At 41.4% G+C, this 144,179-nt stretch overlaps 7 protein-coding genes and 1 long non-coding RNA gene across 9 annotated transcripts; 3 read left to right on the top strand and 5 right to left on the bottom strand.

Moving 5' to 3' along the window:
- Window positions 1–2,695: 2,695 nt before the first annotated feature.
- On the bottom strand, window positions 2,696–4,353 carry LOC122013908 (verprolin-like). Its single transcript, XM_042570122.1, has 2 exons — window positions 4,140–4,353; window positions 2,696–3,408 (listed from the first exon to the last, which is right to left on the bottom strand). The coding sequence occupies exons 1-2, from the start codon at window positions 4,351–4,353 to the stop codon at window positions 2,696–2,698; spliced, it is 927 nt and encodes a 308-aa protein (XP_042426056.1).
- An 8,791-nt stretch (window positions 4,354–13,144) lies between these two features.
- Window positions 13,145–16,535, top strand: LOC122017890. Of its 2 annotated transcripts, XR_006121485.1 has the most exons (7): window positions 13,145–13,597; window positions 13,998–14,074; window positions 14,496–14,566; window positions 14,642–14,749; window positions 14,843–14,945; window positions 15,231–15,311; window positions 16,309–16,535. It is a non-coding gene; the product is annotated as an uncharacterized LOC122017890 (long non-coding RNA). The 2 variants fall into 2 exon arrangements; XR_006121486.1 differs by lacking the exon at window positions 14,496–14,566.
- Window positions 16,536–46,171: 29,636 nt separating this feature from the next.
- LOC122014648 (uncharacterized acetyltransferase At3g50280-like) lies at window positions 46,172–47,773 on the bottom strand. The gene has a single exon (XM_042570976.1). It carries the CDS (start codon window positions 47,720–47,722, stop codon window positions 46,301–46,303), a length of 1,422 nt encoding a protein of 473 aa, XP_042426910.1. The 5' UTR covers window positions 47,723–47,773; the 3' UTR covers window positions 46,172–46,300.
- A 544-nt stretch (window positions 47,774–48,317) lies between these two features.
- LOC122014649 lies at window positions 48,318–52,322 on the bottom strand. The gene is made up of 7 exons (XM_042570977.1): window positions 52,027–52,322; window positions 50,785–50,934; window positions 50,440–50,655; window positions 50,039–50,160; window positions 49,661–49,824; window positions 49,020–49,174; window positions 48,318–48,620 (listed from the first exon to the last, which is right to left on the bottom strand). The coding sequence occupies exons 1-7, from the start codon at window positions 52,270–52,272 to the stop codon at window positions 48,522–48,524; spliced, it is 1,152 nt and encodes a 383-aa protein (XP_042426911.1). The 5' UTR covers window positions 52,273–52,322; the 3' UTR covers window positions 48,318–48,521.
- Window positions 52,323–52,766: 444 nt separating this feature from the next.
- On the bottom strand, window positions 52,767–54,136 carry LOC122014651 (gibberellin 2-beta-dioxygenase 3-like). Its single transcript, XM_042570980.1, has 3 exons — window positions 53,697–54,136; window positions 53,287–53,632; window positions 52,767–53,184 (listed from the first exon to the last, which is right to left on the bottom strand). Exons 1-3 carry the CDS (start codon window positions 54,071–54,073, stop codon window positions 52,945–52,947), a joined length of 963 nt encoding a protein of 320 aa, XP_042426914.1. The 5' UTR covers window positions 54,074–54,136; the 3' UTR covers window positions 52,767–52,944.
- Window positions 54,137–57,474: 3,338 nt separating this feature from the next.
- LOC122014652 lies at window positions 57,475–58,339 on the top strand. Its single transcript, XM_042570981.1, has 2 exons — window positions 57,475–57,754; window positions 58,172–58,339. Exons 1-2 carry the CDS (start codon window positions 57,536–57,538, stop codon window positions 58,328–58,330), a joined length of 378 nt encoding a protein of 125 aa, XP_042426915.1. The 5' UTR covers window positions 57,475–57,535; the 3' UTR covers window positions 58,331–58,339.
- Window positions 58,340–61,716: 3,377 nt separating this feature from the next.
- LOC122014650 (polyadenylate-binding protein-interacting protein 9-like) lies at window positions 61,717–97,479 on the top strand. Its single transcript, XM_042570979.1, has 11 exons — window positions 61,717–61,848; window positions 61,965–62,298; window positions 62,606–62,716; window positions 62,833–62,877; window positions 65,088–65,160; window positions 65,247–65,359; window positions 65,510–65,569; window positions 65,725–65,772; window positions 65,851–65,919; window positions 96,986–97,047; window positions 97,127–97,479. Exons 1-11 carry the CDS (start codon window positions 61,844–61,846, stop codon window positions 97,182–97,184), a joined length of 978 nt encoding a protein of 325 aa, XP_042426913.1. The 5' UTR covers window positions 61,717–61,843; the 3' UTR covers window positions 97,185–97,479.
- Window positions 97,480–99,002: 1,523 nt separating this feature from the next.
- On the bottom strand, window positions 99,003–101,555 carry LOC122014647. The gene is made up of 6 exons (XM_042570975.1): window positions 100,957–101,555; window positions 100,754–100,830; window positions 100,579–100,633; window positions 100,238–100,469; window positions 99,753–100,119; window positions 99,003–99,628 (listed from the first exon to the last, which is right to left on the bottom strand). The coding sequence occupies exons 1-6, from the start codon at window positions 101,417–101,419 to the stop codon at window positions 99,275–99,277; spliced, it is 1,548 nt and encodes a 515-aa protein (XP_042426909.1). The 5' UTR covers window positions 101,420–101,555; the 3' UTR covers window positions 99,003–99,274.
- Between the last annotated feature and the right edge of the window lie 42,624 nt (window positions 101,556–144,179).

Raw genomic sequence — 144,179 nt, 5'->3', positions numbered from 1 at the left:
TTTGCCAAAGCTAAGGATTATAAAAGAGGGGATTTTGGGAGCCTTCAAGGTGAACAACCTCTATTATTTTCTCCCTCTTTTCTTCCTTGGTGTGGCCGGCTCTTCCCTTTCTCTTCTCTCCATCCTTGTGGCCGAAACTCTCTTCTCTCTTGGAGATCAAGTGGTGGCCGGATTCTAGCTTGGAGAAGAAGGAGAGAAAGCTTGCATCCCTAGGAGCATTGGTGGTGTTTTCTCTTCTTCCTTGGAGGTGGTTTTGTTTTGGCCGAATCTTGCAAGGAGGAGAAGAAGGTTCTTTGGTGGTTTCTCATCTCGGAAGATCGTTGCCCACACAACGTCCGAGGTTAGAAGAGGAATACGGTAGAAGACCTAGAGGTTTTTGTTTGCAAAAGAAAAGGTATACTAGTATTTAATTTTCGCATCATACTAGTTTTATTTCTTTGTAAAAATACCAAATACAAGAGGCATGCGATTCTAGTATTTCGAATTAGTTTTCGATGTTGTGTTCTTTTATTTTTCTTTTCCTTGTGATTTGATTGTTCTTTTTGGTTGACCTAAAGTTATTTAAGGAAATTAAATATTAGCTTTCCTTAAAAGGCTTTGTCTAGGCGGTGGTGGTTGTTCCCATATCCAAGAAGGCCATGTGCCTCGCCATGCAGTCCTGGAAGTCAATTTTGGAAATTAATATTGAATGAAATTAATAACCTAGGTGATTTGGATCGAACGTGTTAAGTTCCGTAGGAGATCCAAGTCTAAACCTAAAAGAACAAATAAATTAAACTTTGGATCAAACGTGTTAAGTTCCGCAGGCGATCCAAGTTTAATTTAAAAGAACACATGGTAGTTAGGAAAAGGTTCAGACCTTTGTACAAAATTTTTGTACAGTGGAATCATTAGGTTTTCCGAGTAGCAACCAACAATTGGTATCAGAGCTAGGGTTTTGCCTCTGTGTATTTGGTATTAGTTTAATTATGCACATGTCATACATAATTTAGGCAGGTTAATAGTAGGATGTGCTAACTTTGTGGATGCAGGATCCAACTATTATGGCTTATAGTTATTATGTGTGTAATTGGACCCTTGGACATGTCAAGGGCATTTTATTGTGTGTGCATGATTGTATTATAAAATACAGCAGGAGCTGTATTTAGTTTTATTAGGATTTTATTTTTGGATCTAGTTACATGTACATTCCTTTTATCGAATATAGGATCGATGGATGTAAATTTTATTTTATGTTCGATCTAGTTTACATGTACATTCCTTCGAGGAATATAGGATCGAAAAATGTAAAATTCTATTTATGTCGCGGATCGAATCTTGCAAGGCGTGGAACCTTTTGAGGATTAGAGGCCCAGCGGAACAAGGAGCAAGATGGATATGACAACTAGACCCGATGGCGGTGGCTAAAGATGACAGCAGCTAGGATTGGCAACACACGGAGGACAACAATAGATAAAAGTCATAATAGTTGAAAATTAGTTTTTCTATTTATTACTTTTATATTGTGTTGTGTGTGCATGTTAGTATACATGTTTAGTAGGCTAGCATAGTCAAAATTCCTCACTTTAAATAACTAAGTGGGAGAGGGATTTTAAATAAATTTCACGGTCTCCATTACTGGTTTGTAAGTGATGCAAACAAGCTTGCGCGTTGGCTCTGAGTGCCTTCCTCCATATTGGATGAGCTTGTTTGTGGATCACTAGAACAAACTTCCATTTTGGATGACTATAGGAAGTTAATTAAGAGCGTGTGATCTTCCCCATCGGAAGGGGCACAATCTTATTAATGGACTTAGTGTCAAGTAATGGTATACACTTAGGCACGTCTAATAGTATCCTCCCCATCGGAGTCACTGCTATTATTCGTGTGACCAAAGGAAACCAACTATTAATTTTATTTGTCAAAAAGTTAGGTTGACAAGATAATAAAATTAATGGGGTAAATCCTCCTTTTACAAATGTTGAATTTGTATACGTCCACACTATCGTGGCATACAAAATTCACGGTGTTTTGAGGTGTTGGTTAATTTAAAATAGTATTGTTTGAGGAATCAATATTATTCTAAATTTAGAGTTCTGACCAAAAGTTATTTGTGATTCTTAGGATGACTTTCAACCCACTGGCCATCATACTAAAAGATAATAGACTTACTGGTCCTAACTACATAGATTGGAAAAGGTATCTGGACATTGTTCTTACTACTGAAAGCTATAAGTTTGTACTGACTGAGCCTTGCCCTCATACACCCAATGGTGAATCTACCCAAGAGGAGATTGAGTATCATAGGAAATGGGTAAAAGCAGATGAGATGGCGCGGTGTTACATTTTGGCTTCAATGTTAAATGTATTGCAACATCAACATCAAGATTTACCAACAGCCTATGATATTATGAACAATCTCAAGGAACTCTTTGGTCACCAAGATCGGGCCTCTAGGCAAGAAGCCATGAGAAAGATAATGACGGTCACCATGCAAGAGGGCACTCCTGTGAGGGATCATATCCTAAAGATGATGGCTTATCTGAATGAAATATAAATCCTTAGAGGAGAAATTGATGGGGAAACCCAGATCGATATGATCCTCCAAATGCTACCTAGAAGTTTTGAGCAATTCCGCCTGAATTACAATATGAATAAGGGTATATTCATTGGCGAAACTACTGACAGAACTTCAGGCAGCAGAAGGTTTGTTTCGTCAAGAGCCTCCCCAGAACTGCTCGTTGGCCGATCGCCAAAAGGTGGCTAGGGCATCGTGCAGCTGAATTCTACCGTGAACAGGAATGCCACTAGCCTCTGTTGAAGCTCCTACTGGATCTAGTCCGGCCACGAAGGGTAGGCGCAAGGACGCCGTGAAATCATATTCACTCCTCTGAGACCATGCCCTGGTGCGAGCAGCTGACGGGGAGGGGGCCGCAGGAAGAGTTGAAGGGGTCGCAGAGATCCCGGGCTGGTCTCCAGTAGAAGGGCCAGTCTGTTCAAGAGCTAAGACCCAGACAGGAGTAGGGGTCGGGACTTCTGCCACTCGAGGAGACTCCTGAGTAGGAACTCTAGTTGTTTGTGCCTGGACTTTGGGGGCCTTGGAAGAAGTCTCTCCGAGCGGAGGAAGTGGAGAAGATTGAACTAAAGGAGCAACTCTCTTACGTTTGCGTTGGAGGCATAGGCATTTGTTGGGAGGAGGAGAAGGAGCCTGCTCTTCCTCAATGGGTTCCAAAGTTGTAGGGCCAGTCTCAGGAGGGGCGGCTGACAGAAGCAGTGGGGTGGAGGACTCTGAAGGATCCTCCGCTGTGTTATGAGAGGAGGTGGTTGAGGGAGCAGCCAGGCTTTTCGCAACCTCCTCGCCCACAACCTTCAAAATGTGGCTGGGCATCCTGCTCGATTCACGAGAGTAAGCCCGGAACATAGCAGCCTCTACAAAGCAAGAATAAAATACCTCAGTTAGCGAAGACTAGCGGAAGGAAAAGAAACGTCTTACCAAATGGAGCTCCTATCGCTGCAGGGACCGGGCTGAGTCCAAAAAAGTGCAAAAAACCCTCTCGCAATATTTTAGACAGGAGAAGGAGGACTCCCTTTATTTTCTCTGAAGCTGGGTAGCAGGTAGGTTGGTGCCTATGTTCAAGGAATTCAAAAGATGAGGGAAGACTGGAATGCAGTTGGTCGACCAGGATACCAACTCAGACAGTCTGATGAAGAAGAAGCAAGACTTTCAACCCTTATTGGAGGAGGGAATATCAGGGAAGAATTTACACCCGGCCCGAGATTGCACCATGAACACACCGGGCTCGGACCGCTTGAGAGAATAGAAATAGTGGAAAAGTTACGCAGTTAGAGGAATCTGGTATACCCTACAGAGGATGACCATGTCACTAATAGCACGAAAAGCATTGGGAGCAAACTGTGAAAGGGGGATACCAAAGTATTGACTCAAGGAAGAGAAAATTGGATGAAGAGGAAAGCGAAGACCCCCAAGAGCTGATCTTTGAAGAAGGTTACAAACCCTTGGGGAGGAGAAGAAGGATGCTCATTCGGCCCAGGAGCTCGTAGTTGATAGTCTTCAGTAAGACGCAGATTGGTATGAATTTTGAACAGACCGCTGTTGTCTAAATCTGAAATATAATATGAATACCAGAGCACCTTATTACCTTCAGCCATGAGGAGATTGTGGGGGAATGAAGAGGAGGAGAAGAAGAGCTCGCAAGCAACAGGAAGACTTAGCAGGAAGCACAAGGAGAAGTGGAAGAGTCGAAAGCAGCACGAATGGTGAGAAGGTGACAACGGACAGTCTTTAAGGTTTATAAATCCAAAACCCTCGGAAGCATCGAAAGGGAAGCGGGAAGGAATGATGATGTGAGGCATCGGATCTAGGGTCGCGTGCTAAAAGGCACTGATCAGCCACAGTGACGGTAAAGGGTCGTGGGAGACGTGTCTTGCCCCTATGAAAGATATTAATGATGGATGTGACAAGGAAATCATGGTGGGGGATTTTTGTACGGCAGCATTCCAGCGCGGGAAGACTATACGTCAGGAGGAAAGGTAGTCATGCGGTTATCTCGGGAAAAGCAAAGGAAAGCCATACGTCATGATTATGAAGCTACCTCGGGAAAGAGGAGAGAAAATGAAGAGAAGCAGGGATTTAAATTTGGCGCTCCTTAAGATTGAAAATAAACAAATAGCTTATCTAATTAAAATTTATCTGAGATATTTACAGGAAACATCACAAGTAGCGCACAGCTAGCTAGACATCTACAGTATAACATCTGGGCGAGAATTTCGGGCACAACCTCTAGGCCAATCCATAAATATCAATCTGATTCCTGGACCAGCCCATAAGAGTTTCTTAACGGCTGCCAGGTTGGTGTCCCAGACTCTCGCCCCAGTATGAGTTATAAGTGAGCATACTCTCACATCCAACGACCTTTCCAGGTTGGTGTCCCAGACTCTCACCCCAGTGCTAGTTATAAGTGAGCATGCTCTCACACCCAACAACCTTTCAGGTCGGTGTCTCAGACTCTCGCCCCAGTGCGAGTTATAAGTGAGCATGTTCTCACGCCCAACGACCTTTCAGGTCGGTGTCCTAGACTCTCACCCTAGTGCGAGTTATAAGTGAGCATGCTCTCACACCCAACGACCTTCCAGGTCAGTGTTCCAGACTCTCGCCCCAGTGCGAGTTATAAGTGAGCATGCTCTCATGTCCAATGACCTTCCAGGTCAGTGTTCCAGACTCTCTCCCTAGTGCGAGTTATAAGTGAGCATGTTCTCACGACCAACGACCTTTCCAGGTCGGTGACCCAGACTCTCGCCCCAGTGCAAGTTATAAGTGAGCATCGCCCCAGTGCAAGTTATAAGTGAGCATGCTCTCACGCTCAACGACCTTTCCAGGTCGGTGTCCCAGACTCTCGCCCCAGTGCGAGTTATAAGTGAGCATGCTCTCACGCCCAACGACCTTTCCAGGTCGGTGTCCCAGACTCTCGTCCTAGTGCGAGTTATAAGTGAGTATGCTCTCACGCCCAACGACCTTTCCAGGTCGGGTCCTAGACTCTCGTCCCAGTGCGAGTTATAAGTGAGCATGCTCTCATGCCCAACGACCTTTCCAGGTCGGGTCCCAGACTCTCGCCCCAGTACGAGTTATAAGTGAGCATGCTCTCACGCCCAACGACCTTCCAGGTCGGTGTCCCAGACTCTCGCCTCAGTGCGAGTCATAAGTGAGCTTGCTCTCATGACTAATGACTTTCTCGATCGGTATCTCCTACTCTAGCCTCAATGTGAAGCCACAAGGTATACTTTTGTGCTTGACAGATCTACAGTCATACTTATATTGCCAATATGAGAGGCAAACAGGCGGGTCTGTGTGAACCACGACTTCCCAACCCTTATGGTAAGAAAAAGGTGTGGTAAGTAAATCATCTTTTTTAAATTATCTTTTCTAGCAAATTCTCTTGGGAACGTGCGTATATGGAACATGATAATAGGAGAGACAAGGAAATTCAGATCCACAACATAATAGACAGACAATGCAGAGAACATTGTTTATTTAAGAAAAAGTTGGAGAACATTTTTCAAGAGGTCACATTATTACAAGAGCAAGACGCCTGGTTCCTCTTCGCTAGATGAGCCTATGCTTGGGCCAGTTCTTCCTTGATACGTTGGATGTTGCTTTGTAGATGGGCAATGGTTTCATCTTTTATCTGGCTTTCTTCTTGCAGGAGGGCTATAGTGTCCTCATGTTTCAGCTTCAGGTAGCCAATGAAATGGGTCTGACTCCTCAAGTCTGCATGAGCCTTATGCTTTAGAGCTACCTCAGCTCGAGTCATGGATTTGGCCGCCAGCCCGAGCTCTTCCATTTCCCGATGGAGAGAGGACTGAAGATCCCTACTCTGCATCATTTCAAGCAGAGCCTCATCTCTGTGAGTTAGCAACTGGGTTAAATGAGTAAGTTGATCGCGCAGAGAAGATACCTCGTCTGATTCCATGAATAAAAAGGAAGGTGGCTCAAGGAAAATGAAGGCAGCAGTGTATGCGGCTCCTCTTTTAAAGGAGGGGAATGTGAAGAGCTCCTTTTTTTAAAGGAGGGGAATGTGAAGAGTGAACTTTGGAACATGTGGGGATATTTGGGAAATAGTGTGGCATTTATGGGAAAATAGCAGGATCGAGGATTACGAAGTAGACGCGCACACAATAAAGATTCTCCTAGGAAGGAGAATAAATTCTGAGTGGAATATCGGGAAGCGGGCCAGCAACTAAGGGCACGCAACAGTAGGTCAGGTAAGAACAGGACTTGGGTCTAATCAGTCGGACTGGAGCCTCCTTCGACTAGACTTGAGGGGGAGGCTTGTGATACAGTGTATGATAGTGGGGTCGGATAGCTGACGTGGTCGGAGGTCAAGCTCATGGGGTGGTCAGAAGTCAAGCTCACGTGGTGGTCAAAAGTCAAGCTTATGTGGCGATCAAAAGTCAAGCATACGTAATGGTCAGAGGTCCAGCTTACGTGGTGGTCAAAAGTCTGGCCTATGTGGTGGTCAAGGGTTCAAATTGTAGGAGGGTCCCAGTCGGGCCTTGTTAGAGTGTTACTAAAAGCCTAGCTTTTAGTATAAACATTTATCTAGAAATAAGAATCACATTGGTCAAATGTCTACATTTATGATAAATGTAGTTGCTCAATTAATTTATATTGTAGATAACATGGTGTGTGGTGTCACATACAGAAGATCATGTTATCGGTTCCTTATAAATTATAAACAGTAGATCACGACCAAGATGGAAAGGAACAAACCATTGGAAGGTCGTAGTGTAATTAGGTATTAGTTTATCTTAACTATATAATTACACTAGTACACTTAGAGTGTATTGAATAGGACCATTTGAGGTCATTCCTTTTATACTGACTTTATAAAGGAATAAAGACCTCAGTTATTATGGAAGTGCGTGCTCTTAATCCTAATATAATAACAAGCACATATATTTGATATTTATTTCTTTAATTTATCAATGGGTGAGATTTAGTTCGATAAATCAATAAGCCCGATAAGTTGGGAAATGATATCACTTATAGTGTGTGCTGTTGATTATAGAAGGAAACTGTGTCCTAGTGATCTAGGTTGAGAATGTCCCCAAGAGGATCTCATAAGGATTGTCATGTTAAACCCTGCAGGTGGACTTAGTCCGACATGACGATGAAGTTGAGTGGTACTACTCTTGGAGCTAGATATTAATTAAGTGAGTTGTCAGTAACTTACTTAATTAGTGGACATTTGTTATCTTAAACACAAGGAGACTAACACACTCATAATAAGAAGGAGCCCAAAATGTAATTTGGGATTAGTGCTGTAGTTCAATAATAGTTCTTTAGTGGAATGAATTATTATTGATGAAATTAAGTTGCGTGTTCGGGGCGAACACGGGATGCTTAATTTCATCGGGAGACCAAAACCAATTCCTCCTCTCGGTCCCTATCGTAGCCTCTAGTATATAGAGATTTATACCCACTGCATACCCACCTTCTTACCCATCCAATGGGGCCGGCCAAGCTAGCTTGGAACCCAAGCTAGGGCCGGCCAAGACCAAGTGGATGAGCCATGTAGGTGGCCGGCCAAAGCTTGGGTCCCAAGCTTAGGTGGTCGGCCACTAGAATATTAAAAAGGATTTTTATTAAAATTATTTCTTATGTGGATATCATGATTTTAAAAGAGAGTTTAAAAATTAAAAATTTCCTTTTATAACTTTCTACAAAAGATTAAGAGAAGAGATTAATCTCTTTCCTTATTTGTAGTTTAAAAGGATGGTTTTAATTTTTGGTAAAAACTTTCCTTATTTGTAAATCATCTACATGTTTAAAAGAGAGTTTAAAATTTGAAATCTTTCCTTATTTGTTGTTTAAAGGAGGATTTTAAATTTTAAGAAAACTTTCCTTTTAACCATGTTCATGATTTAAAAGAGAGTTTAAAATTAAATATTCTCTTTTATAAGTTTCTACAAAAGATTAAGAAAAGATTTGATATCTTTCCTTATTTGTAGATTAAAAGAGATTTTAATTTTAGAGATAACTTTCTTTTATACAAATGTTAAAAGAAAGATTTTAATTTATTAAATTTCCTTTTTATAAACCAATCATGAAGGGATAAAATTATTGGAGAAATTTATAAATTTCCGGAAGCAAATAAGGAAGTTTTAATTGGTGTTTAAAATTTTATTTGCTTGGAAGTTTATTGTTGTGGCCGGCCATTGAATTTTGAAAAGAAAAATTGTTTTAATTAAATAAATTTTCCTTTTCATTGGCTAAAGAATTAAGGAAGTTTTTATTAAATTTTCCTTATTTGCCAAGACCAAGGATTATAAAAGAGGGGTAGAGAAGGCTTCAAGGCTAACGACTCTATTCTATTTCTTCCTCTTTTCCTTGGTGGTGGCCGGCCCTATTTCTCTCCTCTCCTCTTGTTGGCCGAAACTTATCTCTTGGTGGAGCTTTTGTTAGTGGCCGGATCAAGGAAGGAGAAGAAGGAGAGAAAGCAAGCCTCGTTTCTAGCATCCCTTGGAGCATGGTGGTGGTGGCCGAACCTCTTCATCCTAGAAGATGTTTTGATGGCCGAAACTTGCAAGGAAGAAGAAGGTGATTGGTGGTTTCTCATCTCGGAAGATCGTTGCCCACACAACGTCCGAGGTTAGAAGAGGAATACGGTAGAAGATCAAGAGGTCTTTCTAAAAGGTATAACTAGTAATTTTTCTTTCCGCATCATACTAGTTATTTTTGGAAATAATACCAAATACAAGAGGCATACGATTCTAGAGTTTCGAATTTGTTTTCGATATAGTGTTCTTTTGTTTTTCTTTCCCTTGTGATTTGATTGTTCTTTTCGGTTAACCTAAAGTTATTTTAGGAAATTAAATATTATCTTTCCATAAAAGGTTTTGTCTAGTCGGTGGTGGTTGCTCCCATATCCAAGAAGGCCGTGTACCTCGCCACGTCAGTACTGGGAACCAATTATGGAAATTAATATTTAATGGAATTAATAACTTAAGGTGATTTGGGTCGAACGTGTTAAGTTCCGCAGGAGATCCAAGTCAAAACCTAAAAGAACAAATAGATTAAGTTTTGGATCAAACGTGTTAAGTTCCGCAGGCGATCCAAAATTTAATTTAAAAGAACACATGGTAGCTAGGAAAAGGTTCAGGCCTTTGTACAAAATTTTTGTACAGTGGAACCTCTAGGTTTTCCGAGTAGCAACCAACAATTGGTATCAGAGCTAGGGTTTTGCCTCTGTGTATTTGGTATTAGTTTAATTATGCACATGTCATACATAATTTAGGCAGGTTAATAGTAGGATGTGCTAACTTTGTGGATGCAGGATCCAACTATTATGGCTTATAGTTATTATGTGTGATTGGACCCTTGGACATGTCAAGGGCATTTTATTGTGTGTGCATGATTGTATTATAAAATACAGCAGGAGCTGTATTTAGTTTTATTAGGATTTTATTTTTGATCTAGTTACATGTACATTCCTTTTATGGAATATAGGATCGATGGATGTAAATTTTATTTTATGTTCGATCTAGTTTACATGTACATTCCTTCGAGGAATATAGGATCAAAATGTAAAGTTCTATTTATGTCGCGGATCGAATCTTGCAAAGCGTGGAACCTTCTAAGGACCAGAGGCGCAGCGGAACTAGGAGCAAGATGGATGCGACAGCTAGACCCGGTGGCAGTGGCCAAATATGGCAGCAGCTTGGGATGACAACACACGGAGGACAACTAGAGATAAAAGCCATAATAGTTGAAAATTAGATTTTCTATTTATTGCTTTTATATTGTGCTGTGTGTGCATGTTAGTTTACATATTTAGTAGGCTAGCATAGTTAAAATTCCTCATTTAAAAATAACTAAGTGGGAGAGGGATTTTTAAGTAAATCCCATGGTCTCCATTACTGGTTTGTAAGTGATGCAAACAAGCTTGCGCGTTGGCTCTGAGTGCCTTCCTCCATAACGGATGAGCTTGTTTGTGGATCACTAGAACAGACTTCCATTTTTGGATGACTATAGGAAGTTAATTAAGAGCGTGTGATCTTCCCCTACGGAAGGGGCATAATCTTATTAATGGACTTAGTGTCAAGTAATGGTATACACTTAGACACATCTAATAGTATCCTCCCCATCGGAGTCACTGCTATTATTTGTGTGACCAAATGATACCAACTATTAATTTTATTTGTCAAAAAGTTAGGTTGATAAGATAATAAAATTAATGGGTTAAAACCCTCCTTTTACAAATGTTGAATTTGTATACGTCCACACTAACGTGGCATGCAAAATTCATGGTGTTTGAGGTGTTGGTGAATTTAAATAATATTGTTTGAGGAATCAATATTTTTTTTTAAAATTCAAAAGTTTTTGACCAAATATTTGATCAAAGACATATCAACTATTAATTTTATTTCGTCATAAAGTAAAGTTGACGAGATAATAAAATTAATGAATAAAATCTCCTCTTCGATTTTGTATACGTCCACACTATCGTGGCATACAAAATTCATGGGGATTTTTAAGGAGTTGATCTTGACCAAGTATTTTTTTGATTCTTAGGATTTAAAATGTTTGTCAATCCCCTAGTAGTCATACTATAGAAAAGACTTAGTAATCTCAATTGTAATGATTGGAAATAGGACTTGGACATTAAGGTAGACTGTCTTCTTAGAACTAAGAACAATATAGGTGTATTTAATTCATTAGTTGAAACATGTTTAGTGGTGTTATCTATCAGAACCTAGAGTGTAGATACAGATGCCATTAATCATGTCCGCAATTCATTGCAGGGTTCCAGGAAACCCGGCAACTAAATGAAAATTAAAACACCGTCTACATGGGAACTACTGTAAAAATGGTAGTTGTTGCAGTGGGAGATGTTTAAGAATAAAATATGGATTTTTGAGTAATTGTCTTTACGCACCAAGTTTAGAAAGAACTAGTTTTCAGTTTCTAAACTATTCAAAGAACTTGATATTCTACCTCTTTTAATAACAAAGTTGTTATTAAGAAAAAGATGGAAGTTATCTGTTCTGGTACGTTGGTTGGCAATTTATAAATCCAATAACTCTCACGATGCAACAAATGGAAAGAGAAAGTAACCTTCGAAAATGAACCAATTATATCTTTGGCATCTAAGGCTAGGTTATATTAACTTGAGTAGGATTCATTGGTAGCTGATGAACTTTTGGGTTCATTAGTAGTGGAAATCTTTCCAACCTATGAGTCTTACTTGGAAGGAAAAATAACCAAGAAGCTTTTAAGTCTAAGGGGTATGGAGTCAAAGATATATTGGAATTGGTTCATTCTGATTTGTGTGATCCTATGAGCATCCAGGCAAGAGGTTGTTTCAAATATTTCGTCTATTTTATAGACAACTATTTGAGATACGGATATATTTACTTGATGTGCCGCAAGTCTAAGTGCTTTGATTAGTTTAAAGAGTACGAGGCTGATGTGGAGAAACGTCAAAAGTAAAAGTATCAAGACACTATGGTGAGATCGTAGTGGCAAATACCTCTTGGGAGAATTTAGGAGTCATTTATCAGAAGTAGGGATTCAATCCCAACTAACTGCACCTGGTACACCCCAACAGAATGGTGTAGAAAAAGGAAGGTATAGGACTCTTATGGAAATAAGTAGATTGATGAGTTATTTAGAATATTACCAAAATCATTTTAAGGATATACTCTGGAAACGGAAGTGAATATAGTACCTTCCAAAGTCAGAACTCTCTACTCATATAGAATTGCTGAATAGGTGTAAGCCTATTTTGAAGCATATTCGGATTCGGGTAGTCCAGCACATATGCAGAAGAGAGACAATGATAAGTTGGACACAAATTCACTCGTTTGTGGGTTATCCTAGTGAAATGAAAGTAGGTTTATAGTCTTAAAAATCAGAAGGTCATTGTTAGCATCAATGACCGATTTTTAAAAAAGGACTATGTAATAAACCATGTGCCCATAAGAAAATTTGTTCTTAAGGAAATAATAAAAGGCATGTCTGATCTAGTACCAACTGTACAAGATGAGATACCACAAGGAAACTGCAACACGTATCACAAATGATACACAATTGCAGAAAGTGTCTTGTCGTAGTAGGAGGGTTGTTAGGCACACTACAAGAAAATTGGGATTCTACAACACTTAAAAGACAACATTTTTTATAAAAAGCGTTGTCTTTTTTCCTTTTACAACGCTTTTAGTGAAAAGCGTTGTCTATTTCTTTATGTTCTTACTAATAGACAATGCTTTTTTAAAAACCGTTGTCTATTAATGATTTTTATGGATCAAAGACAACGTTTCTTGAAAAGCGTTGTCTATTGCTATTTTTTTTAGTGTATATGACAACGCTTCTTGATTTTTAGTGGGTCAAAGATGTCGATCCTTTTAATCCCGAGCTTGACTTCTGCTCTGCGCGCCCGATTCCTCTCTTCCCAGATCTCCCCTCTGCTTGACGCGCTCTCTCTCACGGACGACTCGAAGACGACGGAACGGAGCTTCGACCTTCGGCGATCGACAGTGTCACTTGAGGAGGAAGTCGCCGGATCTCGACGACACCGGCGAAGTCCAAGCCATCTTTAGTAATCGATACCTAGGGCACGACTGATCGCCTGCTTCTCGCCGGACCTTTTCTTCTTTCCTTGGCACCGCCGGTGTAGATTTATTCCCGGAGCCTCAAGGATGAGCTATCTTGTTCTTCTTTGATTTCCCGCAAACCTCAGCGCCGAACCTTTCCTCGATTCCTCCTCTTCCTCTTGTGGCGCTGTGCCCTAGCCGGATCTTGGAGGTAAGGCATCGTACTCTGTGGGTTGTTGAGATGTTGTGTGACCGATTCTTCTTTTCCCTTGCTCACCAGAGACGTTTGATTGTTGAGGTAATCTGGTGGGGGAGTCTTCTTCCGGCAGCAACCATCTATGGTTGAGGATCAGCAGAAAGTGAACTGTTGATTGCCTCTAAACCTTACGTGAGAAAGATTCCAGCAGGGAAGTTTAGTTTTGTGGTGTTCTTTGGTCCCATCAACTACTCTTTCATGGTAGTAACGATTCTGGATTGGGGATCAACAGAAGGGGCTGAGCTTGAGGTATGTGTCGGGGTTTTGATACATGATGTAGATGATTGTTAGATAGGTTTATGTGTTGAATTAGGGATAAATTGGATCACATTGGTTAATTGAATTTAGAATAGCACATGTGTAGTTGAATTTAGATCATGGTGTAATCTGATCATTTAGTAGTTAATTGTGCGGACAAGTTGTTTTGTTTACAGTTTTTTTTTCTTTTCTCTATTTTTGAGTAATTTATTTCTGCTCGAGAAATTTGTACTTTGACACTTTTATTACTTGTAAGTTGTATCCATGTTCTCTTTTATATAATGCTCAGTTAGATTAACATAGGGACATTGCAACTGATATATCTATATATTCTGGAACTCTATAAAATCAATTACTAGTGCTTGGTTGTTACATTGCACTATCCTTGCAGTTAAGATTGGGAGGCCAGGGTATAGGGTCTCAAAGCAATTTGATCCAGAGACAAAACAACGGTCTCTTCTATTTCAGGTTTCACCTAGTACTTTTATAATATTTTGATTAATATATCTGGTATTATGATTTCAATTTGCACACATTATGATTTCATTGACTCATGCCCATCAAGTGTTTGATTAAATGTCTCTTCCATTGTATATGTTTTAGTTGATACAATTTCTTTAGTTTAATTCCAAGTAATGCTTGTTAGTTTAGTGATTTATGCTCCTATGATGTTTGTTCTTTATTTGAATGTAACTAGTTTAGGTTTTGTCACATGCTCTAGTTTATGTTCCTATGATTTATGTTCCTATGATGTTTGTTGGATTCTCTAAGGCACCGCATTCATGATGAGAATTGGAAATATATAGTAGAAATGTGAGTTCATATTTATTTTTATTAAGCATTTATGTTAATACAAAACTCATATATAAAAAATCATTAATATATGAAGGACCTTAAGATTGTTTAATTCAAACAAGGGAAGGAAAGGTAGAAAAAAAGGCTATGTGGGAAGTAGTAAAGGTATGTGTAATTATATATAACAATCTTCCTTCATGTGTATGTTTATCATTAATAATTTGTATCTAATTACCATAGGCTCCTCGACAACAAGATGCCAAACAATGTGGTTATTATGTGATGTGATTTATGAGACAAATTGTTGAAGAAGTTGAAATTATCGAGAGAAATTCCCTACGATCTATAGTAATGTTTTCTTGCTTATGTCTCAAATTATTTGAAATAAACTATTTAAAATTTGCAAAGTCAATGTTGATTTTTTTTCATTAATGTTCACAGTTCACACAAAAGGAGTATTCTCAAGAAGAAATTGATGAGGTGCGATCGGAGTTGGCAGAATGTATACAAGATCATATTTATGAGTAGATGCGTTCAAGTTTATGTAAGTTCATTACCTTGTTTTAGCTAAAGTTTATGTAAGTTCATTATCTTTAGCAAGAAGCAACTTCTTGCTTCTTTGGAATCCATTATCAGCTATGCTTGTTAGTTTTTTCCTGCACTCTCATATTTTCAATGGATTGGCCATGGACATTGTATCTCTTAGTTCTGTTTCGTGGAAGGTTTCTGACAAATTGAATTTCCAGATACAATAGCTTTTATCTCTCAGATTATTGCAGCTTAGATACAGGAATACCTGTCCATTTGCTGACTATTTCTGCTGTCACAGCCAACCCTTTGTTTCAAAGTATTTTGATGTTATTGATCCTTCAAGGACGAACAACAATCTTTGACAAAGTTTCAGAACAAGGTAGCAGCAACTTGATTTCTTAACTTACCTTTGCTAATGATATCATTTTGTTCTTTTTGCTCATATCAAGATTGTGTGAGTGATATTGTCCAATTGAAGATGGACATTCTGGAATCAGACTGTGTTCATCTTTTATGCTGAATTGAGAGCTACTAATATATAATTGGTACAACTTCCACTCTAGAACATAGAACCATTTGTTTCAACAAGGTGTAGTAAAGTGTCAAATTACAAACTTTAACACCTCTTTACCATCATTTCTAGACATTATGATTTCATTCTTTTCCATTAGTAAAGTGTCCATCTCTTGCAATTATGAAGCATGACATTCTACATTCTCTACAATTAACTGTTTGACGAACAATCCACAAACTGCATTGTGATTCGTTTGTGGATTGTTATGGCTATAACATCTATGCTTGTTGATTCTTGTTTCATCTCTCGTCTAAACTATTAAATTTTAGATTATTTTTCCTTTCGTCCTGAACAAACTTTGATTTCACAGTTAGACCTTTTAGTTTTATGGAAATCTACATTCGTATAAGAGTTGAATGAAATCTAGATATCAAAATATTGTCTAGTGAAATGTGGAAACGTTGATGAGTTCATTCCATTTTTTGAAGCCTACTGCTTCTTGTTTATGATGAGTGGATGAAACGTTGGTGAGCTCATTCCAAATTCTGAAGCCTACTGCTTCTGTAAAGAAACAGTTATGCTGTAGGAATTCATTCTGTTGAATCCATTCTGAAGCTTACTGCACATACTAAAGAATTCATTCCATTCTGAAGCCTACTGCACAGACTAAAGAATTCATTCTGTTGAATCCAGATTTTCTATCCAGATTTTCTATGGCACTACATCTAGAATTATGATTATTTTGTCTTTCTCAATCCAGATTTTCTCATTATTGTATGGTGTGAACTGTGACCTTTATTTTCAGCTTTAAGAGTTAAAAATATCTTTTGCATTATACTGATGGTATTATTTTCTGTGGCAGATACACAGTGGTAGGTGTTTTGTGCCAAGTCTCAAGCCGACAATCCTTTTTGAACAATATTTCTAGTAGAAGTAAGCATGCAGATCGTTATCTTCGAGGCCGGCTCACTATTTTGTGTTTGTTTGTTTTAAATTTGAATGTCACTATCTACTATGAAACAGAACTATTTAGTCTTTGTATATAGTTGAATTCTTCTATAAATTCTAATATTTTGTGGTTGTATTCTATTGTTTTGGTTTCAGTTTGAAATCATTAGCCGAGCTGATTAAATGTTATTTTATATGTCAAATTCGAATCTAGACATGGTAAAAGAAAATTAATAGTTTTGTAAATATAAAAAAATGATTTTGAAAATAGTTTTTTTATTTTTTATTTTAAAAAGACAACGTTTTTAAAGCGTTGTAAAAGTGTTGTCTTTGCCAAAAACAACAACGTTTTTAAAAGCGTTGCAATAATGTTGTTTTTCAGAAAAAAGACAACGCTTTTAAAGCGTTGCAAAAGCGTTGTCTTTGCTACAAACGACAACGCTTTTAAAGCGTTGTCGTTGAGCATACTTTTAACAACAGTGCCTTTAACAACGCTTTTTCAGGCACAAAGACAACGCTTTAAAAGCGTTGTCTATTAGCTTTTTTCTTGTAGTGGCAACCTAAAAAGATTCATGTTTTGGGAGAGAATTTTTGGACTTGATCCCTGGAGGACATGAATCTGATCTCCGGACATATGACGAAGCACTCCAAGATAAAGATGCAACATCTTGGCAAAGAGTAATGAATAACAGAATTAGAATATATGTATTCTAATAAAATCTGAAAACTTGTAGAACCACCAAATGGTGTAAAAACCTTTGGGTATAAAAGGTCTATAATAGGAAAAGAGGGATAGAAAGGAAGGTAGTAACTTTCAAAGCAAGGCTTGATGAAAAAGGAAACTTTTTCACTGGTAGCCATACTTAAGTCTATCCGGATTCTTTTATCTATTTGGCAAGTGGATGTCAAGACAGCATTCCTTAATGGAAGTCTCGATGAAAGCATCCATATAAAGCAACCAGAAGGGTTCATTGCAAAGGGCTAAGAGCATCTTGTGTGCAAGCTCAATCAGTCTATGGACTGAGGCAAAGCTTCAAGGTCTTAGAACATCCGGTTTATCAAAGTAATCCAGACCAATGAATTTATTGAGTAAACGGATAAGTCTTGTGTATACAAAAGGTGTGATGGAAACGTGGTGGTAATTCTTGTATTATACGTAGATAACATTTTTGGTAGTTGGAAACAATATCAAAATGTTGTCAGAAGTAAGGGTATGGTTGTCCAAATAATTCGATATAAAGGACTTGGGAGAATGTATATATTTTTGAGATCAAAGTAATAAGGGATCGAAAGAAAAAAATATATTTTACTTATCCCAAGCTTGATACATCGGAAAATCCTTGCTCGTTTTAAGCATGCAAAACTCCTCAAAAGGTTTCTTACCTTTTAAACATGGAGTGTCTTTATCTAAAGAGATGTCTCCGATGACATTAAAGGAGATTGAGGACATGTAGGCAGTTCTTTATGCTTCGGCAGTTAGACAACCTAATGTATGCTATGCACGAGATCTGAAATCTGTTTTGCCAAGGGCATAGTTAGCAGATATCAAAGTAACCCTAGACAAGGACATTGGACTGCAGTAAAGCATATATTAAAGTACCTTAGAGGCGCTAGAGATTATATATGCTAGCTTACAAGGCAGTTAATTTTGTCCTAGTGGGTTGCATGGATTTTGGCTTCCAATCGGATAGGGATAATAATAAGTCAACCTCGGGGTTTTGTGTTTACTTTAGGAGGTAAAGTCATAACTATGAAAGAGTGATAAGCATAGGTGTTTTTTTGGACTCCACCATAGAAGCTTAGTATATGGCAAGCCTCTGAGGTAGCCATAAAAGCTGAATGACTCAATAACCTCAAGATAGACTTAGATATGATTTCTGGTTTGTCCAAAGATTGTTACAATTTAATGTAATAATGTTGGTGCAGTAGCAAACTCGAAGAAACCATAAGTCTATAAGGCAAGTAAACACAATAGAGCGCAAGTACCACCCAATACGAGAAATCGTATAAACGAGGAGAAGTTGTTGCTGCCTAGATTGCATCAGGTGATGACCTATAGATCCTTTCACTAAGGTCCTTAAGGCAAGAGCTTTTGATGGGCATGTTGAAGGGTTGGGAATCAGATGTATGGCAGCAGATATGGCAGCTTAGTCTTTTAGTATAAGTGGGAGATTGTTAGAGTGTATACTAAAAGCCTAGCTTTTGGTATAAACATTTATCTAGAAATAAGAATCACATTGGTCAAATGTCTACATTTATGATAAATGTAGTTGCTCAATTAATTTATATTGTAGATAACATGGTGTGTGGTGTCACATATAGAAGATCATGTTATCAGTTCCTTATAAATTATAAACAGTAGCTCACGACCAAGATGGAAAGGAACAAACCATTGGAAGGTCGTAGTGTAATTAGGTATTAGTTTATCTTAACTATATAATTACACTAGTACACTTAGAGTGTATTGAGTAGGACCATTTGAGGTCATTCCTTTTATACTGACTTTATAAAGGAATAAAGACCTCAGTTATTATGGAAGTGTGTGCTCTTAATCCTAATATAATAACAAGCACATATATTTGATATTTATTTCTTTAATTTATCAATGGGTGAGATTTAGTTCGATAAATCAATAAGCCCGATAAGTTGGGAAATGATATCACTTATAGTGTGTGTTGTTGATTATAGAAGAAACCGTGTCCTAGTGATCTAGGTTGAGAATGTCCCCAAGAGGAGCTCATAAGATTGTCATGTTAAACCTCGCAGGTGGACTTAGTCCGACATGACGATGAAGTTGAGTGGTACTAATCTTGAGCTAGATATTAATTGAGTTGTCAATAACTTACTTAATTAGTGGACATTTGTTATCTTAAACACGGGAGACTAACACACTCATAATAAGAAGGAGCCCAAATGTAATTTGGGATTAGTGCGTAGTTCAATAATAGTTCTTTAGTGGAATGAATTATTATTGATGAAATTGTGTGGGGCGAACACGGATGCTTAATTTCATCGGAGACCAAAACCAATTCCTCCTCTCGGTTCCTATCGTAGCCTCTAGTATATAGAGATTTATACCCACCGCATACCCACCTTCTTACCCATCCAATGGGGCCGGCCAAGCTAGCTTGGAACCCAAGCTAGGGCCGGCCAAGACCAAGTGGATGAGCCATGTAGGTGGCCGGCCAAAGCTTGGGTCCCAAGCTTAGGTGGCCGGCCACTAGAATATTAAAAAGGATTTTTATTAAAATTATTTCTTATGTGGATATCATGATTTTAAAAGAGAGTTTAAAAATTAAAAATTTCCTTTTATAACTTTCTACAAAAGATTAAGAGAAGAGATTAATCTATTTCCTTATTTGTAGTTTAAAAGGATATTTTTAATTTTTGGTAAAAACTTTCCTTATTTGTAAATCATCTACATGTTTAAAAGAGAGTTTAAAATTTGAAATCTTTCCTTATTTGTTGTTTAAAGGAGGATTTTAAATTTTAAGAAAACTTTCCTTTTTAACCATGTTCATGATTTAAAAGAGAGTTTAAAATTAAATATTCTCTTTTATAAGTTTCTACAAAAGATTAAGAAAAGATTTGATATCTTTCCTTATTTGTAGATTAAAAGAGATTTTAATTTTTAGAGATAACTTTCTTTTTATCCACATATTAAAAGAAAGATTTTAATTTATTAAATTTCCTTTTTATAAACCAATCATGAAGGGATAAAATTATTGGAGAAATTTATAAATTTCCGGAAGCAAATAAGGAAGTTTTAATTGGTGTTTAAAATTTTATTTGCTTGGAAGTTTATTGTTGTGGCCGGCCATTGAATTTTGAAAAGAAAAAATTGTTTTAATTAAATAAATTTTCCTTTTCATTAGCTAAAGAATTAAGGAAGTTTTTATTAAATTTTCCTTATTTTTCAAGACCAAGGATTATAAAAGAGGGGGTAGAGAAGGCTTCAAGGCTAACGACTCTATTCTATTTTTCTCCCTCTTTTCCTTGGTGGTGTGGCCGGCCCTATTTCTCTCCTCTCCTCTTGTTGGCCGAAACTTATCTCTTGGTGGAGCTTTTGTTAGTGGCCGGATCAAGGAAGGAGAAGAAGGAGAGAAATCAAGCCTCGTTTCTAGCATCCCTTGGAGCATGGTGGTGGTGGTCGAACCTCTTCATCCTAGAAGATGTTTTGATGGCCGAAACTTGCAAGGAAGAAGAAGGTGATTGGTGGTTTCTCATCTCGGAAGATCGTTGCCCACACAACGTCCGAGGTTAGAAGAGGAATACGGTAGAAGATCAAGAGGTCTTTCTAAAAGGTATAACTAGTAATTTTTCTTTCCGCATCATACTAGTTATTTTTGGAAATAATACCAAATACAAGAGGCATACGATTCTAGAGTTTCGAATTTGTTTTCGATATAGTGTTCTTTTGTTTTTCTTTCCCTTGTGATTTGATTGTTCTTTTCGGTTAACCTAAAGTTATTTTAGGAAATTAAATATTATCTTTCCATAAAAGGTTTTGTCTAGTGTGGTGGTTGCTCCCATATCCAAGAAGGTCGTGTGCCTCGCCACGTCAGTACTGGGAACCAATTATGGAAATTAATATTTAATGGAATTAATAACTTAAGGTGATTTGGGTCGAACGTGTTAAGTTCCGCAGGAGATCCAAGTAAAAACCTAAAAGAACAAATAGATTAAGTTTTGGATCAAACGTGTTAAGTTCCGCAGGCGATCCAAAATTTAATTTAAAAGAACACATGGTAGCTAGGAAAAGGTTTAGACCTTTGTACAAAATTTTTGTATAGTGGAACCTCTAGGTTTTCCGAGTAGCAACCAACAGGCCTAAGTGGTACTCCAGGGTTAGGCCTACAAGTCAAGTATGAATTCGGAGTGTAAGGCTTGCAGGTCGGGATTTACACGATAAGACTCGCAAAGCAGGATAAGCGGACCAAAGACGTACAAGTTAGGATATACAGATCAAGACGTACAGGTCAGGACAGGAGAATCAAGGCCCACAAGTCAAGTATGAATTCGGAGTGTAAGGCTTATAGGTCGGGATTTACAGGATAAGACTCGCAGAGCAGGATAAGCGGACCAAAGACGTACAGGTCAGGATATACGGATCAAGGCGTACAGGTCAGGACAGGAGGATCAAGGCGCACCCATCGAATAGGAATTCGGAGGGTAAGGCTTACAGGTCAGGATTTACAGGATAAGACTCGCAGAGCAGGATAAGCGGAATCAAACTGAGGCTTACAGGTCACGACTTACAAGATAAGGCAGGTCAGGAGTTCACAGGACAAGACACGCAGGACAGGCCCGGACACACAGGTCTGTATTTGCGAAGCGGCAAATGTAGGTTAGGAAATACAGGTCTACGCCCATAGATCGAGGTTGGCGGGCATAGGGACCCAGTCCAGGGTTAACAAACCGGGGTAGGCACACACTATACGACAATCAAGTCTGGGAATCGTAACAACCTGTCATGGAATAATCATCGCATATCAGGGAATATGCTAACGGTTTAGGGCTTGTTGCCCCCTCCCCCCGATGCCTCCTTTGACCTATAGAAGGATGCCACGTGTCAATCACCGCCAGACAAAACCTGACATCCGATATTCCCTGACACTCATCAGACTCCAGAAACGCCCACAGCCATATAAAAAGGGAGGCTTCGTCCTTATGCAGGTACGCTCACTCATCTTTTCGCACTTGTCTTTTACTTTTTGTCCTTTCACTGTGCTTCTAGGGAAAAAGTACCTGACTTGAGCGTCGGAGGGCCTGACCCGGAGACTTTTTTCCTAGTTCTTGGTCTCTAACGTGAGGGCGACTTGTCTGAGTGTGTGTAGGACCCTCGCCTCGTCATCCCAGTCATCACCCCCGTCATCCGTGCGTAAGAACCCTTCCAGAAGGGGCCCGATCGACAAGACGTTTCCATGACTTTCCGTCAATGCCAAGGACAACCCAGTCAGCCTCTGTCCGACTCAACTTCCGAAAGGGATCAACCACCTTGGAGAAACTAGCCTTGACACTCATTCTAATTACCCGTCGGTTATGACCTTACTTTCTCTCTCATCCCATTATCGTGCTCACCAATAATGTAAGGATCTCTAACGCAAAACAAACATAAGCACAACGGAATAATTTTTTTGAGATCCTTCTAGAAGATCCAAGGAAGAAAACTATATACTAGTTGTGATGAGAGTTATACTTTTGTTGCGTAAACATGAACTCCCGACAGTAACTTTATTCTCGTTGGATCTCAGCACGATTAACTGTTCGCGCCTCTTTCAGTATCCACACGAATACATTATGTTCATCTCATGAACTTACAAACTTGGAGAAGGAAAAAACCACCTAAGATTGTGCTAGCAATCTTCTTAGAGAGTTTAGGCCAAAGGTGGAAGAAGAAGAAAAAGAAGAGCAAGAACATAAGTATTTTCATGAAATGAATCAAAACCCCTTTTGTACTCATTCATGAAATTACCTTAATGTCAATTGCTTTAATTAACATTAATATTTATCTTCATCCAATGCATGATCAATTCAAAATTAATCACCTTTTTGCTCTCCATCCAATGTATGACCAATTCTAAATTGAACACTCCTCTTCCTTGTTGAATTCAAATTCATCAAGTCACTCAATGAGTCTAACTCATTAATCTTCTTCAATCCAAATTGACTTAATGAGTCTAATTTGAATTAGACTCAATCTAATAGTTGGATCTAATTGAGTTTAATTCGAATTAGACTTAATTCAATAATTCATCATATGAACCCATTTCTAATTTAACATGTTCTTTGTGCGTGTGATTCAATAGGTTCTCATAATGTTGACAATGTCTTAAAACTATTTTAGATACATAAGCAATAAGTGCATCTAACAAGGCATCATTGCTACCCAAGTGACGAAAATGTCAAGATCTGACCTAATCTTTTCGTGTCTATTATCTTGTATAACTCAATCCTTCAATTCTTGATATCTAGATTGATCAATGAGACATAGACCGTGTCATCCTCTTATCAGTCTTTGTATTTCTTGATCTCTAAGTAGACACAGTCAATCAAATAAGTTCAATATCTCATATTGACTCATTTGAGTATGGTCATGCATTTTTGTGTCTTACTAATCAGGGGGTCCACTGATATTATTTCTGTTATATGGAAGGGATAGATCTCATCTACATCACTTGCATCCCTCCACATAACTTATTACATACCAAGTGATCGACTTTATAGTCCACCTTGTTACAGATGACGTTTATCGATACCAAGATATACAACTCCTTATATAGGGAACTGTAGTGACTTCAGGTCTAAAGACTATTCATATTAATAGTCACTATGAGAATGTTTATGACACTCATATAATGATCCATGAAATATTCTCATGGCGGATCATTCAGTACGTATTCTCTAATATATACTCATGTGTCAACCTAATATTTCATATTCATGACTTATGAGATTAAGTAATTCATTAACCTACATGCTAGTCTCAACGCATTAATATTGTCCTTGTATATTAATGTTTGACTAGGAATAGTTATGAGTAGTCTTCTATATATATCCACAATATACCTCTATTAATTCAACCAATTGATATTGATCCGGCGGTAAGAACAGGGGATCCCCTTTCCGAGAAGTCAATGCCACGTGGAGGTCAAAAGGTTAAAAGGATTATCGGAGAAGGGTGGGTCGACCGGCCTACCAGAAAGGGTTGAACCGACCGGACGACCAGAAAAGGGTTGGACCAACCGGCCGACCGAAGTCTAACTGAAAGCAAAGGTACCCCTGCGGGAGTCGGGGTTCCGACGCTCATGTTGAACAAGGTCGTATGGACGAGCGGGTGGCTCGCTCGGCCGAAGGCATAAAGTAGCAATACTGCTAATAGTCCACGGAGCACACTACTAGGATTCTCCCGAGCGGACCAACCGGCCGGACGTGATGGAACTGCCGACCGGCCGGACGCTCGGCATGAGGTAAGAAGAGACAAAAGGACAAGGGAACATCTTCTGACAGCGAGCATGTTCGACGAGCAGGCCATACTCAGGATCTTATGACAGAGGGTTCCGCTGTCTCATCAAAGATGTGCTCGGACTGTAGCAGTATGGTGTCAAGTAAGCTTTTCTGACAAGTCCATACTGAGGTATGGGCTGAGGACACGTATTAGCCTCGGTGTGTGTGCGTGAGCCCCTTCCCAGCTCTATATAAGGAGCCTCACACTTCGCCGGAGGTACGCATGCTAGCATATTCGGAGCCACTTCTTTGTTGTCCACTTACCTGACTTGAGCGTCGGAGGGTCGTCGCCGGGAACCCCTTCCCGGCCTGACTTCTGTGCAGGTTTTCCGGAGCTCTATACGACCGGTCGGAGATCTACGTCAGCAACTAGGAGAGCGCCACGTGCCCAGCGTCCGTTGATTCAGCGATTCGGACAGGATCAATTTGGCGCCGTCTGTGGGAACGATCCTGAATCCGATCGGAAGCAATGGACGAAGCTGGACAACCGCATACAGTGACGCTCTCCACGGAGGAGCTCGACGCTCTGATCGAGTCAAGGGCAGCTAAGCTGGTGGAACAACAAAGACAGAAATCACAAGCCGAGCGGATTGAGCAGCAAGCGACATCAGTATCAGGAGGCCGAGCGGAAGCACCTTAGGCCACGGTTCCGTTTCACCGGGCCCTATTCCGCACGCCTCCAGAAGCCGCAGCAGTTAATCGTGATCGAGGATCTTCATCAGACGAAGTGCCAATTGTTGGTTGCTACTCGGAAAACCTAGAGGTTCCACTGTACAAAAAATTTTGTACAAAGGTCTGAACCTTTTCCTAGCTACCATGTGTTCTTTTAAATTAAATTTTGGATCGCCTGCGGAACTTAACACGTTTGATCCAAAACTTAATCTATTTGTTCTTTTAGGTTTTGACTTGGATCTTCTGCGGAACTTAACACGTTCGACCCAAGTCACCTTAAGTTATTAATTCCATTAAATATTAATTTCCATAATTGGTTCCCAGTACTGACGTGACGAGGCACATGGCCTTCTTGGATATGGGAGCAACCACCACCGACTAGACAAAACCTTTTATGGAAAGCTAATATTTAATTTCCTAAAATAACTTTACGTTAACCGAAAGGAACAATCAAATCACAAGGAAAAGAAAAAACAAAAGAACACAACATCGAAAAACATATTCGAAATCCTAGAATCGTAAGCCTCTTGTATTTGATATTATTTCCAAAAATAACTAGTATGATGCGGAAACAAAAATTACTAGTTATACCTTTTAGAAAGACCTCTTGATCTTCTACCGTATTCCTCTTCTAACCTCAGACGTTGTGTGGGCAACGGTCTTCCGAGATGAGAAACCACCAAACACCTTCTTCTCCTCCTAGCTAGGTTCGGCCAAAACAAGAAAGCTTCACCAAGGAAGAAGAAATACACCAACCAAGCTCCAAGGGATGCAAGCTTTCTCTCCTTCTTCTTCTTCTCCAAGTAGTATCCGGCCACCACAAGAGCTCCAAGCAAGAGGGATGTTTCGGCCACCACAAAGAGGAAGAGAGGGAGAAGATGTTGGCCGGCCACAGCAAGGAATAAGAGAGGGAGGAAAAATAATAGAGGTTGTACCCAATGAAGGCACCTCCACCCATTCTTTTATATTCCTTAGCCTTGGTAAATTAGGAAATTTAATTACAATAAAATTTCCTTAATTTCCTTGACATGATTTAATTGAGAAAAATAAAATAAAATTTCCCAATTAAACTCTTAATGGCCGGCCACATCATAGAGAGGCAAATTAGACAAGTTTCAATCAACAAATTAAAACTTCCTAATTTGTTTCCGAAAATTTTAAAAATAAAATTTCTCTTCAAAAATCCCTTCATGGTTGATAAAAAGAAATTTCTATAATTTTAATTTTCAACATGTGAATAATTTTCAAAGAGAAAATAAAATATCTCTCCAATCTACAAATAAGGAAAGAGATCTAATCTCTTTTTTTAATCTTTTGTAGATCCTTTTTAAAAGAGATATTTTAATTTTAATTCTCTTTAATAAATTATATCTTCCACATAATAAAAATTAAAATTAAAATTATTTTTAATTTAATTATGGCCGGCCCCCTCTAGTTTGGGTTCAAGCTAGGGCCGGCCACCCTAAACCATGCTTAGGCCGGCCCTAGCTTGATTCCAAGCTAGCTTGGCCGGCCCCCTTTAGGTGGGTATAGAAGGTGGGTATAGGTAGGTATAGTACTCTATAAATAAGAGGCTACGATAGGGACCGAGAGGAGGAACTGGTTTTGGTCTCCCGATAAAATTAAGCATCCCGTGTTTGCCCCGAACACACAACTTAATTTTATCAATAATAATTCATTCCACTAGAGAACTATTATTGAACTACCGCACCAATCCCAAATTACATTTTTGGGCTCCTTCTTATTATGAGTGTGTTAATCTCCCTGTGTTTAAGATATCGAATGTCCACTAATTTAGTGAGTTACTGACAACTCATTTAATTAATATCTTAGTCCAAGAGTAGTACCACTCAATCTTATCGTCATGTCGGACTAAGTCCATCTGCAGGGTTTAACATGACAATCCTTATGAGCTCCTCTTGGGGACATTATCAACCTAGTATCTCTAGGACACAGTTTCCTTCTATAATCAACAACACACACTATAAGTAATATCATTTCTCAATTTATCGGGCTTATTGATTCATCGAACTAAATCTCACCCATTGATAAATTTAAAAAATAAATATCAAATATATGTGCTTGTTATTATATTAGGATTAAGAGCTCACACTTCCATAATAACTGAGGTATTTGTTCCTTTATAAAGTCAGTATAAAAGAAACGACATCAAATGGTCCTACTCAATACACTCTAAGTGTACTAGTGTAATTATATAGTCAAGATAAACTAATTCCTAATTACACTATGACCTTCCAATGGTTTGTTCCTTTCCATTTTGGTCATGAGCTACTGTTTATAATTTATAAGGTACTAATAACATCATCTTCTGCATGTGACACCACATACTATGTTATCTACAATATAAATTAATTGAACAAATACAAACAAATGTAGATAATTTAACCAAATGTGATTCTTTATTCAAAACAAATGTTTACAAAATCTTAGGCTTTCAGTATACACTCCAACAATCTCCCACTTATACTAATGACTAAGCTGTCATATCTTCTACCATACATCTGATTCTCATTCCATCCACATGCCGATCGAAAGCTTTCGCTGGAAGGGCCTTAGTGAAAGGATCTGCCAGGTTATCTGCTGATGCAATCTTGGCGATGACAACTTCTCCTCGCTTCACGATATCTCGTATCATGTGGTACTTGCGCTCTATATGTTTACTTGCCTTATGAGCTCGTGGTTCCTTCGAGTTTGCAACTGCACCGCTATTATCACAATAAATTGTGATGATTTTGGGCAAACCAGGAATCACATCTAAGTCCATTAGAAAGTTCCTGAGCCATACTGCTTCTTTAGCTGCCTCAGAGGCTGCTACATACTCAGCTTCCATGGTTGAGTCTGAAACGCATTTCTGCTTTACACTCCTCCATGCAATGGTAACCCATGCTATGTGTTTACCTCCTAAAGTAAACACATAGCCTGATGTAGACTTACTGTTGTCCCTATCTGATTGAAAATTTGAATCCGTGTAACCCATAGGGAGCAAATCGTCTGCTTGGTAAATTAGCATATAATCTCTTGTCCTTCTCAGGTACTTTAATATATGCTTTACCGCAGTCCAATTTCCTTGTCCAGGGTTACTCTGATATCTGCTAACCATGCCCACGGCAAAACAGATATCAGGTCTCGTGCATAGCATTGCATACATTAGGCTTCCTACAGCCGAAGCATAAGGAACTGCTTTCATGTCCTCTATCTCCTTTGATGTCTTCAGAAACATCTCTTTAGATAGAGCTACTCCATGTCTAAAAGGTAAGAAACCTTTCTTGGAATCCTGCATGCTAAAACGAGCAAGGATTGTATCTATATATGAAGCTTGGGACAGACACAACATTCTTTTCTTGTGATCCCTTATAACTTTGATCCCAAGAATGTGTGCACAATCTCCTAAGTCCTTCATATCAAATTGTTTGGACAACCATACCCTTACGTCTGATAATACCTTGACATTATTGTCAATTAACAAAATATCATCTACGTATAGTACAAGAAATACCACCACGTTTCCGTTACACTTCTTATATACACAAGACTCATCCGAACTTTGAATAAATCCATATGACTGGATTACTTCATTAAACCGGATATTCCAAGATCTTGAATCTTGCTTCAGTCCATAAATGGACCGATTGAGCTTGCACACTAGATGCTCTTTTCCTTTTTCAATGAACCCTTCTGGTTGCTTCATATGGATGTTTTCTTCAAGACTTCCATTAAGGAAAGCTGTCTTGACATCCATTTGCCAAATCTCATAATTCATATGAGCAGCAATGGATAAGAGTATCCGGATAGACTTAAGCATGGCTACCGGTGAAAAGATTTCCTCATAATCGATTCCCTCTTTCTGAGTGTACCCTTTCGCAACAAGCCTAGCTTTGAAGGTTTCTACCTTCCGTCTTCTCCTCTTTTCCTTTTGTAGATCCACTTGCATCCAACGGCTTTTACACCATCGTGTGGTTCTACAAGCTCCTACACCTTATTAGAGTACATAGACTCTATTTGAATTCATCGCCTTTTGCCAAGATCTCGGCATCTATATCTTGGAGTGCTTAGTCATATGTCCGGGATCGTTCATGTTTATCACGGATCAAGTCCAAGACTCTCCCAAAAACATGAATCTCTCAGGCTGCCTTACAACCCTCCCACTACGACGAGGCACTGTCAGTGGTTGTGTATCATGTGTGACACGTGTTGCAGTCTCTTGTGGTACTTCATCTTGTACTGTTGGTACTAAGATAGACGTGTCCTCTCTTAGTTCTTCTAAAACAACTTTGCTACTGGGCTTATGATCCATTATATAGTCTTCTTCTAAAAACTGGGCATTGGTGCTAACAATGACCTTATGGTCTTTAGGACTATAAAATAAACCTCCTTTCGTTCCTTTGGGATATCCCACAAACACGCGAACTTCTGTACGAGATTCTAACTTATCAGCATCTGGTTTCAGCACATGTGCTGGACTACCCCAAATCCGAATATGTCTTAGACTAGGTTTTCGCCTATTCCACAATTCTGTGGGAGTAAAAGAAACTGATTTAGAAGGTACTAAGTTCAGAACGTATACTGCTGTTTCCAGAGCATATCCCCAAAATGAATTTGGTAATTCTGAATAACTCATCATTGATCTAACCATCTCCATAAGAGTCCTATTCTTTCGTTCTGCCACACCATTCTGTTGGGGTGTACCAGGTGCAGACAGTTGAGATTGAATCCCGGCCTCTGATAAGTAATTCCTAAACTCTCCTAAGAGGTATTCGCCACCACGATCAGACCGTAGTGTCTTGATACTTTTACCTAGTCGTTTCTCCACATCAGCCTTGTACTCTTTGAACTTATCAAAGTACTCAGACTTACGGCGCATTAGGTAAATGTATCCATATCTTGAATAATCATCTATAAAAGAGACAAAATATTCAAAACCACCTCTTGCCTGGACAGACATAGGACCACACAAATCAGAATGAACTAATTCTAACACTTCTTTGGCTCTATACCCCTTGGCCTTGAAAGGCCTCTTGGTCATTTTACCTTCCAAGCAAGATTCACAAGTTGAAAAATTTTCCAACTCTAATGAACTCAAAAGTCCATCGGCCATAAGCCTCTGAATCCTACTTAAATTAATATGACCAAACCTTAGATGCCAAAGATATGCTTGGTTCATTTCCGAAGGTTCTTTTATCTTATTAGAGTTAGAAGATGAATTATAAATTTCCATGTTTTGATTTGTGGGAGAAATTGGATTTAAAGTATACAAATTACCAACTAATGCACCAGAACAGATAATCACTTTATTTCTCTTAATAACTACATCGTTACTAAATGAAACTGAATATCCATCCAAAAACAGTTTAGAAACTGAAATTAAATTCTTTCTAAAACTGGGTACATAAAGACAATTTCTTAAAACTAAATTTCTATTTCTATTAAAAGATAAGTAGACATCTCCCACTACAACAGCCGCCACCTTAGTAGCATTGTCCATGTAGACGGTAATTTCTCCTTCAGATAGTCGTCGGGTTTCCTGGAACCCCTGCAAGGAATTGCAGACATGATCAGTGGCTCCCGTATCTACACACCAGGTGCTGGTAGATAACACCGCTAAACATGTTTCAACAACTAAAGCATGAGATATACCTTTGTTGTTCTGATTCCTACGAGGACAGTCCGCCTTCCAATGCCCTGACTGCTTGCAGATGAAGCACTTGCCCTTCGGCTTCTTCATTCCAGCTTTAGGTCCCGTACTCTGAGATTTATTCACTGCTGGACCAACTTATTTCTTCTTCTTCTTTCCTTTCGGTTTAGAAGTAGAACTATTTTCAGCATAGTGAATATGAGAATTGTGACGAAACAAACCTTCTGCTGCCTGAAGTTCTGTCAGTAGTTCCGCCAATGAATATACCCTTTTGTTCATATTATAATTCAGGCGGAATTGCTCAAAACTTCTAGGTAGTGTTTGGAGGATCATATCGATCTGAGTTTCCCCATCAATTTCTCCTCCAATGATCTGTATTTCGTTCAGATAAGCCATCATCTTTAGGATATGATCCCTCACAGGAGTACCCTCTTGCATGGTGGCAGTCATTATCTTTCTCATGGCTTCTTGCCTAGAAGCCTGATCCTGATGACCAAAGAGTTCCTTGAGATTGTTCATAATATCATAGGCTGTTGGTAAATCTTGATACTGATGTTGCAATACATTTGACATTGAAGCCAAAATGTAACACCGCGTCATCTCATCTGCTTTTACCCATTTCTTATGATATTCAATCTCCTCTTGGGTAGATTCCCCAGTGAGTGCATCAGGACAAGGTTCAGTCGGTACAAACTTATAGCTTTCAGCAGTAAGAACAATGTCCAAGTTCCTTTTCCAATCTATATAGTTAGGACCAGTAAGTCTATTCTGTTGTAGTATGATGGACAGTGGGTTGAAAGTCATCCTAAGAATCACAAATAATTTTTGGTCAGAACTCTAAATTTAGAATAATATTGATTCCTCAAACAATACTATTTTAAATTAACCAACACCTTAAAACACCGCGAATGTTGTATGCCACGATAGTGTGGACGTATACAAATTCAGCATTTGTAAAAGGAGGGTTTAACCCATTAATTTTACTATCTTGTCAACCTAATTATTTGACAAATAAAATTAATAGTTGGTATCCTTTGGTCACACGAATAATAGCAGTGACTCCGATGGGGAGGATACTATTAGACGTGCCTAAGTGTATACCACTACTTGACACTAAGTTCATTAATAAGATTGTGCCCCTTTCGATGGGGAAGATCACACGCTCTTAATTAACTTCCTATAGTCATCCAAAATGGAAGTTTGTTCTAGTGATCCACAAACAAGCTCATCCGATATTGAGGAAGGCACTCAGAGCCAACGCGCAAGCTTGTTTGCATCACTTACAAACCAGTAATGGAGACCGTGGAATTTATTTAAAAACCCTCTCCCACTTAGTTATTTATAAACAAGGAATTTTAACTATGCTAGCCTACTAGACATGTATACTAACATGCACACACAGCACAATATAAAAGCAATAAATAGAAAATCTAATTTTCAACTATTATGGCTTTTATCTATGGTTGTCCTCCGTGTGTTGTCATCCCAAGCTGCTACCATATTTGGCCACCGCCACCGGGTCTAGCTGTCACATCCATCTTGCTCCTTGTTCCGCTGCGCCTCTGGTCCTCAGAAGTTTCCACGCTTTGCAAGATTCGATCCGCGACATAAATAGAATTTTACAATTTTGATCCTATATTCCTCGAAGGAATGTACATGTAAACTAAATCGAACATAAAATAAAAATTTACATCCATCGATCCTATATTCCATAAAAGGAATATACATGTAACTAGATCAAAAATAAAATCCTAATAAAAACTAAATACAGCTCCTGCTGTATTTTATAATACAATCATGCACACACATATAAATTGCCCTTGACATGTCCAAGGGTCCAATCACACACATAAAAAACTATAAGTCATAATAGTTGGATCCTGCATCCACAAAGTTAGCACATCCTACTATTAACCTACCTAAATTATGTATGACATGTGCATAATTAAACTAATACCAAATACACAGAGGCAAAACCCTAGCTCTGATACCAATTGTTAGTTGCTACTCGAAAAACCTAGAGGTTCCACTGTACAAAAAATTTTGTACAAAGGTCTGAACCTTTTCCTAGCTACCATGTGTTCTTTTAAATTAAATTTTGGATCGCCTGCGGAACTTAACACGTTTGATCCAAAACTTAATCTATTTGTTCTTTTAGGTTTTGACTTGGATCTTCTGCAGAACTTAACACGTTCGACCCAAGTCACCTTAAGTTATTAATTCCATTAAATATTAATTTCCATAATTAGTTCCCAGTACTGACGTGGCGAGGCACATGGCCTTCTTGGATATGGGAGCAACCACCACCGACTAGACAAAACCTTTTATGGAAAGCTAATATTTAATTTTCTAAAATAACTTTAGGTTAACCGAAAGAAACAATCAAATCACAAGGAAAAGAAAAAACAAAAGAACACAACATCAAAAAACATATTCGAAATTCTAGAATCGTAAGCCTCTTGTATTTGGTATTATTTCCAAAAATAACTAGTATGATGCGGAAAGAAAAATTACTAGTTATACCTTTTAGAAAGACCTCTTGATCTTCTATCGTATTCCTCTTCTAACCTCATACGTTGTGTGGGCAACGGTCTTCCGAGATGAGAAACCACCAAACACCTTATTCTCCTCCTAGCTAGGTTCGGCCAAAACAAGAAAGCTTCACCAAGGAAGAAGAAATACACCAACCAAGCTCCAAGGGATGCAAGCTTTCTCTCCTTCTTCTTCTTCTTCTCCAAGTAGTATCCGGCCACCACAAGAGCTCCAAGCAAGAGGGATGTTTCGGCCACCACAAAGAGGAAGAGAGGGAGAGGATGTTGGCCGGCCACACCAAGGAATAAGAGAGGGAGGAAAAATAATAGAGGTTGTATCCAATGAAGGCACCTCCACCCCTTCTTTTATATTCCTTAGCCTTGGTAAATTAGGAAATTTAATTACAATAAAATTTCCTTAATTTCCTTGACATGATTTAATTGAAAAAAATAAAATAAAATTTCCCAATTAAACTCTTAATGGCCGGCCACATCATAGAGAGGCAAATTAGACAAGTTTCAATCAACAAATTAAAACTTCCTAATTTATTTCCGAAAATTTTAAAAATAAAATTTCTCTTCAAAAATCTCTTCATGGTTGATAAAAAGAAATTTCTATAATTTTAATTTTCAACATGTGAATAATTTTCAAAGAGAAAATAAAATATCTCTCCAATCTACAAATAAGGAAAGAGATCTAATCTCTTTTTTTAATCTTTTGTAGATCCTTTTTAAAAGAGATATTTTAATTTTAATTCTCTTTAATAAATTATATCTTCCACATAATAAAAATTAAAATTAAAATTCTTTTTAATTTAATTATGGCCGGCCCCCTCTAGTTTGGGTTCAAGCTAGGGTCGGCCACCCTAAACCACGCTTAGGCCGGCCCTAGCTTGATTCCAAGCTAGCTTGGCCGACCCCCTTTAGGTGGGTATAGAAGGTGGGTATAGGTGGGTATAGTACTCTATAAATAAGAGGCTACGATAGGGGCCGAGAGGAGGAATTAGTTTTGGTCTCCCGATAAAATTAAGCATCCCGTGTTCGCCCCGAACACACAACTTAATTTTATCAATAATAATTCATTCCACTAGAGAACTATTATTGAACTACCGCAGCAATCCCAAATTACATTTTTGGGCTCCTTCTTATTATGAGTGTGTTAATCTCCCTGTGTTTAAGATATCGAATGTCCACTAATTTAGTGAGTTACTGACAACTCATTTAATTAATATCTTAGTCCAAGAGTAGTACCACTCAACCTTATCGTCATGTCGGACTAAGTCCACCTGCAGAGTTTAACATGACAATCCTTATGAGCTCCTCTTGGGGACATTATCAACCTAGTATCTCTAGGACACAGTTTCCTTCTATAATCAACAACACACACTATAAGTAATATCATTTCCCAATTTATCGGGCTTATTGATTCATCGAACTAAATCTCACCCATTGATAAATTAAAGAAATAAATATCAAATATATGTGCTTGTTATTATATTAGGATTAAGAGCACACACTTCCATAATAACTGAGGTAGTTGTTCCTTTATAAAGTCAGTATAAAAGAAACGACCTCAAATGTTCCTACTCAATACACTCTAAGTGTACTAGTGTAATTATATAGTCAAGATAAACTAATTCCTAATTACACTATGACCTTCCAATGGTTTGTTCCTTTCTATTTTGGTCATGAGCTACTATTTATAATTTATAAGGTACTGATAACATCATCTTCTGCATGTGACACCACATACTATGTTATCTACAATATAAATTAATTGAACAACTACAAACAAATGTAGATAATTTGACCAAATGTGATTCTTTATTCAAAACAAATGTTTACAAAATTTTAGGCTTTCAGTATACACTCCAACACCAATACGGGACAGTAGAAAGGGCAAGGCCCCCCGGACGGAAACCTCCCCCGAGCGGATCAACCGTCAGTTTTCGGAAGTTATCTTGCGGGACCCTCTGCCAAAGCTCTATGTGCCCCCCGCGATCGGTGAATACAATGGAACCACCGACCCGGGCGATCATTTGGGAAAGTTCGATAACAAGGCTACCCTTCATCAATACACAGATGGAGTGAAGTGTCGAGTTTTTCTAACCACCCTCTCGGGATCGGCTCAACGATGGTTTCGGAGACTGCTGGACGGATCCATCGCAAGTTTCAAAGACTTCCGCACGGCCTTCCTCCACCACTTTACCAGTAGTCGGCGCTATCAGAAGACTAGTGTCAGTCTGTTTGCCATCAAACAAGAAGCCCGTGAATCGCTCCGAGCCTATATCCAGCGGTTCAACAAGGTGGCAATGGATATTCCAACGGCCACCTCGGAAACCATGATGAATGCCTTCACACAAGGCTTGGTGGATGGCGACTTTTTCTGCTCGCTGATTCGGAAGCCGCCCCGTGATTATGATCACATGCTGCACCGGGCCAATGAGTATATTAATGTAGAAGAGGCCCAAGCAGCCAGAAGAAAGGAAGCTCCGGCAGAGCGGCAGGCCCCAGCAGAGCGGAAGCCTCATACTGGTCATCAGCCACCTAGAGGGCCGCGAGCTGAGGCAGCTCGCCCTCCGCAATAGGCAAGATCCCACGCCATTCAAGAGGTAGCTGTCGAGCGGCCAAGACCAAAGAAAAAGGTATGGACCCCTATGTTTTGCTCATTCCACCGGACGGACACGCATAACACAAGAGATTGCCGGAGTCTTCCCTTGATCGCTCATCTCGTTCCCCGGAGTGGCGGCCGTCGATCGCCTTCATCCGACAGGCGACAGAGACCTCATGAAGCCGATCGAATGATATCCGACCGCCGACGAAGACAGACTCCCGAGCAGCATCATACTCCGAGGCGTGAGAATCTCCGGATGGCTAGGGAGCGGCCTAGGCCGTCCGCTCGGGAAGAAGAAAATCGAAACAATACTTCCCGAGGTGAAATTAACATTATAGCTGGTGGGCCGACCGGAGGTGACTCTAACCGAGCAAGGAAGGCGAGCATCAGACAACTTCATATCCATGCGGTCAGATGTAGCCAAGAGCGGGCGAGCGGTCCTGAAATCAGCTTCGGGCCCAAGGACTTGGAGGGAGTCGAAGTACCGCATGACGACGCTCTCCTCATCAAAGCGGTAATAGCCAACTACACTATTCACCACGTTTTCATTGATACAGGAAGCTCGGTCAATATTATATTCAAAAAGGCCTTCGACCAATTGCAAATTGATCGAGCCGAGCTGCTGTCCATGACAACCCCCCTTTATGGGTTTACGAGCAATGAAGTGTTGCCGGTCGAACAAATCCGTCTGGCCATTTCGCTGGGAGAGGAGCCGCTCAGAAGGACGCGGACTGTAAACTTCGTCGTGGTCGACTCTCCTTTAGCATACAATGTTATTTTGGGGCGACCGGCGCTTAGCGAGTTCCGAGCGGCCGTCTCTACCTTCCACCAGAAAATCAAGTCCCCAGTGGAAGATAAAGTGGGAGAAGTACGAGGAGATCAACTGGTGGCTCGGCGATGCTACGTCGAGATGGTCCGTGCTGAAGCTAATGTCGCTCGGAAGACGCCACGGATCGAGGTGAATGCTATAACTGAAAAACCACCCTCTTTGATTTATGAGGATAAAGAGGAAGTGCATATTCACCCGAACCGATCGGAGGCCACCACCTTCATTGGGGCTGATCTGGAGGCAAGCCAGAAAGAAGAAGTGATCAAGTGCCTCCAGAGAAACTGCGATGTCTTCGTTTGGTCGACGCATGAGCTGCCCAGAATTTCACCGAGTATAGCGCAGCATGAGCTCCACGTCCGACCGGACGCTCGGCCGGTGAAGCAAAGGAAGAGGGACTTCAGCGCTGAACAAAATGTCATCATCCGAGCGGAGGTCGAGAAGCTCCTGGAGGCCGGCCACATACGCGAGGTCCAGTTTCCGAGCTGGTTGGCGAACGTGGTACTAGTCTCCAAGCCGTGCAACAAGTGGAGAGTGTGCATCGATTTCAGGGATCTTAACAAAGCGTGCCCAAAGGATTTTTATCCTCTGCCCCGGATCGATCAACTGGTGGACTCCACGGCCGGCTGCGAGTTGATATGCATGCTCGACGCTTATCAGGGCTACCATCAAGTGCCGCTCGCCCGAGAAGATCGAGAGAAGGTTAGCTTCGTTACAGCCGACGGCACCTATTGCTACAATGTGATGCCATTCGGACTGAAGAATGCGGGAGCCACCTACTAGCGCTTGATGAATAAAGTGTTCAAGGAGCAGATCGGGCGAAATATGGAAGTATATGTGGATGACATTCTCATTAAGTCCGTCCGAGCGGCCGATCTCTTTAAAGACATGGAGGAGACTTTCCGAACGCTGAGGAGATATGGAGTTAAGCTGAACCCTCAGAAGTGTCTGTTCGGAGCAAAAGGCGGGCGTTTCTTGGGATACATAGTGACCGAGCGGGGCATCGAGGCAAATCCCAACAAGGTAAAAGCATTACAAGATATGCCGCCTCCAAGAAATCTGAGGGAAGTACAACGCTTGACCGGTCAGATAACAGCATTGTCCAGATTCATCTCGAAGACAGCCGACCGGAGCCTCCCATTTTTCAAAATCTTGCGCAAAGCCACTAAGTTTCACTGGGATGAAGAATGCGATCGGGCGTTCGAAGATCTGAAGACATACTTAAACTCTCTGCCTGTGCTAGCCAAGCCAGCTGTGGGTGAGCCACTTTGTATCTATTTATCTTCGACTGAGCAAGCGGTGGGCTCGGCACTAGTAAGAGCGAGTGGAGAAGAGCCTGTATATTTTCTAAGTCATATTTTAAAGGACGCTGAATCTCGCTACACTGGGCTCGAGAAGCTGACTTTTGCTTTGGTCCTCGCCGCTCGGAGACTTCGCCCCTATTTCTTGGCTCATACTATCATCGTCCGGACGAATAGCCCTTTGGGAAGAGTGTTGTTGAACCCAGAAGCGTCCGGAAGGCTCATCAAATGGACCACGGAGTTGAGCGAATTCGACATTCAATATCAACCCCGTTCGGCGATAAAGGCGCAGTTCTTGGCAGATTTTGTCACCGAAGTACAAAGGCCAGAGCCCGAAGCCATATGGAAAATATTTGTAGATGGATCGTCCACTCGGCTCGGAAGCGGAATTGGCATGTTATTAATCTCTCCACAAGAAGAAAAGATGCATCTAGCCGTCCGGCTGGATTACAGAGCCACAAATAACGAGGCAAAGTATGAGGCCCTTATAGCTGGCTTACAGGCCGCCCAGCATGTCGGGGCCGGTCGGGTGACAATTCATTCGGACTCCCAGTTGGCCGCTCAGCAACTCTCAGGCACTTTTGAAATTAACAACGCTCGGCTCAAGCTCTACGCTGAAGCCTTTGAAAAGCTCAAGGCCAACTTTAGAGAGATTATTATCCAGAAGATACCCCGAGCGGAGAATCAGGCTGCAGATGAGCTAGTCAAACTCGCAAGTTCAATATCCCCTGTCGTCATCTAGCAGCCGATTGAACAAGTATCTTTGGTGGCGCACGTCGACCGGATGGAGGGCCTCACGTTTCCGAGCGATTGGAGGACACCTATCATAGAATTTCTCCGCTCGGGTGCTACACCTTCCAATCGGGATGAAGCTCAACTACTGAGGAGGAGAGCCGGTCGGTTCACACTCATCGGAGATCAACTCTACAAGAAGGCTTTCTCTCGTCCGCTTTTGAAATGCGTGAGCTCGGAAGACGCGGCGTACATCCTCCAAGAAGTGCATCAAGGATCGTGTGTGTTGGTTGCTACTCGGAAAACCTAGAGGTTCCACTGTACAAAAATTTTGTACAAAGGTCTGAACCTTTTCCTAGCAACCATGTGTTCTTTTAAATTAAATTTTGGATCGCCTACGGAACTTAACACGTTTGATCCAAAACTTAATCTATTTGTTCTTTAATGTTTAGACTTGGATCTCCTGCGGAACTTAACACGTTTGATCCAAATCACCTAAGTTATTAATTCCATTAAATATTAATTTCCATAATTGGTTCCCAGTACTGACATGGCGAGGCACATGGCCTTCTTGGATATGGGAACAACCACCACCGACTAGACAAAACCTTTTATGGAAAGCTAATATTTAATTTCCTAAAATAACTTTAGGTCAACCAAAAAGAACAATCAAATCACAAGGAAAAGAAAAATAAAAGAACACAACTTTGAAAAACATATTCGAAATACTAGAATCGTAAGCCTCTTGTATTTGGTATTATTTCCATAAATAACTAGCATGATGCGGAAAGGAAAAATTACTAGTTATACCTTCTAAAAAGACCTCTTGATCTTCTACCGTATTCCTCTTCTAACCTCGGACGTTGTGTGGGCAACGATCTTCCGAGATGAGAACCACCAAGCACCTTCTTCTTCCTTGCAAGTTTTGGCCACCACAATTCTCCAAGAGAAGTAGAGGTCCGGCCACCACCACCAAGCTCCAAGGGATGCGAGAAACAAAACCACCTTTCTCTCCTTCTTCTCCTAGCTAGAACCGGCCACCATCAAGAGCTCCAAGAGAGGTTGCCGCCGGCCATAAGAAGAAGAGAAGAGGAAGAAGCTAGGGTCGGCCACCAAGGAGGAAAAGAGAGGAGAAGAATAATAGAGTTGATCACCCTGAAGGCACCTCTACCCCTCTTTTATAATCCTTGGTCTTGACAAATAAGGAAATTTTAATAAAAATTCCTTAATTCTTTTGTCATAAAAAGAAAAATTATTTAATTAAAAACAATTTTCTTTTTTTAATAATAATGGCCGGCCACTTCTCCCCAAAACAAGGAAAATTTAATTCACACAAGAATTAAAACTTCCTAATTTGTTTCTAGAAATTTATAAAAATTTCTCCAATAATTTTATCCCTTCATGATTGGTTAATAAAAGGAAATTTTATAAATTAAAATTCTTCTTCTAAGCATGTGGATAATTTCCAAAAGGAAAGTTATCTCTAAAAATTAAAATCTCTTTTCAATCTACAAATAAGGAAAGATATCAAATCTTTTCTTAATCTTTTGTAGAAACTAATAAAAGAGAATATTTAATTTTTAAAACTTCTTTTAAATTATTATCATGGTCAAAAAGGAAAGTTTTTCTTAAAAATAAAATCTCCTTTCAATGTACAAATAAGGAAAGATTTCAAATCTTTTCTTAATCTTTTGTAGAAAGCTTTAAAAGGAAAGATTTAATTTTTAAACTCTCTTTTAAAACTATGATATCCACATAAGAAATAATTTTAATAAAAATCTTTTTAATATGATGTGGCCGGCCACCTAAACTTGGGCCACCAATTGGCTCATCCACTTGCTTGGCCGGCCCTAGCTTGAGCTCCAAGCTAGCTTGGTCGGCCCCATTGATTGGGTAAGAAGGTGGGTATGTGGTGGGTATAAATCTCTATATACAAGAGGCTACGATAGGGACCGAGAGGAGGAATTGGTTTTGGTCTCCCGATGAAATTAAGCTTCCCGTGTTCGCCCGAACACACAACTTAATTCCATCAATAATAATTCATTCCACTAAAGAACTATTATTGAACTACCGCACCAATCCCAAATTACATTTTGGGCTCCTTCTTATTATGAGTGAGTTAGTCTCCCTGTGTTTAAGATGTCAAATGTCCACTAATTAGGCGAGTTTCTGACAACTCATTTAATTAATATCTTAGTCCAAGAGTAGTACCACTCAACCTTATCGTCATGTCGAACTAAGTCCACCTGCAGGGTTTAACATGACAATCCTTATGAGCTCCTCTTGAGGACATTCTCAACCTAGATCACTAGGACACAGTTTCCTTCTATAATCAACAATACACACTATAAGTGATATCATTTCCCAACTTATCGGGCTTATTGATTCATCGAACTAAATCTCACCCATTGATAAATTAAAGAAATAAATATCAAATATATGTGCTTGTTATTATATTAGGATTAAGAGCACACACTTCCATAATAACTGAGGTCTTTGTTTCTTTATAAAGTCAGTATAAAAGAAACGACCTCTAATGGTCCTACTCAATACACTCTAAGTGTACTAGTGTAATTATATAGTTAAGATAAACTAATACCTAATTACACTACGACCTTCCAATGGTTTGTTCCTTTCCATTATGGTCGTGAGCTACTGTTTATAATTTATAAGGTAATGATAACATGATCCTCTGTGTGTGACACCACACACCATGTTATCTACAATATAAATTAATTGAATAACTTCATTTATCATAAATGTAGACATTTGACCAATGTGATTCTTATGTTTATACCAAAAGCTAGGCTTTTAGTATACACTCTAACAGTGTGGAGGGCATCCGGGCGGACGATCACTGACTAAGAAGATCCTGCTGGCCGGATCAGATATGTTGTAGACTAAAACCTACTATCGTAAGACATTATTATACTTATTCATTCAACACTAAACTGAAGTAAATATAATAACCAACTTTATATTTTATTAATTAATAAAATATGATACAAAAAATATCCTTATCAATCATCTCATAATTGATACTAGAGCTAATACTAACAAATAGCACTTTAGGACGATTACTGACTAATCTGGAGGCCTCAGGAAGATTAGTCAAGTAGGCCACCTAGCTCAGTGAGTATGACATTGAGTATCAACCAAGGACTACCATAAAATCTCAAACGTTGGTCAACTTCTTGACAGAAACCTCAGGCCAAAACTTGAAGAAACTTAAAGATCTTTGTAGATGGGTTGTCTACAAAAAAAAAGGTAGTGGGATTGATCTCATCTCGAGAAAATGTGTTACAATTAATCATCCGACTAAATTTTCACACCTCTAATAATGAAGTCGAATAATTGTAGGACTCCGTACAGTAAAAAAATTAGATGCCTCCCATGCCCTCATCCACTCAGATTCTCAACTGACCACCTAGCAATTGGAAGAAATCTTTGAGATTAAAAGTGAAAGACTTCACAGACAGAGTCCCTGGATGTTACTTTTCAGAAGATTCCTCGAGTTGCAAATCAAAAGGCGAATAAACTCGCCAACTTAGCCAATACATTGGCAATTTGGACCCTAGATGAACCATTTGCCCGAGTACAACTAATTGCTCATATTGATCAAGTATTCGACCCAGGTAATTCCTCCAACTGACGTATCTCACTTATCTCCTTTTACAATAGGGTATTCTGCCTGACGCCTCGAATAGGATGACTCCTCAAAAGGAGAGTGACGCAATTTATCTTGATCAAGGATAGCTTGTACAAATGGGCCTTCTCGCAACCTCTCCTCAAATGCCTCTGCCTCGAGGATCTTGATTATGTCATGTAGGAGATCCATCAAGACTGTTGTGGAAATCATATGGGAGATTGGAAGCTCTTGTTAGCTTGGTACTTCTGGCCAACATTGCAAGTTAATGCGGCTTGCCTCATCAACACTTGCGTCAATTGCACCAGAAGTATCAGAATATCCCTCAACATCCTATTGAGTTTTTGAAAGCATCAACCACCTCTTATCCTTTTGACCAATAGGGGATAGACATTGTTAGTTATTTTCTAATATAACCCAATCAGAAGAAATTTCTCTTAATAGAAGTCGACTTCTTCTCTAAATGGATCGAAGTTAAGCCATTAGCTTGGATCACAAATGACACAATGTTAATTCCTTTGGTAAAATATTATCTAACGGTATGACCTTCTCTGTAAACTATCTGATCAATAATTTTAGAGGCATGTAGTTAGAGAGAATGATGGAATCATAACTCCAAATAGAGATGATGCTAAATAGGAAGATGGATGACTAGAATTACATGATCATGTGGATGAGATGGTGGGAGTTGTCACCAAGGTGGTGATCGCATAGATGGGAACACGTGCGACACCACACAAAGATAAGGAATCTTTTCATCTTCTTTTTTTTTCTTTTGGAAGAAAATAAAAATCTTAAATAGATTCGACGTAAAAAATAATAAGCTTTTTATCGAACCATATAGAAAATTTTTTAAAATACGTAAATCATGTACTATAATTTCAAAATTACTAAATCACATACCTAATTTCATTTTTGCCCTTATTACTGTTCCTAATCGACTGCTACAATTGTAGCAGTCGAATCGATTATTTTTTTAAAAAAAAATTATTATTCTCAATACATTGCTCTCAATATAGTATGTCAAATTGATGTTTTAGAACATTTATATAATTAGGAGAACTAGACGAACACATATGAATTCATATGTGTTCGTCTAGTTCTCCTGATTATATAAATATTCTCAAATATCAATTTAACCCGCTATATTAAGAGTAATGATTTTTTGAACACAAATATATCTGAAAAATCTAATTCGTATTTAAAGAATCATTGCTCTCAATATATTGAGTCAAATTGATATTTGAGAACCTGAATATTGTTGGTGTAATTTTCCCTTGGTCAAAGTTGATCAGGTTGACTATGTTTGAGTTGGCTCGAGCTTGAGTCTTAATGTTTGATTTTTAAAAATTAACAAGAAGATTGTTGGTGCAATTGTCCATCAGGGAGATTGACTGTCAAAGGTTGACTAGAAGTCAAGTAGGTCAAGATTGACCGGATACTTGACTGGGAAAGTCTTAACTGGAGGTTAGGCAAGGGCAAGACCAATGGAAAAGTTGGCTGAAGAAGGAGAATTCGAGTGGGTCAATGTTAACTTGACACTTGGTGTGGAAAAGTCCTAGTGAGTGAAGCCAGGTGAAAAGCTCTAGTGAGTGAAGCTAGGCAGTGAGGAAATCCTGATGAGTAAAGCCAGGTGGAAAAATCCTAATGAGTGAAGCTAGGTGGTGAAAAGTCCTAGTGTGTGAAGCTAAGCAGTGAGGAAGTCCTGATAAGTGAAGCCAAGTAATGGAAATCTCGATGGGTCAAGGTTAACTGAGCATCTGTTGTTCGGAAGTCCAAGTGGGTCATAGAGAACTGTATACTTATCACCAGTGGAAATCCAGGTGGGTTAAAAGATTGACTAGACATTTGATAATTGGAAGTCCAAGTGGGTCATGGAGGACCGAACACTTGGCACAATATAGTAAGTCCATGTGGGTTAAGGTTGACTGGACACTTGGTATGAGGAGATAAAGTCCAAGTGAGTCAAATGTTTGACCGGACATTTAGTGACGAAATCCCAACAAGTAAAAGTTGATTGGATATTGGGCAAGGGAACTTTAGACTTGGTTAAGCAAGTCAAGGTTGGTCAATCGGATGGAAAAATCAATATAGCCAGAGTCCCAAAGGGGAAGTGTCGCGAGCATAGGCGGTCAACTGATCAATTGGGGCTACGTCAATCGATCAGGTGGTCGATTAAGACTCTTTTCTCACGATGACACAGAAAAGAGGCTAAATCAATTAGGAAGGATCCCAATTGATTCCTAAGTTTTCCACGAGAGCACAAAAGCGCTCAGTATTGATCAGTTGATCGATTAAGCCTCCCCAATCGATTCATCAATCAATTGGGATACAACTGTTGTGTAGGCTGACGGATGGATTTGCTCAGATCTCACATGGTAATCGATTGGGGGTAAGGTCAATCGATTGGGAGCCCTATATCATAAAGTATAAAGGCGTCAGGCAGATTCAAACGCGAAACACTTCTTATAACAACACTCACAAATTCTTCTCCGACTTTCTTCGCTATTGTTTGCTAGACCTTAAGCTTGGAAGACAAGTGTTGTTGTACTTTCCAACTGGTTCAGAGACATCTTCAAGCTACAAGAGATCAAACAAGAGAGGTTTTTCATTTATTTTGTGTATATACTTCTTGTTTGTATTGTACACTTGTGTGAGATTATAAGAGGTTTCTCTACCTCCGGATTATTTCTGAGTAGGAGTATTTTTGATAGTAAAGAGTGTGCTCAGTGTAGATCCTTGGATTAGTCACCTCATCTGAAGGTGAATACCAAGTATATCCTTATGTTAGCATTGGTGAAGTTTTTGCTTCAAGTTTCTACTATAAATCATCTTCAATGAAGTGAGATAAGCTATTCTCCCCTCTAACTCCAGGTGTCCTAACATATAATCATAAGATTGTTCCCTTGGGACGGTATAGTGGCTAGCGCATGAGGTATTGCCATCGTGATATATGGGGTTCGAATCTCGGCATAGCCGCGGTAAATGTCTCCTTTATGTGCTAATCACTATTCTAAAGGCTAGTAGCCGTTTGTGATTTACCTCCTCCATATTAGCCCTGAGACGAGTTGGCGAGGGTGAGCGTATTCGCCTTTTGCCATTATAAGAACTAGACAAACTATCTAGTTTCACGTCATTCCGAGCCCTCTAGGTTCATCAACCAATTTTGGTTGAATGAACATAAAGAATTTCGGCCAAAATCAGTTGATGGGCCTATAGAGCTCGGAATGACGTGAAACCAGATCCTATAAGTTCGTCTAGTTCTTATAATTATATCTATACCGTTAAACATCAATTTTATCTACTATATTAAGAGTAGTAATTTTTTGTATACGAATATATCCGAAAAACTAATTAATATTTTAAAAAATAATTGCTATTAATATATTGAGTCAAATTAATATTTGAGGACATTTATATAATCAAGACAACTAGATGAACACATAAGAACTAGTTTAATGTCATTCTGATTTCTATAGGTCTATTAGTTGGTTTTGGTCTAAATCAGCTGATGGTTTCGAAAACTCCGAATGATATAAAATTAATATATTTTTTTTGTTCGTCTAGTTCTGATGATTATATAAATATTCTTAAATATTAATTTAATTTATTTTATTAAGAGAAATGATTTTTTAAATATGAAATTATTATTTTAAAAAAAAACAATCAATTTTACACTTGTAGTATTTGATCGTAAATAATAATAGAGAAATAGAATTGAATAAGTGATTTAATAATTTTAAAATTAGAAGGGATGATTTAAATATTTTAAAAACTTTTCTACTTACTTCCGTAAAAGCTGAAAAATAATCCACTATTCCACTTAATTCAAAGAAAAAACGATGAAGAAGACAACTGATCTAATAGAATCCGGCAAAGATTAAAACGTCATAAATGAAACTGTCAAAGATCGAATTATTGTCATTAATAGCCATTATTTTGTTTCCTGTGGCATGCTTCTGCCTTCGCCTCTGAATCCGGCGCCGGCAGTGGGCTGCTAACGGCGCTCATAAACTCCACGTCTGCCTCCAACGCCGCCATAAACGGCGGCTCGAGACATATCTCCAAGTCCATGCTTCCACCCCCCTCGCTCCCCGGGTAGAGCGTCACCTTCCCGTCGAACTTGTGCGCCGTCCCGCTCCGCGCTGCCACCGCTCGCCCCCACCCGAATTCGCACCCATAGACGTCGAACCGCGGCGAGCTCCCCATCATCACGCTGAACCGGTCGAACATGCTCACCCGATACGCCACTGGCGCCGCCATCCACTTCGCCACCATCCCCTGTATGGCCGCATCCGTGAGTCCAGTCACCGCCTCGTGGGCGAGCCTCGCCGCCCACCCGAGATCGTGCGCCAACAGCTCCCCGGCGGTGGTCTCGGTCGCGATAGGGTAGATGGAGTTCCCGAAGTAGTCCGGCGAGAGCGGGGGGATCAACCGCCCCCGGTTCTGCGCAGCCAGACGGCAGCGTGTGCTCTGCTCCGACGGGAGGGCGCGGGCACGCGTGATGCATCGCCACAGCATCCCGGAGACGGATTGGAAGGAGGAGATCGTGGAGGCCAATCCGCTTTCTTTGTTAGCCTTCGCCTTCAATCGAGCGATGGAGTCGGCCGTCAGGTGGAAAATTCGCTCGCGATAAATTGGTGGCTTGAACCGCTCGATGAACTCCTCCGGCCGCACGAAAGGGAACTTAATTGGCGGCTGGACGGAGCCGTTAACGAACCACCGGTCATGGACTGGAGGACGAGCGAGCTTGGCTTCCTCTCCTTCTCCCGACCGTGCGATCTCCGCCCACGCGTTGAAGAATTGCCAGTACGAAGTGCCATCGCCGACGGCGTGATTGAAGCAGCACCCGAGAAAGAGGCCGTCGTCCAGCTCCGTCACCTGCACCGCCAGAAGAGGCACTACTACAGCGTCGTAGTTGATGGCTCCGTCGAGGGGGAAAAACTCGTTGACGTAGGACGGCACGTCGCCGTCAAGGGCGAGCACGTCGGCGACCGTCACGCCCTCGGCGACGACTTGAACGAACTCCGCACCTTGACCGGCACAGTCGATCGACACGAAGAGGCCCGTGGGGTTGCCCTGCTCGTCGAGAGCTGGCTCAGAGAGGAAGCGGCCAGCTAGAGGGTAGAAGTGGAGCAGGGCGACGGAGAGGGAGGTCTTGAGTCCGTCGATGAGGTCAGCAATAGTGAGGTGGCGGGGCTTGCGGAAGAGGAGGCCCTTTTGAATGTATTGTGCGGTGAGCATGGAGAGGTCCCACGGCCCGAGGTGAAGGCGGGTGCGACGATGCGGCGGAGGTTTGATGGTGGTGGCGGAGACGTGGCGGAGAAACGGGGAAGAGGACACCATTGTTCACTTGGTAGGTATCGTTTTCCCTGCCTTTGTAACAATTCACATGGCCCTTTAAATAAGAAAATGGGGACGACTTACTCGATCTTGGAATCTACTGCGACCCAAAAACAAAACAAAAAAACAAAAACAACCGCGTTCCCTTATTCACAAAAGAAACCTCCTAACTTTAAAACTATCAAAAAAAAAAAAAATATTAAAAAAAATATTATTCTCTTCCTACCGATAGCTATAGCAGCACCCAGTAATAATTTGACCTACCTAACTCTGAGACAAGTAGCCGAGTGTGGACTTGAAGATCACCAACCATCCACTACTAGACTGCTTGGAATTGATCTCAGCAATGACTTCAGCAAAGACATTGTCAAAATTGGACGAAACTTCCTTGCAGCTGCAATTATAAGCAATATATCAATTAATTTGTTGACGAAGTTTAATCAACTCTCAAGACGAAAAACAATTAGTTGTGCTTGGCATGTGCACCATTTCGAGGAACTCAAATGCTCTCTTTCATGACATCTGCACCATGAGCTTCAGCCTTCAAGTAGAAGTAACGGATCAAATGAGTTCATGTTATGCAGGAGTAGAAATTTCGTATATCATGCATCATCATTATCGAATGGATAGTTTTCTTAAGAAAAAAAACAATAGCAGTGGTGATATCTAGCTAGTGGCATTGTCAAGTTAATCGCCGCTAGTCTTATTAAATTACACACGGTTGGCCTTATTTGAATGACATTTGACAATAAGTCTGTCTGGCATTTCTTGGCGTCCCTCCCTCGGCATAGCAGATCAATTTTCAAGTAACTTTTCTTGTTAGCTGATCTCTCGATGTGCTTTCAAAGATCTTGTCAGCGTTGCCTACTTCAAATCCATCGCGCCTATGAAATTCCCTTACCTACATGAAACACAACACAGATCCATGAATCAACAGGCACTTGCACAGGTTTTGGATACGCAGGTGATGTTGATGACGAACGAGATATGAAGAGAGTGCTTGTAGTATACATGATGTAAATGTTCTACTTGCAACGACTTGCAAGAAAATTTTATGTCAGTGAGGAAATGATACGCCATTATCAATCGTCTATCTTAATCCTGTATAAGCTCTCATGAAATCGAAAATTACCTCGACGATAATTTATATGCACAAAAAATTAACTGAAACTCATAGGATAACATTTGAACTGACAAAGGGGGGGTATATTTTACTTTGCCTAACCGTTGACATCTTTAACATATAAGATAGATGCAATCTTTGAAAATCTAACTTATGCGAAGAAACAAGCACCCATACCTCTTCTTCAGGCATATTTTTATACTCCGGAAGCAAAAGGCGCTCGGCAAATTCGATATATGAACAAGGGACAGACTCAGTTACACCATCAGCAAAGTTGAAGGAGATTGTATCAGCAACAGTGGAACTTTGAAGTAGAAGGCCATCAGGACTCACTGCACATAAAGATCAAAAGTAATGTAAAGTAGAAGATTTTGGATTCATTAAACCTGGACATCTTCAACAATTTAGATCCACACTTGTCCTCTGATACTTGTTCCACAGTTCGAGTAATAGAGATCATGCCTACTTTCTTTTGAAAAATTAAATAAAATATCTGAAACAACTCATTTCAAAGAGAGTTGCTTGCTACAATCAATAAAATTTGAGGAATTTTTAAAACAGAGCTTTTTCATCAAACAAGAGCTTTATCCCATGCATAGTTCAAGTTACCAAACGTACAGATAGACAGCTTCTCCAATAGCATAGTTCAAGTTGTGGTATGGTTAAATAGGAACGTTATTTGTGAATTCAATGCTTTGCAATTTTTTGTTTGACAAAGTCAGAGAATTCAATCAAGAAGGTATCCATCAAGTAAAACTATCTAGAATCAGCTTCCTAAATCTTTATTCAATTTAAGCAAGGTGTAGTTTGTAGCTAACCTTTTAAAATTCCTCCTTCTGAATTCAATTTAAAGCCATTAGCTTCAATATATTTGTTAAAGCCGTCAATTTTCTTGACATGCGATTGCAGTCGATGAGTGGAAATAGTAACATGGTTCAATGCATAACCATTAACAAGTGTCCATGCAGCATATTCACTCTCCCTGGGAAGGAAGCATAAGAAAGATAATAAGACATCTTTGACATTATTCATAACTCAAGTTTCAGTGAGAATCAATAAACTAGATAGAAAATGTTCTAATGGATAACAGCAATTCTTAATTAATGCTCAAGCTATACATTTGTGGTTATATCATGATAAGAAATCAAGAACATATTATCAGTGAAATAATCAAACAACATATTTACTGCATTTACCTAGATAACAATTGATAATCAGAATATGATGGAGTTTCCCAAGTTAGACAACCCAATGTACTTGCAAGAGTAGCATATTCGTACCCATTAGCGGATGCTTTGATGTATTTTCTAATTATTTCCTGCACATAAAGCACACGAACAATATCATTTAATAAGGACAAACATTGTCAGTAAAGCATTCTATTTTGCTAACAAATTTTAAATTTAAGATATAAGCATTCCAATGAGATGCAGGTCCCAATCTGCTGCTCCTGAACTTTAAGCTGAGCACAATAGTATTGTTTGACTGTGTTCATAATTTTCTTCTTTTAGTTCAACATCGTCATTCTTCTATCATTATAGACATGATATGATACCTAAACTATCATGAAAGTAGTATCTTCAGAAGAAATGTCAACCTGACATTGATCACTCATCTGATCCACAAGAAGCTCTGATATGAATATCCTTGGCAAAGGCCCATGAACACCAGTTCCATTTGCATTAGTCTCAGCATCTGGATGAGAAAACCAGAGTGCTTTCAACTTCTTTGCAGGAAATCTCAATTCTTCATGTTGCTTGTAACCAAAATGTAGGAAAATCTTTGCCATTGAATCAATGCCATGCCCATCTATCTTTAAGAAGAGAGGAAAAAAGAACATGATGAACTATTTGCATTTCATAATTTTAATTTTATTGGTTGATGAAAATGAGATAAACAATTTGGCCAAATAAATCCAAATCAGTGGAAGAATATCCTGTACCCCAAAAGATCGGAAAGCAAGATGATCATAGCAGATATGATCTCCATCATATTTCCTAACAAGTTCAAGAATGGCCTTAGCTGTTGGGTTCCTGCTCAAGTAGACATTTTCCATGCCTGAGATCAACTTTCTCAGGAAAAATTCATTACCCTGTAGCAAATATGATGAATCATTATTCGTTCATCAGGAAAAAAAAAAAACCTAAGCCAAAAAGAATAAAGACTAACTAATCAACAATGAATCCAATTGATATTTTAAATTGTCTGAAACTCAAACAGCAGCTGACGTAACATTGCAAGTGTGTGAAACAGAGAAAAGTATCAATAAAAAACAATTTTTTTACATGGAAAGGGAAATGAAACATATTCCCTCAGAAAACTTGAAGCATAAAACAATAATTTCATGAGTTCCGGTGGACATGAGATAATTGTTGGCAACAGATAGCTATCAGATTGTAGTTGTATTGGCATAATCAAAATAGGTTCATATCACTTGCAAGATTGAGATTGTGGATAACCAATATGGAATTATAGAGAACCTAGTTAGGTCAGCATAGGATTACTAATTACATTATATTGGTTGAAATGGTAGCATCGGTACATCTCCAATTCAAATCCGTTGATCACTTGAATGGACTGCATGATTCCATGTTGGGTTGGCTGAAATAAAAATTTTGTGGTTTTGGGATGTTGCCGAAAAATTGGAATGCTGCCCCTAAACCCCAGAGCCAAAGGGAGCTTGATGTCCAAACTCATTGTTCATGCTCCATATAGTCAACAACCAGAGGCAGATTCATGGGGCAGGAAGTTTTAATAGATCTATAATAATTTATTGCGATATTCTATAAACGAATTGCAATTGCCCTTGAATTTTCACATGAAACGTATATTAGTTTTCCCTTCCGAAGGTTGAAAAGCTAGTTCCAACTGAGTCAACAATAGCAAAATGATCACACGAGCAGTGGACCGGATCAATTATGGAAACAAGAAAGTTCAACTTGTATTACTCTCTCCACAAGGAGAAACACAAATTCCAAATTAACGACCCAAGGTCACATTTTAATAAAATAACAAAAAGGAGCTGCCCTTGAGAACCATATACCCACGAGCCCAAAAGCACCATTGGAAAGCAATAAATAAATAATACAGATTAAAAGCTAAAAGATTAATCAATCAAAGGCAAAAAAAAAAGGCAAAATGTTGCCTTTCGAAGGCAAGAAGGAAGCTAATAAAATCAGAGTACCTTCATCATGGATTCTACGGGAGTCTTGGATTCGGAAAGAACGGCCTTCGAAAGCCACCGGTTGCTGCTGGGTCGGAGGTAAAGGGATCGCCGATGGAGGAACGAGAGGGAAGGGCGAGGCAGGAACGACACCTGAGATCTCGTGGGATTATAGGAACTAGAAGAATGCGATCGGATAGAGGAGGAGGAGGAGGAGGAGGAGGAGAGGAAGAGGGCGGGAGATCGTCTCGCCACGCAAGCTTCCATTTGTGACAAGGAGTCGAGACGTGCGTTCGCTTCTAATGCTAAAAACAAACACAAATGAAGCGGATGAAGATGACACGTGAGATATTATACAGAGGTCAAATGGGCCATGACTTGGGCCTTTTAATGCTTGTTAATCGACATGCTCTCGATAAAATTGGTCCGTAATTAAGTTTTTAAATTCGTACGTATTTTGATAATTGCAAAAATGTTGAAAACGAACTAATTAATTTAACCAGAAATTAACTTAGTAGTATTATGAATGAGCCCTTTGCCCTACTCCAGCACCACAGCACCAACACTGATTTCGTTTCCAGAGCAAATTAAAGTCTCCTCTCTTTACAAATTACAATTGAATGGAATTCAAGTCAAGTCAAACATCAGTGCATGTCTGTCTTCAGCCTGCGCACGGACCGATCTAGATTTGATTCCGACAGTTGGAAATCTAATCTGACAGAGGCCTTTTTGATAATTGATTTCTTAGTTAAATGGAAGAAATTTCTCAAGAACCAACCAACCTGCAGCCATGATTCTCACAATGAAATTTTGGAAGAACATCAGAGATAAATGTAACCAACCTCTCTGCATTCTCTCATCTTTGGTTTGGTTAATTAATTAACGGTACCCTAGCTAATTAATTCGTCTCCATTCTTCCTTCGATCATCACTGACTAATTCACTTGTGGAAGAGGTCGAGCCTGTTGTCTCCGAGCAGCGTCTTGTAGGCGCAGCTCTTGTACTCGCGCCACGTGAACTCCCTGTACTGACTCTGCTCACCCTCCTCCATCGACTCCGGCAGCGGCGCCAGCTTCTCCCCCGGCGGCGGCCCCGCGAAGTAGATCATCGACACCCTCGACTCCCACCCGTTGGCCAACACCCGGTGCCTCACGCTCCTGAATTTCCCATTCGTCAGCACCTGAAACAGAGCATGCGATCCGTGATCATCTCAATTCATCGAGCAGAGAAAAGAATATATAATAATTAAATTAATATAGTGATCGATTTGGTTAATTATTACCTGTAAGGAATCGCCGACGTTGACGAAGAAGGCTTCTTGGTCAGGGAGGACGGAGACCCAGCTACCGTCTCTGAGAGAGATCTCCAAGCCGGCCGTGTTGTTGGATCTGAGCACCGAGATGATCTGCGGGTCGGTGTGCTCCCCGAACCCCGTCAAGAATCCGTTCTGCTCTTGAAGCATCAGGCATGGAGGGTAATGGTTGAGCCTCAGCATCGAATCGCTCTCCTCGTCCAACGCCAGCTTGCTGAGCACGTCCGTCTGCTCAATCCCGAGCCCCTGCGCCATCAACTCCAGAATCTGACACGCCAGTTTCCTCACTGCTGAAATGTACTCATTCAAAGCGGAGCTGCGAGATCACGGACTACTGTTATCGAGCGCGCGCAAGGAATAATTTGATTGAGAGTTTCTACCGGAAAGAGCTCGCAGAGGGCTGCATGAGGAAGGCCATGGAGATGGGCTCGGAGGTGACAGGCATGAGGAGGTACTCCACCCAGCCAACATCGCCATTGCTGCCGATACACTTGCTTCCGTAGCCGAAGGGATTAGCTAATTTCCGGCAGGAAAGCTCCTTTTCCTCCTCCGGGGAAGCGAAAAATTTCACGGCTTCCTCCTCCAGCTTCGTAATGAGCTCCATGGGGATGCCGTGGTCGGTGACCTTGAAGAAACCGAGGTCCTCGCAGGCTCTCACGAGGAGGGAATCGGAGCCCGGCTCCGAGAGTCTAATCGCTGGGACGCCAGAGAAGATGGCGCTCTTGTTTAGAGCCGGCGAGGAGCTCAAGACCACCATGGCGAAGAGAAGATAACCGGGGAAGGAGGTTGGTTGGCGTTGGTCTGGTAGCTGATTTGTGTAGTAATTTATAGAGTGAGGTAGCAATCGAACTCCCCTTCCTATAAATTATAAATAGAGCCCATAATTTACCTCTCTTCGCCTAATTTTAGGATATTAATATTTTCATTTGTTTCAAAATTAGTAAATATAAAAAAAATAGAATAATTATGGATCGATTTAGATGGTAATGACGTGCAAGTTAGCCTCGTGAATATGATTTTCTTAAAGCATATTGGCTTTGTTCATTGAATCATATTCTTTTGTAAAAATATTTGGTGGCTGAATCCCTTTCAGGAGCTAAATTTCAAGGGAAGATCTTGCTTGATTTCATGCTAATTTTATTTTATAAAACATTTAAATGTTTAACTCATTTGCACAATATTGATATAGCTAATAAGATAGGATCTCGAAGTTAAATTCAACGTAAAGAAAGTCGGTTGATGTGGAGATAAAAATCAAGAAGAGTTAAACCTCAAGACTAGTATGGTCACATGTCTCAGTTGATTAGGTTAATCGATTAGACCGCTTGTTCGATAAAATCCCGAGTCCCTTAGAGTCAATAAAATCTTGGGTTGTATTAGTGTCAAGCCAAAAAATGAGTCAAGTGTCACTGCCGAGTGCTCTGTTCGATCGAACCAAAGGTCTGATTGGACATGCTAGACACATTGCATGATTGAATCAAACTCTATATTCAAATGTAGTGGTCGAGTACAACAAGAATCCCCAACATAAACCCGAGAGAAATTAGAACTGGTCGGACATCCGAGCTCAACTCCCCACTTCACAAAGGCAAGACTCTCATACTATAGCCTATTGACCCCATGGTCGAACAACCCTATGGTCAATCGGACACCCGGGCTCAACTCCCCACTTCGTAGACGCAGGGCTCCCAGTCTACAGTTAGTTGGCCCTTTAACCGGTCGGACCTACGAGACTCAACTTCCCACTTCTCCAATACAAGGTTCTCAACATATAGTCGGTCGGTCCAAGCGCCAGTCGGTCCCAGCGTCGGTCGGACCTACGGAGCCTAACTCCCTACTTTTCCAATGTAATGTTCTCAGCATATAACCAATCGCCCTCAAAGCTGGTGAGATTTATGAGGCTTAGCTCCCTGTCTACTGTTTTGACTTAAACGTCGGAGTACCTGCGCCAGAGATCCCTCCCTAGTTCTCACTCTAACGTTCTCGTTGACTCCCGTTAGCTATATCTGTAGTGTACGTAGATCCACAATTTCTAACTCTAAATTCATCCACATCATCAAGATCTTCATCCTCTCATTGTCAATATCGTAATTATCTAACCAGTGCACCATCTCTTCTAACTTCATATAGGATCCCACATCTGACCCCACAAGTCATCCGAGTTGGTATGTGATGGGATGCTTGCCACATGAGGTCGCGGGGTCGAAACTCAGGGTAGTCGGGGCGTAAATCTCCGGTCCCTGTGCAACTCACCCCACCTGCCACATGCTCGCTCAGGATGTTATGATTTACCTCCTTCGTGATGACCTTGGGTCGGATGCAGCGGGAGCGCTGGGACGAGCGATTTCGCTTGCCACATATAGGATCCCACATCTTCTTTAATTTATTAATGACGTAAGATGGCAGCAATTGAATCAAGAGAGTTTGAAAGTTTTATGCAGAATATTTTCTTTTGGCACGCATATATATTACGAGCATCCATTAGAATAAAACTTTTAAACCTTTATTTTTTTTCATTTTAATTAAAAATATTAAAAGCGCCTTTTAATATTTCAAAATTATTCTTATTCCAAATTTATTATATTATTTTAGTCAAAATGCTCAAATCTACTTCATTCGAAAAACTTTAGTCAAAAAAATTTCAAACAATTTTAATCGGAATTATTTATGTGATAACAATTTTGATCGAAAATATTCTAATAATATTTGATTAATTTTTATTAAGTTGGAGAATTTTAACTAATATTTAGATGATTTATTAACTACTTAGTAATTTGAATATATTTAACAAGTTTTAGAATTATGGAATATATTTTTTAATATTTTCTTTTTAAAATGTGATGCCAATAATAAAAATAAAAAAAGGCACCCAAAATCTTTTAACTCTCTTTTTTAGGAAGACCCCATTTAGAGTTGTCAAATCTGAATAATATCAGTTATGCCCACTGATTGATCAACAACCGAAATGTAACCTTACTGGACTAGCTCCTCTCAAAGAAGGCTTCATATTGAAGCACCACAAAGCTTATGAGACGAATCTAAGTGTTTTTCATTAGCAAAGTGCCCTTTTTTCTTCTTTAATTCTTCTCTATATATGAAGATTGAAGACCGTGCAAAATATAAATAGAGGAATTAGAAATTTGTTTTTTTTTTGGAACAAAGTGTTAATTTAATATATATGAATTGTTGGAGGCGACTCATGATTTAAGTATTTTCAAAGGCCTCACTGTCAAGTAGTTAGCCCATCGTTCTTCGCTGACTCGATCTCGATCGATGATAATTCGATTAATCATTTCGATCGATTCATATTTAATTGTTTTATTTGCTCCTCCGAGGTTTCAGTTATGGACGGTAAGAAGAATTGGTGGACGGCATGTAATCATCCTAGTGAGTTTTTCTGAATTATATATTTAACTGGTGGGTAAGGAGGAATCCAAGGAAGTTGACAATTTGTTTGTCAATGTTTAATTATTCCATCCCTACAAAAAGTCAACTTTGGTGATGTGTACGCCATAGTTGCTTGACGTGCTTGGCTTGAGCTTTTTCAAATAGCTCAAAAAGTAATTGGACTAAAAACAGTAGTTAATTGTAATCGGTCTAGTCCGGAAATTTTTTTAATTATTCATCGGAATAAATCGAGAGGCGTTCAGAATCTTTTGATTTCAAAATTCAGAATCTTTTGTTTTGGAGGAAAAGAAAAGAAAAGAAAGGAAAGTGGTCCATTCAGGCCAGATGGAGGGAGATCTGCGGCCCGCAAAGGGATGGCCGAGGAAGTGGTTCATGTCTCCATTTTGCGTCCGGGGCCGAATCGCGGGGCGCGGAGAGCGACCCACGAAGACGGTCTCTAGATTCTGGTCGGCGGGATCTGGGCTGCCAGTGTATCTATGATCATTGTACGGCGCAGATTTATGACTGTGCAAATCTAGTACTCTCGCTGTTTGATTTTGATTGCCAGATAGATTCTGCCAATGCTGGACCACCCTGTTTGATTGGAATTTATCACGTATAATAGTAGTCGCCGAATAATAACTCGATTAATAATCTAAGTAGCAGTTACAGATCAAATCAGTTATCGGCAAAAGTGCAGGAAAGGAATCGATATAATAAGTCAGTAATACAATGTTCGAGACGTGGCTGGCAAAAACTGACTCAGATTTAGAAAGTCCATTCCATGGTACAGCATAAAAGGACGGACTTATTTGTGTTCGACTGTTAGTAGATGCGGTTGAGCCCACATCCACATTTGTGGGGACGAGGGCAATGTGTAGATAAGCTAGCTAGATTTCAAACAGTCTCCTCGAGCCGCCGCCGGGGCGAAGAGGAACATGGAGAGAAATCGATCGCAATCTCTGTTGATGATTTGATCGATGGGAAGAGCACGCTGCAGGCTGAAGTAAACAAAGACTTTTCAGGCCTCTGTGTATCGCGAAAATGTTGGGTGAGTGCTGAGTAGTGTTCTTTTTAGGTCTCCAGTACTGTTATTTATAAAGAAGGTATTCGGTCATGATCATGATCTGCAAGCTTCGAAATCTATCTGCTGATGCTTAAATTGACACTAGGCTCAGCACTATATTTAGCCTTCAGTTATAGTCTTTGTATAATGAATGAGCTTATTATCACTCCAGAATCCAGATGAGGATGATTTGGATTTTTGATTGAAAATGGTAGAAGGTGTTTTCGTTATCGTAAGTTTTCCCAAGTTCATCTTACAGGTATAGGACTTGTAGAGAGGATCTTAACATATGTCCAATATAGTGAAAGATTGATGAGTTCTTTCCTTTCCTTTCCTTTATGAAGTTGTTTAAGATAATCGGAAAGGTTTGTTTGCATTGAAGTTTGGTGATCCTATCCACAGGCGGTGAAGGTGGATAGCTGGCAGGGAGGCTTGCACATGGCGGGTGACTTGGACGGTGGGCGATTCGCAAGAAGATGTTGGGTCTGTGCGTCACAGAAAAAAGAAGAAGAAGAAAACATAGGTCAGGGACACAGTCACTCCGATGCTCAAATTAGATAGGGAGCTGAAGAAAAAAGAGAAGAACAGAATTCCAATAGCAGAGCTTACCTGCGTTGTTATTTGAAGACCCATTATATAGTGTTGTTTTATCTTTGCACGAATGTCAATGTATTTCTAAAATATGATCAACCAATTTGATACATCGCAGTCTTTCCTAAATTATGTCCGCCATCTCTGTATCTGTAGGGTGGAAACTTCTGTCATACAAACCGCACATGGAATATTCCAACGGTTTTCTAACAGCGGTTACTCAAGACGACGAAAAGGGATATTGGACTATTGGTTGGTATACTTCAACGGTGGGTCGTCCGAGTCCCTTCTGTTATCCAATCGGGAATCACTTTTTAATGGATCTGGTTCGCTACGGAAGGCTAGACAACTTGGGGACTCGACATCTCATCGGACAAGGAGTCCGGTCGGGTAATAGGTCTAGAGGGTCTGATCAAACTGAGAGACTCGGGCTCCAATCAAACCAAGAGGACTCGAGATCCGATCGGAGGAGGGGTCCAATCAGATAAAATGTCCGGTTGTGCCCTGCGACAGTGCTAGCTGACCGAGGAGAAACACAGTCGGTCAGCCTTGTCTCGTATTCATGGAAGGAATTCGGGTAGCGTGATTACCCCCGATCGTTGACCCCTCCTTGACTTTGTCATATTAGGGGACCTTCTTGACTTCGACGCCAACTCCTAGGGTCCTATCTTATTTGTTGTATCATTTAGCATGTAGGATGTCAGTTAAAATAAATAATGAGGATCTAGATGATGTACTTTTATCAAAAGAATTTCATAACTAATCCGTGAAATTTTAGGACGTCGCGATGGAAATATTTGATTCTATTACTTAAATATACGTTTAGAAACCATTTTGAGACTTGTTTATTTTCCTAATATATTCTAAACCATTTTGAGACTTGTTTATTTTCCTAATATTAGATCAAAAGAAGTTGATGATTTCTATTTATTTATTTATTTATTTTGTAGGTTCAAATTTAGAAGAGTTTAGGAGATGATGCACTATTATGTCAAGCTTTGTTCAGAAATTTCTTTCTTTGGCAGAGATGCCATCTGCAATTTTTACTCAAAACCGATCTAGGATACATGATTTACGCTCTCATGGGTGTAGCCGAGAATTGGTACTCGGATGGTAGAATTGCTAGACATAGTGTACATGATTTACACTTATATTTAATCCTAGCCTATTGGTTCACTAAGATCTTGTTTACTTATCACATATATGTCTTTTGTTCTAGTTTTCATGATGTTCAGTGTGGTATTGCAACTGATTTCTTGATTTGTGTACATGTTGCTCAAAGCTACTTCTTCTTCTTCATTGACATATGACCCTGCCGGTCAAATGAACCGGGTAATTAAGCCCTCCAGATCTAAGTTATTTACTATGCTTGTGCAAAGCTAGAATTTTCACCTTTTCACCTTCTGCCATATATGAAAATGAAAACAAAGGCCAGCTATCAGACCTGAAATGGATTGTCCTCCAGGATCTCCATGCTCATGAACTAGGGAATTACCATATCTCTTATTATTGAAGTCCTGAAGATATTACTAAGCCCACCCTACAAGCTAAGGGCTATTGCCTTGTAGCGTGTGACTACTGTGTTAATCACGATCGTTGTTTCTAGATGAAATATAATGCACATGAAGTTTGCTTCTTCACTATTGTCAATTTTATATGCAGCAGTTCTGTACTTTTTTATTCACAGATAGGTAAGCCAATTGTTGTTGTTGCTGTTGTGTTTTTTAATTTTCATTCAACAATCTTCAGAGCCCATAGCTGAGGCTGAATCAAGGAATAGGCCTGTTCGACAATGACCAAATTAAATGTATAAAACTATTGTGGCATAGAAGGAGATTGGTCGACCAACCTGTACAATTTCTGCATGAATTTGTTCATCTCTCATGTACTACTTACTAGTTACTATATTCAACTGAGTACACAAGCATGACAGAAGTATCATCATGCTTTGTTCAGCGTTTTATTTCTAAAGGTGCACTATGTTTTTTATTTGCTACCATATGCAAGTCTAGTTATTATTTCTGATAACCTCATCAAACACAGCTTCTACAGCACCATCCAATGCCAAAACGTGCAAGACTTTCAATCTCCAACTCAAACTCGGTACGGCTCCTCTCTGTTCATCAAGCTATAAAAATATGGAACTGTCACATCAGCGACCTCCTAGAGTCGGTCCCACGGATATGAAGGGAGGTAAATGTAGATACACAGGTGAAAAGTACATGGCGGAAACGTTAACCCCAGATAGTGACACTCCGAGGATCAATCCCTGGACTTTTCAGTCATAGAATCATGCACTCCTCATCTACACTACGTCCTAAGGATATGTTCATCAAGCTATAGCTTCAACTAGTGGTGGATCATTTTTCACAAGTTATTTTTGAATCAACAAAAATCTTTTTTGTTTTGGTCTTATCCTCGGCCAGAAATGTCAACATTAAAGACAATTAGCTCATGTCAATCCTATTTAATTAGGATTCTGAAGATTAAATTTGTCAAACATTGAATTGCACTTGTCCAAAACTTTTCCTGAATAAAGCAGTCGTATTGATAACTTGAAGCTATTGCTTGTATCTCCTTTTCCTAATCCTAATTTTAGCTTTAAAAAATCATTTCATTCTTTCAAATTTTGAGAATAAGCATTAAAAAATAATCAGAATTGTAAAGGAAAACAAGAGAAGAGAACTATTTTTTTTTTTAAAGAAATAGGGTATAAAAGCAAACACATTATATATATAACCATGTATGTTTCATCTTATATTGGACTATTTATTAATTGTATTAGTTGACTTTCCTAGTGTTTTTACACGTGATTACTCTATTTAAATAATTACCAAATATAATTAAGGATGACAATCATAAAATATGTTTACATAGAGATGAATTAACGAAGACACTTAAAATGAGCGAATCATTTTTTACTATATATATATGTCGAATATTAATTTATTATGGGGCCAGCATATTCGACTAAATAGAATAAATGTCATATCAAAAATAATGTAAATCATGATGAAAAGACATTTCATCCTTTAACCCATAAAATTTCTTTGACAAACTATATGAGATAATTACAGTAAAGAATCAATCCTTAATTATTACGGCAGAGATATCACCACTGTTTGGGTCGGAGGCTTCATCACTACTACGAACCCCTGTTCATACACTTGCCATTCTGTTCAGGGGCTAATTTATGATTATATTTTTCTTTTAATCTTACGACAAATATTTATAATCAATCCATGGTGAATATTTGGGGAATTTTGGATCTAATGAAGGAAAAAGGACAAAGTAAAGATTTCACTCTCGCCAAAATTTTCCTATTTATAGCAATCGACTAGGCCAAGCCTCCACTTTGGTTCCTCACACCCCTCTGGCTTTCTCCCCCACCCCCCACGAATTGCCGTCGAGACCTCACGAGTCACGAACAAGGGAGGCGCAGCGGAAGTCCATATCAATGGCGAGCAAGATCGCCTTTTGCTGATGCGGTCTGCACGATCGCCTCGTTCCCTCCGCTTTCTCGATCGAAATTGGTGTATTTGGATCGGTTTTTGAGTTCTTGCTGTGTTCTTTCCGCTGTTTTTGTTTCTTTAATCCTAAATAGAATGGCTGCCGTGACCGAGAAGGCGATCGGGTCGGACGATCAATTCGTCCACGGCAAGTCTCCGGCGGAGGAGACTCAGACGGAGTACCAGAGGGATGTGAAGAGGTTGGTTGATATGCTATCCAAATTAAACCCCTACGCCAAGGAGTTCGTCCCTTCCTCTGGGGCTGCTTCCGGCGATGGCCAAAAGAAATCTAACAACCGGCTCTCCGCCGATGCGCCCATTTTCGTGGCGTCGAGTGATTATCAATTCAATTACGCAATCACTAGTAAGAATGATAGCAGTAAGGATTCCAGCAGTGATGGATCGTCGCGTAATCACCCTAATAGCAGAGTAATTGCTTTATTTCTCTCCACTTCCTACAATTTCATTACCTTAGTTTTCGCGTTTGTCAAAATTAAGCTTACATCCTCAAAATTTTAATGTTCGAAGGTTTTGGTTTTAGTTGCTTCTTATTTTTCAATCACTCTATCCTTGTATACCTTTTACCTTATCAAAAAATCAAATTGGAATTGGAGGCTAAAATGATCCTTTGTGATAAAATTTGATCTCAAGGAAATATATCAATCTTTTTTTCTATATTTTTAGAATTGTACTACGTATTTACACTTATTTTTGATTTCTATTCCTTATTTTGCAGAGAAGAAATGGCTATAGCCATGGCAAGAGGAGACTTAATTTTAGGCTTCGAGGGGCTGAAAAAGAGGATAGCATTAGGCGAACTGTATATGTTTCTAACATTGATAACGTTGTGAGTAAACATTTATTTGTTCCTTCTATATAAACAGTTGTCTGATCCTTCTACCACTAATCGTGTCACTTTATGTGCTCTCTGTGCTAATTAAGTCATTGTCCTATATTTATCAGGTAACTGAAGAAAGGCTTGCTGAAATATTTGCTCCATGTGGTCAGGTAAGTTGTTTAATCTACAATGTTTAGAGAGTTTCTTTTGTTTAGTCTGCAATGTTCAGAGTGTTTCTAAGTATTTTTTTTATATATTTTTTGAATCTTTCTTTTTCAAACAACCTGAAGCCGGATAGCTGATGCAATGACAATCAATATACCAGTAGTAGCTAGTGGCTACTAGCCTAATCTATATAGGGTATCACTATATGCATTCTATTGTGGGGGTATTCTCCGGTTGGGGAATATAACATTGTTAATTCTTTCTTGTGTTTCAAATTGCCCATAGCCATGTTAGCTTTCTACAATGTTGTCGCTTTTTGTTTGGCACTGAAATATTCAACAGTTGTAGAGTAGTTCTGAAATTGCTTTCAGAGTGGAAAATCTTTTGCAGTTAGTTTTTGTTCCTTCCGAAATTCGCAAATTAGCATTCAAGTAGATGCATGCCTATTTATAGGTACCAACAGAGAGTCCATAGTTTTGGATAAAATTGCATGCCTTTGTCTATCCTGAAAATTTTTCATACCGAGGCATCTATGTACTGAGTCATCCTTCCAGAGCTAGCCAAGCAAGCAAGAACCTTAACTTTCTTTTTGGTCGGAACAAGATCATAAATTCTTTGTTGTGCAATATAGTGAGTGATTCAAGGACTTCTTCCCAAATCATAGCATACAATTAGATTGATTCATGATGCGCTGCAACTGCCAATGACCAATAGTAGTTTGCCAAAGCTCATGACCAGTACTGGATTGCAGGAATGAAGATTACTACTTATTCCACACACATAACTAACCTGTGTCATGATATCTTCAATTGGGGTTTGGTTCATGCCAAGTATCCCACAACATTTTTGTTAATAGCAGGTATACTGTATAGCATCAGTGATATAGCTTGACCTGTGTTTAAATGGAGTTGGTAATCTACAGTTCCAGAATCTCGCCTTAATAATTCTGTAACTTCTTTAACTTTATAACTATTTAGTGGTTAAAAAATAGTAAGCATCCTTGTGTAGGGGTGCTCATTCGGTTCAAAGCCGATCCTATTTGGACAGAAACCAATATAAATCAAAATTTCATTCAGTTGAGTTTTTTTTTTTTTTTTTTTCAATTTGAACCAAATATTGTAGTATGTGTAGCATATTCTAACTCATTTTAGGCAGTCATCCTTGAGTTATTTGTGCATTTAGAATGGCAGCCTAAATCCTGGATGGATGGGGATCCCACGTTATGAACTAACATGTTCACATTATTGGCTGATGTGACCTTCAAGAGATATTTGGAGTGAACTGCATGATAGACATATTGATGCATCAGGGTAGACTTGTATGTGATATCATAAATGAGTCTCCTATCTGTCTGCCTTGAATAAAACTTGTTTTTTCCCAAAGGATATATAAGTCTCCTGTTAGTGATATACACTTAGGCATTACATTTTCTACGCTTCTAGACATCTATATAGAAAAAACCTAAATTCCAAAAATCCACCCTGTCTTAGAGTATGCTGCCTCTGCTAGCTGTTGAGTTTAGGTCAAGTTGTTAGGGAGTCAATTGTTAGCTGTTTGATGGTTCAGCTAGCGTCATTCTTGATTATTTACTAATGTATGGATGATTGTGACCGTCAATAAATCTTGTCTTGTTTAGAGAGTTATGGTAGTAGTGTCACTGTCAAGTAATGAGGATTTAGGGAAGTTTGCAGATAATAATTCCTGCATTTAGCATGGAGACAGAGCATGAAATGAGAATCAATAATCTCTTTATCATACCAAAAAAATTTCTCATCTGCCTTATCTCATGTGATCTAGACTTATGCAGTGAGCTCTTTGTCTTACCTTCATTCACCAATGGGATCTGAGGACCAGACCAGATTATCAACATGCTTATGTTGGTTTCTTTGAGATGCAAATTTGTTGTCTGATTATTTGTTTAGATCCCAACACATGGTGAGTAATGTCATATCAGTATCTTCCACATGAATAACCCATCTAAGATCCCTAAAATTTTTGTAGTTAGAAGTGCTTATTATCCTTAACTTAAACAAGGACTAGGCTAACAGTGTTTTTTTAAACAGCCTTGGGACATTTGAAAATTGACATTTATTTTCTGTTGATGGACATTATTTCATTTATCCTCTCTTCATGTCACTTGAAAGCACAGATGTATTGAATTAATCATGTATTCAATTCATTATTTCTCCTGATATTTTATTTTTCTTTGCTGAAGGTAATAGATTGCCGAATCTGTGGTGATCCCCATTCAAATCTACGCTTTGCATTTATAGAGTACTCTGATGAAGGTATGTTTATATGGTACCTGTTGCCTTCTTGGATATGCATCTGTCACACGTCTAATGCGGTCAAGCTTCTTTTCTTCTTCTCATAGATGGTGCAAGTGCAGCACTAAATCTTGATGGGACCGTGTTAGGTTTATACCCTGTCGGAGTTTTACCTTCAAAAACTGCAATTCTGCCAGTGAATATAAAATTTCTTCCTCAAGTAAGCATGTTTATTCCTTATTCAAACTACTTCAACAGTCTACTTGAAAGCCTGCTTGGATTATCTCATGAAAGGAAGAAGACTAATCTATGCTTGTCTCTTCATTATGAATTTTATTCAAGAATTTGTAACTGTTAAGTTTTCGTGCAGTCCAAAGATGAAGAGGAAATGGTTTTAAGGACAGTCTACTGTACGAACATTGATAAAAAGGTAGCGATAATATTTTGGTTTCTGCATTATCACTTTCTTTTACCTAATTATTTGAAAACTAGATTTTATGGCCGTGATATATCAACAAATTGAATGCAAGAAATTGTTGTATTCTTATTAACTTTTTAAGTGTTGACCTTCTCATCCTGCTACAGATTACTCAGTCAGAAGTCAAAAGTTTATTTGAACATGGTTGTGGTGAGGTTAGATCATAAACCTAGATAAGCATACTGTGAGAAGATTCAATATATTGGATTTATTAATAGTATCTTGCTGTGCAGGTTTCTCGTTTGAGACTTCTTGGTGATAGTATGCACTCAACATGTATTGCATTTATTGAATTTGTTCAGGTAATCTAGTATTTTCTCAATCTGTTACCGTAATAGTTGGATGCAAGTACAATTTAGTTAATTTCACAAAGAAATTGATTGATCAGATATCAACAAATGTGGCAGATTCATTGTAATCAATTTTTGCTTCGTTTTGTGCATTGTCCTGATTAGTTTACCAGTAGTTAGGCTTTTTACATAAGTGGAAGATATTATCTTTTGTGGCCTCGTGCAAAGAAAAATCACAAAATGAGTTTCTGAACTTATTCTGGCTTTTGTTTAGATATGGAAGTTTTGTTTAGTTTATCTTTAATTTTTTGGCTGTTGATTACCATAAAACATGTATATTATCATTTCATTTAGGAAGTTGTACTTGAATTTTGCAAACTTCTGTTGAAAATAGAATTTTAACAGATCCATATAAGTAAATATTCTTTTAGGTTCCTCAAGATTTCAGAAATATATTGTACCTTCCTAATCTTATTTAGTCTTCATTAAGATTCTTCAGTTGGAAAAGGGGATAGCCGATATGATTCCTTGCATCAGAGTGGTCTGTACCTAGTCAGGTTTAAAATCGAAAATATAAACTAATTATTGATTTGTTTATGGTCTTTTGGTAAAAGAATTTTATGGATGGTAAAAAAATTAATTGTTCTTTCAATCAACGAGTCTTCTTCCATAAAATAACTCTTAAATTGATGTAATCTCCTAAAATAACTCTTCATTGTTTGATCAATGAGGTGCAGTTTAATTAGTTTTTCAATAATTTAACTCTCGCTAAGGTTAATTTTTTAACTATTTAAGTAAAAAAAAAAAAAAAACTATATATTCATTTCCAAGAGCAATTATTAGTTGTAGCTCTAATAAGTTACCAATGAAAGTAAAATAAATTGGGATAATATGATAGGTTAGAAAGTGACCAACAGAATCCCTAGTTAGAAAGTTAATGGCTTGAATCTATTAAAGCAGATGTAAGGGATAGGAGAAAATCAAAGAACCCACTAAATATACTAATTATGTCTGAAATCGGAGAAGATAGAGCGCTGGATAGGTGACTTTGATGTTGACCATGAGAAGACTTTGAGTTGGGAGAAAATGACGTCGAGTGCTTCTGCGTATCGAAAAAGAACGTAGAAGGAAGAAAACGTCAACAGCCGAGCTAGGGAGGCGTCCCTAGCACAGGCATTCTGACGCTTAAATCAATGAATGATCGAGAGGAAAAGGAATGTGATGAACAGTAAAAATTAACGGTAGTTCTAAGTGCGTATGGTTGCATTGCGTTGCATACCTGCGCCTGTAGGTGGTAAGGAAGAGACCCCCTTATATAGTGTGTGCACGAATATAAATGCGCTCACGAATATAAATAAGGTAGAGACCCCCTTATATAGTGTGTGCACGAATATAAATGCGCTCACGAATATAGATGCGCCTCGAGGCATAGTGTGATGAGCCCACAACACGCTGGGTAGTTCATCCACCCAACTTTCCCCAACATAGTCTAGTTTAGGGCTGGAAAAAAATATCGAAATACCGAAAAATCGTACCAAAAAAATACCGTATATACCGAAATTTTCGGTATACCGAAAAATTCGGTACGGTATCATACCGTACCGAATTTGTCGGTAACGGTAACGGAAACGATTTAAAATATTTCGGTATACCGAAATACCGAGTAACTATAGATTAAATGATTAATTTAGATTCCCCTAAAGCCTAAACCAAATCCTAAACGGCCCCAAACCATGTTCTCTCCTTGCGCCGTCGGTGCACACGTCGCGACTCGCGATTCTTTCCTTCCACAGTCGACCACCGCACGTAGTCGCCGGAGAAGATGCACAACAACTTAGAAACTTCTTCTCCAGCCCTAATATTTTTTTCCCTTCATTGAATCTGAAGAAATCTAATCACCAAGCTCTGTTCTGAGAGTTATGTTTGCGCAAGTTCTTGTCCGATTTTTCGGTGAGTTTTAGCTTTTGTTTCTTTGGTGGATTTATGGTATTTTTAGTAGGGATTGAAGCCTATATGCTTCCCCTATTTTTCCAGCTAGCATTTAGTTATTTCTGGCAAGATTTCGACAAATCTCCGACGAGCCACCACCCTGGGACCACTAGCTACTGGTTTAATCTTCAATCTTGCATATTTGGATCCGAAATCCCAACTCTTGTTCTTATATGATCACTGCCTTCATTACAAGAGAATTATTTTTTATATATTATATGTAATATATATATAACTTCGGCATGACGGTATTTTACCGATACCGTACCGACATTTCGGTATACCGAAATTCAGTATACCGAAATGTCGGTACGATATCGGTATCATTTCTTAGAATACCGATTTTTTCGGTACGGTATACGGTATTCGATTTTGGGTACGGTATACCGTACCGATCCAGGCCTAGTCTAGTTTGGTTTTGAGTCCTCTAATTATTTCTCTGTTGGTGACCTCTGCTTGACCATGACTTTGAGGATAAGAACACAGAGGTGAACGCTTGCAGGATACCATAACTTAGCACCACTCCCGAATTTTTCAACTCTGGAACTGCCTTCCATTATCTGAGATGAGCTTATGAGGAATTCTAAACCGACATACTATGTTTTGCCAAAAAAACTTGATGACCATCCACTCGGTTATCTTTGCCAGAGCCTCGACCTCTACCTACTTAGAAAAATAATCAACGACCACTAAAAGAATCTCCTCTGACCGGGCGCAATTGGGAAGGGTCCTACAATATCCATTCCCTATTGGTCGAACGAGCATGACACAATTGAAGTCTTTAACATCTTCGTGGGGCGGTGCAGGATATTCTGGTGCTTTTGACACGATAAACAAGCGACTACCAGCTGAGCCAAATCGGCCTATAGAGTGCGCCAAAAATATCCAGCTAGTAAAATCTTTCGAGCGAGTGAATAATTGTCCGAGTGGCTTCCACATGAACTATGATAAACTTCTTGTTCTTGTAAGATGTATTGTACATCATCCAACCCGACGCACTTGAGCAAGGGCCAAGAGAAAGCCCTCTGGTATAAATGGTCTCCAACCAATGTGAACTAATGGTCTCTGATCCGGTAGTAAGAACAGGGGACCCCGCCCTGTGGAGTCAACGCCACGTGGAAGTCAAAGTGGCAGTTGTCCATCCGGAGAGGGCCGGGTCTGACCGGACGGCCGGTCGGCCGTCCGGTGGAATCGAACGTCCGGAGAGGGATGGGTCCGATCGGCTGGCCGACCGGACGATGTTCGGCTGATGGTTAAAGGCGCCCTGTCGAAATCAGGGTTCCGGCGCTCAGTGGAAAAGGTCGCAGGGCCGAGCGGACTGCACGCTCGGCCAAAGCCATAAGGTAACATACTGCTAATAGTCTTCACATAGCACGTGATGGAGAATCTCCCCAAGTAAACCACCGCATATGTCCGGCCGGATGTTGATGGAGCTGTCCGCCCGGACGCCAGATCTGGAGCAAAGGGGAAAAGGACAAGGGACGTCTTTTTCTGACAGCAGGTATGTTTCACGTGTAAGCCATGCTCCAAATCTTGTGACAGGGGATTCCGCTGTCCCATCGAGGACATGCTGAGACTGTAGCAGTATGGGTTAGGGAAGCTCACTGACAAGCCCTTACTGGGGTATGGGCCATGGACACGTGTACACCTCGGTAGGTGTACACTCACTTCTTCGCTGCTTTATATAAAGGCCCTCATTCTTCGCCGGAGGTACGCATTCTACGAGTTTTGGAGCCACTTTTTCTCTCTTGAGCTTCGCATGACTTGAGCGTCGGAGGGTCGCCGCCGGGAACCCCTTCCCGGCCCGACTTCTGTGCAGGTTCGCCGGAGCTTCGTGCCTCCCGTCGAAGATCCACGTCAACGGTCGGAGAGCACCCCGTGCCTAACGTCCGTTGATTCAGCATTCGGACAGGATCAATTTGGCGCCGTCTGTGGGAACACTCCTGCATCCGAACGGAAGCAATGGACGAGACTGGACGACAACACATGGTGACGCTCTCTACGGAGGAACTCGACGCCCTGGTCGAGTTGAGGGCCGCTAAGCTTGTGGAGCAGAAACAGAAATCAGCGGTCGAGCGGCCGGAGCAGCAAGCAACGTCTGCTTCTGGTGGCCGAGCGGAAGCACCTCAAGCCACCGTCGCATTCCACCGGGCCCTATTCCACACCCCCGAAGCCGTACCCACTCATAGAGATAGGGGATCTTCTTCGGATGAAATACCGAGACGAGACGACAGGAAAGGGAAAGCCCCCCGAGCGGACGCATCGCCCGAGAGGATTAATCGCCAATTTTCAGAGGCTATTCTACGAGATCCTCTGCCGAAGCACTACGTGCCTCCGACGATCGGCGAGTATAATGGGACAACCGATCCAGATGATCATCTGGGTAAGTTTGATAACACGGCAACCCTGCATCAATACACAGATGGGGTAAAGTGTCGGGTTTTCCTCACCACCCTCTCTGGGTCGGCTCAACGGTGGTTTCGGAGGCTGCCGGACGGATCCATCACGAGCTTCAAGGAGTTCCGAACGGCCTTCCTCCACCATTTTGCGAGCAGTCGACGCTACCAGAAAACGAGCGTGAGCCTGTTCGCCATCAAGCAAGAAGCCCGTGAATCGCTCCGAGCTTACATCCAGCAGTTCAACAAAGTGGCGATGGACATTCCAACGGTCACCTCGGAAACCATGATGAATGCCTTCACACAAGGCCTAGTGGATGGGGATTTCTTCCGATCGCTCATCCGAAAGCCGCCCCGAGACTATGATCACATGCTGCACCGGGCGAACGAATACATCAACGTGGAAGAAGCGCAAGCGGCTAGGAAAAAAGAAACTCCAACCGAGTGGGCCCCTCCGGCCGAGCGGAAACAACACGCCACTCATCAGCCGCCCAGAGGACCAAGGGCCGAAGCAATCCGATCCCCTCATGCCAGGTCCCACATGCAAGAGGTAGCCGCCGCCCGGCCCAAGCCAAAGAAGAAATGGACCCCACCGGACGGATACGCACAACACAAGGGATTGCCGAAGTCTTCCCTTCGTGGCTCATCCTGTGCCCCGGAATGGCGGTCGACGGTCTCCCTCAGTCGACAGGCGGCAGAGAACACATGAAGCCGATCGGACGCGAACCGATAGGCGACAGCAACAGACTCCCGATCGGCATCGCTCTCCAAGGCAGGAGAATCGCCGAATGTCACGAGAAAGGTCTCGACCATCCGTTCGGGAAGAAGAGAATAGAAGTAACACTTCCCGAGGCGAGATCAACATTATCGCTGGCGGGCCGACCGGAGGAGACTCCAACCGAGCAAGAAAGGCGAGCGTCCGGTAGCTCCAAATCCATGCGGTCGGTTGCAACAGAGAGCGGGCGAGCGGACCCGAAATCAGTTTCGGGCCAGGGGACTTGGAAGGAGTTGAAGTACCCCATGACGATGCCCTACTCATCAAAGCGGTAATAGCCAATTACACTGTTCACCGCGTATTTATTGATACAGGAAGCTCGGTCAACATCATATTTAAGAAGGCGTTCGATCAACTACAAATCGACCAAGTCGAGCTGCTGCCCATGACAACCCCGCTATACGGGTTTACGGGCAATGAAGTCCTGCCGGCCGGGCAAGTCCGGCTAGCTATTTCATTGGGAGAGGAGCCGCTCAGAAGGACGCGAACTGCAAACTTCGTGGTGGTCGACTCTCCCTCATCATACAACGTCATTTTGGGACGACCAGCGCTCAGCGAGTTCCGGGCGGCCGTCTCCACCTTCCACCAGAAGATCAAATTCCCCGTTGAAGACAAAGTAGGAGAGGTACGGGGAGACCAGCTGACAGCTCGGCGATGCTACATTGAAATGGTCCGAGCAGAAGCAAGTTCCGCTCGGAAATCGCCCCGGATCGAGGTAAACGCCATAACTGAAAAGCCTCCCTCTTTAGTTTATGAAGAAAAAGAGGAAGTGCAGATACACTCGACCCGATCAGAGGGCACGACCTTCGTCGCGTCCGATCTGGGGGCCAACCAGAAAGAGGAGGTAATCCAATGTCTCCGAAGAAACCATGATGTCTTCGTCTGGTCGACGCATGAGCTGCCCGGAATTTCACCAAGTGTAGCGCAGCATGAGCTCCACGTCCGACCGGACGCTCGGCCTGTGAAGCAGAGAAAAAGAGATTTCCGCGCCGAGCAGAATGCCATCATCCGAGCGGAGGTGGAGAAGCTTTTGGAAGCTAGCCATATACGTGAGGTGCAGTTCCCGAGTTGGCTGGCTAACGTGATATTAGTCTCCAAGCCAGGCAACAAGTGGAGAGTATGCATAGATTTTCGGGACCTCAACAAAGCTTGCCCGAAAGACTTTTATCCTCTGTCCCGGATAGATCAGTTGGTGGACTCTACGGCCGGCTGCGAATTAATATGTATGCTCGATGCTTACCAAGGCTATCATCAAGTGCCGCTCGCCCGTGAAGATCAAGAAAAAGTCAGCTTCGTGACGGCCGACGGCACATATTGTTATAATGTGATGCCGTTCGGATTGAAGAATGCGGGAGCCACCTATCAGCGCTTGATGAATAAAGTATTCAGAGAGCAGATCGGGCGAAATCTGGAAGTGTATGTGGACGACATTCTCATCAAGACCGTCCGAGCGGCCGATCTCTTCAAAGACATGGAGGAAACATTCCGAACGCTGCGCAAATATGGAGTCAAGCTAAATCCCCAAAAGTGTCTGTTCGGAGCAAAAGGAGGGCATTTTCTGGGATACATAGTGACCGAGCGGGGAATCGAAGCAAATCCCAGCAAGGTGAAAGCTCTACAAGACATGCTGCCTCCAAGAAATATAAGGGAGGTGCAACGTTTGACCGGTCGGATAACTGCTCTGTCCAGATTCATCTCCAAAACCGCCGACCGGAGCTTTCCTTTTTTCAAAATCTTGCACAAAGCGACCAAGTTCCACTGGGACGAAGAATGCGATCGGGCGTTTGAAGACTTGAAGACGTAGTTGAACTCCCTCCCGGTACTAGCCAAGCCCGTCGCGGGTGAGCCGCTCTGCATTTACTTATCTTCTACTGAACAAGCCGTAGGCTCAGCGTTAGTAAGGCCGAGCGGAGAAGAGCCAGTGTATTTTCTGAGCCATATTTTAAAAGATGCTGAATCTCGCTACACCGGGCTCGAGAAACTTGCTTTTGCTTTGGTCCTAGCCGCTCGACGCCTCCGTCCTAATTTTTTGGCTCATACTATCATCGTCCGGACGAATAGCCCATTGGGAAGTGTGCTGCTGAATCCCGAAGCGTCCGGACGGCTCATCAAATGGACAACGGAGTTGAGTGAGTTCGACATTCAATACCAGCCCCGGTCGGCGATAAAGGCGCAGTCCTTGGCGGATTTCGTCACCGAGGTACAAAGGCCAGAGCCCGAAGCCGTGTGGAAGGTATTTGTAGACGGATCGTCCACTCGACTCGGGAGCGGTATTGGTGTATTATTAATGTCTCCCCAAGAAGAGAAGATGCACTTATCCGTCCGGCTGGATTATAAAGCAACAAACAATGAAGCAGAGTATGAAGCCTTTATAGCTGGCTTACAGGCCGCCCGGCATGTAGGGGCCGGACGGATAACGCTCCATTCAGACTCCCAATTGGCCACTCAGCAGCTGACAGGTGCCTTTGAAATCAACAACGCTTGGCTCAAGCTTTACGCTCAAGCCTTCGAGAAGCTCAAGGCCGACTTCAGAGAAGTTATTATCCAGAAGATACCCCGAGCGGAGAACCAAGCGGCTGATGAGTTAGCCAAACTCGCAAGCTCAATAACGCCGATCGCCAGCCATCAGCCGATTGAACAAGTATCTTTGGTGGCGCACGTCGATCGGATGGAGGGCCTCACATCTCCGAGCGACTGGCGGACTCCGATCATGGAGTTTCTCCGCTCGGGTGTTATATCGTCCGATCGGGATGAGGCCCAGCTATTGAGGAGGAGAGCCGGTCGGTTCACACTCATCGGCGATCAGCTCTACAAGAAGGCTTTCTCCCGCCCGTTACTGAAATGCGTGAGCCCGGAAGACGCGGCGTATATCCTCCAAGAGGTGCATCAAGGATCCTGCGGTGGGCATCCGGGCGGACGATCGCTGGCTAAGAAGATCCTGTTGGTCGGGTACTTCTGGCCGACCTTACAAGCAGATGCCGCGAGGACCGTGTCGACGTGCCTTTCGTGCCAGAAATACCACAACTTCTATCACCGATCGGCAGAGGAAATGAAGGCATCGACAGTCTCATGTCCGTTCGACCAGTGGGGAATGGATATCGTTGGTCCATTTCCTATGGCGACCGGACAGTGGAAATTTCTACTAGTGGCGGTCGATTATTTTTCCAAGTGGGTGGAAGCCGAACCGCTAGCCAGGATCACCGAACAAATGGTCAAAAAATTCATCTGGCAACACATCATCTGTCGGTTCGGCATCCCTCGCCGACTGGTTTCCGACAATGGGTGGCAATTCACCGGGAAATTGCTCGAGGACTGGCGCAAAAGCTATGACATCGAGCAACACTTCACGTCCGTGGCCTATCCCCAAAGCAACGGTCAAGCCGAAGTAGCCAATCGGGAAATTCTTCGCATCTTGCGCGCTCGGCTCGACCATTTGGGAGGAAGTTGGGTGGATGAAGTGCCAGGCGTCCTATGGGCCATCCGAACGACTCCCAAGGAAGGAACGGGCGTCACGCCTTTCCATCTGGTGTACGGCGGCGAAGCGGTGATTCCCGTTGAAGTCGGCGTCGAGTCCGCCCGGATCCAGAGTTATGATGAAGGCAACGCCGAGCGGAGGAACATGGAGCTGGATTTAGTTGATGAAGACCGAGCCAAGTCGTCCGTCCGGCTAATGGCGTACCGTCAACGGATGAAGCAAAACTACAACAGGCGCGTAATCCCCAGATCATTCCAGGTCGGTGACCTTGTCTGGAAGAAAGTCAAGCCGGTCGGCGACGTCGGCAAGCTTGAAGCTCCGTGGGCGGGCCCTTTCAAGGTTATCGAAAAGCTCCGCTCGGGCGCTTACTATCTGGAAGATGAGGACGGACGACAGCTGGATAGGCCATGGAGTGCGAATCATCTCCAGCCTTATCGTGCCGGATGAAAGGTGCACTAATGTAACTTATTTTTGCATATATTTTGGTTGCCCGTACCCTTGTAATGCAGGAAGCAGAAATAATAAATTAGCCTTAATGGCCGACGTTAAATATCGAGAGACGAGCCGGCGTCTATAAACGTCCGAGCGGAAGACCGTCGAGCTCCGACGTTAAATATCGAGAGACGAGCCGGCGTCTATAAACGTCCGAGCGGAAGACCGTCGAGCTCCGGCGTTAAATATCGAGAGACGAGCCGGCGTCTATAAACGTCCGAGCGGAAGACCGTCGAGCTCCGATGTTAAATATCGAGAGACGAGCCGGCGTCTATAAACGTCCGAGCGGAAGACCGTCGAGCTCCGACGTTAAATATCGAGAGACGAGCCGGCGTCTATAAACGTCCGAGCGGAAGACCGTCGAGCGCCGACGTTAAATATCGAGAGACGAGCCGGCGTCTATAAACGTCCGAGCGGAAGACCGTCGAGCTCCGACGTTAAATATCGAGAGACGAGCCGGCGTCTATAAACGTCCGAGCGGAAGACCGTCGAGCTCCGACAAATATCGAGAGACGAGCCGGCGTCTATAAACGTCCGAGCGGATTATAGCAATAAAAAGTACGGCAAGTGTCCCGAGGTACGCGATTTCGATACCGTTCGACCGTCTCCACGCTCCGATTGGCCCAGTATCCAAAAGATACTTGACATCTTGAAAACGAGCTCTAACATCTTGAAAGAGGGACATGGTATATTTCGCCGAGCGGGAGCACGATAAGTAATAAGGGGCGAGCGGATAAACACACAATTTAGTTGTGTAAAGGGGCAGCAAATACAAGGAAAACATTGCATTAACGTTAAAACTTTAGGCCGAGCGGCCTAATTACAAAAAGAGATGACATCCATTCGAGTGGCCCAATTACAGAAACTACTCAATATAATCATAAAGGGTCTTGGGGATGTTATCCAGAAGAGCCAACTGGTCGCCGACCGGAATAGAGGCGGACTCGGGGAGAAGGCCCTTTGACTTCAGATAAGTCATGGTGGCGGTCATTGCCAAATCAAAGGCGGTGTACATCCGCTCGCAGATTTTCTCCGAAAATTTGGCCGAGCGGATGTAGCCCTGTCTTAAAGCTGCAACCCGACTCGGCTCAGCCTCTTGGTACTCTTTGAAGGCCGATTGGGCTGCAGCAAGAGATTCTTGCAAAGTGGTCAGCTCGTCCTTATGCTTGGTGGCGTCGGCCGAGCGGTTCACTTTCTCTTGGTCGAGCTGCTCCATCAACTCCTTGACCTTCAGCTCCAGGCCTCGAGCCTCCACATTCTTCTTCTCCAAGTCAGAAATGGCCGTATTCTTCCGAGTGGTGGCCAGGGTAAATTTTTGGTCGAGCGACTTGACTTGTCGCTCGAGCTCGGCCAAATGATGAGCCTGGTCGGCTGTTTTCTTTTGTTCGGCCGCCAGCATATCTTGGGCCTTCTTCAGCTCCTTCTGCAGATCGGACCAACCGCTGCCTTCAGTTGTCGCAGCTCTTCATCCACCAGGGCCAAGCGATTGGAAACCGCAATTTCTTCTACCCATCTCCGACGGGAAGAATTAGAAGCTGTTAGTGGCCGATCGGGAGGAAGGAAGACAAAACTTGGTAGATTACAAACTTACCCCCGTGGCCTGCTGCATATGGCTGTTAGCCAGGTTCCCGATGGGGATCAGGGCGACGCGTGTCCGAGCGTCGGCCCACATCTCGGCGAGAGGCCCCTTCAGGGTAATAGTGTGCTCGGGCGCGGTCGAGCGGTTGGCCTCGGGCAGTAGCTCTTCAGTCGGGAGGTGAAGAGATACTCGTATAGTACGGCCATGGCCGGGGGTCGTCCGACCGGCAGTCGGAAGGGGATCAGAAGTCAGCGCAGAAAACTGTGAACGAATGGTCGAGCGTTGGACTGAATGACGAGCAGGCGGAAGAGTGCTGATCGGAATAGCCTCAACTGGAGCAGCTGGCTCGTCCCAGTCAGAAGGCGTCCGGTCGGATGAAATGGTTTCGGCCTCTGGTGCCTTGCCCCGAGCAGTCGCAGTGACCCGCTCGGATGGTTGGACCGCGGAGGTAGCCGACCGCAGGGGAGTCTCCACTCGGCGCCTCTTTTGCAGAGGCTGCTCCTCCTCCCGAGCGGAACCTTCCTCAGGGGCAGTTGGTTCTCCGGGAGAGATGGCTCCGCTGGCCACGTGTTGTTGAGAAGCTTGAGCGGCTGACTCAGCTTGAGTTCCGCTCTCTCCTTCATGGGATCCGACCGGCTAGATACCCAGCGCTTCCATCTCTTTGGCAGCCGCGGCTTCTAACGCTGCCGCCCTTCTCTTCAAAACGCCGGCCATGACCGAATCCATGACGATATCCGCTCCAAAGAAAGGAAAAGAAATCAGTTAACAATCAAAGCAAATGCCCAACCAAAGTTCTTACCGAAGCCGGCCGGAAGAGGAGTCCGTATAGGACTCAAGCCGAAGATGTACATCACTCCTTCGTGAAGGAGCTTATTGATGTCAAGTCGCAGACCGGCTAGCATATTTGCGGCGTGGAGATAGTCCGGTCGGGTCTTGAATTTCTTCAGCTCGGGAGTGGGGGACAAGTTGACTTGCCACTTTGTCGGGAAGGTGGCCTGATCGGGCATACGGATGTAGAAAAAATAATCCTTCCAATGTTTATTGGAAGTAGGAAGTTTGTTGAAAAAGACTAAGCCAGGCCGAGCTTGGAACATGAAGGTGCCCGGCTCGGCTTGCTTGGGGTAATAGAAATAAAAGAAGACCTCCGGTCGGAGGGGGATGTTGTGAATCTTAAACAAAACGACAACACCGCAGAGGAGACGGAAGGTATTGGGTACTAAATGCCGAGCGGCACAAAAAAATTACAGACATCTATGATGAAAGGATGTACAGAAAAACGAAGACCGGTGAACTGGTCTCGGAAGACACTGAAAGCTCCGCGCGGCGGCCTCGGAAGGACCAGCTAAGCGAATTCGAAATCCTCCGGGATTTCGAAATTGTCTGTCAAAATATCAAGTCCCGTTGTTCGAATCAGGGTGTACCATGGGCCGAGCGACTGATCGTCGGGATTGGAAGAGCTAGCCATGGGCCGATCGGAAAGAATCAAAAGGCAAAAGGGCAGGAGAAGAACAACAGCAAACGAAAGGAGGTTTCAAGGATCGAAACTGAGAAAGAAATGCGGAGGAAACACCGGAAAGGAGGAGGGAAAGATATAAAACCTTACTGCAGGGAAAGAGATCAAGGAAAAGGCGCCGGAGAGCGTCGGAGAGCAGAAACAGGATCACCGGAGCTCCAAAGCGCAGGGGGCAATGGTTGAAATCGCGGAGGCAAGTGAGGGAGAGAAGGAAACGAAGAATTTATAGGGTGAAGGCCGGGCGGCCTCCACCGTTGGATCCAGGTCACGGGAATCAAAGCATGCATCGAGCCGTCCATTTCGAATCGCTTCGATCACATCAAAACACCATGCCACCGCCGCCGTGCGCCGATGGCAGTGCTCCACGTGGCGTTCAATCATTCGGAGCATTTAATGAAAGCATGCTCAACCTTAATGTCGAAGATTGGCGCAGAATACGAGGAGATCCGATGAATGCCATTGTTGATTCGCTTGAGGCTACCTCTATGTTTGGCCGAGCGGAGGATACTAGCACGGAGGAGCCGCTCGGCCAGATTTGTAGTCCAGTCAGTCGGACTATTCGCCTCCTTCGACTAGACTTGAAGGGGAGGCAAGTGATCCGGTAGTAAGAACAGGGGACCCCGCCCTGTGGAGTTAACGCCACGTGGAAGTCAAAGTGGCAGTTGTCCATCCGGAGAGGGCCGGGTCCGACCGGCCGGCCGCTCGGTCGTCCGGTGGAATCGAACGTCCGGAGAGGGATGGGTCCGATCGGCTGGCCGACCGGACGATGTTCGGCTGATGGTTAAAGGCGCCCTGTCGAAATCAGGGTTCCGGCGCTCAGTGGAAAAGGTCGCAGGGCCGAGCGGACTGCACGCTCGGCCAAAGCCATAAGGTAACATACTGCTAATAGTCTTCACATAGCACGTGATGGAGAATCTCCCCAAGTAAACCACCGCATATGTCCGGCCGGATGTTGATGGAGCTGTCCGCCCGGACGCCAGATCTGGAGCAAAGGGGAAAAGGACAAGGGACGTCTTTTTCTGACAGCATGTATGTTTCACGTGTAGGCCATGCTCCAAATCTTGTGACAGGGGATTCCGCTGTCCCATCGAGGACATTCTGAGACTGTAGCAGTATGGGTTAGGGAAGCTCACTGACAAGCCCTTACTGGGGTATGGGCCATGGACACGTGTACACCTCGGTAGGTGTACACTCACTTCTTCGCTGCTCTATATAAAGGCCCTCATTCTTCGCCGGAGGTACGCATTCTACGAGTTTTGGATCCACTTTTTCTCTCTTGAGCTTCGCCTGACTTGAGCGTCGGAGGGTCGCCGCCGGGAACCCCTTCCCGGCCCGACTTCTGTGCAGGTTCGCCGGAGCTTCGTGCCTCCCGTCGAAGATCCACGTCAACAGTCGGAGAGCGCCCCGTGCCCAGCGTCCGTTGATTCAGCATTCGGACAGGATCAGTCTCCAACCAATGTGAACTGACCGGCCCTTTTCTTGATTGCACGCGCTTGCTCTCGATCGGTTGGTCAAATTCCTTATTGGAGAAATGAAATTAATGGCGCTCTCCAATCACTTTGTAGCTCTAGCTCAGCTTGCTGCTCATTGTGAGCTATCAACAATGTATGCTCCACCGGTTATCCAGAGTCCACGGGGTTAAGGAGCCAACCAATTTGGCTAGCTCATTTGCCTTCTGATTCTCCGATCAGGGGATTTTTTTGTAATGTCACTTCTTGAAATCCTGCTCTCAACATATAATCTGAGTCGTTGTTAATCTCGAAATTGCCTAAAAGTTGTTGAGCCGCCAACTGAAAATCCAAGTAGATCAAAACTTGGGTGGCTCCAACATGCTTTGCGGCTTGTAGACCGGCTATCAAGACTTCATATTCTGCTTTATTATTTATTGTCTGATAGTCCATCCGAACAGACAACTGCATTTTATCTTCACGAGATGATATCATAAGGTATTCCGATCCCCCTACTTGTCAAGTGGACGACTCATCCGTGTAAATTTTTCAAGTTTCCTATGGCTCTAGGTTCTGTATTTCGGTCACAAAATCGACTAAGACTTGGGTTTTGATGGTCGTTCGAGGTTGATACTATATATCATACTCGCTCAACTCCATAGTCCATTTGATCAATCTTCTCGAAGCCTCCGGGTCGATAAGCACGCGACCCAAGGTGCTATTAGTCAATATAATAATTGGATGAGAAATAAAGTAAGGACATAACTCTAAGCGGCTAAGACTAGTCTGTACGCTAACTTCTCGAGTGCGGTGTAGCGGCACTTTACATCTTTTAATAAATGACTTGAGAAATACACTGGTTGTTGCACATTTCCCTCTTGCCATACTAAAACCAACCCCACAACATTCTTGTAGTCGACAGGTGTGCCCACATGGGTTCGCCGACTATTGGCTTAGCGAGCAGAGATGTCCCATTGAAATTTAGTAGCTCAGCAAAGTATTTTGAAGAAGGGTAGACTCCGATCGAACGATCTTGAGATGAATTGTGACAGCGCCGTGATTCACCCGGTTAGCCGTTGGGCTTCTTTCATGTTGCGTGGTGGAGCCATGTCTCAGAGAGCTTGCGTCTTGCTCAGGTTGGCCTCAATCCCTCGTTGGTCATTATGTAGCCAAGGAACCGTTCGCTTTTGGCTCCGAACAAACATTTGAGAGGGTTGAGTTTGAGTTCATACTTTCTCAACATTTGACATGTCTCGTCGATGTTAGCACAAAGGTTTGTCGCCCAAAGGGACTTAATCAAGATGTCATCCACGTACACTTCCATGTTGCGGCCGATCTGCCTCCGGAACACTTTGTTCATGAGTCGTTGGTAAGTGACAACTGTATTTTTTTAATCCGAACGATATAACATTATAGTAATAGGTTCCTTCGGCTGTGATGAAACTAACCTTCTCCTTGTCCTCTCTAGCCAATGAGACTTTGTGGTAGTCCTGGTACGCATCTGGCATGCATATCAACTCACAGTCAGTCATCGAGTCCACTAGCTGATCAATATGTAGCAAGGGATAATAGTCCTTTGGGCATGCCTTATTCAATTCCTTGAAATCGATGCAGACTCATCATTTATTTCCCGGCTTAGACACCAACACCATGTTGGTCAATCAACTTAGGAATTGGAATTCCCAGATATGCCCTGCCTCGAGCAACTTTTCCACCTCCATTCAGATGATCTTGTTTTGGTTTGCTCCGAAGTCTTTTTTTTTTCTTCTGCTTGACCGGTCGGGCCTCCGGGAGGACATGGAGCACGTGTTCCATGACCCCAGGTGAGATGCCCGTAATTGCTTTAGGTGTTCAAGCGAATATATCATTGTTGCGTGTTAGACACTCCACTAACTCGGCCTTGAGTTTGGTCGCCAGATTGGCTGCTATCTGAGTGGTGGCTTGGTCGGGATGTATCTGGACCTCCTCCTTTTCTTCGTAGATTAGAGTGGGGGCTCTTCATGTATTACATTCACCCCTGTCCGATGGATTCTCAGCTTCACTCGGGCTTCAGTTTTGACAACATCCACATAGCATTTACGCGCTACCAGTTAGTTTCCTTTTACTTCCACAACCTAATCGTCCATGAGGAACTTGATCTTCTGGCAAAAGATCGAGACAACCACTCAAAACTTATTTAAAATCAATCGACCCAAGATTACATTGTAAGCCGAGGGCGCATCCACCACGATGAAGGTTGATCGATGAGTCCTCATCAGGGGCTCCACCCTAAGGATATAACAAACTTTATTTATCCGACCAACTGAACTTCATTGTCAGTGAATCCATATAAGAGTGTTGTCATAGGCAGAAACTCACTCTTCTCTATTTGCAATTGCTTGAACACCTTCTTGAAAATAATGTTGACCAAGCTGCTCGTGTTAATAAAAGTACGATGTATGTTATAATTAGCTGTAACAACCTTAATGATTAGAGTATCGTCATGGGGCACTTCCACCCCTTCTAAGTCCTTAGGCCCAAAGCTGATTTCCGGCCCTTGCGCTTGTTATTGACTGCACCCAACAACATGAATCTCCAGTCGGTGCGCGTGTGATTTTCTGGCTCTGTTGGAGTCTTCGTCGGTCGTGCCGCCGGCTATCATACCTATATCTCCTGAGCGGCGTTGTCGTAGTTTTCTTCCTCTCAAGTCGGTTGGCGTGGTGGCTCGGTAGGAGCTTGAAATGGGGCTCAGTTATTTTGTTATGGGGTCGTTGTTGGTTCTGATTGGTGTTTTCGGGGTCCCTCCCAGGGATCCACTCGGTCGGCGATATCTCTGACTATTGGGAGATAGTCTTCAATGTTGTGGGTCCCCAATCGATAAAATGTACATAACAGCGGAGTCCATCGACGGGGCTTAGGGAATTGCGTCCGCTCGACTTCCACATGTTCAACTGTGTTTGGCCTTTGCTCGTGGGGATGTGAAGGATGGTCCGATTGGGGTCTTTTGTGTGGAAGTGGAGGGGGAGGGGCTATGTACCCCAGGGGTAGAGACAGGAGCAAGTGCGAAAATCTCCTTCTTCTGAGCAGATTGTGCCTCTTTTACATTGATGTACTTGGTCGCCCTCCCGAGCAGATGGTTGAAGTCTCTGGGGGGCTTCTTGATCAGGGACCGGAAGAAGTCTTCATCAGTGAGCCCTTGGGAGAAGACACTTACTAGAATCTCCGGGGTGGACGAAGGGACGTCTATGGATACTTGGTTAAATCTTTTAATGTATGCTCTCAGCATCTCCTTGGGTCCTTACTTGAGGGAAAATAGGCTCAACGTGGTCTTATGATAGTGATGACTATCGGCGAAGTGGTGGAGGAATGCCTTGTAGAAATCTTTGAAACAACAGTTGGACTCAGCGGGGAGCTGGTTGAACCATCTCGGTGCTGAGCCAGAGAGAATGGTAAGGAACACTCGGCACTTGACGCCATCTGTGTGCTAACGGAGGATATCGACATTTTTAAATTTGAGTAGATGATTCTCTAGGTCGGTCGCTCCTCCGTACTCTCTGATCGTTAATGGTTGGAAGTGGCTCGACAATTTATCCTCCAATATTTCCTTGGAGAATGACGTACTTACCCGCTTGGGGGAGCTACTAGCCATCAGAGTTTTCCCCCTTCGATTGTCCCGAGCGGGTGTGTTTTCAAAAGACGAGTCTTGGGGACTCTTCGCTCGACCCATATCATCAAAGGGAGTGCGGAATAGTGCTACATGATACGGGGACGGGGACACGGGCGGAAGACTGATCGATTGCACAAGTACTTGTATGAATATGGCCAAAGGAGGAACCGATTGGAAAGGGCCCTCCACTCGGGTCCCTCGCTCGGTATGAGGGTTTGTTATCGATATAGCCGGGTCGTTTGGAAAAGGACCACTGGTTGCTGTTTGTTGTTGTTGCACGAGCCTTTGCGTTTGGGTGGTTATTGTTGGAGCAATCTGGGTACTTGATATTTGGGCAAAGGTTTAAGTTGGGTTTATTGTTGTATTTGATATGCATTGTGAGTGTGCAGGATACGAGTACAACAAGGAAAGTCCAAGGGTGAGTCTTGGCGGTGTAAGTCCAAATATGTAGTCTTGGCAATATAAGTCCAAGTGTGGCTTGGCAAAGGATGAAATCCCGGAGCGTGACTCTTGGCAATGAAGACACACAACCTGGAAGTTTTAGAAGGCAAGGCGTGAAGGATGGGGAACCATCCAAGGGATGTAAGGTTGATGGAGGAGGCTAGAAGGCTAGGTCTAGGTTGTGCGGGCAAGGACGAGTGCTTGAGAGATTGTACTCAGGTAAAATTTTAGTGTGCACTGTAGCGTTATTGTAGCAGTACTATAGCATTACTGTATCAGTCGAAGTCGACTGGTGTTTTCATCAGTTGACTGGTAGCCGGTTGTTGGCTTGTAACGGTCGAATTTCACTTATGATTAGTCGATCGGTGGTTGTACCAGTCGACTGGTGGCGAGAAACACAGCTAGGTGTTTCCTCCCGAGCTCTATTTAATAGAGCTCGGGGTACTTGGCCAAGATTGACGAAAATAGAGGTGGTTAACCCGTATTAGAGTCTCCAAGGTCTTCTTAAGTGATCAAGATCTTGTGCGAGTTTGTGGCGAGGTTTCTTCACCCACAAAGAGATACTCGAGCTAGCCGGAGGTTTTCCGGGGAGTCATCCACCGACAGATCGGGATCATCCACCTTACGGACAACCGTGGAGTAGGAGCTTTATCTCCGAACCACGTTAAATCAACGTGTTAGGTTTGCTTTTTCTTGTTAGTATTTGTTTTTTGTATTCCGCTGTGTATACTAACCATTGTAGGAAGCAAACGTTGGGTGAGTCACTATTCACCCCCCTCTAGCGGCGTCAAGGTCCCCACAGTTATTAGTAGCTCCAAGTCTTCTTGCTACAAAATAACTGTAGTGAATCGGCCAGTCCTTCATTTTTGCATTTCAGATTTAGGCTAAGATTTCCACAGACGATATCAAATTTGATTCTGTCTGAAATCGGGGAGGATGGAGCGTTGGGTAGGTGGCTCTAATATTGATCGTGAGAAGACTTTGAGTCGGAAGAAAATGACGTCGAGCTCTCCTGCGTGTCGAAAAAGAACGTAGAAGGAAGAAACATCAGCAACTGGGCCAGGGAGGGATATCTGACCTAGACACTTCGATGCTCAAGTCAGTAATGATCGAGAGGAAAAGGAATGCGATGAACAATAGAAATTAACTGTAGTTCTAAGTGCGTATGGTTGCATACCTGCGTCTGTAGGTGAATACCCCCTTATATAGTATTACTCTTTCTCTGTGCATGAATACCAATGCGCTTCCGAAAAAAGACCATCCCTTCTGACATTCTGAGAACTTTCCAAAAATGGGCCCACCATTTCTGTGTTTCGCAGTATAGAAGCTGTTGGGACCTTAGATGGCTAGAGGGGGGTGAATAGCCTCTTTGGAAAACACTAAACAACAATTTCTTCAAGAACTTTGTTAGCACAGCGGAATTAGAAAACTAAAACAAGAAAACACAGCACACTAACTCAGAGATTTACGAGGTTCGGGGATAACTTGCCCCTACTCCTCGGCGTGTCCGTAAGGTGGACGAATCCTCTTGATCTTTCGGTAGATCACACCCCGGAAGCTATCCGGCTAAAGGATTCTCCTTCTCGGTGGAGTAACCTCTCCACAAAGTCTTTAACAGCAGTAAGAAATTAAGCACAAGACTTACAGTAGTGGCTCAAGTGAAATGATCAAAGGAAGCTCATAGCCACAATCAGCGAAGAACAAGCGCACTGCTTCAATCTTCCAGAGAGTTTTTCTCCACAGTGTTTTTCACAGCAAGAGCACAAAAAGCATTGTTCCGAGAGCCTCTCCTCTCCACCTTCATATGCCTCTCTGCTCTGAAACGGATCTCTGCCAAACCTGCAGCAAATCCCTGCAAATCCCTGCAACCGTCCACGACGTCGCCAATCACACTTCTTCCTTGTCTGATTGTCTCAGCTCCCACCAATGGCATCCTCGTTTCCACTGGTACCTCTGAGCTTGAACCTATCAGCACAAGTCAAGCTGATTTCGACCAAACGGCTGCCAGCAGATCGCAAACGAGACGTTGCTACCAAAACTGGTTTGTCCGCAGCGAGACACAACAAAAGCTTTTTGTTGCCTTCTACTAATGATCCTTAATTTGAATTCACCCAACATCGTAATCTGTAACCTGAAACTTCGAGAAAACTTGCAGCAGATGGTTAGAAACGAAATAGGTAAAAGAAATTGCGAATCAGAAACAATAAGAGAAAGCGCATGCAAAACAAGCCATACTGTGGATCGGTCAGCAGACCGATCCACGCTTTTATCGTCATCGATCGGTGCGGGGACCGATCAGGTGTCTCTGATCGGTCCCAAGACCGATCCACCCTTCACGCGAATCGGTAGCGAAGCCGATCGGTGCGGGGACCGATCGGGACTCACCGATCGGTCGAAGACCGATCGATCCACTCGAGCTATCGAGGATCATCGATCGGTCCCGGACCGATCGGTATCCTCGATGTGCTATCGAGTGTTATCGATCGGTCCCGGACCGACGATACACTCGATGTCTCAGTGTTGCTCGATCGGTCCCGGACCAATCAGAAGCCGGATCGGTCCGAGACCGATCGGCCCGTTATGCCCTTTGGATCGGTGCAGACCGATCCAAAGTGAGTCTCGAGTCAAGCTTCCAAGGTTGCTGTCCTCACCCCTGCCGGAGAGCGTGCTACTGAACCCTCTCCGACCATACATGCCAAGCTTCCACACTTGGACTTCCTAATTGCCTGGTTTCACTCACCAGGACTTTCCAAATGCCTAACATCCCAGTTAGGACTTTCTCACTGCCTGGCTTCACTCACCAGGACTTTCCCGTGCCAAGCTCCTCGCTTGGACTTTTCCCAATCAGGTCAATCAGGTTAACCAAGTCAACCTTGATTAGTAATTAGTCTGAGTTAATTTAATATCTGATTCAAACTTAAATCAGTGTCAACATCAAAACAACATCCAGGTCAGACTGTATCAACAATCTCCCCCTTTTTGTTGTTTGACAACACAATTTAAGTTTAGATCAGAAAAATTCTCATATCCATAATTTCAGGGAAATTAAGATCTCCCCCTAAGATGGATATAACTCAGTTACTTTCTCTTTTTTTTCCTTATTGATTCAAAGAGGTCAAATCGTCTCTAAACTTAATTATTTTCTCCCCCTTTGTCAAACACCGAAAAGGTGTAAAATAATGAATAAGACTGACAAGCACCTCCCCCTATTAACTAATAACGCCTCAATCTTAATCCACATAAAAACGGTATATGAAAAACAATGGCATATGAAATATCATAAGTGTATCATGAATAGTGAAGCATCATAAATAGCATGAATATAAGAAACACAGCTAACATCCAGTTCAGATAAATGTATCAAAGACATAGTATCAACAAAACAATCAAAACATAGAGAATGTCAGCCAACATCCTCATCAAGAGGATCATCCGCAGCATCAGCTGGAAGAGTGGAATCCTGAAGAGGCATGCTGCTGCCTGAGGGTAGCTCGCCCGCAGAGTGCTGAGGAGGTGGATGGCCGGCCATCCATCCTAGAAATGCCTGATGTGTCGCCAACTGCTGTCTCTGTAGAGTATCGAAGCGCTGATCAATCTGGAGGCGCAGGCCATCGAACTCTGCAGCCACCATCTCCTCGTGGCGGTCAAACCGGCTCTCCAGCTCAGCGATCTGCCAGCGCAGATCTGGATCCTCCTCGCCATATGCAGCAGCAGGAGGACGAGCAACCTGTCGTGGAAGTGGTAGCTCACCCAGTGCCCTCCCATCCTTCCACCTAACCGGCCCATCCTGACTTAGGATTCCGGACTTGGAAAACGCACGTTTCCCAAGTCGACAATCCTGCCTGACCATCTTCACTATCCTCCCCCTAGAGACGTCAATACCCATGGACTCGAGCCAATCAGTAATTATATGCCCAAAAGGCATATAGATGTTGTCGCCGCTCGGTTCACTATGGGATATGATAGACATATAGACACTCGACATAATATCAAAATCTAGACGTCGACGTAACCCATAAAGCATCAGACAGTGATATGGTCGAATTTCTGCCAACGGTTTAGAGGTGATAGGTAGAAGACATTGTGTGACAACTTTGAAAAGGATGTAGTCAGGAGCAGAGAGTCTAAGGGCTGCAAATGTAGGAAAGTCGTCATCTAACTCATCTAAACCATCCAGTCTCGGATGACCAAAAAAGTACTCATAGATTGAGTCAGAAGAGACATTAAGAGGATGAGGTATGGGTTCAGGCAAAACAGGATAGATGGAGAACACCGTCCCCGAACACAAACGACAACCTAAATACCCAAAGAAGTCAATTATGTTGAGATCAACATTTTGCTTAGCCACTCTTGTCCTATAACTACCATCAGGAGTCTGATGAAGGTTGTTATAGAATTCAGATACTAGATCAAAGTTGATGTCCCTCTCTAGAAAAACCAACGAATCGAGCTTGTAGTAGGCAATGGTTTCTAAAATAGAGGGACAAGATTCCTGCATGAACTTCTTATCAACAGATCGACAAGGGAGTAATTTGAAAGTCCTCTCCTTAAATGATTTTTCAAATTTTTGGTTGGGGAATCTCCCCGAACTAGCCGGTTGAGGTCGGGAGGTAGCAGGAGCTTTGGACTTGGATTTGGATTTCTCGGTTGGTTCCTTAGAGGTACCCTCACCACTAGTGGGTTTCTTCCTAACCATTTGGACAATGGGAAACAAAGAGAGAGCACCGGAGCCACCAACAAATAAGAACCGAGACAAACACAACAACAGATGAGAAATGAAAACACAATGCCAAGTTCTATAGAGGTAGGAGTTACCTTGGAGCCATGGAACTCTCGGCTAGGGCTTCCGAGGGCTGGAGCTTCGGCGTGCAAGGAGAAGAGAAAGGGTGGGCTGGTGGGAAGAATCGGCTAGGGTTCGCGTGAATGAGGGAAAGAGGGGATCGGGAGGTTTTAAGGGTTAAGATGGGTGTACAGTGAAGAAATGATCGGACGGTTGTCCGATCTTGGTGACCGATCAGGGAACCTCCTGATCGGTCTGTGGACCGATCAGAAGGTGATCAGTAGCATTCAGCGAAGCCCCTGATCGGTCACCAGACCGATCAGGGAACTTCCTGATCGGTCCGTAGACCGATCAGAGATCGAACAGTAAGCCCCTAAGTCACAGCCTTAACCAATGGAACCACTGATCGGTCTATGGACCGATCAGAAGAGCCTTATGCGTATCAGATTATCCTGATCGGTCCTTGGACCGATCAGTGAGTCGCACAAAAATAACCTGATCGGTCCCTGGACCGATCAGATTACAGACAGAAAGATTGGGAAGTTTTTGGATCGGTCTGTCGACCGATCCATCTTCTCCTGATCGGGCTGTAGCCCGATCAGTGTCTGATACTGAAATTTTCAGTGATTTCAGTAACCGAAATCCTTTGATAGTTCGTAGAAGTTTCTCCAGTAAAACTTTCAAAATCAATATCTAGAACCCTGAGAATCTACAAGCATAACTATGTCCTAACGATGGGCTCTTATGGTGTGAATTTGTTTATAATTTGAGACTTTCATATTCGACTACAAACACTGAGATTTCAGACAAGTTTCAAGTTTGTCAAAACAGACAACTTGTCCTAATTTGCAATCAAGGCATGAAAGCTGAAATTCTTGATTCTTGTTATGTTTAGTTTCAAGTTTGTCAAAATATATTCAATTTATTATTATTTCCTTTAATAACCTATCGTTCTATCAATCAAAAGTCATGACATGAACCAAACAACAATACCAATCAACACATTAACCATCAACCATGATTAGAAAATTTCTAGGCAAATGTCCAACCAAGATTCCTTGGTTGGAATATATGAGTAAGATCTAGGAACCAAATACACATGAATTATGTAATGGCCTTCCCCATACTCAATTAATGTCTCTTCAACCTAATTATTCAAGGGATGCATAATACATTTTGAATAAATTGGTTGTTCCTAGCATCTCACCCCATTTCTAGCAAACAAAAACAATTTGTTAAACCTTATCGTTTGTGTGAGATGTCCCCAAATTGCCCAAATCAGTTTCCCAATTACTCTTGTCATCTTAATAGTCCTTATTGATCATGGTGAAGTTCTAATGACCTAAGGAGCCAAACACATTCCCAACTCCCTCCTTAAATGACTAAATTCATTCTCCGGAAAGGGTTTTGTGAAGATATCGGCTAGGTTTGACTTTGACTCAACATATGTGAGCACAATGTCTCCCCTAGCTACGTGATCTCTTATGAAGTGATGACGCACTTCAATGTGTTTGGTCCTCGAATGATGGACTGGATTTTTAGTTAGGTTGATTGTGCTAATGTTGTCGCATAGCACTTGTACACCCTTATAAGAGAGTCCATAATCCTCTAGGGTGTGTATCATCCACAACAACTGTGATACACTCTCTCCCATGGCAATATATTCAGCCTCGGTCGTGGAGAGAGCAACACAATGTTGCTTCCGACTTGACCAACTAACTAAACATGAACCTAAAAATTGGCAACCCCCACTCGTACTTTTCCAATCCAATTTGCACCCAGCATAATCGGAGTCGGTATAACCTATCAAGTCAAATGATTCAGTACGAGGGTACCAAAGACCTACTCTAATTGTGCCTTTAAGGTATCTCAGAATTCTCTTAACTGCAATTAAGTGAGATTCCTTGGCACAGACTTGATACCTAGCGCACATGCCCACAGCAAAGAGTATGTCCGGTCGACTAGCTGTGAGATATAGAAGACTACCGATCATGCTTCTATATTGCGTTAGATCAACTGATTTTCCACTCTCATCATTGTCAAGACGAGTGCTCGTCGCCATAGGAGTGGATACTTCCTTAGAATCACTCATTTTGAATTTCTTAAGCATCTCTTGAGTGTATTTTGCTTGATGGACATAAATGCCATCTCTAGTTTGTTTGATTTCTAGTCCAAGGAAGAATGTCAACTCTCCCACAAGACTCATTTCAAACTCACTTTCCATGTGAGTGATAAATTCATTTAAATAGCCCTTGTTATTTGAGCCACAAATTATGTCATCGACATATACTTGGGCTACAAAAATATTTTCACCATCTCGACGAAGAAATAGTGTTGGGTCTATTTGACCCCTTACAAAACCCTTTTCTAATAGATAAGTCGACAACCTTTCGTACCAAGCTCGAGGTGCTTGTTTTAGCCCATAAAGAGCTTTCTTGAGCTTGAACACGTGGTTTGGAGCTTCGGTATTCACAAACCCCGGTGGTTGTTCAACGTAGACTTCTTCTTTAATGAAACCATTTAAGAAGGCCGATTTAACGTCCATTTGATAGAGCTTGAAACCTCTATGTGCAGCAAAAGCTAGCATTGAACGAATGGACTCCAATCGTGCCACAGGAGCATAGGTCTCATCATAATCGAGGCCTTCAACTTGACTATAGCCCTTGGCTACTAATCTTGCCTTGTTTCTTACTACCTCTCCCTTTTGGTTTAACTTATTTTTGAAGACCCATTTAGTTCCAATAATGGTGGTCTTCTTAGGTCTAGGAACCAAGTCCCACACTTGGCTTCTTTCAAATTGACCTAACTCATCTTGCATAGCTATGACCCAATCAGGATCATGCAATGCCTCATCAACTAGTTTAGGTTCGATTTCTGAGATCAAAGCAACCTCATTCGACTCATTTCTGAAGAATGATCTAGTCCTAACCCCTTGTTGGATGTCTCCCACAATCTGGTCTTGTGGATGACTAGAGACTATCCTAGATTGCCTTGGAGTTGGCGGTGCCTCATGAGTGGTCTCACTCGGCACAGGCAAGAGATCAGATTGAGCCCTTTCTTGCCTTTGCTCATCATCTTCAGAGTCAACTTCGACTCTTCCAATGTTTTGATCATTCAAACTTAGATTTCTAAGTTCGAATTGAATTTCTCCTACATCCCTTGATTGATCATTTGATTTAGGGATTTCTTCAAATGCTACGTCTGAGGACTCTTCAATCAATTTAGTCCTCTCATTGTAGACTCGATAGGCTTTCTTGGTAAGAGAGTACCCGACCAGTATCCCTTGATCAGCCTTAGCCGTGAACTTCCCAAGATGGTCCTTGGTGTTTAAGATAAACACTTTACAACCAAACACCCTAAGATGTTTAATTGTAGGCGGTTTCCCAAACCAAAGTTCATGGGGAGTCTTTCCTAAAAACCTATGTATTAAAACTCGATTTTGCACATAGCAAGTTGTATTCAGCCCATGAGTAGCTCGGTAGTGAGTACTCATGAAGCATGCTTCGTGCAGCCTCTTGTAGAACTCGGTTCTTTCTCTCCACAACCCCATTTTGCTGTGGGGTCCTTGGAGTAGAGAACTCATGCCTATATCCCTTTTCTTGACAAAACTCTAAAAACCTATGATTTTGAAATTCCCCACCATGATCACTTCTAACGGTTTTAATTGTTGTCGATTTTTCATTTTCAGTTCTTCTACAAAAGGAAATAAAAATATCTATAGTTTGGTCCTTATGTTTCAAGAAGAAAGTCCATGTGTATCTAGTAAAATCATCAACGATTACCAAACAATATCTACTTCCATTCAATGATATTACACTACTGCAATCAAATAGGTCCATGTGCAATAAATCTAAAGCGAGATGTACTTACATTGCTTTTACCTTTATGGACAGCTTTTGTTTGCTTACCCTTTTGACATGCATCACATAGTTTGGTCTTGTGGAACTTGATGCTTGGTAAGCCTCGCACTAATCCTTGGTTGGCCAACTTCCAGATGTTCTTCATGTTTACATGTGCCAATCTTCTATGCCATAACCAAGACTCTTCTTCTTTCGACATGAAACACTTAATCAAAGCATTAGTAGCACTTTTAAATGATACTTGATAAATATTGTCAACCCTTGTGCCTACTAGTACCGTGTCAAGTGTGTCAATGTGTTTAACCAAACATTGACTTGAATGAAATTCAATTGTGTAACCCGTATCACACAATTGGTGACACTTAGGAGATTAAAAGTCATCCCTTGACTAGAAGGACATTCTTGATATGAAGACATTCGGATATATGAATGTCTCCAATTCCTACAACCTTAAGGCTACCATTATTACCAAAAGACACATTACCTCTACTTTTGTTTTGAATGGTAGTAAACAGTGATTTGTTCCCAGATCATGTGCTTGGAGCATCCACTATCAACAAACCAAGTTGATAGATGCTCCCCTCGACCAATGCCTACAATACACGAAAAATAGAGGTTTTAGGTACCCAAATCTTGGGACCTAATGCTTCTACAACGAAAGACCTAGGAACCCATGCCTTGGTCATACCTTTCCTAGTTCCATGAACTCTAGAAACATGTGATCTACTATTTTGAGTTCTAGACATTAGAGAAATGAAACTCGACTCCTTGGGTTGATACCCTAACCCGGCTTTGTTGTAAACTCGCCCTTTGGGCATTTAGAATCATGTCTAGAGTCTTAGAGCTAGTTGAGAATTTCTCAAGCATTTTCTTGAGTTTCTCAACCTCACCCTTTAAGGCCTTGTTCTCATCCTCAAGGACTTCTAGATGTAGGTCATCGACCTCATCTTCCCTAAGGGTCCTTAAGGTTTTTACTTCTTCTTTCAACAATTTATTTTCTGTTTTTGACTTTTTAAGCAATGTAGATAAGTGAGTGATAGTTTTATAACACTTTTCTATATGAGAAGAGGTTACCTCTTCATCATCCGAAGATGATGAAGCCGTGGTTGAAGCGCTTGAGTCATCACTCTCGGATTCTGACTCTTCCCTTGCCATGAGTGCCAATTGCCGAGTGCTCTTTTCCATCTTCTCTTCTTCCTCCGATGAGCTTGATGAGGACTCATCCCAAGTGGCCTTGAGGGCCTTCTTCTTCTTGGCTCTTTCCTCCTTCCTTTTGGCTCGTTCCTCCTTCCTCTTTAGTTTCGGACACTCGCTCCGAATGTGTCCTTTCTTGCTACACTCATAACATGTAACATTAGATTTATCAAAATTTTGATCATTAGTTTTACCTTTTCCTTTGTATCTTCGGCCTCTTCTCATAATCCTCCTTACGAAGTTCGCCATCTCGCTTGATGATGATCCACTTTCATCATCGGATTCGGAAGAAGAGGTGGATGAGGAAATCTCCTTTTCTTTCTTCTTTTCCTTCTTCCTTCTTCCATCCTTGCTCTTTGGTCCTGCAAATAAAGCAATACCCTTCTCTTTTGACCTTTGTTAGCAAGCTCATGAAGTTCCATCTCACAGAAAAATTCATCTAGTTTAACAATGGAAAGATCCTTGGATACCTTGTAGGCATCTACCATGGATGACCACAAGGCATTCCTAGGAAAAGATTTAAGAGCGTACCTTACTAAGTCACGGTTTTCTACCCGTTCATCCACGGAGTGGAGACCATTGATGATCTCCTTGAATCTCCCATGAAGTTCACTCACCGTTTCATTGTCCTTCATGGTTAGATTTTGGAGCTGATTCAAGAATAGGTCCCTCTTGGCAATCCGAGAATCCCGAGTTCCCTCTTGGAGCTCGATGAGTTTGTTCCATAGGTCTCTTGCACTTGAGAACGGACCTACCTTGACGAGTTGGTCCTTGGCGATTCCACATTGCAAGGTGACCATAGCCTTGGCATCGGCTTGTGCTTTGCGGAGTTGTTCGGTAGACCACTTTGACGACTCGAGTTCCTTACCTTCTTCATCCTTTGGTGGTGTGAAACCTTCCTTGACTGAGAACCACATGGCTATGTCGGTTTTGAGGTAGTACTCCATGCGGCCCTTCCAATATTGAAAATCTGCTCCTTCGAAGTAAGGTGGACGGTTGGTGCTAAATCCCTCCTTCATGGCCATTGTTTTGCTCTTTGGGTTGTTAAGCCGAAATGAAGAGCACCAGGCTCTGATACCACTTGTTGGGACCTTAGATGGCTAGAGGGGGGTGAATAGCCTCTTTGGAAAACACTAAACAACAATTTCTTCAAGAACTTTGTTAGCACAGCGGAATTAGAAAACTAAAACAAGAAAACACAGCACACTAACTCAGAGATTTACGAGGTTCGGGGATAACTTGCCCCTACTCCTCGGCGTGTCCGTAAGGTGGACGAATCCTCTTGATCTTTCGGTAGATCACACCCCGGAAGCTATCCGGCTAAAGGATTCTCCTTCTCGGTGGAGTAACCTCTCCACAAAGTCTTTAACAGCAGTAAGAAATTAAGCACAAGACTTACAGTAGTGGCTCAAGTGAAATGATCAAAGGAAGCTCACAGCCACAATCAGCGAAGAACAAGCGCACTGCTTCAATCTTCCAGAGAGTTTTTCTCCACAGTGTTTTTCACAGCAAGAGCACAAAAAGCATTGTTCCGAGAGCCTCTCCTCTCCACCTTCATATGCCTCTCTGCTCTGTAACGGATCTCTGCCAAACCTGCAGCAAATCCCTGCAAATCCCTGCAACCGTCCACGACGTCGCCAATCACACTTCTTCCTTGTCTGATTGTCTCAGCTCCCACCAATGGCATCCTCGTTTCCACTGGTACCTCTGAGCTTGAACCTATCAGCACAAGTCAAGCTGATTTCGACCAAACGGCTGCCAGCAGATCGCAAACGAGACGTTGCTACCAAAACTGGTTTGTCCGCAGCGAGACACAGCAAAAGCCTTTTGTTGCCTTCTACTAATGATCCTTAATTTGAATTCACCCAACATCGTAATCTGTAACCTGAAACTTCGAGAAAACTTGCAGCAGATGGTTAGAAACGAAATAGGTAAAAGAAATTGCGAATCAGAAACAATAGGAGAAAGCGCATGCAAAACAAACCATACTGTGGATCGGTCAGCAGACCGATCCACACTTCTATTTATCGTCACTGATCGGTCTGGGGACCGATCAGGTGCTTGTCTGATCGGTCCCAAGACCGATCCACCCCTTCACGCGAATCTGGTAACGAAGCCTGATCGGTCTGGGGACCGATCAGGACTCAGCTGGATCGGTCCCCGGACCGATCAGTATCCACTCAGTGTGCTACTGAGTGTTATCTGATCGGTCCCCGGACCGATCAGTATACACTCAGTGTGCTACTGAGTGTTGCCTGATCGGTCCCCGGACCGATCAGGCAACTGGATCGGTCTACAGACCGATCAGCCGTGCCATTGTGCCACTGGATCGGTCTGCAGACCGATCCAAAACTGTGAGTCTCGAGTCAAGCTTCCAAGGTTGCTGTCCTCACCCCTGACGGTCCAGAGAGCGTGCTACCGAACCCTCTCCGACCATACATGCCAAGCTTCCACACTTGGACTTCCTAATTGCCTGGTTTCACTCACCAGGACTTTCCAAATGCCTAACATCCCAGTTAGGACTTTCCCACTGCCTGGCTTCACTCACCAGGACTTTCCCGTGCCAAGCTCCTCGCTTGGACTTTTCCCAATCAGGTCAATCAGGTTAACCAAGTCAACCTTGATTAGTAATTAGTCTGAGTTAATTAATATCTGATTCAAACTTAAATCAGTGTCAACATCAAAACAACATCCAGGTCAGACTGTATCAACAGAAGCTTCCTCACACAAACTGCACAGGGAATATTCCCTTAATTCTTTGACCATTGTTACACAAAATGCTAAGAAGGAATATTAAGTTGTTGAGTATGTAGGCCATCTATATGCTGAGTGGATAGGCTTGCCGGCCGATTAGGCCTCATTTGTCGGGCAGGATCGGGTCAGCTAAGGAACGATGTCATTCTCAAGGACCCGAACTCCGCTCGGCCGAAGAATCTAGTCGGGGCATATGTCTAGTATTTCTGATCGGGCCTTTGGTTCAATCGGTCAACTGGGTCGTGTGACCTCGCTAACCATGAGTGACCAAGAGGACCTAGCTCTGCCTTGCACTTACACAGCTCGGTGTTTCATCGAGCCCGAGGGACTTTGGATCTGATCAGACAATGGTTCGATCGACTAGATCACTCGGCCGGGACATGTGATTGAACCCTTTTCGAGTGTCAACTCTTCTTTGACTTTGAACATCACATCCCCCGGCTTCCTTAACTTTAACCCAACTTGAGGGTCCCACATTATTCGCCATATCATATACTGCTAGTGGTTTAGTTTTGTATAGAACTCACTGGAAGCTTAATGAAAGGGCAAAATTCATGTAGCTAAATCTCATATAGTTGGAGACAAACGATTCTTAGATTTTGTTAATACGATTTTTAGATTTGTCCTGAAATGTTTCGAGATTCACTGCTCCTTCTACCTATTATTTGATGATGAGATTCCAACGATTCTAGGCGATTTCACCATATCTTACAATTCATATTTGTGAATGTGACAGGCAGAAAGCGCAATTTCCGCCCTCAACTGTAGTGGCGTGATGTTAGGATCTCTTCCAATCAGGCAAGATTTGGCCGACATCACTGCCCTAAATTTAATTCATTCAACTATTGAACTCCTAACACTTAACTCTGCATCTCAGGGTGAGTCCTTCTAAGACACCAGTAAGGCTGCGTGCAACACGAGCTGCTTCAAACTGAGCCTCTGTTCCGAAGAGCCGAGGACAGAATATTTGGTTTTCTCATTGCTACAAATTATCATCTGAGATCAATCGTACTCAACATGAGCAAAACCTTCATGAAGCTGTGGACAGAGGATCTTGTTTCATAGCATGGCCTCTCGCTTTGAAACTGAAACTTTCATTCATTTGTTTATTTATGCCGGAGAGGTCAACGACCTTGATCGGTAACTTATCTTATTTCTCTGATAGCTGCAGAAGTTTAGACGAATTAGTGGGTTATTTTCTTAAGGATCAATATGAAGTCATCTATTTTTCTAGAACTATTGTTGCGCTCTGAATGCTATTTGATTTCCTTGGTATATTTCGTGGCGTGGAATCTTTTGATGTTTGGTATTTAGAGCAAATTAAGGATGTATATAAGAAATTTGAACCTAACAAACAATATGTCCATATACAGTCTCTGAAACAAAATAGATCTTCACTCGTTGAAAGTCAAAATTAATAAAGACAGATAGAGAGATCAAAGAATTGAATGCCTTCATTAGGTGTCAGCACAGTTAACTTGCTGTGATGCAGTACGAAAGTACCTTTTTAGCACAGGTTGTAAAGGTTGAATAAGACATCATGCTATCCAACGCAAGTGGAATGGACGGACGACAGTTGACAATACAACACGACGAAAACGAGTTGCGTCTCTTGAAAATGAAACGGTGGTACCATTTCTATTTCTTTATCTATTTCTTTTTTTCCTTTTAGAAAACGAGGACGATTGTTAATATCTTTGTTCTCGTTGCAGCAAATTTCTTTGTCCATGTTGCTTTACATGTGTATATATTTTGATTTTTCTTTTTCACACACAGATAAGCTATTGAATTAAGGAACTGGAGACCGATCTCCAATTCCAATCTTCGCCACCTTCAAAGTTCAATCTTCTCGATCGGTTGCATGCACTCATGTGGGCATGCAACACCGAGCAGCATTTTAACTACGAGTGCATGCAATTTGTTCGGGAAATAAAATAGAGGTGCCTTAATTTTCAACTTTAAATAATACTTTTTTGAGTAGTGATTGGTCGACCTGTTGCTTTATTTACTCGTTGAACAATTAATTCTCACGGCAAGCTCATGAAAATATGCATGCCAATTATCATAACTTTACTCATCCATGGCATGGAAGGGATCAAGAGAACCATAATTTCCATAAGAGAAATGATCAAATTTTACATAACACACACATATATTATATATATTTAATACATTGATAGTATATTCCATTATAACTAAGTTGTTTGAATTAATATTAGGAACGACATAATATGCATGCTAGCTACTATATATATATGATTTGGTTGTGGAAGCTTAAGTGCAGACTAGCTAGTGTGACATAGGACTGGTGCCATCCATCACGTACATCATTTAAATGAGAGTGAGGTAGAGCAGAGAAATGTGGACGACAAGGCGTGCATTTCTTGGGAAGATGACGATAAGGATATCATGCATTTTTATCGTTTTCATTCTTTTTCTTTTGCCTTTTTTTTTGCCTTTACTAAGGTAAGCAAGTTCCCTTAGCTTCCTCCTCTTCTCACTTAATTTAACTCTTCATTTCCTAATTTTCTACTTTCCCGACATTCCCATCTGCTCCTAGCTAGCCGTACGTGTAGGAAAAACTCCCTAAATCTATATATAATTGCTCATATGTTAATCAATTCAACCTTCTTTTAATGTAAGTTTTCTTTCGATAAGGTGGAACTTATCCATTCCTTTTGCTTCTTTCAAAAAGAAAAACAGCTCAAAGAAATCAAATTAACTAATTAATTAAAAACACATATATTTGCCCAATTAATAGACTCCGATCGACTAGCTAGCTACTGGAATAACACTTCACTTAATTTGATTTGGGATGATATATAGCAGTACATTATAGGATAGGATTAATCCATGCTACCTCCTATATAACAACCAAATCAAATTAACCATGCACTAGCTAGTGATCAAACCCTTTATTCGATGGATCCTTAATTTCATGCTGCATCAAACTTAATTGCCACACTTAATGGATCTATAATTAATTACCTAGAGGCCTTTGAGACATGCAAGTACTTGAAAGATCTCACTCCGATGCTTTAATAGTCATGGTCAGATCTAAAGTACTCGGCCCCAAACCGGCCTTCTTGCCGACCCTCTGCATCATTTCAAGTTTGCTATCTCGGCCTTGATCTTCTTGCAGCATCGAAGAAGACGTAGAGGGCGAAAGCGAAAGGGAAAGCGAGAGCACACTAGTCTTATTACCAGTTTCTTCACACTTGTTTTTATCTCCCACTGATCCATCCACATGATCCCCCGAGCTCGGCCTCAAACTTAGTTGCAAGTTGTGATGACTCCACTCTGGGGCTGGGGCTGTACTACTCAGCCTCATCTTCTTCTTTGCTTCTTGCTCTCTTCTTGCAAATTCTTGCTTATGTAACTGCACCATAAATTAAGATCATATATGTTTATATATATAAACATGAATCAATAGAGTCGAGTTACCTTTTTTTATATGTAGCTAGATAGTGTCGAATGAATATGATTAAATTAAATTATATTACCTCAAGTCTAAATAGGTCATCGAACTGATACTTGATGCTACTCTCAGCATGGCTACTGCTTTTGCATTCTAACATAGAACCAGAAGTGGAGGCTAGTGGTCGCATGCTACTACTACTGATCATCCAATTAAAGCTGCCGTTAATCTTGTTCATGAGATTCCTCTCCATTGCCATTTTTTCTTCTACTGGTGACTGCTCGACCTCGCTTCTCTGCTGGTTGAGCACATGTGGTGAAGTATTGAATGCTTTGGCTTCCTTGTTGAAGAGTTTGTCATAGAAAGATCCAAACTTTTCGTTAATGCCATGCTCCTTCAAGTATAATCCACCTCGTGTTGGTGTTTGCTGGTTAAATGCCCATCCTTGAAGCCTGTTAATTTGATGAATATAATTGAGATCTTTAAATTGCAGACTAGCTAGCTAGCTAGCTGGAGTTTCAACTTGATTTCAAGAGAGAAGTAAAGGCCATTCAGTATAGTTGTTCTTACCCTAATTTTCTGGTGCTTAAATCCAGTGAGTGCTGGTAATTTAGTGATGGTTGGAGATTAAGGCTGAAATTAGAGATACTACTCCTGCTGGGGAAGTAGCCGCAGCCGCCGCCGCCGCCACCACTACCATTTTCCATTAATCTGAAGGGTTGGTACGATGCTGCTCTGTGGTATAGCGTCTCATGAAACCTAGGATCACCTCTTCTCAGGTGCAAATCCATTGGAGAAAAAACTACAATACAATGGGAAACTTGATTATCAAAAAGGAGAGAAGATAAAAAAACAACATATATATATAGTTAATTAGTTAAATCACAAGATTAATTAGAAAATTAATTGACCTGAAGAGATTATTTTCTCTTTCCCGGAATCATCTAGTTTCTTGCTTCTGTACATCTGATTCATGCATAAGAAATTAAGAATCAAAATTAAAGTCGTCGAAAACAGAAGGGAAGGGAAGGAAAGGGAAAATTAACAAATTAAAAGAGAGAAGAAATTAAATAACTTAATTGTTACCTGCAAATGACTCTTTACATGAGCTATGCTCAGCCCTCTCACATTCATCATCTGAAGGACCAACTTTGGAGTGGCTCCTGCAACCCAAAGATGCCAATTAATTAAGATCAATCTAACATTAATGTTATTAATTTAACAATAATATACGTACATGAAATTAGTGCAAGAAAGGTAAATCATATATATGTGTATAATTAACTTACTGTCTTGGCCACCAAGTCTCTCGACTGCATGAACAAATGAGAGATGGAGGTCGGGAGTCCACCGCAACCTCGGCGTCTTGGATCTGTTGTACTGCCTCACCGAAGCCAATCTCTCGCTGCTCCCCTCACCATTCGTGTTACCGCTCTCTACCCTCTTCATGCTATTCTCTTCCTCTTCATCTTCCTCGTTGTTGCCATCATCACCGTTGTTGCTGTTGCTGTTGCTGCTGCCACTCCTTTCTCCGACCACCTCTGTGGTGCTACCCTTATCTTCATCATCATTATCATCTTCTTGTTCTTCTTCAGCTACATCATGATGATACACGTCCTCGTTAAGATCCAACTTGAGCTGAAGCTCATGCTCATGAAGTAGTCTCCTCTTTCTATTTTGAGTAGATCGCGGAATTTCCTCGGCGTGATCTTGATTAAACTCTCCCCCTCGATCTCCCCCTCCCCTTGCCATATCTGAATTAACTAACTCTGGGAGAGATCCTCTTTCTTAAAATTAATTAGGGTATGGTGCTCATTTGCCCTAATTGAAGGATGGATGGAGAAAGAAGGGAAGAGAAGAGGAATTGGGGGTGCAGATATAATGTTATTTGTATGAAAGAAGCTAAGGAAGATGAGATAATATTGTGGGAAAATTTGATAGAATAATGGCACAGTATGCAAGAAGACATGGGAAAGTATTCCCTACGTTGACTGGTTTCTACTACAATTGTTTTCTCAATTGTGTGGGGACAAAAAAGAAATGGGGAATATTATATGGATATATGGTGTACTAGAGGAGGAGACAAGAGATGGCTTGGTATTTTACATAACTTGCTAGCTAGCCAACCAATACAGAATGACTCATGCTAGCTAGTTAAATTGACCCAATCTTTTAAACTAATAAAAATGGGGTTTCAAAAAATTCAAAATTTTAGTTTGTGTACCTTTCTTAAGAACAATTATAAGGTTTTCCCTCATGACTAGAGATTTTAGCTAGGATGGGAAAATTGTCTGAAGATGTCTTCAACACATTGGCTAGGAATGTACCATCCACATGATTGATATAAAATGATAATCTTGTCAGTGTTAAACCAAATCCTGATAAGATTTAATCCAACTTGTGTACTTTTGGAAAATATAGTATGCATTAGGTATTCATGGGTGGTTTCTAATTTCTTAGTATATCCTCTTTGACCCAAAAATGAGCTTGTAGATCCACCACACTTTTGTCAAAAGTTTTCAGTTAAAATTAATTCAAAAAAATATTGCAATTTTTTTGATGTGAATTGAATTGTTAAAACCTAATATTCACTTAAATGATTAATTAATTAATTAATTAATTAATTAATTAATCAGTTTAATTTCCTTATGGAAAATGAAAATTGTGGTTCAAATTAAGTTGGGTTAATTTGTGCAAACATTATATATATATATATATGTGTGATTAAAGAGATGATCGACCACATAAATTATTAGTACGGATAGTTTGTGATTTTTTACTTGTGAATGGCATAATTCACTCAAATGCTTTTCGTGCAGCATGATCCACAAAATTCGCACTTCACACTTCATTAATTAAAATAATCTTGTCCATGAATCTTGAACCCTCATGCATATATGCCCTAACAATACAGAGTTGCACCAGTAGCTGGTAATTAATCACATGCATGGTTGCAGATCATATACAGATTTAATTTTTACCCTGCAGTATATATATACCATTGCAGTACTAATCAGATAATTTCCTCTTAATAATTTATAGTTGATTAATAATATATATTTGCACGAGCAGCTCTGGCCAGAATTAAATTAAAGCTGGAGAGGAGAGGAGAGGAGAGGAGATCAGGAGAGAGAGGAGGGGGGAGATGAGATGAGAGGCTCTTCTTCCAACCACTTAAAGGTCAAAAAGAGGAGGAGAGTGTCACGGGCCATGTAATTGGCATCTTAATTAGGGTTTCGATCGACAGCGTGCATGAGAGTATCAGCTATAGCTCATGCTTTGGCACATCAGATCAGGCTGGAAAAATTCCATGTGAGTCTTTTGGCTCCTTTCTTTAAATTTGGTGACAGCTTAGGTTGTGGTGCTGCAGGCAGGAATATATTATTGCTATATATATATATATTATATATATTAAAAATGAAATGAAATAATTAAAGTGTGTGCATGGGCCATGCATCCGTGATTTGCCTGCTAACTTAGTTGACCTCGGTTTGTCCCTACGCCTTAAACTAAAGAGCTAAAGGACATACGTGGGATAAAATTTATTCTGCCTTGGCGTCACCTTCTTCTTGCAAATTTGTTGTTTTATGTGAATGATGAGGAACTTACTTTGACATTCCACGAGGATTATTTGTGTATTCCCTAGCTCTTTCAAAATTATAAGTCGACATCTATACATATGCCTAAATCCTAATCCAGCACCTATCTACCTAGCTACTAGCAGTAATTAAATTAGGCTTATTATTATTTTTTACATGTTGAGAATTAAATAATGATATATATATATATATATATATATATATATATATATATATATATATATATATATATATGTAATATCTAATTAAGTTGAAAGGGCAAGATCATTTAGTTTAACTGCAATATATGATGATGGTTTACTGGCTAACTAGTTGTTGAATCAAGTCAGGGTGTTCCATGCTAGCTAGACCTAGCAAATCTAATTAATAATATATAGAACAAGAGCAATTGTAGCATCAATATAGAAAAATTAACAAAATAAAAAAGAAATTTTGGAAAATTAGTTGAGGCATTAAGATGGGGAAAAAACTTTAATTTGATCAGCTTCATGAGGTTCATGCGTTGGGATAGAAAGTGATCCATCCACCCGTGCCATTTGATGCTGATCTTGGATCAACTAATTAATGTAATGCATATATGCATGAAATTAATGGAGGTATGTGTATTCTCCAAAAATATTGATTATTTTCTCATCACTTGATAGTTCTTGTTTATGACTTTGTCATAAGCCCTTTCCGTAGTGGTCAACTATAATTTCTCAATTTATCTCCTCACATATGGTCGTGGGATTGACCGTGTGAGTGAAGTCTTGTATATATATATATATATATATATATATATATATATATATATATATATATATATATATATATATATATATATATGAAATTATAATTAATTAAACTTTATCAGTTCTATCACGAAAGTTGAGTAAATACACAACATTAATTAAACCAACAAGGTATTTTCCACGTACGTAATTTAATTAATATGAAAGTTTACTTTTGTCCCATATATTTTGTGTATTTACAAAGCAATCAAGTCTCCAATTTGATTTCAGTATTTGAATTATGTGTTTTCTTAAAGCTAGAATTATTATTTAATCAAGTATTATTATGGTTAATTTCATATGTATGTTTATATATGTGGTCCTTATATATATAAGCTAGGACCACATATATATAAATTCATCGACGTTGGAGAGTATTGTTGAAATAATTAAGCTCATAAAATGAGACAATGACAGGATTAATTAAAATTAGTTGAATGAGTGGTCATAGTTTATTGTGGAGTTAGGAGGCAAATTAATTAAAGAAACAAGAGAGAATACTTGGGAGAAGATGCCGAGAAATTAAAAATGGAAAACAAGGGAATGGTTGGGAAGACAAAAGAATTAAGGGAAGGTTTGTCCCTAATTAAACCTCTTCATTAATTATAATTCCCTTGGATATTTGTTTTCTTTAATTAATTTATCGTTTTCCCCAATCCTCCAAATATTTACTTTCTGCCATCTTTCTCGATTTACTTATCAGTATATATTATACAAAGCCGGGCACAACCTCTGGGAGAAGTAGATCATAAATTATTTCTTCTTAAAAAAAATGTTTGTTTTTTTATTAATTAAATTATGATTTATTTATACTGGGAAATAGAGCCCTTTTATTAATATATGGATATAGGACAAGTTAAATAGGGGCTTAGCTTGTTACATGCATGATGATGCATATGATGAGGTGAGCATTGGCTTTGTTTTATTATACATATTTTTAATTATTTGTTATGATTTTTTGGGTGGAGATCATTGATCAGTCTATCCACCTTCTCCAACTTTGGTAGTAGAGTTTTTTTTTTTCCCATCAAAGTTTAAATGGTACAATAAATTTCCCTTAATTAAGTTAATTTAAGTTTCTAAGCATCTATCTCTCTCTCTCTGTCGTCTTCTCTACTCGTCACGTGCCTCTGCTCGATCTCGTTTGTACTCGAATGCAACTCCCTCATGCCTACGACTGCAACTCTGATGCCATGGCTGAAGACCCGCCGCAAACTCAGGCACCTTCGTCCTGGAGACAACCGCCACCACCACCACAACCACAACCACATCGCATTTCAATTCTTATCAATCTGCGTGCAATACTTCTTCCCACTCCACAGTACAAATTCTCCATCCCAATATATGCCACTCACTCCCTTTTAATTTAATTAATTGCGCGAAACACACAGGAAGCTGCTTGGTTTTCTTCGAGTTTCTCCAAAAATGCTTTGCTACCTCTGTGAGACTCTGAGTTTAATTTCCTCTCCAGTTAGCCACAGTGTGTTTGAGTGGCAAAAGGCGATATCGCTTGCCCCCAACGTTCCCGCCGCACCACGCCCAAGGTCTTCACGAGAGAGGTAGTGTTGGCTCAGAATCAGTGAGTAGCAGCAGGATGCAGCGAACAAAAAATAAAACAACGAAAGAAGAAGTTACCTCACTTCTATTCTCAAAAGAAACACACAGCACTCAAAAAAACGCACAGTGAAAAAACGTAAGAAAATCTTTACTGTTATGGAATGTCAATTACAGCTTCGAGGGCCTCTTTAAATACACCACAAAACAAGACTTATTCCACTACTTATCCCATTAAAATAGGAATTAAAATAGGAAGACTAATTCAATGTTTATCCCATAGGAAAGGCTAAGATAGGAGAGATTGGCTAACTTAATTATGTCGAGGATTAAATTCTCACATTACCCCTCCTAATCCTGACATGACTCTAAGTCTCGGATGCCGAGTAGTTGTCGCATAGTAGCTAACTTCACTCCTGGCAATGCTTTAGTTAAAACATCCGCTCGCTGTTCTCCGGTATTAACGAACTCAACCACAATTTGTCCCTTCTCAACACATTCTCTGATAAAGTGAAACCTTGTGTCTATATGCTTGCTTCGACCATGGAATACCGGATTCTTCATTAGTGCTATAGCAGATTTGTTGTCAACAAACAAAGTTACCGGCTTTGGCTTTTCACCGGTTAATTCGCTAGTAAGACTCCTCAACCACAAAGCATGACAGGCCGCAGTTGTGGCTGCCATGAATTCTGCCTCAATGTCTGCTACAACAATCACCTCGTCGGTGTCGAGTACATCCTCCACCATAAACTCCGGTAGGTTTTCTTCATGGTTAGCACCTGCAGTCCATGTCCATTCACTATTTTCTTGAAATACTACATCTCTACTTACTTGTAGCTTGCCATGCCTTGGATCAAATAGACGATGAGCTTTGCAGCCTTCCTCGACACCCAAGTATACCATAGGTGAACTTCTGTCGTCAAGTTTCTTCAGGTGAGGGGTTGTATTTTTCACGTATGCAACACAACCGAACACTTTCAAGTGGGCGAGATGTGGTTTTCTCCCCATCCAGGCTTCAAATGGGGTACGGTCTCCTAGTACCTTAGTTGGGAGACGATTTAGCAGATAGACAGCATGCCTAACTGCCTCTCCCCAGAACCTTGCCGGCATATGTGTACCCTTGAGGAGAGATCTTGCCATGGCCATCACGGTGCGGTTACGACGCTCCACAACGCCATTCTGTTGGGGTGTGTAGGGAGCCGTAAGGTGGCGCTCGATTCCTTCATTTTCACAGAATCGAGTGAACTCTGTGGATAGAAATTCACCACCACGGTCTGTCCGGAGTGTTTTGATCTTGTACTCAGTCGTGTTCTCCGTCACGGACTTGAATTTCTTGAATGCTTGGAATGCATCTTTCTTTGCTGCCAATACAAATACCCACATCCATCTTGTACAATCATCAACAATCAACAGGAAATATTTGTTACCAGCCAGTGTACTTGGTGAAATTGGCCCGCAAATATCAGCATGGAGAAGTTCCAACGGCTTCGTCGCTCTAAAGTTAGCTTGGTGCGGGAATGGCGACCTTCCATGTTTAGCGACCACACATACCTCGCAAAGCTTGTTCGGCTGAGGCAATAGTGGCACATCAACCGCCAACTTCTTCTCCCCCAATAGCTTCAAGTCATGGAAATTGACATGTCCAAGCCTTGCATGCCATAACCAGGTCGGATCTTCTAGGCTTGCTAGGAGACAGATTTGCTTGAATGTCTTCAAGGTTATCTTGTACAAGCGATTTTGCGTTCGCTTTACCAGCATCAAGAGCTTCCCGCTTCTATCAATTATCTTCATGGCATCTCCTTCCATGTGCACCTCGTTCCCAGTTTCTGTCAATTGACCAAGACTTATGATATTACTACAAAGTCTCGGAATGTAGTATACCTAGTGGAGAGCCTTCTGATCGCCGTTCTTGCGTTCGAACACAACCGTTCCCTTGCCCATGATCTCAATGGTTGATCCATCGCCAAACCTCACCCTCCCGGTGATGGTTTCATCCAGCTTTTGAAATTTCTCACGATGGCCAGTCATGTGGTTGCTGGCACCATTGTCAAGGTACCAGACGTCCTTATCTTCTTTCTTAACGCCTCGGTACATCTCCGGTAGCAACCTCTCTTCACTGAGTAGAATGGTATCCTGCCGCTCACGCCTACCGTCAGACTCCTCGTGGGACACGGTCATCATCAGTGTCAGCTCTTCATCGGTGGCACAAGTGAGGTGAGCCTCATCATCACGCCGCTTGTTGTAGCATTCGGACGCATAATGCCCCATTTTCTTGCAATTGAAACATTTTATATGTCTCTTGTCTCGAGTGCCACTGTTGTTGCCGCTAGTCCCTCCTGCACTGTCTTGGCGTTGTGTACCACGGCCACGACCGCGCCCTCGCCCACGTCCACGCCATTTGCCACGACTAGAGCTGCTGGACCCACGCCCCTTTCCTCCTGACGAAGTGTCCACATTGCTCCCCTTCTGTCGCATTTGCCATTCGGCATGAGTTAATAGGAGCTCACCTTCAGTGCCGTTGGTGTTGCTGCGTAGTCGTAGCGTTCGTTCTTCGTACGACTTCAGTCATCCTATAGCCTCCTCAAATGGTATAGACTCAAGGTCGTAGAATTGCTCAATACCAGCAACAATAGGAAAGAATTTATCAGGGACAGAATCGAGCAATTTTTTTACCAACGAGGAATCTTCAAGCGTGGCACCAAGGGTGGAGAACTTGCTGCTTAGGGCACTGAGTTTGCCAACAAACTCATCAATCGATTCGGTTTCTTTCATCCGGAGAGCGTCAAACTCGCTCTTCAATGTTTGTACACGTGCCTTCTTCACCCGATCACTACCAAGATACCTCGTCTTGAGGCTGTCCCATACTTCCTTCGCCGTCTTCTTTGTTGCGATCTGGAGAAGGATGTCTTCGGGGACACATTGCAGGATGTATGCATGTGCCTTTTTGTCCTTCTTTGCATCCACCTGGGCTCCTTCCGCTGGCTCCACCGCCTCCCAGACTCCCTGGGCATCAAGGATCGCCTCTGTCTTTATTGCCCACACAGTATAATTGTGAGGACTTAGCATCGGATAGGGAAATGACACTCCGCCGTTCTCCTTTACTGGGATGCTCGACATTTTATGGAATCGTAGATTCTTGGATGTCTTATACTACCAACGCTCTGATACCAAGTGTTGGCTCAGAATCAGTGAGTAGCAGCAGGATGCAACGAACAAAAAATAAAACAACGAAAGAAGAAGTTGCCTCACTTCTGTTCTCAAAAGAAACACACAGCACTCAAAAAAACGCACAGTGAAAAAACGTAAGAAAATCTTTACTGTTATGGAATGTCAATTACAGCTTCGAGGGCCTCTTTAAATACACCACAAAACAAGACTTATTCTACTACTTATCCCATTAAAATAGGAATTAAAATAGGAAGACTAATTCAATGTTTATCCCATAGGAAAGGCTAAGATAGGAGAGATTAACATGGCTAACTTAATTATGTCGAGGATTAAATTCTCACAAGTAAATCACGGTAGCTAGAGAAGTTAGTGCGCAGTGAGAAGAGGTGCACAGAGACTAGGGAATTAGGCCCTGACTACCCCGTGGTTCGAACCTACGCTCTCAAGTGGCAAGCTTTTACGCACTAATCGCTCTAGATAATCCCGTGGGGCACAGTGTGTTTGACTGCAAAAGGTGGAACCGCCACCCTAGCGGCCCCCAGGGCCTGGCCCCCCAGGATTCCAGAGGGAGTAAATCACGGTTAATGCTGGGCAAGAGAGGTGACTGGGGGTCGCAGGAATTTTTGGCACAGCAGACCAGGATTTTAACCCCGTATGCAACTGGCGACCTTTGACCCCAGAACCTTAGCTGTAAGAATCAGGCATCTCTCCAGCTGATCCAGCCCGTGGGGGCAGGGCACAGTGTGTTTGAGATTGACAACGAGAGAGAGAGAGAGAGAGAGAGAGAGAGTCGTTATTCACAAGTGAACTTTGGGCCAAAGCTGGTGAGTAAAATGGCAAACGCCTGGAAGGAAGGCTGACAATGATTTCGCTTGAAAAATATATATGCAACATTGAGTAGCTGTCAATCTATTGGTTTACTTTGCGGGACTGTATATTTAAGGGATATGAAAGGCAAACGATGCTAACTAGTCACACGCATGCATCAAGCTTTTCAAGAGTGCATGATGATGTACTCTATAGGAACAGAACAGCCAAAAGAAACTTCCCCAATAATTAACGCTGAAAAGAATAACAGACTGCATAACCAAGAATACCAAAAGCTTCCATAACAATAAGAAACACTTGAAACTGGTATTAATTACTACACAGTAAATGAAAAATATAAAACAACATGATCAAGAATTCCTGATAGCTTTGAAGACCAATTGAAATATTACTTCGTTTAGTGTTACAATGAAAGAACAAACCGCGTCCTTAAATTAATTTTTATCCATTAACTAAAAAGTTAATTGTAGTCTCTATATCATTGTGTGGTGCAAACAATTGAATAAAGAGACATTATCACTTGTTCGATCACGAACCACTGCTCTGAAAATTTCAGAGTGAATCATTGGATGGGCACTCATTTATTGTAAAGCCCTAAAAATTCCTGAATTTATTTTAGAAATATCCTATGATTTCTCTAAATTTTTAGGATATTTTTACATAATTTTTGGAGTACCGGAAGTAGCAAAAACAAATAGGTCGCAAAATAGCTTAGGCGGGAATCGAACCCGAGACCTATGGTGTAAGGGATAATGCTAGTAACCAGTTGAACCTAGCAAGGCCATGCTAAAAGAAGAGGGAATCAATTATATTTATAATTGATTTTGGATGAATTAATTAGTAAATATTGTTAGGACCAAAAGTAGCTAGAGGGGGGGGGGGGGGGGGGGGAATAGCTCGTCGCGTTCGCTCGTTGCTCGGCGTTGCTTGTTTCTTCAAAGATGTGCAGCGGAAATACAAAGAAACAATCACACAACGCTAACACGGTTGGTTTACTTGATATCCACCTCACAAGAGGTGACTAATCCAAGGATCCACACCAACACACACACCCTCCACTAAATAAAACTCTCCTTTATGGTAACTACCAAGGGCGGAGAAGCCTTACAAGACTCAATACAAGAAGAGAGGGAAAGGATACAAGAAATACAAGCTTACAAACTTACAATGAGTATAAACCCTAACCCTAGCTTCTCTTCTTGGCTTTGATCCGCCTCTTGACTTGGAGAACTTCCAAGATCCTTCAAGAACTGGCGATCTGAGCTTTGTGAGTGTTGTGGAGGAGCTGGCGAGTGATCTGGAGTGAATCGGAGAAGAGGTACCGAAGGAATCATGCGCCTGCGGCCTTTATCGACGCCAACGGTCGGATCCCGATCGATTCGAATGTTCCCAATCGATAGGGGAGGCTTTGGATCGATCCACGGATCGATCCAGAGCGCCTCTGTGCTCTGGGAAAAATGCCTGGATCGATCCATGGATCGATCCAGCGCTTATCGCGCGAAGCAGCCGCGTCCCAATCGATCCACTGATCAATTGGGACATCTGGATCGATCCACGGATCGATCCACTGATCGATCCAGTACTTGGTTTTTGCCCAAAACCAAGTCCCAAGCCTACCAAACTAACACCCGGTCAACCTTGACCTGTTGGTACACCATGCCTAGCATTTGGTCACTCCTTTGACCTGCTAGGACTTCCCACCAAGTGTCTGGTCAATCCCTTTGACCTACCTGGACTTTTCTATTCATGCCAAGTATCTGGTCACTTCTTTAACCTACTTGGACTTCCCAACACCAGATGTCCGATCATCCTTGATCCATCTGGATTTTCCCTTACCTGGCTTCACTCACAGGACTTTCACCTAGCTTTACTCACTAGGGTTTTCCATCTGCCTAGCTTCACTCACTAGGGCTTTCACCTGGCTTCACTCACCAGGACTTTCACCTAGCTTCACTCACTAGGGTTTTCAATCTGCCTAGCTTCACTCACTAGGACTTTCCTTCTGCCTAACATCCCAGTTAGGACTTCCCAGTCAAGTATCCGGTCAACCTTGACCTACTTGACTCTTCTTCAATCAATTTCTTATTGTCAAACATCTAAACTCAAACCAAGACTCAGCTTGGTCAACCAGGTCAACCTTGACCTGAGGGATGTTGCACCAACAAATATAAATAAGGATTTAAGTGAGAAGTTTAGATTATTTTCTCACCGTAGCTTTTCCTCACCCGAAACCTAAAACCGCCGCACCTCTCCTCTTCCCCTCTTCCTCACGCACGGCACACACCAAGCCAAGGGTCAAGGGAACATCTTCCGGCTACGACTTCAACACGAAAAAGGTTCTTCTCCGCGAGAGGAACGCGAGGACGTAAGCGGTTCGTCGAACGGAGAAATTTTCCGGAAAACCTAGCGGTTAGAATCGTAAGAAAACCTTGCGATTGAGGTAAGAAACCCCTCACCTACAGTATAATTGCTCTCGCTTGTTAGTTTTGGTGTTAGTTCAGTAATTTTACAGTTTTCCGTTTTAGGGTGTGCTTTTAGTGCACACCAAGCATTCGGTAGAATGCCCAGTTCAGAAGGATGCACTAGTAGGCGTCCTAACAGCATGTAAAATGTATTAGAAACATTTTATTCAGTTTATTTTTAGTTATTACAGCTATATGGATCAGATATCCATTGGGTGGGCTCCCACAGTAGCCTCTAGGTTCAGATTATTGGTGCAACCTTAGGTCAAGGTTGACCTGGTTGACCTGACTCGAGTTGACCTGACTCGAGTTGTATTTTGATGTTTGACTTAGGAAGATTGTTGGTGCAACCTTAGGTCAAGGTTGACCTAGTTGAGTTGTATTTTGATGTTTGACACTCGTAGAAGAGTTGTATTCTTGATATGGGACAAGAATAGATGTTTGGGAGATTATTGGTGCAACCGTAGGTCAAGGTTGACCTGGTTGACCTGATTCGGGAAAAAGTCCAAGTATGGAGACTTGGCAACGGAAAAGTCCAAGCAGGGAGCTTGGCACTAGAAAAGTCCAAGTATGGAGACTTGGCTGGAAAAGTCCAAGCAGGATTTGCGAAAAGTCCAAGTATGGAGACTTGCATCGGAAACCAAGCAGCTGGTGAAAAATCCAAGTATGGAGACTTGGCACGGAAAAGTCCAAGTATGGAGACTTGAAAAGTCCAAGTATGGAGACTTGGCACGGAAAAGTCCTAACTGGGATGTTAGGCGGTTGGAAAGTCCCGTGAGTGAAGCCGGGCAGAGTCCTAACTGGGATGTTAGGCGGTTGGAAAGTCTGGTGAGTGAAGCCGGGCAATAAGAAAGTCCTAACTGGGATGTTAGGCGGTGTGAAAACCCTAGTGAGTGAAGCTAGGTGAAAGTCCCGTGAGTGAAGCCGGGCAGGAAATCCGGATGGATCAAGGGTGATCGGACATCCGGTGATGGGAAGTCCAAGTAGGTCATAGGAGTGACCGATGCTTGGCACGGAGAGAAAAGTCTAAGTGGGTCAAAGGGATTGACCGGACACTTAGCGAGGAGTAGCAGGTCAAGGAGTGACCGGATGCTAGGCAATGTACCAACAGTCAAGATTGACCGGATGTTGGTTTGGGCGAAAAAATGGGGATCGATCCGGTGATCGATCGGTGATCTGAAATATTCGATCGGTGCGGTGACCGATCGAACATCGATAGCATCTTGTGTGTTAACCGATCGGTCGGTGACCGATCGAGTCGATCGGCGAGCAGAGCGAGGCGCAGAGGGCTGATCGGTCGGGGACCGATCAGGCTCCTGATCGGTCCCCGGACCGATCAGGAGGTTCCCTGATCGGTCCATGGACCGATCAGGGACGGAACAGAAGCGAAGGAGGAGGGAATGGATCGGTCTGTGGACCGATCCACATGGAGCCTGATCGGTCCACAGACCGATCCAGGCACTAGCCGTTGCGACGCAACGGCTAGATTTCTTCTGTGTTTCTTCGTTTTCTTCACAGGTTATAAAAGGAGGGCTGCTGCTGCGAGCCTCCTTCTTCTTCTGGCTCTTCTTCCTACTGAGCTGCTGCTGTGCTCTTGAGCTTTGTTGAGTTCCGAAGCTTCGTGTGAGCTTCTTCGACTGGGTTCCTGCTGTTGTAGGCGTCTCGTGAAGTTGCTGCTTCAACCAGTCGACGAGAAGGCAAGCGTGTTTGTTTTACATTCATATTGTCTTGTATTTCTTGTTGTATCTCGTGTACTCTTTGCTTGCTGTTGCAAGAGTTATTGTGGCGAGGTTTCTCCACCCACAAGGAGTATATATTAGCCGGTTCTCCGGGGACTCATCCACCGACGGATTGATAGGCTTCGTCCACCTTACGGACACGCCGAGGAGTAGGAGTTCATCTCCGAACCTCGTTATATGGTTTGTCTTTCTTTTCTTGTCTTCGTTTCTTGTTTTTATTTCCGCTGCGCTAACCCTAGTTTGTAGAAAGAAACGCGAAAGATTGGGGTCGGCTATTCACACCCCCCTCTCTAGCCGTACGAAGGATGCTAACAAGTGGTATCAGAGCGAGGTCGCTCTTCATCGGATCAACACCCGTGGGAGCAAAGCTAGAGATGGATCTCTATGGAGAAGATGTCACGGTTCAACCCTTCTACGAGTCTCACGACAACTTCACATATTGGAAGGTAAGGATGATGTATTTTCTTAGGACTAATATGTTAAATTGGTTTTGTGTACAAGAAGAGTTTTCCCCTCCGATGGATGAGGAAGGAAAACCTATCAAGAAGAAGGAGTGGACGAAGGAGCAAATCCACCAATCAACCATCAATGATGAGGTAACGAAAATCATTGAATTCTCTTTACCTAATGATGTGTTGTGTAGGATAGGTGAATACAATAATGCCAAGGAGTTGTGGAACAACTTAGCCAAACTCCATGAGGAGAGCCTCACTTCAAGCCATGAAGAGGAGCCTAGTGAGCCAAGTAGCTCACATCGTAGAGGTGAGGAATTAGAAGTTGAGGGCTACTCAACATCTAAAGAAGAAGAGGAGGTGAGTTCTTCTTCAAGATCGGAGCACGAAGAAGAAGCTTCTACCTCCGGGAGGGATGAAGAAGAGAGCATCCATCCATCCTCGACCCTAGGTAACTCAAACACTTTAAGTTCAAGTAAATTGCATATAATGTGTTTTGAGTGTAGGGAATTTGGACATTACAAGAGTAAATGTCCAAAGAAGACTAAGAAGACTCCACCGGCGCCAAAGATCAAGGAAGTCGGAGTCCCAAAACGCAAGGGCAAGGAGCACGTGGTGTGCTTCCAATGCAAGCAACGGGGACACTATAGGAGTCAATGTCCAAGGGGGAGGCAATCTCACAAGGACAAAAGACCAAGCACGTGTAAAGGGGGAGCGAAGGCAACCCCTAAGGTATCCTTTAAGGCTCATTCGTGCAATTCTAGTAGGATACATGCTAGTAATTTTATTGCATTAGTCAATAATGATAAGCATGTTAACACTAGAAATCAATACATGTGCTTAGGTGCTAAACATGTCAACCTAGATAGGGATACTACTAGGAATGCTAACCCTAGGATTAACACTTCTAAGGTCAACGAAAACCTAGGTAGAAACCCTAAATCAACTAGACACATGCCTAGGAACACCTCAAGAAAGAATGACAAATCAAAACTTGAGGTATTAGAGAGGGAAAATCAAGTCTTGAGGTCAAGACTTGATAATTTAGAAAAGGCTCTTAAAAACATGGAGAAGTCATCTCTAGGGTTTAAGGGTCAAAAACCAATGTCCAAGGACAAGAAAGGTTTGGGTCACAAACCTAAGTCCCAAATGGTCAAGCCCACCTATCATAATGTTCCATTCAATTATGGAACAAAACCTAGGGCTAGGAAGACCACCACCAGGGTCACAAGGGGAGTCACCCCTAGAGTTGATCTTGATGAGTCCCAAATGACCAAGGCTTCAAAGCCTAAGAGGGTCATTAGGAGGGTTGCTAGGGAAGTTATCCCTAGTGAATATTTAGTGAACCCAATGAGCTCAAATAGGTATTGGGTTCCTAGGAGCATCTTCTCTATCCCATAGACGGGTTAGAGAGTGTCAACTCCAATTAGAAGGGTAGTTAACCCAACTTTGAGGAAATTGACACTCGAGGAGCATTTTCAAGGTTTTGATAACCTTTGAAAATGAAAAAGAATTATTATTTACTCCTTGAAGAGTAAATTGTGCCATATTTGAAAAATATCGATTTTAATCTTATTTGGCAAAATTTAAGAAAACCTAGAGAAATACCATAATTGGGATTTTGGTTTTCTCTTAGGGATATATGGACAATCTAGGGTTAGATTTTAAGTTAGCTAAGGCTAAGGATACTTAGATAGGGAATTTAGGTATTTTATTTGTGCTAACTTGCCATGATTGGTTGCCATATGCCATGCCATGACATCATATTTATTTTATTATCATTTGAAATGTCATGATAATGCTTAGGCTAGTTTATATGTCATGCTTTATTTAAGTTTCACACTTTATGCCATGACATCATGACATTGGCACATGTTTTTACTTATGAAATCATTATATGCCATGTCATCATCTTGTGCATTAATGATCAATGAAATTGATTTAAGGACTAAGACACAATTTGATATGGAGATCAAATTAATGTTTAGAAAATGCATGAGAATCTAGCCTAAGATAACCTAAACCCATATCTCACATCAAAATTGACTTGGATGTGTTTGATACACCTTAGATATGTGTGAGATATTAGGATCATGAGTTAGGATCAAGGTGCATAGTTCTTGTACCTAGATGAGACTAATTCAAGAAGGAGGATCATAGGGAAAGCTTGTGTACAAGTCATGTACATCTAGCCCTAAGATTATGGTCCTAAATTCAAATGATTTTAAAAACATTTTAAAATTGATTTGAAAAACCTTGATGAAGCTTTCCTAGTGATAGCATTCATCATTGAACATTGTGATACAAAGTTGAGTTAAACTTGAACGATTTCAAAGTTTTTGAACTTTGTATCAAGATTGAAAAATGGAAGTTATTTTCATAGAAAACTATTTTTCCATGATAGTATATGTTATGAGGAATGTATCCTCAAAATTTCACAATTTTTCGAATTTTCTGGAATTTTCTAGGAGTTTCTGAATTTCGGAAAGGAAATTTAGAAATTCTGATATCAGAATTGTGGACCGATCAGGAGGTCTTGATCGGTCTGGGACCGATCAGGGCATGGATCGGTCTGCAGACCGATCCAGTAAGAACTGCGATCTGGTGAATGCCTGATCGGTCTGGGGACCGATCCATGGGGTTTCTGATCGGTCTGGGGACCGATCAGGGCGTGCCGAATTTCTGATTTTTCAGCTGTTGTCTGAAATTTCAGTTATGGAAATGGTGTTTTTGGATTTCTAAAGGTTTGGAACTCACAAAGACATTGTTGGTGCAATGATCAAGGGGGAGTTGACCTTTAGGGGGAGTTTTACCTAATTGTCAAGGGGGAGTTGACTTTTAGGGGGAGTTTTTACTCCTTAAGACTTTTGAGGATTAGTGATATGGGATTATCACTAAGTTGATTGTTGAGTTTAGTATCAAGGGGGAAATTAAGAGTTTCAATGAAAGGTATGGGACTTTCATTAGGAAGAAACTCTTGACCTTGATATGTGTCAAAAAGGGGAGAGTGTTCATTGGAGAATTATTGGAGAACCCAAGTTAGGTTATCGGTTTAACCTAAGCTAGGGGAAGAATGTCAAGGAATGTTCAAGGAAGAACATTGGAATTCTTTTTGATGTGTGTCAAAAAGGGGGAGAATTATTGGAGAACCCAAGTTAGGTTATCGGGTTAACCTAAGGGGAAAATGTCCAGAGAATGTTCAAGGAAAGAACATTGGACATTGGAAGATGGTTGGAAAACCTAAGTTAGGTTATTGGGTTAACCTAACTTGATTATGGGTTTTGTCAAACATCAAAAAGGGGGAGATTGTTGGTGCAACCTTAGGTCAAGGTTGACCTGACTCGAGTTGACCTGACTCGAGTTGTATTTTGATGTTTGACTTAGGAAGATTGTTGGTGCAACCTTAGGTCAAGGTTGACCTAGTTGAGTTGTATTTTGATGTTTAACACTCGTGGAAGAGTTGTATTCTTGATATGGGACAAGAATAGATGTTTGGGAGATTATTGGTGCAACCGTAGGTCAAGGTTGACCTGGTTGACCTGATTCGGGAAAAAGTCCAAGTATGGAGACTTGGCAACGGAAAAGTCCAAGCAGGGAGCTTGGCACTAGAAAAGTCCAAGTATGGAGACTTGGCACTGGAAAAGTCCAAGCAGGGAGCTTGGCACGCGAAAAGTCCAAGTATGGAGACTTGGCACTGGAAAAGTCCAAGAAGGGAGCTTGGCACGCGAAAAATCCAAGAATGGAGACTTGGCACGGGAAAAGTCCAAGTATGGAGACTTGGCACTGGAAAAGTCCAAGTATGGAGACTTGGCACGGAAAAGTCCTAACTGGGATGTTAGGCAGTTGGAAAGTCCTGGTGAGTGAAACCAGGCAGTGGGAAAGTCCTAACTGGGATGTTAGGCAGTTGGAAAGTCCTGGTGAGTGAAGCCAGGCAATAAGAAAGTCCTAACTGGGATGTTATGCAGTGTGAAAACCCTAGTGAGTGAAGCTAGGTGAAAGTCCTGGTGAGTGAAGCCGGGCAAGGGAAAATCCAGATGGATCAAGGGTGATCAGACATCTGGTGATGGGAAGTCCAAGTAGGTCATAGGAGTGACCGGATACTTGGTACGGAGAGAAAAGTCTAAGTGGGTCAAAGGGATTGACCGGACACTTAGCGGGGAGTCCTAGCAGGTCAAGGGAGTGACCGGATGCTAGGCGCAATGTACCAACAGGTCAAGATTGACCGGATGTTGGTTTGGACTTGGTTTGGGCGAAAACCATGAACTGGATCGATCTGGTGATCGATCCAGTGATACCGAAGATTATCTGATCGGTCCGGTGACGATCACTGACCGATCTCAGAGGGGTTCCGATCGGTCCGGTGACCGATCGGGCGTGCTAAAAGCGCAGGCGCAGGGCTGATCGGTCCGGGGACCGATCAAGTCAGTCTGGTCCGTACCGATCGTCGTTCTGATCGGTCCATGGACCGATCGTGACGAAGGAGGAGGAATGGATCGGTCGTGGACCGATCCATGGAGCCCGATCGGTCCACGCATCGATCAGTACTAACGCATGCGCCAGATTTCTTCGTGTTTCTTCGTTTTCTTCACAGGTTATAAAAGGAGGGCTGCTGCTGCGAGCCTCCTTCTTCTTCTGGCTCTTCTTCCTACTGAGCTGCTGCTGTGCTCTTGAGCTTTGTTGAGTTCCGAAGCTTCGTGTGAGCTTCTTCGACTGGGTTCCTGCTGTTGTAGGCATCTCGTGAAGTTGCTGCTTCAACCAGTCGACGAGAAGGCAAGCGTGTTTGTTTTACATTCATATTGTCTTGTATTTCTTGTTGTATCTTGTGTACTCTTTGCTTGCTGTTGCAAGAGTTATTGTGGCGAGGTTTCTCCACCCACAAGGAGTATATATTAGCCGGTTCTCCGGGGACTCATCCACCGACGGATTGATAGGCTTCGTCCACCTTACGGACACGCCGAGGAGTAGGAGTTCATCTCCGAACCTCGTTATATGGTTTGTCTTTCTTTTCTTGTCTTCGTTTCTTGTTTTTATTTCCGCTGCGCTAACCCTAGTTTGTAGAAAGAAACGCGAAAGATTGGGGTCGGCTATTCACACCCCCCTCTCTAGCCGTACGAAGGATCCTAACACAGATAACCTAGCTCTAGGTTCAGATAACCTAGAACAGTAAAGTAAAATAAAACAGTATTCAGTATTTTACTTTTATTCAGTTGGCACTGTACTTGGATCAGATATCCATGGGCTGGACTCCCACAGTCGTCCCTAGGTTCAGATAACCTAGTAACCCTGCTGGATTCGGAACTTGCAATCCCGGGTCTCGTAGGGATGCGCGCACAGTAAGTACAGTTGCCAGGGCCCAACAGCATGTTTAGTATTTTCATCTATTATATGTATAGTTTTCAAATTTGAAACTAGTGATGAGAACACTAATTTAGCTTTCAGTTCAGTTCAGGTTCAGTTTACATGATTTGAGTTCATGTACAGATTTAGATATATGCATGACTAGTTCAGTTTCATGTTCAGTTTATATGCTATGCCATGTTTCAGTTCCAGTTATGCTTTGTATGATACCATGCCATGCCATGCTTGCATATTCAGTATGTTTCAAACAGCATGATTTAAAATCATATTTGCATCGTATGCATGATTTAGTGAGGTAGATGGTTTCTTACTAAGCTTTAAGCTTACAGATGCTACTTTTCTTATACTGCAGATACCGGTAAAAGAAAAGTGGATTAGCGGAGGCTGGAGGGCGATGCTACGATGATGTGTGTGTGCAAGGGGTCTGGAATAAAGATCCTTGGGATCTATACGCTTTTATTTCAGTTTAGTACTTAACATGTCTAGTTTTATGACTTAGTCTTGTTACAGCTTAGTAAACTATGTCTTGTTTAGTTTATCATGTTTAGAGTGTTAGTATTTACATGCTAGATTGTTTCTAGAACCTATGTCTGTGAGTTGTGGTACGTTCCAGTGCCTGAAAGTTCTGAAATCAGAAACTCTGATTTCGTATCAGAGTTGGATCGGTCTGCCGACCGATCCGTTGCAGTATCAGGATCCTGGATCGGTCAGCCGACCGATCCAAGCATCGAACAGTAGAGCATCCAGCGTTTCTAGGTGCCTGGATCGGTCTGCAGACCGATCCAGACACACCTGGATCGGTCTGCCGACCAATCCAGCCTTTGCTGGATCGGTCGGCAGACCGATCCAGCAGGACACAGAATCGTAGCAAGTTGATCGATCCGTGGATCGATCAACAACTAGCTGGGAAGTTAGTTCTGAGTTCCTAGCTCAGATGGGAGGTCAAGTATCCTCCTTAGCACATGTACACCAACCGGAAAGGGTCTTGAATCCTTCCTTATAACAGCATGGGTGTATCAGTTGTCAGATTAACCGAGTCAGTTAGTGAAATTTTATTTTACCCAGTTTTCTGCACAGTAGTTTCAGTAGTTAATGTAGCGATCCGGCTCATAGATCAGCGACCAGGAGTTGGATCGTTACATTTATACTGCCTTTTGAAGGGAAGAGACTCCTACCATTGTGTTTAACCTCAATATAATTCAAATCCTAACATATTCCAATCAACCTTTTATTCCATTAAGCTCCGTGTATCATTAAATCATACTGTTCCGGTCAAATATGGTCAAGCTCATATAGAAACAAAGAGAAGATGAAATAAAATAAGAACCGAGAATAAAATTTTTGGATAATCTTATTCTAAAGCCGAGGATTTACTTATACAAATTGTTTAAATAATAAAAAAAATTAAATATGACGTATAATCATAATAATTATAATTATAACAATGTATATAATAATTTAAAAATATTTTTTTTTACTATTGATTCATATTGATCTTGATTATGATATCAAATATAATAAATTTCAATTAAATCAATTTGAGATTTATATCTATTATTGTTATAGAAATTAAGAAAAGAAAAAAATTAACCATATTATTGAATTCAAAAAGAAGGTTAAAAATATAAAATATAAAGTTTTATAGAGCTAAATTAAGAAACCTTAAATAGACAAGGGGGAAAAAAATACTAAATTATCCTAAAATCTATAAACAAATAAATATATATAATCTAACATCTCCTTAAACTCATGATGTTACAACTAGAAGCATTGAGAGTTTGTCAAAAAAGAAAAAAGTATAAAGTGAAATGTGCCTTGGTAAACATATCAGTAATCTATAGATTTGAAGAACGAAAGACAATATGATGGTGTTAATCTGAAGATGATGATGAGTAATATGGAAATCAATTTCAATAGATAAATTCTTTTGACCTTAACAAGCTTGTCCGATTGCATTTGAGCGTTCTAGGTTCGTCAAACGGCATCAGAAGTTTAAATTTAAAAAAACTATGATGAATAATATTAAAGTTCATCGTCAATTTCCAACGATGAAATAGATTTTATTGCTAATTTACGATAAAAATACTTTGTTGTAAAATTGATTGCTAATTTGCAACAATTTATATTTTGTCGTAAAATTTATCACAAATTTGTGATGAAAAATTTTCGTCGTAAAATTTCGTCCCTCAATAACTATTTTTTTATAGTGATGTGATATTTTTTTTTTACTTTAAATCCCATGGTAATATAAATATTTTCAAATATTAATTTTACCTAATATATTAAGATTGATGATTTTTTGAAAGTGATTTAGATTTTTCAGATATATTCACGTTTAAAAAAATCACTGATTAGGTTAAATTAGTATTTGAGGCCATTTATATAATTAAGAGTTTTATAGAAATTAGTTTCATGTCATTCTGAGCTCTCTAAGTCTATCAACCGACTTTGAAAAGTTTAAATTAAAAGAAAATGACATTTTGCGATGAATCCATAGATTCGTTGTAGAATTTGCGATGAATTTTATGTTGGTGCAATTGTCTCTTGGTCAAAGTTGACCAGTTTAACTCAAGCTTGAGTTTTGATATTTGACAATATATGAAGATTATAGATGCAATTGTCTATTTGGGAGATTGTTGGCATAATTCTCCACTGGTTAAAAGTTGACTAGTTTGATATGAGAGAGTAGTCAAGTAAGTCAAGATTGATTGAATACTTAATTGGGAAAGTCCTAATTGGATGTTAGGCAAGAGCAAGACCAATGGGATGGTTGACAGAGTAGGTCAAGGTTGATTGAATACTTGACTGGGAAAGTACTAATTGTAACTTAGGCAAGGGCAAGACCAACGGGATGGTTGGTAGATGAAGAAAAGCCAAGTGGGTCATAGAAGATCAGACACTTGGTGTGAGAAGTCCCGGTGAGTAAAATCGAGTAGTGAAGAAAGTCCTGGTAAGTGAAACCAGACAAATGAAAAGTCCTGGTGAGTGAAGCCAGATAGATGAAAAGTCCTGGTGAATGAAGCCAGGCAAACGGAAAGTCCTAGTGAGTAAAGCCAGATAGTTAGAAAATCATAATGAGTGAAGCCAAACAGCAGAAAAGTCCTAGTGAGTGAAGCTAGGCAGTGAGGAAATCCTAGTGAGTAAAACTAGGTAGTGAAAAGTCCTGGTGAGTGAAACCAAACATTAGAAAATCTAGGTGGATCAAAGGTTGATTGGACACCTGGTGTTTGGAAGTGTTGGGACCTTGATGCCGGCTAAAGAAGGGGGGGGGGGATAGATGGTCCACCTTAAATCGTTCGTTTGCTTCCTACACTCGTTAGCACATAGTAGAAAAAAAATATAAAAGCTAAACTAAAACAAGAAAGCAAACCTAACACGTTGATTTAACATGGTTTTAAGATTAGGGCTCCTACTCCACGGCACGTTTGTAAGGTGGGTGATCCCTATCCGTTGGTGAATTAGTCCTCGACTAACTCTGGCTAGTAAACGACTCCTTCTCAGTGGAGAAAACTCGTCAGAATCCCTTGATCACACCACACGGATCAACACTGAGAGCTTGAGACTCTAATAGGCTTTAATCAAGTCTATTTTATCACCAAGGTTAGTCACCCCAAGCTCTATTATATAGAGCTTGGAAAAATCAGCAAGTTGATTTTACTGTTACTGGTCGACTGATCCTTGCACTAGTCCACTGGTGCTGGCCAACGGTGTTGGATCGATACACAATCACGTCATTTTAAAGACTTTTCTTTTTTCTTCTTTTAAAAACAAAGTATGCGCAATAGAAAAAAATAGAAATAAGAAAGCACAAGAATGCAAGCAATTTTACTTGGTTCGAAGCCTTCAGTGACCCTTACTTCAAGACCCAGATCCCGCAGACCTATCGGTGGGTAATCCACTAAAGACCTCTTCTGAAACTGCCAGAAGAGGGTATGAGTACAAAAAGACGAGAATAAGTGTAATAAGCTACACTTTCCTTTTAAAAAATATTTAAGTACATAAATCAAACTTTCGTTACCCAACATTTTTTGAAGATAGTCAGCTTGAGCTCGGGGTTGGATGACTCCTCAGTAGTAATCGGGTGCAGCAGCGTCATAGCAAAGCAGCAACACGAAGTTGGAGCAATCAGAGCATCAAACAGATACCTAAAAGCTTGTAGAAGAGTTATACATGATTTGTTGTGAAGCCTTGGGTGAAACCCTCTTTTATTAAGTGTTGAAGGCGTCTTTTATAGCAGCACTGAAGGCACCTTCCATAGTTAAAGTTTTATTCCGGAAAACTAGTGCCTTATCATTGCCAAGGTCTTTTGAGTTATTCGACTGAAGGAGCCTTCCAAGCCCTTGAAGGCTCCTTCCATCACCTAGATCAAGGCACCTTCTGTCGCATAGAATACGCCTCGAGTACTGTTCACCTGAGGAAATTTGTGCTCCTTTTTCCCTGCAAAAATAGTTAGCCCAACAAAGTAAAGTATACCCTGCAAGAAAAAGTTAGCACAATAAAAATAATATTAATTACATCTTGTCCTCTAGACCCGGATCTAGTCATGGTCTCAGTTTAGGTTTCCCAAATGGACCTAAATTGGATCGACGTCTACTGCCCCCTTAAATGGGACGCGTCATCACTGAATCACTCTCCTCTAGCAACTTACCTCCACTTACCAAATGTCAAGTTACCTCCTTGATGTCCAATCTGATCCACTAGGTCTTTATGCCAGAATCACACATTCGGACTTCGCCAATTGGGAATTGAACATCCCGATCTTCTGCTAGAATTGCACATCCAGACTTCAACCCATCGGGAATTGAACATCCTGACCTCTTGCCAGAATCCCACATCTGGACTCTACCAATCAGGAATCACACATTCCGACTAGACTTCCTACCTGGTGTCTAGTTCTCTTGACCCGTCAAGTTATCAACCCTACATACTCGATAACAAAGTTAGATCAACAACATATCTAACTTTAATCCACTCGTTATTCATCAAAACTCAGATTTGATCAATGGTGTCAACTGTACCAACAATCTCCCATTTTTTTATACAATGACAACCTAGGTTAAAGTTTGAAAAAAAATGCAAACATATATAGAAATTGGCTTTAAAAGAAATCTAATATGAAACAAGAAAGTTTTATTCTATTGATCATTTTAGGGTTATGTTTTTCAGATTTTCATTTATTTTTGTTACTTGATCCCTAATCCTTTTCCTTTGACATTCATCAAAAAAACATGCATATAAGTACACCAAAGTACGAAATGTTGAAATACACAATCAAGTAATAAATTTGTCAAAGTAAAAAACTTGTAGGTTTATTTTAGGGAGGAGTTAATAATAAGAAAAATTTTAAAAATAATTTGAAAGGAATTGTCAAAATTTACAAATGGTTTTCAAAACTTTAAAAATTGAATTTTCCAAAATATTTTGAAAGCTAAATTTTGCAAGAATTCTTTAACCCATTTTTCAAGAGAATTTTCAAAATACTTGTCAAAAGTAATTTTTAAAGTGTGATTTTGTAAAACAACTTTTAAAAAGAGTTTTTCAAAATATTTTTTGTGATACATTTTCTACTAAAGAAGTTTTTAGAGCACTTTTCAAAGTACTTTTATTTTTAGTTTTCAAATCAGACATTTGAAAAAGTATAAGTGCATTTTTCAAAGAAAGTTTGCAAAATATTTTTTACAAAGATTAAGTAAAGTAATTTTTAAAGTTTAATTTTCAGTGCAACTTTTGAAAGTAATTTTTTCAAAATAAACTTTGAAATATCTATTCAAAATATTTTTCAAACAAAAAAAAATTTAAGTAAGTTTTAAAATATTTTTTGTTTAAATTACCAGTTTGCAAAAGTAGTAAGAAGAGGAAATTTTTTTAAATAAGACATTTTGAAAGTAGTTTTCAAATATGCTCCCTCTGAATATGATATTATTTAAAATTAATATTGATGAAAAAGTTATCCTTAAATGTCTAATCGTTAGTTACTAATTAAGTATCAGAAGATAGTAGTGTCCACTTGGTTAGTCAAGTTAAATACTAATGTCCAGTTAGAAATTTACTGAAAAAGGACTACTTAACTTGATCAATGTACTACTGTATTTTTCGTCCAGACTTATATTGATGTACTGATATAAACATTTGAAAGCCAGGCAAAAGGCCTATGCATTTCACGTCATTCTAAGTGTTTAAATATACAATCAAGGTAGACCTATTATGTTTGCGAGATGCTCGTTGCTCGTTGCCTAGATCTATAAGATCATGCTTTCTAAGGGTTTATCTTAGACTAAGGCTAAAACAAATTTAAGTTTTAATTTTAAATTTTTGTTTAAGTTTTTAATTTAAGTTTTAATTTTAGGTTTAAAATTTTAGTTTAAAATTTTAATTTAAGTTTTAATTTAAAGTTTAATTTATGTTTTAATTTTAAGTTTAATTTAATTTTAATTTTAATTTTAAGTTTAATTTAATTTTAATTTTAATTTTATTTTGATTTAATTTAATTTAATTTAATTTTAATTTAATTTTAATTTAATTTTAATTTAATTTTAATGTTCTAATCATCTCACTCCGTCTAAGTTTTCAGACGAGGGGATCCTATGGTTTTGTGAGATCAGTTAAGTTGAATTTCAGGGTTTAGTTTAACTTGTGTTAAATTTAAATTTAGCTTTGAGTTCAACAAGCAAGCATTCTTTGGATAAACGTCTAGGTTGTGGTGAGTCACTTAGACATCATTAGAGTAACCACGTGCTTTAAAAATTTTCAAATAGTCCTGCCACAGAACTTATTACAAAATTTTGGTCTAACCAGCTAGGATTAGTAAGGGTAGTTTCAGTTAGTTTCACTAAGCCAAATGCATTAGGTCGAAGTTATATCTTCCTAGACATGCATAGACAAAACTTTCTAACCTATTATTATCCCAAACTTCTTTAGTACTATTTGTCAAGTCAAATTTTGTCCTCAATTATCTAGTCCTAATTACCCTTAATGAATAAAGTTTATGTTTTTAAGGTGTCAACTAATTTGGAGCATTCCCCTGAATTATAGATTTTCCTTTTAAGTATTTGTTTGGATTTATAGTTATAGTAAGCTTGATTATAATTTTATTTGTGAGTTTTGTAATTTTGGTTGGATTTATGTTTTAATTTTGTAAATTTTCTTGATTGATTTGAATTATTTTAGGTTTTATTTTTAATAATATGAATTTTATCTCTAGGTACATAATATTGATTTTGTCCTATATTGTTGGTTAAATAAGTTTTAGGAACCCCATCTTTAGTTAGCTTTTTATTTTGAGTTAAGGTTAGAAATGATTTAAGGGTAGAGTTAGACTTGTATTCGAGTTTAGATTTATTGTACACAACTCTTTGGGATCCAAATATCATGTTTAGATACTTAGTTCTTGAGGTAAACTTTTCCAACTGATCTTTTAGTTCTTTAATTTGACTTTTCAAGACAGAGTTTTTTTTCCTCAAGTCTTGTAACTTGAGTTAAATTTCTATCTTGAACTTGATTAGTTAAAGAAGTTAAGTTAAGTTGCTCCTTAAGGGTGTTATTTTCCTTAAGGAGGAGTTTAGCGTGTTCCTTAGATTTTGTTAATTTTTTGTTCAAGTAAGAAATTATTTTGAGAAACTTTGCAGTTTAAAATTTACCCCATTTAGTTTATCTAAATCGATGCAGATCCGTTGCTCGACACATATTCAGACTCGTCTTCTTGATCCGATTTGCCTCTGGTTGCTATCAGCATGAGGTAACTTGCTTTCTTTGATTCGTCGACTTCCAATCCGTCCGAGGAGGACTCGTCCCACGTCGCTTGAAGCACCTTCTTCTGCTTTGTCTTCTTTGTCTTGTCTTCATTCGGGCATTCATGTTTGAAGTGCCCCTTCTTATTACAACCATAGCACGTGACGTTCGCCTTTGGGTTGTTGGATGTGGACTTGGACATCTTCTTCATGTCATGTTTGGAGAAGTTTCTCTTACATCTAGTGAATATTTTTCTTACCATGTTCACTAGTTGCTCTTCTTTGTCAGACTCCGAGTAGGACTCCGTCTCTGGCTCAGGTTTGGCTCGGGTTCGTACTTTGGTTTCCTTCGAAGTACCTGTAAGAAATGTGATCCCTTTCTTGACCGTTGTAGCGTTAGTTTGTTCGCGTAGTTACAATTCATAAAATAGCTCATCTATTTTTAACTTTGAAAGGTTTCTCGAAACTTTATAAGCATCTACGATCAATGCTTATAGTGTGTTTTGAGGAAATAAATTCATAACATACCTAATGATGTCGCAGTTCTAGAGTTGATGCCCGATCATGTGTAGGCCATTGAGGATATTCTTGATCCTCGCATGTAAAAAATTTAATAAAAGATCACGCTTTGTTTCCCTGGAGTTAGTTGTTCCCTCGTGTAGTTCAACCAGTTTGTTCCACAACTCTTTTACATTGTTGTGTTGGTGCAATTTCCAATAGGTCAAGGTTGACCTAGTTGACCAAGAGTAAACCTTGGTCATGGTTTCGATGTTTGACAATACAGAAAGACGTGTAGACATGGACAATGCAGGTGCAGTTGTCCATGCGGAGAGATACTGATCAGGGTCTGATCAGGTTGAATGAAGAAGAGTCAAGTAGGTCAAGGGAGTGACCGGATACTTGACTGGGAAGTCCTAACTGGGATGTTAGGCAATTCGGAAAGTCCTGGTGAGTGAAGCCAGGCAGTCAGGAAATCCTGGTGAGTGAAGCCAGGCAGAGGGAAAGTCTTGGTGAGTGAAGCCAGGCAGTTTGGAAATCCTAGTGAGTGAAGCTAGGTGAAAGTGAAAGTCCTGGTGAGTGAAGCCAGACAGTTGGAGAAAGTCCTGGTGAGTGAAGCCAGGCAGTGGGAAAGTCCTGGTGAGTGAAGCCAGGCAGTTGGGAAAGTCCTGGTGAGTGAAGCCAGGCAAGGAAAAATCCAGATGGACCAAGGGTGATCGGACATCTGGTGTTGAGAAGGTCAAGTAGGTCAAGGGAGTGATTGGGTACTTGACACGAAGAGAAAAGTCCAAGTGGCTCAAAGGGATTGACCGGACACTTGGTGGGGAGTCTTAGCAGGTCAAGGGAGTGACCGGATGCTAAGCATGATGTACCAATAGGTCAAGGTTGACCGGATATTGGTTTGGACTTGGTTTGGGCAAAAACCAAGATCTGGATCGATCCAGTGTTACTGTGGTTTCTTGATCGGTCTGGAGACCGATCAGAAAGCGATCAGTGCCTCTGTGAGCTTACTGATCGGTCTGGGGACCGATCAGCATGAAGGCTGATCGGTCCCCGGGACCGATCAGGGCACGCACAGAAAGTTGCGCAAACTCTCTGTAGTGTGCTGATCGGTCTGGGGACCGATCAGCATAGGTCCTGATCGGTCCCCAAGACCGATCAGAGGAGGTCTGGACCGATCAGGAGAGTGCCTGATCGGTCCAGGTCCTAGCCGTTGCGACACAACGGCTAGTTTATGTGTCTTCTTCTTCGCAGGATATATACGGAGGTCGAGGGTCTCTACTGTAGTTCTTCTCCTGGTTCTTGCTCCTGCGATCTGAGCTTTGTTGAGCTCCCCATTGCTGAAGCTTCGTGTGAGCTTCCGTCGGCTGGTTGTCTAGCTGCTGTGCTTGAATCCGTGAAGTTGTCGCTTCATCAACGGACTTCAGTCGACAACGAGAAGGCAAGAAAACTTGGTAGTGTTTGTACATTCATATTCTTCTTATTTGCTTTCTCTATTATTGTACTCCTTATTGCTGTTGCAAAGATATTGTGGCGAGGTTTCTCCACTCATAAGGAGTTTATATTAGCCGGTTTTCCGGGGACTCATCCACCGACGGATTGATAGGCTTCATCCACCTTACGGACACGCCGAGGAGTAGGAGTATCATCTCCGAACCTCGTTACATCAACGCGTATTGAGGTTTGATTTCTTGTCTTCGTTTCTTGTTTTTATTTCCGCTGCGCTAACCCTAGTTTGTAGAAAGAAACGAAACGATTTGGGATCGACTATTCACACCCCCCCTCTCTAGCCGCGATCATCGATCCTAACAAGTGGTATCAGAGCGAGGTCGCTCTTCGCCGGATTAACACCCGAGGGAGCACAAGCTAGAGATGGATCAACTCGGAGAGGACATCACGATTCCACCCTTCTACGATCGCGACGACTTCGCGTTTTGGAAGGTAAGAATGAAATATTTTCTTATGACTAATCTTGAGAATTGGAGGTGTGTGCAAGTAGGTTTCACTCCTCCGGAGGATGAAGAAGGAAAACCTCTCAAGAAGAAGAAGTGGACGAAGGAACAAATCTACCAATTCACAATCAACGATGAGGTAACGAAAGTTTTAGAATCTTCTTTACCTAATGATATTTTGTGTATGATAGATAGATACAACAATGCCAAGGAATTGTGGAACAACTTGGCTAAGTTCCATGAGGGGAACTCCACTTCAAGCCATGAAGAGGAGTCAAGTGAGCCAAGGAGCTCATTTCATGGAGGAATGGATTTAGAAGTTGAGGGCCACTCAACATCTAAAGAAGAAGAGGAGAAGAGTTCTTCTTCAAGTTCGGAGCAAGAAGAAGAAGCGTCTACCTCCGGAAGGGATGAAGAAGAGAGCTCTCATCCACCCTCAAACCTAGGTAACTCAAGCATTTCAATTTCAAATAAATTGCATATATTATGCTTTGAGTGTAGGGAATTTGGACATTACAAGAGTAAGTTTCCAAAGAGGGTTAGGAAGACTCCACCGGCGCCAAAGATCAAGGAAGCCGGAGTCCCGATACGCAAGGGCAAGGAGCACGTGGTGTGCTTCCAATGCAAGCGAAGGGGACACTATAGGAGTCAATGTCCGAGGGGGAGGCAATCTCACAAGGACAAGAGATCGAGCACATGTATAGGGGGAGCTAGGGCAAATCCTAAGGTAATCTCTAAGGCACATTCTTGCAATTCTAGTAGGATGCATGCTAGTAGCCTTATTGCTATTGTCAAGAATGATAAGCATGATAACATTAGAAATCGATACACATGCTTAGGTGCCAAACATGTGAGCCTAGATAAGGATAACACTAGGAAAGTCAACCCTAGAATTAACCCATCTAAGGCTAAGGAAAACCTAGGTAGGAATCTCAAATTAACTAGACACATGCCTAGGAATACCTCAAAGAAAAATGAAAAATTAAAGCTTGAGGTATTAGAGAAAGAAAATTAAGTCTTGAGGTCAAGACTTGACTCTCTAGAAAAGGCTCTTGAGGATTTGACTCTAGGGTCTAGGGGTCAAAAACCCAAGTCCAAGGACAAGAAAGGTTTGGGTCACAAACCTAAGTCCCAAATGGTCAAGCCCACTTATCACAATGTTCTATTCGATTATGGAACAAAATCTAGGACTAGGAAGACCATCACCAAGGTCACAAGGGGAGTCACCCCTAGAGTTGATCTTGATGAGTCACAAATGACCAAGGCTTCAAAGCCTAGGAGGGTCATTAGGAGGGTTGCTAGGGAAGTCATCCCTAGTGAATACTTAGTGAACCCAATGAGCTCCAATAGGTATTGGGTTCCTAGGAGCGTGATTTCATCACGCTAGATGAGTTAGGGTGTGCCAACCTTACTTGAATAGGTAGTTAACCTAATCATGGAAAAAGGTGGCACTTTAGGAATTTTCAAGGTGCAATCAAGCCTTGAAAATGAATTTGAAAATTATTCCTAAGGTGATTAGGATGTGCCAATCACATTTGAGGAGTTCTCTTAGGTCAATTTAATTGGCACATAGTGATCTAAACATCCTTGGTATGTGATTTTAGGTCTATTACACTTAGGAATATAGAATTTATGGCAAAATGGTCGAAATTATCAAAAATGGCAACTAAGGCTAGAATTAGGTATTTTCTATACCTTTACATGTTATTTGTCATATATTGTTTGTCATATGCCATGTCATGACATCATATTTAATCTATGATCATTTGAAATGTCATGATAATGCTTAGGTTATTTATATGTCATGCTTTATTTAAGTTTCATACTTTATGTCATGACATCATGACATTGGCACATGTTATTATATATGATATCATTATATGCCATGTCATCATCTCTTCTCTTGCATTTATAATCAATGAAATTGATTTAAGGATAAAAACACAATTTGATATGGAGATCAAATTGATGTTTAGAAAATGCATGAGATCTTAGAATAAGATAACCTAAACCCATATCTCACATCAAAATTGACTTGAATGTGTTTGATACACCTTAGATGTGTGTGAGATATTAGGATCGTGAGTTAGGATCAAGGTGCATAGTTCTTGTACCTAGATGAGCCTAATTCTAATTGGGGATCATAGGGAAAGCTTATGTACAAGTCATGTACATTTAGCCCTAAGATTGTGGTCCTAAATTAAAGGGTTTAAAATCATTTCAAAATTGATTTGAAAAACCTTGATGAAGCTCATCTTGTGATAGCATTCATCATTGAGTAGTTTGATACAAAGATGACTTAACTTTGAGCTATTTCAAAGACTTGTGAACTTTGTATCAAGATTGAAAAATGGAAGCTATTTTCATAGAAAACTATTTTTCCTTGATAGTATATGTTATGAGGAATGTATCCTCAAAGTTTTACAATTTTTGGAATTTTTTGGAATTTTCTAGGAGTTTCTGAATTTCGGGAGGAAAATAAGAAATTCTGATATTAGACTTGTGGACCGATCAGAGAGGATTCTGATCGATCCAGGAAAGTGTGGATCGGTCACTAGGACCGATCTAGGAGAGTGTGGATCGGTCACTGGACCGATCCAGAGGGATCCTGATCGGTCCGGTGACCGATCAGGGCGTGCCAACTTGCTGAAATTCGACTGGTTGTCTGAAATTTCAGCTCGAGAATTGGTGTTTTAGGTTTCTAAAGGTTTGGAACTCTCCAAGACATTGTTGGTGCAATGGTCAAGGGGGAGTTGACCTTGAGGGGGAGTTTTACCTATTGGTCAAGGGGAGTTGACCTTTAGGGGGAGTTGTCATGAGTGATATGGGATTATCACTAAATTGACTATTGTTGAATTTAGTATCAAGGGGGAAATTAAGGGTTTCAATGAAAGGTATGAGACTTTCATTAGGAAGAAACTCTTGACCTTGATTCACTCCTTTTGATGTGTGTCAAAAAGGGGAAGAATGTCTAGAGAATGTTCAAGGAAGAACATTGGAGTTAGTGGGAGAATTTGTTGATCACGACGAGTGAAGTTGTGAACAACGATAACTTACTCTTCAGGGGGAGAGTTTGTTGATGTGTGCCAATAGGGGGAGAATGAAGGGTTTAAGTTAGGCCTTCATTATCTAAGAAGGAGGTTGCCTTCTTAGAAGGAGAATGTAAGGTTGTAACTTATGTTTCATTACCTAGTGGCATGAGGAAAGTTGAGGCTATTGGATTAGCCTAACTTAAAGGTATTGTCAAACATCAAAAAGGGGGAGATTGTTGGTGCAATTTCCAATAGGTCAAGGTTGACCTAGTTGACCAAGAGTAAACCTTGGTCATGGTTTCGATGTTTGACAATACAGAAAGACGTGTAGACATGGACAATGCAGGTGCAGTTGTCCATTCGGAGAGATACTGATCAGGGTCTGATCAGGTTGAATGAAGAAGAGTCAAGTAGGTCAAGGGAGTGACCGGATACTTGACTGGGAAGTCCTAACTGGGATGTTAGGCAATTCGGAAAGTCCTTGTGAGTGAAGCCAGGCAGTCAGGAAATCCTGGTGAGTGAAGCCAGGTGAAAATCCTAGTGAGTGAAGCTAGGTGAAAGTGGAAGTCCTGGTGAGTGAAGCCAGGCAGAGGGAAAGTCTTGGTGAGTGAAGCCAGGCAGTTTGGAAATCCTAGTGAGTGAAGCTAGGTGAAAGTGAAAGTCCTGGTGAGTGAAGCCAGGCAGTTAGAGAAAGTCCTGGTGAGTGAAGCCAGGCAGTGGGAAAGTCCTGGTGAGTGAAGCCAGGCAGTTGGGAAAGTCCTGGTGAGTGAAGCCGGGCAAGGAAAAATCCAGATGGACCAAGGGTGATCGGACATCTAGTGTTGAGAAGGTCAAGTAGGTCAAGGGAGTGATCGGGTACTTGACACGAAGAGAAAAGTCCAAGTGGGTCAAAGGGATTGACCGGACACTTGGTGGGGAGTCTTAGCAGGTCAAGGGAGTGACCGGATGCTAAGCATGATGTACCAATAGGTCAAGGTTGACCGGATATTGGTTTGGACTTGGTTTGGGCAAAAACCAAGATCTGGATCGGTCTGGTGACCGATCCAGTGATACTGTGGTTTCTTGATCGGTCTGGAGACCGATCAGAAAGCGATCAGTGCCTCTGTGAGCTTACTGATCGGTCTGGGGACCGATCAGCATGAAACCTGATCGGTCCCCGGGACCGATCAGGGCACGCACAGAAAGTTGCGCAAACTCTCTGTAGTGTGCTGATCGGTCTGGGGACCGATCAGCATAGGTCCTGATCGGTCCCCAAGACCGATCAGAGGAGGTCTGGACCGATCAGGAGAGTGCCTGATCGGTCCAGGTCCTAGCCGTTGCGACACAACGGCTAGTTTATGTGTCTTCTTCTTCGCAGGATATATACGGAGGTCGAGGGTCTCTACTGTAGTTCTTCTCCTGGTTCTTGCTCCTGCTATCTGAGCTTTGTTGAGCTCCCCATTGCTGAAGCTTCGTGTGAGCTTCCGTCGGCTGGTTGTCTAGTTGCTGTGCTTGAATCCGTGAAGTTGTCGCTTCATCAACGGACTTCAGTCGACAACGAGAAGGCAAGAAAACTTGGTAGTGTTTGTACATTCATATTCTTCTTATTTGCTTTCTCTATTGTTGTACTCCTTATTGCTGTTGCAAAGAGATTGTGGCGAGGTTTCTCCACCCATAAGGAGTTTATATTAGCCGGTTTTCCGGGGACTCATCCACCGACGGATTGATAGGCTTCGTCCACCTTACGGACACGCCGAGGAGTAGGAGTATCATCTCCGAACCTCGTTACATCGACGCGTATTGAGGTTTGATTTCTTGTCTTCGTTTCTTGTTTTTATTTCCGCTGCGCTAACCCTAGTTTGTAGAAAGAAACGAAATGATTTGGGGTCGGCTATTCACACCCATCCTCTCTAGCCGCGATCATCGATCCTAACATGTTGAACGATCCGACTCGGTTCAGCTCTTTCTTAGTTAGCCTGCATTGGAGTGTATTCAACGTCTTGTTGTTAGTCTGGGCCTTCTTATTCATATCCGAGTTCCAATCCTCCAAGTCGATAGGTGTTTTGGTTGCTTCTTTTGTTGGTGCAATATTCCCTAGATCAAGGTTGACCTGGTTAACCAAGCCTGAGTCTTGGTTTGAGTTTCGATGTTTGACAATATATTGGGTATAGATGATATGGACAATGCAGGTGCAGTTGTTCATTTGGGGAGATTGTTGATACAATTCCCGTTTGGTCAAAGTTGACCAGTTAAGATTGTGAAGGAAAGTCAAGTAGGTCAAGGTTGACTGGATACTTGACTGAAAGTCCTGGTGAGTGAAGCCAGGCAGAAGGAAGTCCTGGTGAGTAAAGCCAGGCAGAAGGAAGTCCTGGTGAGTGAAGCCAGGCAGAAGAAAGTCCTAGTGAGTGAAGCTAGGCAGAAGGGAAAATCCTGGTGAGTGAAGCCAGGTGAAAGACCTAGTGAGTGAAGCTAGGCAATTGGGAAGTCCTAGTGAGTGAAGCTAGGCAGGAAGAAAATCCTGGTGAGTGAAGCCAGGTGAAAGACCTAGTGAGTGAAGCTAGGCAATTGGGAAAGTCCTGGTGAGTGAAGCCAGGCAGGAGAAATCCAGAGGGGTCAAGGTTGACCAGACATCTGGTGAGAGTCCAAGTAGGTCAAAGGGATTGACCGGATACTTGGCACGAGAAAGAAAAGTCTAAGTAGGTCAGAGGGATTGACCGAATACTTGGCAAGAAGAGAAAAGTCCAAGTGGGTCAAAGGGATTGACCAGACACTTGGTGAGAGAGTCCTAGCTGGTCAAGGGTGACCGGATGCTAGGTCTTATGTACCAATAAGTCATGGTTGACTAGATGTTGGTTTAGGGGGCTTTGGACTTAGTTTTGGGCAAAAAACCAAGATCTGGATTGATCAGCCGATTGATCCAGCAGATTTGGATTGATCAGCCGATTGATCCAGTAGATCTGGATCTATCCAGCAGATCTGGATCGATCCAGCAGATCTGGATCGATCGGCCGATCGATCCGGTGAGTCCCCGCGAACAGAACCCCTCTGGATCGATCGGTGGATCGATCCAGAGGTCCCAATCGATCAGTGGATCGACTGGGAGCTGCTGTTTATGCGCGATAAGCCCTGGATCGATCCACCGATCGATCCAGGCTATTCCAGAGAGCACAGAGGTGCTCTGGATCGATCCGTGGATCGATCCAAAGCCTCCCCAATCGATTGGGAGCAATCCAATCGATCAGGATCTGACCGTTGGCGTCGATTTAAGCCACAGGCGTTCATTTCCTTCGGCATAACTTCACTGATTCACCCCAGATACTCTCCAGCACCTCCATAGCTCTCTCCAAGCTCGAGATCGCCAGTTCTTGAAGATTCTTGGAGGCTTTTCCAAGTTAAGAGGCGGATCAAAAACAAGAAGAATAAGTTAGGGTTAGGGTTTTTATTGCACATCTTGTAAGCTTTTGCTTATCTTGTATTTCCCTTTCTTCTTCTTGTATTGAGAGTGTTGTAGGGCTTCTCCGCCTTTGGTAGTTACCATAAAGGAGTGTTATTCATAGTGGAGGGTGCGTGAGTAGGTGTGGATCCTTGGACTAGTCACCTCTTGTGAGGTGGATACCAAGTAAACCATCCTTGTTAGCGTTGTATGCTTTTGTTTCTTATATTTCCGCTGCATATCTCTGAAGAAACGAGCAACGCCGACGACGAGCACACGAAGAGCTATTCACCCCCCCTCTAGCTACTTTTCGGTCCCAACATCTTTAACCAGTGCTTGGTACCCACGTCGGATTGAGAACCATTGCTCAATGTCAGTCTTTAGATAGACCTCCATTCTCCTTTTCCAATACAGAAAGTCATTTCCGTCGAAGAGAGGAGGGTGAGCAGTACTATACCCTTCGATTTGTGTCATTAGAATTATCTTGCAAAAAAAAGTGAACAAATATTTTCAAGACTAGGTCTTGGATTAGCAGAGTTTGAAGTAAAAAGAAATATTGACGACTCGAGTGGTGTTGCACCAACTTCGAGAGAGAAAAATCGAATGAGAAAGAGTTATTTGAAGAGGTAATTTTACCAATTCAAATAAAATTCAAAAAACTGAAATCTAAAAAAGAAGAAACTAGAACAATTCCCCCACTTTGATTAGTGGTTGCACCAATTCAGAGCTAACAGGGCTCTAATATTACTTGTTGGATTGATACACACGTGAGAGAAGGGGGGGGAGTTGAATCACGTGATTTTAAAGACTTTTTTCCTTCTTCTAAAAACAAAGTACACGTAACAAAAAAAATAGAAACAAGAAAGCATAAGAACGTAAGCAACTTTACTTGGTTCGGAGCCTTCGGCGACTCCTACTCTAAGACCCAGGTCCCGCAGACCTATCGATGGGTAATCCACTAAAGACCTCTTCCAGAACTGCTGGAAGAGGGTATCGAGTATAAAAAGATGAGGATAACTGTAACAAGCTACACTTTCCTTTTAAACAATATTTAAGTACAGAAATTAAACTTTTGTTACCCAACACTCTTTGAAGACAGTCAACTTGAACTCTGTGTTGGACGACTCCTCAATAGTAGTCAGAGCCGTAGAGCAACAACACGAAGTTGGAGCGATCTGAGTTTCGAACAGATGTGCAAAAGCTTGTAGAAGAGTTATACATGATTTGTTGTGAAGTCTTGGGCAAAACCCTCTTTTATTGAGTGTTGAAGACGTCTTCCATAGTACTGAAAATGCCTTCCATAGGCAACGTTTTATCCCACAAAACCAATGCCGTCGCCGAGGTCTTCTGAGTTAGCTGACTAAAGGCGCCTTCTAAACCCTCGAAAGTGCCTTCTATTGCCCAGTTTAAGGCGCCTTTCGTTGCATGAAAGGCGCCTCAGGTATTATTCACCTGAGGCAATTTGTGCTTCTTTCCCCTGCAAAATGTGTTAGTCTAATAAAGCAAAGCATACTCTGTAAGACAAAGTTAGTACAATAAAAATAGTATTAATTAGATCATGTCCTCTAAACCCGGATCTAGTCATGGTCTCTGTTTATATTTTTCAAATGGACCTAAACTGGACCGACACCTATTGTTCTCTCAAACGGGATGAGTTCTCACTGAGTCACTCTTCTCCAGTGACTTACCTCCACTTATCAAATGTCAAGTTACCTCCTTGATGTCTAATCTGACCCACTAGGTCTTCCTACCAGAATCACACATCTGGACTTCGCAATCGAGAATCAAACATCCTAACTTCTGCCAGAATCACACATCCGGACTTCAACCTATCGGGAATCGAACATCCCGACCTTCTGCTAGAATCCCACATCTGGACTTCGCTAATTAGGAATCGTATATCCCGACTGGACTTCCTGCCTAGTGTCTGGTCCTCTTGACCTGTCAAGTTAGTCAACCCTGCACACTCAGTAATAAGGTTAGATCAACAACACATATAACTTTATTCCACTTGTCATTCATCAAACTCAACTTTGATCATTAGTGCCAACTGTACCAATAAACGTCACTCCACAGAATCTGTAATTCTGCCAATGACTCTTTATCAGTCGACTGACTATAGTATACCAGTCGACTGGCTATAGTACCAATCAACTAGCTACAGTACCAGTCGATTGATTTTCATAGCCATTAGGCATAGAAACATTCTGTGCCCTGTCCCAGTCGACTGGTCCAATTTCCAATCAACTGGTAAAATTTTAACTAGGGTTTCCCTTCCTGAGTATATTTCTCTCACATTCAGACCCTTACGACTCACTTGACTCTTTCTCACAACCTTGACCTCTTGCTTTCAAGTTTCCTTTCTTAGGCTCTCGTCCCTCGGATGCATTTAAGCTCGTGGCTTATCCCAATGTCATCCTTCGTGTATGCCTCGAAGTGTGCTTCCCTCGGCTTGTCCTTGCTGCCTTGTCCATGGTCCCTCGGATGCTCCATCCTTCACCGGATCCGAAGCAATCAAGTTATATCATATGTGTATCATGCAAACCTGTACAATTCAAATACATATATCAAATGTAAAGGTAAACCTAACTTAAACCTTTGCCCAAACATCAAAACCTAGGGTCACACCGATTGCTCTAATAATCTCACCCTTTTTGATGTTTGACAACTCATTTAAGTTAGGAAAACATATAATGCAATAACGTATAAATAAATATGCAATCTACTCATGCATATATCATGGAACCTAATCCTAGGCTTCCCCTTCACCTAAGCTCTCCCTTGATTTAGGATTTCCAGCAAAGATATTTAGGTTTCCCACTTAAACCTAAACTTCTCCCCCTTTTCCATACATCAAAAGGAGATCCAATAATATCCCAATTATTGGACTCTTTAACTTCTAATAACCATAATTATCATGTATTAATCTCTCATAAAATTATATACATATACATCATCATTTCATCATTTTCTATTGCTGAAAAATAGTTTCTAACTGTATCAGTCAACTGCCCTCATCAAATCAAATTCACAGAACCATTCTGTATTTGATGAATAGTATTACCAATCAACTTGTAACTATATTGGTCAACTGGTACACTATTTTAGAAATGCACTAAAAATTCTACAAACATCAAAAAATTCTTAATTTTTGTGGAGAGGTCTATTTTACCTTGTCTTCTTGGGAAAATATATTTAAAAATATATCTATCATGGATCCTAAGATTAACATAAAATATAAAACTATCTAAATGATTCAATTGAACATTGACCTAAAGTCCTAGTTTTGGCTTCCTCTTGATTAATCTACCCATACTAAATCATAATGCATCCCTAGCATTAGTTTATATGACATCTATATATTTAAAACCAATTTTCATGCAATATGAATCTCATTTCATATTTTTATGCATGAATCACATCCCAAATGTGCCAACCTACTGGATTAGAGATTCAAGTCAATCTCTAACCCCTTTGGCACATTCCATAACCCATCTAGAATCCCAAAAAAGTTTCATTTGAGATTCATTTATCATGAGTCCCAACTTGACTTTTTGAGCTCCCCTAGAACTTTTAACCCTAGCCACCTCCTTAGGCGGCTCATCTAAAAATACGACGCCACAATGGTGCACCTTGGGTAACAATTGGTCAACCCATTTGACCTTTTTCTTCTTCTCAACCTTAGAATTTCCCTTGTACTTGGTTGATCTCTCCTTGTCCTTAAATGACTTTCCCTTGCTATTTCTTAACCTCTCCTTGCTATAGTCATATGCCACCCCATATGACTCTTCTCTAATCTTGGAGGATTCCCCCTTACCATTTGCACTTGTAATCATTGCATATGACTTTTTATTGGCTTTAGGGAACTCTACTATAGCATACCCGACCAAGTGCTCCATGAGTAACTTGAAGATCAGTATCCCAAATCGGAACTATCACCATGGGGTCTTTGACTACCCAACATCTTATCAAGTCTTCTAGATCTAACAATGAATCTATCTAGGACTTTTTCTACCCTATCAAGCTTTTCCCTTAAAGCTTGATTTTTCAATTCTAGGTTTCTAACTCTATAATCAACTTATCCACCATGGACACTTCTAGACCTACTTACCTTTCTAGGTATGTATCTCCCTTTCTTAAGATTAATGCCTAGATCCTTCACTGCCTTCCTCTCCTTAGGCATGGTAGTTTGATTCTTATTAGGTCTAATCTTTGCATATGATTTCCTAGGGTTATTAACCTATTCCTACCATTTTACCTAAATCTATAATTATACATGGGTAAATAATTAGCATTATTTCTAGTATGCATTGAAGAATTTAAATTTGAATTCAAATTTAAACTAGGATTTATCTTATCCTTTACCTTAATTTGGAACTCCCCCTTGACACGAGCTTCCATTCTTCTTCCACTTCTTTAGTTGCTCCATCTTCTTGAGCTCTCCCTTCCTTGGGCACTTCGTGTGGTAGTGATGTGAGCCCAGAAGAGGCATTGAAGGGAATTGGGGGACCCATGACGAGATCCAAGACTAAGAGAAGAAGCAAGCTTTGGAAGGCTTAATAATGGGGCTCAAGGAAAAGGAGGATCAATGCACAATGGAGGCAATAACTAAATGGATCACATTCCTTCAATTTGAAAGTGAAATTGGATCAACATGAGGACCATTTTCGTATGCATTTTTGGGGGGATTTTTTCTAAAATGACTTTTGATGTCCTTTGTGGGGTTTTAATGCATTTTTTAGAGTTCCTAAGCTAGTATAATAAATACCATACATGCATGGTTGCATTAAGCTAGTATTAGGGATTAGTGGTTGCATTAGTGGATAATAAATACCATGCATGCAAGCATGATATTTATTACATAATTAGTGCATAGTGGATCTTAAGGGATGTTAAATAGGAGAACTCTTGTATGGAAAATCAAGTAAGTTTGAATGAAAATTTTAGTTTCTCTTTGGTGAGAGCTTCCTTCTAGTTCTTAGGCAAAAAACTAATTCCGATCTTATCAAGGCAACTTGTGGCGATCAAACCCCATGACTTATCACTCACCTTCTCATCTTGCTTGAGTGTGGCATCAATACCCTTCCCCAAGCTGAATTTCAAGGCGATCCATTTACAAGGTTCCTTATCATTGGTATCAGAGCCTTGACTCCTTGATTTTCAGGCTTGTGTCTTGTTTTCATCTTTGTTCTTGTCCATCTTTGTTGATCTCTCCGTCCCTATCTATCATAAATTTCTATTCGCTATTTGGGTCCTCAACTCAAAAAAAAAAAAAAAGGAAAATTCGAAAAAAAAGAGAAAGGAATCATTAGAGTCATTGGTTTCTGATTGAAAAAAAAAGAAAAAAAAAGGAGGATTTGTGAATTGAAAGGACTCAATATTCTTTCTTTGTGAAATCTGAATTCAAAGATATATTCCTTTCATTGCTCTTGATCATTGCTGAAATTCTCATTTTATCCGTTTATTTCTCTTGTTGGTTTCTTATTCACTTGGTTGTCTACTTGTTGTCTTGAGAAAGATATTGATAAGGTTCTTTCCTTAAGAGCTTATAAAGGAAGCTGAGTGGATAAATTTGAGTGTAACCACGTGAGTAAAGTGGTGAGGTCCGTCTAACATTTCTTTTGTAATTTTCCTTGTCATCTTCTTTTTTTTCTTTGCAAGCATGAGTGGGGAAAAATCACCTCATTCCCCTAGGCGAGATCTTAATAGGCTTCAAATGGAGGCACTTACTCAACAATTTGAAAGAATGCTTCAAAGACAACTTGAAGAAATACACGAAAGGATGGACCGACTTGAAGGAGAAAATGTTTCCAGTCGTGGGGGCAATTCTAATCATGAAGAATCTCATCAAAGTGATACATTCTATGATTCACCAAGAGAAAGAAGGAGGCATGACGGGGGAAGAAGACGTGAAAGAGGAGGTAGAGACCATAGACGAGAAGATGATCTAGGAGGTGTGAAAGTCCATATACCTTCCTTCCAAGGGAGGAATGCCCCCGAAACATATCTTGAGTGGGAGATGAAAATAGAGCAAATCTTCTCATGCCACAATTACAATGATGCAAAGAAAGTAAAGGTGGGTGCCCTTGAATTCACCGATTATGCCTTAATTTGGTGGGATCAATTGAAAAAGGAGAGAAGAAGGTATGGAGAGCATCCTATCAACACTTGGGACGAAATGAAGACTTTGATGAGAAGGAGATTTGTGCCTTCCCACTACCATAGGGAATTGCACAACAAATTGCAAAGACTCACCCAAGGGAGTAGGAGTGTGGATGATTACTACAAGGAGATGGAGGTGGCTTTGATTAGAGCCAATATTGTGGAGGATAGGGAAGCTACCATGGATCGGTTTCTCCATGGCCTAAATCGAGATATTGGAGACATTGTGGAGTTACAACATTATGTGGAGCTTGACGACTTAGTGCATCAAGCAATGAAAGTAGAGCAACAATTAAAGAGAAAGGGCGTTATGAAGAAATCATCTTCTCCAAACTACTCTTCAAGTTGGAAGGACAAACCAAAGAAGGAGGGTTCTTCTTCAAATTCTAAGGAGGCAGCAAGCACTAAGAAGCCTATTCCTACTACCACTTCTTCCACTTCTAAGAGTAGGGATATCAAGTGTTTTAGGTGTTTGGGAAAAGGTCATATTGCATCTGAATACCCGAATAAGAAGACTATGGTGGTGAGAGATAATGGGAGTATCTCTAGTGAAGAAATTACTTCTCATTCCTCTTCCTCAAGCGATGAGGAAAATGATGGAGCAGCCTATCCGCAAGATGGAGATCTCTTGGTTGTTAGGAGATTATTGGGAAGCCAAGCCAAGAAGCATGAGGAGGACCAAAGAGAAAATATTTTTCATACCCGCTGCCTTATTCAAGATAAGACATGCTCTATGATCATTAATGGTGGAAGTTGTACCAATGTGGCAAGCACTAGGTTGGTCACCAAACTCAACCTCAAGACTACATCACATGCAAGACCATATAAACTCCAATGGCTAAGTAATAGTGGTGAATTGGTAGTGAACCAGCAAGTGTTGATTAATTTCTCCATTGGCAAATATGAAGATCAAGTTCTATGTGATATTGTGCCTATGGAGGCAAGCCACATTCTTCTTGGAAGACCTTGGCAGTTTGATAGGCGAGCTCACCATGATGGATTCTCCAACAAGTTCTCTTTTGTCAACAATTCTCGCAAAGTCACACTTGTACCATTATCACCTAGAGAGGTTTGTGAGGATCAAATAAAAATGAGAGAGAAAAGAGAAAAAGAGGAGCGAGAGCTTAAGAAAAAGAAAGAGTGTGTGAAAAAGAAAATACTTGATTTTGAGGACAAAATTCAAAAGAAAAGAGAGAATGAGGAAAAGAAAGAGAGAAAAATAGAAAATTTGTTTACAAGAGGAAGTGAGACGAAGAAAGCTTATTTGACAAGGTAGCCTATATTTCTTCTTTTGTGCAAGGAAACTTGCATGGAATCTAATACTAACTCCTTGCCTAGTGATGTTGTTGTTATTTTGCAGGATTTTGAGGATGTGTTTCCCAAGGAAGTGCCTCAAGGTTTGCCTCCAATGAGGGGGATTGAACACCAAATAGACCTTATTCCTTGTGCTTCTTTGCCCAATAGGCCAGCTTATAGGAGCAACCCTCAAGAAACAAAGGAGATACAAAATCAAGTGGAGGAGTTATTGCAAAAAGGATGGGTTAGAGAAAGTTTAAGTCCTTGTGCTGTACCCATAATTTTGGTGCCTAAAAAGGATGGATCATGGAGGATGAGCACTGACTGTAGAGCGATCAACAACATCACAATTCGGTACAGACATCCTATCCCTAGACTTGATGATTTGCTTGATGAATTGCTTGGTGCTTGCTTCTTTTCTAAAATTAATTTGAAAAGTGGGTACCATCAAATTAGGATAAGGGAAGGGGATGAATGGAAAACAGCTTTCAAAACCAAATATG

Source organism: Zingiber officinale, chromosome 8B (assembly GCF_018446385.1).
Source record: "Zingiber officinale cultivar Zhangliang chromosome 8B, Zo_v1.1, whole genome shotgun sequence".
Classification (NCBI taxonomy): Eukaryota; Viridiplantae; Streptophyta; class Magnoliopsida; order Zingiberales; family Zingiberaceae; genus Zingiber; species Zingiber officinale.
The sequence above is the reverse complement of the archived record's forward strand: the minus strand, read 5'-3'. Positions and strand labels throughout refer to the sequence as shown.

What these genes read in the sequence shown, in the direction of transcription:
- LOC122013908 (XM_042570122.1), bottom strand. Translation starts at nt 4,353, where the DNA reads ATGCCTCACATCATCATTCCTTCCCGCTTCCCTTTCGATGCTTCCGAG. An exon ending in CAATCTCCTCATGGCTGAAG is followed by an intron (nt 3,409 to 4,139) that starts GTAATAAGGTGC and finishes CTTGCTTTGTAG; the next exon opens with AGGCTGCTATGTTCCGGGCT.
- LOC122014648 (XM_042570976.1), bottom strand. Translation starts at nt 47,722, where the DNA reads ATGGTGTCCTCTTCCCCGTTTCTCCGCCACGTCTCCGCCACCACCATC.
- LOC122014649 (XM_042570977.1), bottom strand. Translation starts at nt 52,272, where the DNA reads ATGGAAGCTTGCGTGGCGAGACGATCTCCCGCCCTCTTCCTCTCCTCC. An exon ending in CCGTAGAATCCATGATGAAG is followed by an intron (nt 50,935 to 52,026) that starts GTACTCTGATTT and finishes TATTTGCTACAG; the next exon opens with GGTAATGAATTTTTCCTGAG. An exon ending in AGATGAGTGATCAATGTCAG is followed by an intron (nt 50,161 to 50,439) that starts GTTGACATTTCT and finishes CTTTATGTGCAG; the next exon opens with GAAATAATTAGAAAATACAT.
- LOC122014651 (XM_042570980.1), bottom strand. Translation starts at nt 54,073, where the DNA reads ATGGTGGTCTTGAGCTCCTCGCCGGCTCTAAACAAGAGCGCCATCTTC. An exon ending in CCCTCTGCGAGCTCTTTCCG is followed by an intron (nt 53,633 to 53,696) that starts GTAGAAACTCTC and finishes GTGATCTCGCAG; the next exon opens with CTCCGCTTTGAATGAGTACA. An exon ending in ACGTCGGCGATTCCTTACAG is followed by an intron (nt 53,185 to 53,286) that starts GTAATAATTAAC and finishes GCTCTGTTTCAG; the next exon opens with GTGCTGACGAATGGGAAATT.
- LOC122014652 (XM_042570981.1), top strand. Translation starts at nt 57,536, where the DNA reads ATGCGGTTGAGCCCACATCCACATTTGTGGGGACGAGGGCAATGTGTA. An exon ending in GTGTATCGCGAAAATGTTGG is followed by an intron (nt 57,755 to 58,171) that starts GTGAGTGCTGAG and finishes TCCTATCCACAG; the next exon opens with GCGGTGAAGGTGGATAGCTG.
- LOC122014650 (XM_042570979.1), top strand. An exon ending in GTACGAACATTGATAAAAAG is followed by an intron (nt 65,570 to 65,724) that starts GTAGCGATAATA and finishes ATCCTGCTACAG; the next exon opens with ATTACTCAGTCAGAAGTCAA. An exon ending in TTGAACATGGTTGTGGTGAG is followed by an intron (nt 65,773 to 65,850) that starts GTTAGATCATAA and finishes CTTGCTGTGCAG; the next exon opens with GTTTCTCGTTTGAGACTTCT.
- LOC122014647 (XM_042570975.1), bottom strand. Translation starts at nt 101,419, where the DNA reads ATGGCAAGGGGAGGGGGAGATCGAGGGGGAGAGTTTAATCAAGATCAC. An exon ending in GAGACTTGGTGGCCAAGACA is followed by an intron (nt 100,831 to 100,956) that starts GTAAGTTAATTA and finishes TTTGGGTTGCAG; the next exon opens with GAGCCACTCCAAAGTTGGTC. An exon ending in ATGTAAAGAGTCATTTGCAG is followed by an intron (nt 100,634 to 100,753) that starts GTAACAATTAAG and finishes TGCATGAATCAG; the next exon opens with ATGTACAGAAGCAAGAAACT.